The sequence below is a fragment of the Manis pentadactyla genome, chromosome 10 (genome assembly GCF_030020395.1).
Source record: "Manis pentadactyla isolate mManPen7 chromosome 10, mManPen7.hap1, whole genome shotgun sequence".
Taxonomy (NCBI): Eukaryota; Metazoa; Chordata; class Mammalia; order Pholidota; family Manidae; genus Manis; species Manis pentadactyla.
In genome coordinates this window covers 63,854,961-63,999,139 of record NC_080028.1, presented here as the reverse complement: position 1 = coordinate 63,999,139, position 144,179 = coordinate 63,854,961, and the positions used below count along the sequence as shown (strand labels likewise).

General features: G+C 41.7%; 1 protein-coding gene and 1 pseudogene across 1 annotated transcript; one reads left to right on the top strand and one right to left on the bottom strand.

The window, feature by feature from the left end:
* Positions 1-30,919: 30,919 nt before the first annotated feature.
* TPH2 (tryptophan hydroxylase 2) lies at positions 30,920-141,415 on the bottom strand. The gene is made up of 11 exons (XM_036930817.2): positions 141,059-141,415; positions 138,816-138,968; positions 135,083-135,266; positions 134,874-134,974; positions 130,138-130,205; positions 103,067-103,263; positions 98,954-99,089; positions 74,033-74,159; positions 44,335-44,430; positions 35,537-35,670; positions 30,920-35,408 (listed from the first exon to the last, which is right to left on the bottom strand). The coding sequence occupies exons 1-11, from the start codon at positions 141,161-141,163 to the stop codon at positions 35,234-35,236; spliced, it is 1,476 nt and encodes a 491-aa protein (XP_036786712.1). The 5' UTR covers positions 141,164-141,415; the 3' UTR covers positions 30,920-35,233.
* On the top strand, positions 77,577-84,746 carry LOC118934896 (shugoshin 1-like; annotated as a pseudogene).
* Positions 141,416-144,179: the final 2,764 nt, after the last annotated feature.

Sequence of the window (144,179 nt, the reverse complement as noted above, 5' to 3'; positions counted from 1 at the left end):
TTCTGTATAGCAAAGGACACCAACAGAGGAACAAAAAGGCATCCTACAGTATGGGAGAATATATTTGTAAGTGACTTATCTGATAAGAGGTTAACATCCAAAATATATAAAGAACTCACACGCCTCAACACCCAAAAAACAAACAACCTGATTAAAAAGTGGGCAGAGGATCTGAACATATACAGTGAGATATCATCTCACACCAGTTAAGATGGCCAATATCCAAAAGACAAACAACAATAGATGCCGGAAAGGATGCAGAGAAAGGGGAACCCTCCTACACTGTTGGTGGGAATGTAAATTGGCTCAATGGTTGTGAAAAGCAATATGGATGTTCCTCAAAAAACTAAAAATAGTAATACCATTTATTTGACCCAGGAATTCCACTCCTAGGAATTTACCCAAAGAAAACAAAATCCCTGATTCAAAAAGACAATATGCACCCTATGTTTATCGCTACACTTTACAATACCCAAGAAATGGAAGCAACCTAAGTGTCCATCAGTAGATGAATGGATAAAGGAGATGTGGTACATATACTCAATGGAATATTGTTCAGCCATAAAAAAGAAAACAAATCCTACCATTTGCAACAACATGGATGGAGCTAGAGGGTATTATGCTCAGTGAAATAAGCCAGGCAGAGAAAGACAAATACCAAATGACTTTGCTCATTTGTGGAGTACAAAAACAAAGTAAAACTGAAAGAATGAAATAGCAGCAGACTCACAGACTCCAAGAAGGGACTAGTGGTTACTAAAGGGGAAGGGTTTGGGATGATGGTTGGGGAGGAAGGGAGAAGGGAACTATGAGCCATTATAATAGCACTCACAATATAGGTATGTCACAGGGAAGGCAATACTGCACAGAGAAGACAAGTAATGACTCTATAGCATCTTAATATGCTGATGGACAGTGACTGCAATGGGGGACAGTGAGGACTTGGTAATATGGGTGAATATTGAAACCACAATGTTTTTCATGTGAAACCTTCATAAGATTGTATATCAATGATACTTTAATAAATTTTAAAAGTTTGTATAGAGGCCTTAACTGGGTTCAGCTACATATTCAGTCCAGATGGTCTCAACAACACATTACTCTCCAAGTCTTCATCTTTGAAAATGGCTCGGCTTTGGGCATGGTGGGCAGGACATATGTTCCAAGGACACAGGCAGGTGAGGAGCCTCCCAGTTGCCTGATCTGTTGCCCCAGCCAGCTTGCAGGTCAATCAGAGGTTATGTCCTCTCAATGACCTCCTCCAACACTATGAAACAAAACGTCTATTTCAAAACTCAGACCAAATATAATGATTCAGTGTTACCTTGGTTGTTTGGGTACCTTAGTTGTGCACAGATGTTCACTGCACTTCCGCTGTTTGAGATCTCTGTTGTGAGAAGAATCATGCTGCTTTGCCAAAAGAAACAAATGGGCCAAAAGAGGCCAAAAATTACTAACACTGTATCGACTGCCATTTAACATGACTTGTTGATTTCAACGAGCAACAGAGAAGATGGCTCTCACAAATGTGACAAGAGTGTACGAGGAGCTCTAGAGAACATCAATACCCATATTTCAAACTCTGAAACCAATGTTGAAACCAAAATGGTGAGATTAATATGTGTTTTCTTTTTCCTATAGTCTTCTCTCCCTGTTCCAAGATAGCCACCAGGTCTTCATGTTTTCTTCTTAGAGAAGTTAATGTTACAAGTCCCAGGAAAAGTCACCCAAAGATTATGCATCTTTCTGAATTTTGTCCTAAAAGCCTAAAGTCATTCAGGGAGTTATGCCAGGTCAATGGCAGAAGAAAGGGAGTAAATGAGGTAACTGCTTGGAGAGAGAGCTTTTTACAAGACTAAGAAAGGGACTGAGGTCTATGGATCCTCAAGGGGAATATCTACAAAGTAGGGAGATGGTGGGACACCTGAAGTCATGACAGCTCAGTGTATGTAGGGATACTGGACAATAGGTGCCTAGAAACAAGCCTCACAAAAAACTGAGATTCTGCTTGTAACAAAAGCAGCAGAAATAGGACAACAAAAACACTGTGCATCATTTATAGGTTCCAAAAAAAGTCAACTTCATAGAAACAGAGGGTAAGTAGAATGGTGGTTGCCAGGGGCTGGGGTTGGGGGATAGAAACAAAAAAAAAAAACAAAACTTCCAGTAACAAGATGAATGAGTTCTGAGGATCTAATGCACAGCAAGGTGACCATAGTTAATAATACCATATTGTAAGCCAAGATATGGAAACAACCTAAATGTCCATCAATAAATGAATAGATAAAGAAGATGTGGTACATATACACAATGGAAAATTATTCATCCATTTTTAAAAATCCTGCTATTTGCAACAACATGGAAGGGTCTAGAGGATATTATGTTCAGTGAAATAAGCCAGGTGAAGAAAGACGAATACCATATGATTTCACTTATTTGTGGAGTATAAAAACAAAGCAAAACAGAATGAACAAAAACATCAGCAGACTAATAGACTATGAGAAGTGACCGGTGGTTATCAAATAGGAGGTGTTGGGGTGATTAAGTGGGGAGGGTGAGGGGAGTAAATGGGCACAAAAATTCGCAGTCATAATGTAAGTTGCTCCCAGGGATAGTAGCACAGCATGGAGAATACAGCCAAAGGTCCTGTAACGTCTTTCTATGGTGACAGATAGTAACTGCACTAGAGGGGGTGAGGATTTAATAATATGGGTAAATGTTGAACCACTGTGTTACGTATTTGAAAGCAATATAAGACTGTATATCAACAATACTTCAATTTTTTTTTTAAAAAAGGGCAGTTTTTCTGGGATCAAAGATGGTGGTGTGAGAGGTGAGACAGAGAACTTCCAAAACCACATATTATATGAAAATATAGTTAATACCACTAATCTGAAAAGAGCAACAGGAAAGAAAGCTGCACCAGACTGCATACACCTGGAGAACAGAGCAGACCTCATGAAACAGGGTAACGTTCCAAAGCCTTGATCCGGCAGGACCCAAGCCCTTCCCCCATTCCAGCTCACCAGCAGGAGGAAGAGAAACAGAGTAGGGAGTGGGTGGAAGACTTGGACTGCTGAACACCCAGCCCTGGAGATCTGCTTTGGGAGCATGAACATACATTGCATGGTGCTCTGGAGATTAGTGGAGTTGGAAAGGTAAGACAGGTGGAATACTTGGAGAGACTGAAATTCCAGCCATTTGTGGAAAATAGGGATCCACATACGGCTGCTCTGGGACAAAAGAAAGGCAGGCAGTCTGAGAGAGTTCCTAACAGCAACACGTCTGCTAAAGGGGCAAGGATTGCACAGAGCTTGCTGCTCAGGAGAAGGGATAGGTGGACAAAATTGTCTGGATGCACTCTTCCCAGCAGGTTGGGAACTTTCAGGAGCTTCAGGTGCTCCATCCCCCTGGCTGGCTACTCAGCTCTGAGGCCCCACCACCATGATACGCAGGCTGTTTCACCTTTCTCCTGGCCTGGGGCACAGGCTCACAAACCAGAGGGAGACCCCACCTACAGCAGCTAAAATGCAAAGCACAGAGGCTTTCACCTGTGTGTTCTCCCCACTGGTTCTGACAGTGGAGATAGCACAACAACCAGGAAGCAGGAAACAGCTCTTTCCTCCCCTCAGGCATCAATCAGCACCACTACCCTGCGACCACTGACATCACTCCAGAAGCTGAACAGCTACAGAGACTAGAGCTTCTCTGCACTAGAGGGTGCCACATACAAATGCGAAATGACAAAGAAACCTGGTTCAAACCAAAATCCCACAAACACCAGAAAAAGAGCCAAGTGAAACTGGACTCATCGATCTTCCTGAAAGAGAGTTCAAAATAAAAATGATAACCATGCTCATGGAATTTCATAAAAATATTTAAGAACTCAGGGACAAATTTAGGATAGAGATTCAATCGTTGAGAAATAACATATCTGAAAAGAAACATACAATGGAGGGATTTAAAAGCAGATTCGATGAGTTAGAGGAGATGGTCAATGATATAGAAATTAGAGTACAGGAATGAAAAGAAGCTGAGGCAGAGAGAAAAAAGGATCTCTAGGAATAAAAGAATATTGAGAGAACTGTGTGACCAATCCAAACAGAAACAATATTAGCATTATAGGGATACCAGAAGAGGAAGAAAGAGAAAAGGGGAGAGAAAGTGTCTTTGAGTAGGTAATTGCTAAAAACTTCCCCAATTTCAGGAAGGAGATAGACTCTCGGGTCATGGACGTGCACAGATCTCCCAACACAAGGGGCCCAAGGAAGACAACATTAAGACATATAATAACTAAAATGGCAGAGATCAAGGATAAGGACAGACTATTAAAAGCGGCTAGAGAGAGAGAAAAGATCACATACAAAAGAAAACCCATCAGGCTATCATCAGACTTCTCATCAGAAACCTTACAGGCCAGAAGGGAGTGGCATGATATATTTAATGCAATGAAACAGAAGGGCCTCGAATCAAGAATACTCTACCTGGCAAGATTATCATTTAAATTTGAAGGAGGGATTAAACAGTTTCTAGATAAGCAAAAGCTGAGAGAATTTACCTCCCACAACCCACTTGTACAGTGTATTTTGGAGGGACTGCTATAGATGGAAGTGTTCCTAAGGCTAAATAGCTGTCACCAGAGAAAATAAAACCACAGTAAAGAAAATAGAACAACTAATTACTAAGCAGATGCAAAACTAAATCAACTACCCCCAAAGTCAGTCAAGGGATAGACAGAGAGTACAGAATATGATACCTAATATATAAAGAATGGAGGAGGAAGAAAAAGGATGAAAAAAAAGAACCTTTAGATTTTGTTTGTAATAACATGCTAAGTGAGTTAAATTAGACTGGTAGATAGTAAGGGAATTACCCTAGAACCTTTGGTGACCACAGATCTAAAGCCTGCAATGGCAATAAGTACATACCTATCAATAATCACCCTAAATGTAAATAGACTGAATGCAGCAATCAAAAAACATAGAGTCACTGACTGGATTAAAAAAACAAGACAGGTCTATACTCTGCCTACAAGAGACTCACTTCAAACCCAAAGACATACACAGACTAAAAGTAAAGGGATGGAAAAAGATATTTCATGCAACTAATAGGGAGAAAAAAGCACAAGTTGCAGTACTTGTATCAGACAAAATAGATTTCAAAGCAAGAAAGTCACAAGAGACAAAGAAGACATTACATAAAAATAAAGATCTCAGTCCACCAAGAGGATATAACCGTTATAAATATATATGTACCCAACACAGGAGCACCTACATATGTAAAATAAATACTAACAGAATTAAAATGCAATGCATTCTTTCTAGGAGACTTCAACACTCCACTCACTCCAAAGGACAGATCAACCAGACAGAAAATAAGTAAGGAGACAGAGGCATTGAACAACACATTAGAACAGATGGACCCCAAAGATATCTGCAGAACTCTACACCCAAAAGCAGCAGAATATACCTTCTTCTCAAGCACACATGGAACACTTTCAAGAATAGATCATATACTAGGCCACAAAAAGAGCCTCAGTAAATTCAAAATGATTGAAACTGTACCTCCCACATTCTCAGACCACAAAGGTATGAAATTAGAAATAAATTACTCAAAGAAAATGAAAAAATCCCAAAACACATGGAGGCTTAACAACATGCTCCTAAATAACCAATAGATCAATGGCCAAATAAAAACAGAGATCAAGCAATACGTGGAGACAAATGACCGCAATAACAACACCACAAAAATCTGTGGGATGCAGTGAAGGTCATGCTACGAGGTAAGTATATTGCAATATAGGCCTACCTCAGGAAAGAACAATCCCATATGAACAGTCAAAAATGACAATTAATGAAACTAGAAAAAGAAGAACAAATGAGGCCCAAAGTCAGTAGAAGGAAGGACATAATAAAGATTAGAGCAGAAATAAATAAAATCGGGAAGAATAAAACAATAGAAAAAAATCAATGAAACCAGGAGCTGGTTCTTTGAGTAAATAAATAAAATAGATAAACCCCTAGCCAGACTTATCAAGAAAAAAAGAGAGTCTACACACATAAACAGAATCTGAAATGAGAAAGGAAAAATCACTAAGGACACCACAGAAATATAAAGAATTATGAGAGAATACTATGAAAAATTATATGCTAACAGAATGAATAACCTATAAGAAATGGACAACTTTTTAGAAAAGTACAGCCTTCCAAGGCTGACCCAAAAAGAAACAGAAAATCTGAACAGACCAATTACCAGCAACAAAAATGAACAGGTAATCAAAAAACTACCTAAAAACAAAACACCTGAACCAGATGACTTCACTGCTGAATTTCATCAAACATTTAGTGAAGACCTAATACCCATCCTCCTTAAAGTTTTCCAAAAAGTAGAAGAGGAGGGAATACTTCCAAACTCATTCTATGAGGCCAGCTTCACCCTAATACCAAAACCAGGCAGAGATACCACAAAAAAAGAAAATTACAGACCAATATCCCTGATGAACATACATACAAAAATCCTCAACAAAATTTTAGTAAACCAAATTCAAAAATACATCAAGAAGATCATCCATCATGATCAAGTGGGATTTATTCCAGGGATGCAAGGTGGTACAATATTAGAAAATCCATCAACATCATCCACCAGATCAGCAAAAAGGACAAAAACCACATGATCATCTCCATAGATGCCAAAAAAGCATTCAACAAAATTCAACATCAATTCATGATAAAAATTCTCAACAAAATAGGTATGGAGGGCAAGTACCTCAAATAATAAAGGCCATATATGACAAACCCATAGCCAATATCATACTTAACAGCAATAAGCTAAAAGGTTTCCTTTAAGATCAGGAACAAGACAAGAATGCCCACTCTCTCCACTTCTATTCATCATAGTTCTGTAGGTCCTTGCCATGGCAATCAGACAACACAAAGAAATAAAAGGCATTGAGATTGGTAAAGAAGAATTTAAACTGTCACTGTTGCAGATTGTCACATTGCAGATGACATGATACTGTACATAAAAAACCCAAAAGAATCCACTCCAAAACTACTAGATCTAATATCTTAATTCAGCAAAATTGCAGGATACAAAATTAATACACAGAAATCTGTTGCATTCCTATATGCTAACAATGAACTAGCAGTAAGAGAAATCAGGAAAACAATTTCATTCACAATTGCATCAAAAAGAATAAAATACCTAGGAATAAACCTATACTCTGAAAGCTATACTCTGAAAGACCTATACTCTGAAAACTACAAGAAATATGAGAAAAATTAAAGAAGATACAAATAAATGAAAACACATCCTGGGCTCATGAATAGAAAAAATTAATATTGCCAAAATGGCCATCCTGCTTATAGCAATCTACAGCTTCAATGCAATCCCTATAAAATATCAATGGCATTCTTCAATGAACTAGAAAAAATAGTTCTAAACTTCATATGGAACCACAAAACACCCTGAATAGGTTAAACAATCCTGAAAAGGAAGACTAAAGCAGGGGGATTACATCCCCAACTTCAAGCTCTACTACAAAGCCACTGTAATCAAGACAATTTGGTACTGGCACAAGAACAGACCCATAGACCAATGGAACAGAATAGAGAGCCCAGATATAAACCCAAGCATATATGGTCAATTGATATATTATAAAGGAGTCACGGATATACAATAGGAAAATGACAGTATCTTCAACATCTGGTGTTGGCAAAACTGGGCAGCCATATGCAAAAGAATGAAACTGGATTATTGTCTAACCTCATACAAAGAAGTAAACTCGAAATGGATCAAAGACCTGAATGTAAGTCATGAAACCATAAAACTCTGAGAAGAAAACATAGGCAAAAATCTCCTGAATATAAACATGAGCAACTTTTTCCTGAATGTATCTCCTTGGGCAAGGGAAACAAAAGCAAAAATTAACACATGGGACTACATCAAACTAAAAAGCTTCTGTACAGCAAAGAGCACCATCAGCAGAGCAAAAAGGCACCCTACAGCATGGGAGAATATATTTGTAAGTGATGTATCCAACAAGGGGTTAACATCCAAAATATATAAAGAACTCCCACATCTCAACAACCAAAAAGCAAATAACCCTATTAAAAAATGGGCATCCAATCAGAACAGACACTTCTCCAAAGAAGAAATTCACATGTCCAACAGGCACATGAAAAGATGCCCCACATCACTAGTTACCAGGGAAATGGAAATTAAAATCACAATGAGATATCACCTCACACCAGTTAGGATGGCCAGCATCAAAAAGACTAAGAACAACAAATGGTGGTGAGGGTGTGGAGAAAGGAGTACCCTCCTACATTCTTGGTGAGAATGTAAGCTAGTTTAACCATTGTAGAAAGCAGTATGGAGGTTCCTCAAAAACCTGAAAACAGAAATACCATTTGATCTGGGAATTCCATTCCTTGAAATCACCCAAAGAATACAATCTTTCAGATACAAAAAGACATATGCACCCCTATGTTTATCGCAGCACTATTTACAATAGCCAAGATATGGAAGCAACCTAAGTGTCCATCAGTAGATGAATGGATAAAGAAGATGTGGTACATATACACAATGGAATACTATTCAGCCATAAGAAAAAAAACAAATCCTACCATTTTCAACAACATGGATGGAGCTAGAGGGTATTATGCTCAGTGAAATAAGCCAGGCAGAGAAGGACAAGTACCAAATGACTTCCCTCATTTGTGGAGTATAACAAAGCAAAACTGAAGGAACAAAACAGCAATAGGCTCGCAGACTCCAAGAAGGGCCTAGTGGTTACCCAACAGGAGGGGTGGGGGAGGACAGGTGGGGAGGGAGGGAGAAGGGGATTGAGGGGTATTATGATTGGCATACATGGTGTGGGGGTATAATGGAGAAGACAGCGTAGCACAGAGAAGGCAAATAGTGACTCTGTGGCATCTTACTACACTGATGGACAGTGACTGCAATGGGGTATAGCAGGGACATGATAATATGGTTGAATGTAGTAACCACATTGTTTTTCATGTGAAACCTTCATAACAGTATATATCAATAATACCTTAATAATAAAAAAGCAGCAATGGGCTGCTCCTACTGCCCCCCAAAAAAATAATAATAATAGTAATAATACTGTATTGTATACTTGAAATTTACTGAGAATAGATCATAAGGCTTCTCACCACCAAAAAGAAAAGAAGAAGAAAAAAAAGGTAAGTATGTGAGGTGATGGGTGTGTTAACATATTTAATTGTGGTAATCATTTCACAAGTAAATATACATCAGATCATCACATTGTACAGTTTAACTACATTCAATTTTACTTTTCAATTATATCTTAATAAAAATTTTTTTAAAAAGATGTGAGCTTTGAACAACAGACATGAGAATCATCAGCAAATATTCTCACTGTACTATTCACCTCCCTCCCCTGTCCCATCCTTATAGGCACCTTTGCCCAGTTTAGAAACAGAGAAAACTCCAATAATTACTGAAATTGAATTTCCAGCCAACATAATGAGCTGAAGGCTTGAATCAGATTAAATTTGATTCAGCAAAGTAAAAGAAAATTTTTACACCTAAATGTTGAGGTAGAATAATATTCACTGCTGCTGCCCCACTTTTTAAACAGTCACTTTAATTTTGGAGAGTTGGGTCACATCTCACATTAAATGCAAAGTCGTATTCTCAGCCTCCTCCATTCCTAGCTCATGAGCAACAATGTGTCAGACACTGTTCTGAGCACTTTCCTGCAACATTCTGAGGGAGACTCTGTTATTGCCTCCATTTTACAGATGTGGGAACTGAGGCACAGAGAGGTTAGAAAACCCACTAAGGTCCCACAGCTTATGACCAAGAGAGCAAGGACTCAAATCCCGGCAGTCTAACTACAGAGACCAGCTGCTCTGCGGGCCCTTCAGGCTGGGTGGGGCCTCCCGCCTTCAGACAAAGGCCGACTCAATCACGCAGAGCACCAAGTTCCCAGCGCCCTCAGCATCCTGGTGTAGCCATATGATAGCAGATGTGAAAATTGAATATTAAAATTAAATAAGCCTCAGTGAATAGCTGCTAATGAACTGAATGTTTTCTTTGGCAATCTCCAAAACAAACATCCCTCCTTCCCAGGGCCGGTGGGCGGGCTCCAGCAAGGAGCAGACATGTGAGGACCGCTTGGAGCAGTACATCGTGCAAGTGGGACATGGGAGGAGGAAGTGGGCGCGATCTACCTTGTCTCTGAAGTGTCAGGCTCCCCCCACTTTAGACCCCAGAGGAAGACCACAGCCTGCCTGATTCCTAGAGGAGGAGGTTTGAGGGGTACATAGAAAAGAAGCAAGATCCGATTTAAACCCCACAGCATATTCTCAAGCTAATCTCTTTTTTTCCTTTCCAGCAAAATTTCAACAATTATGTTTATCACTTAAATGCCTCTCCTTGTTCCTAACTTTGATGATTCTCACATGGGCTGTAGACTGTTTACTTTAATTGTGTTCTTATTAACATTCGCATTTTAAATGGCTAAAAATAAGACTTTGACCTTCCAGAGTGAATGCTTATTTACTGCCCTTCCTCTGGGGGAAATTAACTTTGGAAATATCTGCAAAGTATGTCCAGAGTGATAGGTCCATTTATTTTCCTTCCCATTTGTTTCTTTAAGGTAGAGTCTCTTATTTCCCTTCTGGAAGAGACATGGGGACAAAGGATCCCTGGGCCCCAGAGAAAATATCACAAGATCATAGTGACACACAGAAAAGATTTTCATAGGAGAATGCTAAAGTGACTTCTCCTTCTCACAGACCCACCAATCTATTGCTTTTGGTTTTAAGAAAGAAGATCAAATAGAGAACACAAAGTTTTCTTAATATATGCTGGCCATTAAAAATTATACCATTTAAGTTCAATTTTTTAATGTAAAGAACTATCATTTGATCATTTCAGGTTGGGGGATAAGATTATGCATCCCTACCCTCCCCACCACCACCCTAAAAAGAAAAAACCTCTCATGGAATGCAAGACATGAAAAAGCATGATAGTGGGGAATATTTAACATTAACAACAAATAATTTCATATTAATATTTAAATTTTAAACAACCAAAGATCAAAAGAACTATTTGTAAAGAGTGGGAAAACCTAGCCCTACATACCCCCTGTGCTTTTATAAATGTCTGTGATAAGCAGTGAATGTCAGTGCTAAATAATAATTCTATACATTTTATTGGTAATTGTCTTTAACCTGACATATGGAAGGAAACATAACAGTTGCAGGAAATTGCAGCAATATATTTAGTTCCTTTAAAGTTCTACTTCAGTCACCTTTCAAAAAGTAAAAGAAATGAAAGGAACTTTGTAAGATATACAAAGGAAACTAAACTTACTGATATATGCTAGGAGACCCAAACCAATTCCTTTCATGCAGACACACATAATTCTTACTGCACACCAGGCCCTGGTTTGTGGACAAGCAGTCAGCCCCTCGCATGAGTGCTGGGGGAGGAGTGACTTTCTTGGCCCATGTTTCACTCTCATTAAAACCAAGGAAATATGCAACCATCCCTTGCATAAAAAAGCAAAGAAAAGTAAAAAGTCATCCGCAGCAGCTTCCAAGCGCCGACTTTTTATATCTTTCACAGGGATACATGAATCTTCCAAAATTAATGACGATGGATAAGCTCCCTCAAAGATTTTGCAGGATGCTGCTGGCGCTTCCTGGCAAGGTAAAGCGATTTATTTTGCCCCCAGAGCAGGAAGGAAAGGGAGGGCTTAGAAAAATAAACACGTTTGAACATAAAATTATAAAGCTGAAGAACTAACATATGAAAGAAACATCCCACCTAGTCTCAATTTTAATCATCTCAAAACCTAAAGGAGAATTAAACTTATTTATTTCTCCAACAGAGGCCATTTTTGCTGAAATTTCAAAATCAGTCATTTGCAAAGGAGAGGGAGCAAACAATAAAGAGTTCATGCTGCCCAGAGTGGATACTGTGGATTGAAGGAGGTGGAAAGATAGATGAAAATGAAGCTCAGTTGAAAAGAAGTAATTTCAATGCATAGACTCTCTACTAGGTAGTTTAATAATAATTGATCAACATCCAAATTATAAAAATTTTCTGACAAAATAATTCCTAAATCCATAGCTGACTTCAGGAAACTGCTAAATAATCAAAAATATTTTGGAAGTTAAACATCCCTAAGACATTTACCGTTAACTGTTCACAACTAAGCAAAGGAATGCTCTTTCTGCCCATTACAAACTAAATACTGATGAAAAGGTAAAATTCATTCTTCTACACACTGCAAGTACAGCTAGAGGGGGAAAACTCTCAGGTAGAAGAATGTCAGAATAGGGCTTTCATTCCATAAAGAAAGACCAAAAAAATGAAAAAAATAAACTATATGTATGCTTGATAATGATCAGTACAATGGAGAAACAAGGCAGGAAAGGATGGTGCTGGGGGAAATAGGATTTGGAGGAGAGCTGGGAGGGGGAGAAAACTGAATAATTAAGGCTTTGCCGAGGAGGCAGCATTTGTGCAAAGACCTGAGGAAATAAGAGAGCAAGATATGTTGATATCTGGAGCAAAACCATTTTAGGCAAAAAGAATAGCAAGTTCAAAGGCCCTAATGCAGGCATCCAGTTTGCATTTTCAAGGAACAGCAGAGGGCTGTATTTCTGGAGCAACATGAGATGAGAGAGAGTAAAGATGATATCACAGAGGCAAAGGCATAGGATTAAGATTGTGTACATTCTTTAGGACCACAGTAAGAATTTTAGCTTTACTCTAAATTGGGATGATTTGAGGGGGTTTGATAAGAATGACACGGCCTGACTTACATTTTAACACAACCATGTTGGTTGCCATGTAAGGAGGACCACCGAGAGAAAGGGGCCGTAGCAGGGAGGCTGGATAGAAGGCTATTATGATTACCCAAATAAGACATAATGGTGGCTGGGACTTGAGTAGTAGAAGTAAAGTGGGTGAGAAAGGATCAACTTTCGGATATATCTTGAGGGTAGAAGCAACAGGATTAGCTGTTGGAGGCTAATGTGAGAAAGAAGAGTCAAGTAGGACAATGAGGATTTTGGCTAAGTGTGGTCAGTTGAATTATGACCCTAATTCTTCATGTTTTCCCAGCATCAATGTTCTTCTCATGACCTCAGTATAGGCAGCATCTGTTTTACCACCCGTTGGCCATGGGCTCAACCACACTTTTAACTTCAACCAGTGACATGTGCACAGAAGTCACTGCCTGCTGGTTCTGTAAGGCCTTAAGAGGCCTTACACATTGTCTCCTTTCCTCTTATACCCCTGCCATCAGCAGGAAAAGTCTAGGTACTGCACTGCCTGCCTGCTCCAGCAAGAGAGAAACAAGTAGACTCCAGCTGCTGGAGTGACTAACAGACCTGCAATAGAAAACAGAGCTGTCTTTGCCTCTAAAGCCTAAAGCAGAGGTGCCTGGCCAAGACCTGTCTGGATTAACCAACTGTAAATCAACCTTTAAACATGTGAGTAATAATAAATTATTATTATTTTAAGTCATTAACAGTGGGTGGTTTTTTATAAAGCAATAGCTAACTGATACACTAAACAACTTAATGGATAGAGTTATGTTTACTGCACCATGCAAGCCTGTAGGAGAAGCAAGGAAAATCAGGGTTTTTGTCTTGGACATACTAAGTTTGAGTTTCCCATTAGACTATAAAGTGGAGATTGAATAGGAACTGTACATGTCAAGGAAGACATCTAGGCTAAAATATAAATGTAAGATCCATAAGCATTTAGATGGTATTTAAAGCCGTAAGATAAGATCTCCAAGTAAGTGAGTATAGGTAAAGAATAGAAGAAATCTGAGCCTTGAGACACCTCAATGTGAACAGGTGAAGGAAATGAAGAAGGACCAGCCAGAGAGACTGAGTAGGAGCAGCCAGAGTGTGGGAGAGGCCCCAAGGAGGACGGCGCTGGCAAGACTAGCATGTAAGTGATGCTCAGGGTGAATGACCCACTGGACAAATGCTGTGCTGAGAGATGATGTAAGATAAAGACTAAAACACCACCATGAGATCCTGCAATATGGTCTGGCGACTTCAGTACGTTTTGGTAGAGTAGAAGAGGGGGAAGTTTGATTGGAATGAGTTCCAAAGAGTGGGAGAAGAGGAAAAGGGTCAGTGTGCCTAGATGCTCTTGAACAAAGCTTTGCTATATAGAGGAGCCAAGAAATGGGGAAGTGGTAAGAGGGAGAAATGAGACTTTAAAAGGAGATTGTTGGGTTGTTGTTTTTTTTTAAAGGGAGAGAGAATGGCTTTTTTTCACATGCTGAAGAAAATGATCCAGCAGAAGAGGAAAACTTGATGCAACAGAGAGGCAGACAACAGATAAACAAGAGAGAAGACAGCATAGATGAGTGCTAATGCTAGAAGCTGAGTAGTTTGGATGGAAATTATCTTGATTGCTTATATTTTCTCAGTGGAATAGCAAGCAAAGTCTGCTAGGAGAGGGGATGGGACAGGAGATATGAGAGCTTAAAGAGAGAGAGGAGAAAGTATGAAATAACCTAGAAGAATGGGAAAGCAAAAGGACATACAAGGTAAGGCTGCATAAGGCCTGAAGGGAACATGAGACCCATCACATGGCTGTGCTGTGCTTGTCCACAGCCACATTCTGTTACAGTGGTGTAGGTGCACAGTAGGAAGACAATAAGATTTATCCACGGTTGGGATTTTCCCCAACAAAACTTAGAAAGTAAGAGAGTGTATCAGGGGATTTGAGGGTGTACGCAAGGTAGTGACAGTGATTGACCGTGGAATGTAAGCAGGAGAAGAAGGGAAATGTGTACAAGAGGCAAAGCGAGGGAAAGGGAAAAGGCTGGGTGGTAGGACTTCAGAGCTGAGGGTATTGAAGGTTACTGCAGAGCCGGGGTGGTGGGAGCAGGAAGGAGCTGTTTGAAACAGAACGTCTGGAGAGATTTCAGTTATTGACCAAAGCCGAGTTGGAAACTGACTTAGAGAGTGAAGAGCTGCAGGAGGTGGAGGAGAAGATATGTGGGGCAGGGGAGGTGAAAGAAATGAGAAGTCTGTGTACTGAAAGGTTCATCTGGGCTCCAATACTGAAATTGCCACAAATTCCACCAAGAGAACTGTTAGAAAGAATGCCAGTGAACTCAAAGGTAAAATCCTCCAGGAATTCAAAGGGTTTTGGGTTTCTGCAAAATATTTATTTCATACCGTAACTGAAATCACAGTAACATAAATTTTCCTAGAAAACATTTGATAGGGATCCTAGAAGTACAGTAAGAACTCTCTTATCCAACCCCCACTTAACCAACTTGCCAGATTACCTGATGCTCCCTTTCTCCTGGCCCTGTTCTTGTTGCAGCCCAGGGCGGCAAGAAGGCTCCGGCAGAGGGCGCTGTACTCGGCTCCCTCAGGTCTGCTCCCATCAGTTGGATGCAGTCGGATCCTATTGAGTTTGGGCGCTTGCCAAGAGTCAGCTATGCTTGTTCCTAACCCTATTTATACCTCTTAAACTTATTTTTATAATTGAAAAACTGCATAATTTAATGAGATATCATACCAGGCAATGATATTTGAATATGGCTTCTTTGAAAATCATATTGAATGCTTTGGAAAGATTTTATAAAGTTGCGTCACTAGAAACTACGCTATCAAATTAGGTGTGAGACAATCATAAAGTATTGTTAACGAATCATAAAAATGTAGATATCAGCACCTGGGTTGTTCTGCCCGTATCTTTAGGCTATTTCTGCACTTAAAGAAGCAGAACTAGAACTCACAATGAATGATGGGTGTAGATGAGGCAGGAGAGATGATGCACAACTCCAATCAGGGGGACCCATACTTGAAATGAAGACTGTGGGTCTACATGAAAATAGTCGTAAATGTATACAAATGTGTCTGTTCTTAAGGTAAGTAAAATCTTTACACTGTCTTGTTTTTTTCCCCCCAAATAATTATCTGCTTTAACCTACTTCTTCAATTAACCATTTTATCTACTGCCCGGATTGCATTAGATTAAAGGGCTTCTGATGTTACTCGAAACTAGACCAGAATTTAGACACGCAAACTACAGAGGTCAAATGATTTACTCCTAAAGTAAGTCCTTTATAAACATGGGGAAAAATTACCTGGTTGAACTGGGCAGTGACTTTGATTTTCGTTATTTGTGTAGTCTTATAATTAGAACGGGAACAATGTTACAAGAACATCAAGGCCACACATTTGCCTTTAAGGCAGGCAGCTCCTGGATTCCTAAATAAATGAGAATTCTACATTGAAATTTCCCTTTGATTCCTTTTATATCAGAGTAAGAGTTTTGATGTAATAAATTGTGTTGCAGCATTACATTGATCATTCTCTAGGGCAGGCTGCATGAATGTGGCTATGAAGTAGGTAAATAATTAAACTGAACTGCTCTAGTCCAGAAGGATATATAACAATGTGACATAGGAAACACAACAGCGATTATGCTACTGCACAGTTTGACCCAGTATTTCTGCCCAAATTCTGAACATCAGATGAAACCACCATAATCAGGCAGTCCACCGAACAGAGACTCTGAAGAGGACCCTAAATCCAGGCAAGCTCGGCAAAGGTAGTGAGAAACAGGTGAGAACTAGTCAGCATGGCAGCAGAGGAATGCTATCTCTTTTAAACACAATGATGGACTCTATGATTAAGAAGAAGGAAACTAAAAATTTGCTGCAAATAGTAAGAAATGTCCTATGCAAAGGAAGTATGCAACGCCATGAGATACACAGAAAAGGATCAGTAAAACTTGCATGGTACAAGAGACAAAACTGGAACCGAAGCTCTTTGCTCAGCCACATTTAGCTAAGGTCTGTACTCATTCTTTAGTGAGGATGAATTGAAATTCTTCCCTTTATCATCACTTAAAACTTATCATAGGTGATTAAACTTAGCTTAAGCAAATAATAAACTCCATATAGTTTCATCTCATAGCATGAATTCAGTCACAATTGACGTTCAAAGTTCAAGAAGCCTTCCAAGTATTATAGGAGGTATGACTCAAGACTGAGTTGTAATGCTATTAACTACTGCAAGCAAAATTCTGGTACCCATTGCTAATACCCCTTTCAGAAGAGTTTAGTCATATTCTTCATACCTATTTGCCAAGTGATATTACATCTAGGAATTTAGTCCATAGAAATGGAGAGTGAACAGACCTTTATATACACAGAGTTGGAAACAATCCAAATTAACAACTTTAGAGAAATGGTTAAATTATGGTACATTTATATGTTACTGGGTCTTCAGAGGGACCAGAGAAGTTGAAACATGGGCAATGTGTATGTGTACAGGGAAGAATAATTGTTATTTTGGGAGTTGGACACAGAGTTCTTAGCAGATAGAAACTGTTTCCATATGAGAGAGAAATAGAAAGCTCATATGCCTAAAGGGGTGAGGCAAGTGACATAAATGAGTGAAATGGTCCATGGCTAAAAGACAATATGGAGCAGAGATACTGGGGATGTGGCTCACTGAAGAGCACTGGCCCATCTTTAAGGACAATCAATAGTCAGCTCTATCCGATTATATCTGGGAATGTGCATTCTCTTCCAATTTTTTTTTTCACAAGGAAATAACAACCTCAGTTTTGCTATGCTTTTTGTGTAGTGGCCAGTGCTTTCAAGGTTCACTTGTAATTCAAGGGCTGCCAGGGTTTTTTGTTGTGTCTGGTTGAGAGGTCAAGATAAATTATGACGACTTAGTGTATCTGCACATGTGTGTGTGTGTGAGAGAGAGAAGGAGGCTCTCTGAGGGTAGCTTCCACAGACTGGGACTAGTCAAAGAGTAGCTAGTTAAATAGCCCTGCAAAAAAAAAAAAAAAAAAACAGGTTAATTGGGGGATGTGGGAAAGTAGAAAAAGGGAGAGAGGAAAGGAAATAAGAAATCAAATAATACTGCAGTAAATGGAGGTAAGACTTACAGGAACATGGATTTTTAAATATCCAATTCTAAGGAATTGCTACAAACCTTCAGCAAAGCATGCCATGCACACAAAAGCTTTAAGATGGTATTTTGGGAAAAGTGAAATACAGGAGCTGTTTGTTCTTCCACCTGGATTCATGTGGGTGAGGAAGAAGAGAATCATGGATAGTTTATATATTAAAGGTTTAATGCTGCATGGAGGATAAAGGATTTTACTGTATGATCTCACTTATAAACAAAACAACAAAGTCACAGAAAAATAGACTTTTGCCAGAGTTGTGGTTGGGGGAGGGGAAGCTGAAAGAAAGTGGTCCAATGATACAAACTTCCAGTGTTAAGATAAATAAGTACAAAGGATACAATGCCGAATGTGATGGCTAAAACTGACACTGCTGTAAGGCACATAGGAAAATTAAGAGTAAATCCTAAGATTTCTCATCACAAAAAGAAAAATAATTTTTCTTTTATTCTTATTTCTTTTCCTTTTATTATATCTATATGACAAGATGGATGTCAGCTGAACCTGCTCGGTAATCAGTTCACAATATATGTAAATCAAACTCTTAAACCATATGTGTGCCTTAAATTTTTACAGTGATGTATGTCAATTATTTCTCACTAAAACTTGAAAAAAATTGTCATAAAATAATTTTTAAAGTTTTAAATAAAAATACAATAACAATAATTTGGAGCTATGCATATTTACTACTCCTCTATTCAGAAGTAGTAAGGAAGAACTTGAACATCAATCTGAATGAGCCCGATAATACTAAAAGAAATGTTTCTGAGTTAATTAATGAGGCCTCTGCAATCTCTATGCCATTAAAAACGCAACATTGCTCAAATAAACTTTGTATTCTAGGAAGAGAGTGGGTGAGCAGAAAGCAAGGTATTCCCTCCTTGCTGGAAATTTGTTCATTTTGTAAATAATTGGGCATACGAAGGAGTCTTTAAACCTAGTATTACCAACCTGAAAGTTTTAGCAACTCTTAAACCAGTGTCCCTGTTGATTCCTTCAAACCTCTTTGCTACTGATTTCGTGAGGAAGTATAAAATGTGGTTGGAGTTGTGTAGAAGGCCTAGAAGGTGAAGGTACAGCTTGATAAAATGTTTCCATCGATTTGTGGCAAGCAGAGTAACGCCCTCCTCAGCCTTGTCCATCTCCCAATCTCCTGAGTCTGTGAATATTTTAGGAACAAGAAAGAACTAAGGTTGCAGATAATCAGCTGGCCTCAAAAATAGGGAAATTAGCCTGGATTATTCAGGTGGACCCAGTGTATTCACAAGAGTCTGTAAAAGTAGTAAAGGAAAACAGAAGAGTGAGAAAAACAGATGTGATCACAGCGGCATGGGCAGAGCGATGCAATGTAAGGACTCAGGCCATCATCGCCAGCTGTGAATACAGAGGCGGCCATGAGCCAAAGAACACAGCAGTCACTAGAAGTGAGAAAAGGCAAGGAAGCAGATCCCCCCTCAGAACCTCCAGAAAAGACCACAGCACCTAGATTTTAGCCCAATGAGACTCATGCCAGACCTCTAACCTAGAAAACTCTAGGTCATAAATTTATGCTGTTTTAGCCACTTAGGTGCTTAAAGCAGAGAGCAATAATACTATTAATGTGACAGCATTGATTATGGACGTGAGTAGATGAGAAAGCAAAAACGAAAATGAGACTGAGGTGAAACAAAATCTACCTGCCTGTGTGGTTCAAACTGGTCTTTGAAAGGTCTCCAAAAAGCGGTCAGAGGGAGTCACAATCAATGACAGAGCTATAGAAGGGAAGGGGCAGGTATGATATGGTGGAAGGCACTGAGAAAGGTTCACGAGTATGAATACACTTCCTGGCGCATTTATCCGTTCCGAATACCTTTAACGACCATATGACCCAGGAGTAGATGGGTTTTGTGGAGTCTGGGGACAATCTGACATGTACTGACACAGAAACAGAATCACAGGATCATATGTTAAATGAATTTTAAGTAGTCTTAGAAACCATACAAGCCAATCCTCATTTCTTCCAATTTTTTCATTTAGTTTTATTTGTTAACAACTCTAATGAGGTATAATTTGTATATTAAAAAAACATGTATTTAATGTGTATAATTTGATAATTTGGGATATATGCAGATACCTGTGAAGCCATCACCACATTCAAGGTAATAAAACATATCCATCACCTCACAATGTTTCCTCATGCCCCTTTGTTTTTTTGATTTTGGGGAGGGTTTTTTTCTGGTAAAAACACTTAACATGAGATCTACTCTCAACACAACATTTAAGTGCACAATACAGTGTTAAATATAGGCACAATGTCATATAGCAGACCTCAAGAACTTATTCATTTAGCCTAACTGAAACCATACACCCACTGAATAATTCCCTATGTCTCTCTCCCCACACCCCAAGCCTGGCAACCACCATTCTACTCCTGCCTCTATAAGCTTGAAGATATAATCAAGAGATACATGAAAATACAGTCTTCACATCAGTAGCATCATGCAGAATGTGACCTTCTGGGACTGACTTATTTCACTTAACATAATTCTTACAGGTTCATCCATGTTATTGCATATGGTAGGACTCCCTTCTGTTTAATGCCTCATAATATTTCATTGTGTGTGTAAACCACAATAAAATTAACCTTGCTTTCCAAAGAAAGGGAAATGGCTCTCCCAGAATGAGGCAGGAATCCCAGCAGGAACATCTTGTCCGTATGCATGCAACTTGTTCTATGCTCACGATTGCACCCAGGTGCTCCATCTGCACCTCTGGGGGACGGGGCTCAGTTCCTTGGAGTCCCTACCTCCTTAAGCCATAAAGCTCTTCTTTGGCTTCTGGGACCAGAGCTCCTGACCCTCCTTTTCATGACGCTCCTCCTCTGTTTCCACTGTCCGTCTTCTCTGCCTACCACTGTAAGAGGCCTGCAAGGGGGCCATTCCAGACTGCATGTGAGAGGACATCCATACAAAGTGGGTAGGGGCTAGAGAGATGGGAATAACGACTGGCCAAAGGTGGTGCTTACCACTAGTGTGAACTTACCTCTCCTAGTCCAAAAACTGGGACATCTGGATGAGAAGCCAACAAGTCCAAAAAGGAGTGATAAAAATTAGATATCAGGGATAAAGGCCCACCCCATGTCTGATCATTAAGGATCTTTGGACAAGCTCCAAAGATTATTATTAGGCATAATAATTTTTGACACAGAACAAGAATTCCAGTCTGCACTATAAAGACCTATTTGGGTTTCTGACCAGCCCATCTTCTTCCAGAAGTGCCTCCCCACCCACAGGAAAGGTCTCTGCAGTTACATTTGAATCTCCTTACCCTTCCACTCCCACAGCTAATTGGGCCAGGAATGTACAGCTGATGCACGATGGATCAAATCAGATTCTCCTTCCTTCCCCAAATTTAGAAATTAGAATTCAGAGGCAATGAGTCTGTCTGTGGCTAAAGCTATGACATTTAAAACTCTGGAGTTTTAGCGTCACCATATTCTACCATGTGGATGGGTAAGTAGAACAATCCCATCTGCAGAGAAAAAAGATGATAAGAGTCACAGAAAGTAGAATGAAACAAATGTGCAGAGAAGGCAAAAGTGAAGACAGAAAGTTCTGACATCTTTCCAGGTAGCAACCCTAGTTTCAGAGGCTCACCACATCCTGGTCTTGGGTTCATGAGTCATAGACAATAAAGCTCCCTGTTGTTCACCTGCTAATCCAAATTACACCAATAATACATAAACCACAAGTCAAAAAGCACATGTTAGAAATGAGGGGCAAAGCTAATAGTTGATCCATCTTTGATTATAATACTTACTGGAATGAGGATCTACTTCAATGCTCATGTCAAATGTCAGGTTGCCTCACATGTCAGTTCTCCTCACACCAAACCTAGGTCCTCATGGAAAGGCAAGCCACAGGTAATTCCTCTGTGTCTAGATGGTACTGAGAACAAGCATTCCAGTCAAAGTTGTTTAATTTACAACCAAAACACAAAGGTGAAAAGAATAAAGCTCAAAGTTAAATTGAATCTGGCTACTCTTCCTCTTCCCATATTCAAATATTTTTCTAAAAGTGTGTTCTCCAGAGAAGAGGACATCAAACAGGAAACATGTTTATTTTAAGGCTAGTAGGAGACACTCCACATTGCCTTTCTCTTGCTCCTTCCTTTAACTGGAAGGTTGTAATAAGCACTTATGGTTATTCCTCACATACATTTCAGCCATCATGTTTATGCAATGCAATAGATAGATAGATAATTGTGCTAACACACTACAAAACAAGCAGCTGAATGAGGAATGGGACTCTGAAATGGAAACCTTGTCAGTTAGCGTTTGTGAATCATCACATGAAACAAATTGTTCACTTTTTGTTCAGCCCATTAGCTGCAAGGAAGAAAGGAATTGCTCCCAACACATAATATTCCAATTTCCTATTTGCACTTAGCATTTCCCTTACCTGCTCTGCAAATAAAATGCATTTCTATTCTGGACTTAATTTGTTCCTTCTGACCAGGACTTTATTTTCATCAGAGACAACCCTCAGCAATTGCTCTCTGAAACGGAGCCTTGGGAATGCAGTACCTCTGACAGGGGCTGGTTAGGTCTGCCTTTTATTTAGTAGATGGGCTGGTGTCTGGTACATACACCCACCAACCATTCGACCCTGTATTTCAGTTTTTCTGAGATAGACAGCGGTGGAATGGCTCAGAGTCAACTTGCCACAATTCAATGAACTACTAGTAATTGTGGGATTTGCTTAGTGTCTTTCTTCCAGAAAGTTCGAACCTTTATATTGTTTCATTAATCTGAACAGGTTTTTATCTTTCTATTCCCATTTCCCAGATATAAATTTTGATGTCCAGAGAGAAATACAAAACTTCTCTGAGGTCAGTGAATCAGCCAAGTAACCACGGCTTTTGAATTTCCAGGGTAGTGATTTAAGGCCATCATGCAAATGGCCATAAGCCTACAGACTCACATTTGAATGAGATTCATCAGTTCACTAAAATGTGGCCGAATGAAAGTATGAAAAGTCACAGATATAAAAACAATGACCCATTACACTGGTCTAGTCCTTTGGGTCATTAAGGTTTAATGATTTCATCATGTGAAAGCATAGGAAAAGCTGGAGATATTTAAGGACTGACAGATTTAACAACAAGCAGAGAAGGAAATTAACATTTTGTTAAGTAATTCTTATGGTTAGACATAGTCATATAATATTTAATTTTTATGGTAATCCTATAAACATGGTGTTCTCATTCCCATTTGTAGAAAACATAACTGAAGCTCAGAAAGTGTAAGTCTGCTGAGATCACCCAGCTAGTAAGCAGAAAAGCAAGAATTTGTACCTCTGTTTACCTAATTCCAAAGCCCATATTCTCTTTACTGTGCTCTGAATTTTGGTTTAAAGGTGCCCAACCCTAATGAAAACCAAAACTTCCCAAGAGTTATAGTCAAGGGAAAAAAAAAACTGTAACAGAAAAAGTCCTGTCCAGCTACCTTAAGTTTAATTTGCCTTCATATTCTTTTTCCATGGAACAAATCAGTGGCCTATAGATTGCATCTCAAGGAGTCACCTCGAGTCCAATTAAACATTTCTATTGAACAGTTCTGTCAGCCACATCTCGCCAGAAGAAGTTGCACCGCCCCCAGAATCTGAAGAGGATGAGCGGGTCAGACATCCCATATTTCTATGGCACAACCTAACCCAAAAGGACATAAATAGTACTTTTTCAGGTTTTTGAGTTCCAAAACCAAGGGGAGAAAAAGTGACGAAAGCAAATCTAACATCTCCTGCCTTTCCTTTTAAGCTTTTATCCTGGGTGTTAGCTCTTGTTTGGTACCAGTGAGAACAGCAGGAAAATGAGGGCAGGGGAGGAACAGCCACTTATTAACTCAGACACAGAAAGTCCACAGGTACATCTAGCTTCAGCCACAGCTAAATCCATGAGCTTGAAAATGTCGTTAAGACGTTGCCTTTACTCTTGATACTGAATTCCCTATATGGTGGCACCTGGAAATTTCAGACTGTGGGGAAGTTGGGGTTCCTATGGCCAGGAACCTCACCGAACTTAAACCACCTGATGATGTAACTGGCCTTTGGGTCATTAAAGTTTATACTAAGGATGAAGGGGTGGAGCCAGAGGCACTGGCCCCTCCTGCATTGAAAGCACGCCCAGTGGTTGTAAAGAAAATAAAGACCCTAGGCTAGCACATCCACAGCTTTAGGCAATAAGCTATCATTACACTATACAGAGGGCTCTGCCCAGTGCACTGGGCAGAGGCAGAGACAGTAGTACTTGACCTACCGCCAGAAGAACAAGCCAGGTAATAAACCCTTTCACCCCAAAGAATGTTTTGCTGTCAATTTCTTTGATTACATTGAATCCATAGCAAACTTGCCTCTGGCTGAAACCCATTGGCAAGACAATTGGCGAAAGTCGGCAGGGTTCTTTGCTGACCAAGGAAAAAGACAGGCTGCCCTTATAGGAGGGATGCTTCAGCGGGCTCCCCCTGTGAATGGGGAGACAGTGGATTGTCCCCCAGTGGGTATGTGGTCTGAGGTGGCTTGCCTCCTAGAGGACTGGGCCCCACCCCAGGACTGGAGGCAAGTGGAGGTGACAACTGAGACTGTAGGGTGGCCCTTAGTATAGTAAGTAGGTCTTTTGAGAAACAGTGATCGTGAGGCAGCAGGGACTGTGGGTTGGCTGCTTCTCACAGGATTAAAAAGGTCAACAGATGAGACTGAAGAAATGGCGGCACAAGAACACAAGCTGCAAACTTCTGTGGATTCCCTGAAGAAGAAAATGGCCTTGAAGAGAGGGGAGGCAGCAGGAGGACGCCCACAGCAAGGTGCCTTTGGAGATGAAATGGCAGCGCTGCCAGGTGTTCTGAAGGAGGAAGAGGCCATCAAGGAAAAAAGAACTCCTGAGGCAAGCACAGGTGGAGATGGCACAAGAAAGTCAGCTGCGAAGCACTGAGGTGAAGGTAAGAGACCTTATGAAGATGGAGGTAGCATGGCTGCGAGGCACAGTAGAAAAGGTAAAGGTTGTAGCAGAGGAGGCACTCGGGGAGGGGAGAGAAAGGTGCCATCAGCCCCAGAAATGGAGGAGCAGGAGAAGGATGAAGGGGTGGTGCCGGAGGCACTGGCCCCTCCTATACTGAAAGCACACCCAGTGGTTGTAAAGAAAATAAAGGCCCAGCAGCTGAAAGTTCCCCAAGGAGAGGAGCAGCCCCCTCCCCAGGTCATGGAGCACTCTGTGGTCAGCCTCTATACTCAGGCTGAGCTGGTGGCTGTGGGACTTAGGAGTGGATGGAATAGTTCTGTCGGAATCAGAGATGGGAAAGCTGTCTTCCCTGACAGTGCAGCCCGCCTTGAGGCAGCAATTACAAAATGCACATCAGACCCCAGGGAGTCACTCCCTCCTTGATTGGCTTATGGCTGCACTTCGTGCTGTGTGGCCCAATCCAGGTGATCTGCCATCCTCTCCTGTTAGATGGCAGACATATGCCGAACTCCAACAGGTGTTACAAGAGCTAGGCATAAGAAATGCCATATATAGTCCAGAGAATTATGGCCCAGATGAAGAGATTTTCACTACTGGAATGAGAAATATTTTACTTCAAATGGCTCCTACATTCCACTTTGGGTCTCTAATGGCCATTCTTTACCCTCAATTAGGGCATCCCATAAGCAAGGTGACACATAGAGTAGCAGACTTAGGAGAGGCTGAAGCAATGAGAATCTGGAAAGATATAAGACCTGTTACAAGAAGAAATTACAGGGCCCCATGAAGGTTATGAGGACCCAGATATGGGTTCATAATAGGGGCAGGAGCAGATGGAAGGTAATTAGATGGGAAGTCAAATAGGATCTTACTAGAGCTATGGTAACAGCTGAAACCAGAGCAGCAGTTCCAGCCATTAAGACCAAAGAGGCAGAGGTCAGAGACAGAGCCACGAGTCTGGCCTGTGTGTTTGCAAGACTTCCTGCTGGAGAGCGAGCCAACCTCACTTGAGCCCACACAGGAAGGTGATTGGGGAACACGGTTTGACTGAGGGGAAGGTCAAGGTATCTGCCCTGAGGGACCAGGGGGGAACTGGAGGCCACATGTTGAAATAGCTATCCATTGGTCCCCAGTGAACATACAACGTGTTCTGGCTCTGGTAGACACTGGGGCTGAATGTTCACTGATTCATGGTAACCCTGAGCAGTTCCCCGGGACCTCCACTATCATAGATGATACAGGGGGAAGGCTATAAGAGTAATAAAAGCCCAAACCCCTTAGGGAATAGGGCATCTACCTCCAAAAGAGTATTCTGTGTGTATATCGCCTATCCTTGAGTATATTTTGGGGATTGATATCCTGCAGGGTCTATGGTTGCAGACCACTGCAGGTGAGTTCAGACTGAGAGTACGTGTGGTGAAGGCAGTTCTGAGGGGACATGCTAGGCACCTGCTCATAGCTTTGCTGTGCCTTGGTGGGTGATTAATACCAGACAATACAAACTGGAGGGAATCAGAGATTGGAGAAACTCTTCAGGAGCTGGAAAAGGTGGGTATTATAAAGCCCACCCATAGTCCTTTCAATTTCACAGTGTGACCAGTAAAAAAGCCAGATGGCTCCTGGGGTATGGCTCCATTGACATTAAGCAGGAAAGTCAGGAACAGTTTGCCTTCACATGGGAAAGATGGCAATGGACTTTCCCCACCCTTCCCCAGGGATACCTCCACAGTCCCACCATCTGTCATGGACTTGGTAGCACAGGACTTGGCTACATGGGAGAAACCACCAATGGTGAAGCTGTACCATTATACTGATGATGTCATGCTCATGTCCAATTCTCTTTCAGATCTAGAAGGTGCAGCACCTAGACTGCTGCAACATCTACAAGAGAAAGGATGGGCTGTGAACAGCACCAAGGTTCAGGGACCTGTTTTGTCTGTCAAATTCTCAGGGGGTCGTTTGCTCGGGTAAGACCAAAGTTATACCAGAAGCAGTTACAGCTAAAGTCCAGGCCTTTCCTACCCCTACAACTGTAGCATTGCTACAGGAGTTTCTGGGTCTTGTAGGCTACTGGAGAGTGTTTTACCACACTTGGCACAAATTCTGAAGCCCTTATACCAGTTGGTATGAAAGGGCATCAGGTGGGACTGGGATGAGACATGTGCATCTGCCTTTACTACAGCAAAACGGGCAGTCAAGGCCATGCAGGCCTTGACTGTGATAGACCCATCAAGGCCCCTGTGACTGAAGACGGTTATGGCTGGGGTCTCTGGCAGTGGCTTGAACGAACTCACCAACCCGGTGGATTCCAGTCACAACTCTGGAAAGGGGCAGAGGTACGATACACTTTCATAGAAAAACAACTGGCTGCCGTGTATCATGCCTTGCTGGGCAAAAGACAATGTGGGCTGTAGCCCATTGGTGGGACTTGCCTTTGACCTTTGAAGAAGTTAGTACAGCCCAGGAGGAGTATGTCGTGTGCTCCAGAAGGGACTTAAACTGAGTTCCACAGCAACATAGGACAATAGCTAAGGGGCCTATACCCCTTGTCAGGTGGCAGATAGACTATATTGGGCCTCTACCTGTGTCAGAAGGAGATCGGTATGCTGACTTATGTGGACACTGCTACTGGACTTCTGGTTGCTTTTCCTACCCATTGTGCAGACCAGCAGATGACCAAAAGAGACCTGGAGCATCTCTTTGCTGCCTATGGCCAACCACAGGTAATTGAGAGTGATCAGGGCACCCATTTTACTGGACATACACTGCAAGAATGGGTGCGACAGCTGGGAATCAAATGGAAGTTTCATGTGCCATACAATCCTACCACAGCAGGCATGACAGAGAGGCACAATGGCTTGTTAAAATCCAGACTAAAGTCAGATACCAATAGTCTGCAGGGATGGTCAGTCCACTTGTGGACCATGCTACAGCATTTGAACAAGAGACCCCGAAAGGGAGCCCTGAGCCCCATAGACATGTTAACACAGATGGCTGCCTCCCCTATACAACTCCAAGGATAAACCAAGAAAGAATCACTGAAGCCGAAGTTTGGCCACCAGCATAACATCTTGCTGCCAGCACCAACTGCACTGAACCCCCGAGACTCCATTGAGTGGACGTGGCCTTGGACCATCCGACACATGGACCAACGATGGCTGACTCTTCTGGCACCTTGGGGACAAGGCCTGGGAGCTGGCCTCCTGTGTATTCCTAGAATAACAGCAGAGTGGCCGCCAAAGGTCACAGTAGTATATCCTGAACGGCCAGAAGGTAGGAGCATCTTACTGAGGAGTTTTGTTTTATCATTATGGCCAGTGCGTGCACCTCCAGTAGCACTATATATAGACCCTTCGGTAACCCCCACAGGGAAAGAAGTAAAAGTACGGTATACTAGACCTGGAAGGGACCCCCTTCCTCTACAGTCCTATCACAGGACCACTCTCTTGCATGCATCCTACCTGATGGACAAGATTTGCCTATGTTGATGAAATTAAAATATGTGTCTTATCACCCATAAAATCTTTGAGGATTGGGAACTTCCTCTGGCTTGAGAATTATTATAAATTTTTTATTATTAGGAATCTCCTCTGGCTTAAGGATTAGTATAATTTTTGTTACCTGTATCAAAATCTTGCTGTATCTTAATTTTTATTATCTCTAAATTGTTGTTATCCTCTGTTGCTATTGTGGAATCTGGTTACAGTGCTCCAGGTTTCTCGCACAGGGACCATTGCAGAAGATTGAGAGTATGCAGATTGTAAGGCAAGAATCCTGGAGGGGTGGAGTTTGGGGAAGTTGGGGTTCCTATGGCCAGGATCCTCACTGAACTTAAACTACCTGATGATGTAACTGGCCTGTTGCTAGGCTACCGCTTCCACACCTTTAGGCAATAAGCTATTATTGCGCTATATAGAGAGCTCTGCTCAGTGCTCTGGGCGAAGGCAGAGACCTACCACTGGGAGAACAAGCCGGGTAACAAACCCTAAGAAAGACCCAAAGAACGTTTTGCTGTCAATTTCTTTGGTCACATTGAATCCATAGTGAACTTGCCTGGGGCTGAAACCCATTGGCAAGACACAGACTTGCCTACTAACACCTTCCTATCACAAAGGCAGCACACCTCTCTCCCAGTGGTTCCAGAAAAGCCCAGGGTTTGACTTTAACTAGCCCACCTCAGGAAATGGCTCAGCCCTGCTCCAATCATCGTGGGCAGGGGAATGTAACATCTCATTGAGCCGTTGATCATAAGTCCATCTGTGGATCTGGGATACGGAGTCTGCTTCCCCCAACGTATGAACAATGCATAGGGGGTGTTCACAAAAAGAAAAAGTGGGGTGCAGTTACTGGATAAAGAAGGCATGAATGCTGGGCAAACAACAGTTGGCCAGGGTAAACAGAGTGACAACCACCAGAACCAGGAATTTTTCCAACATGGAAAAAAACCTCAGTCCAGGCTAGGTAGGAGTCATGGTGGTTTTTCCCTCTGTTCCCAGGCAGCAGCTCAAGAGGCAAATTCCGTCTGGCAATTAGCTGTCAGCTGATCACCAATTCAAAAGTGCGGGAGTGGGCCGTGCTGATGATCTGCACTTGCAGTAATCATTTGGCTGGATGAATCAAATTATACTTTCCAATACCACTTCAAATCAGGATTGCTCTGTCTGCACTCTTTTTCAGCAGGAAGTATTACCTTGCAAGATATTTTCTTTGATATTGACTATACGTGGGAAAGGGAGGAATTTAGGTTTCTTTTAAATTCTGCTCAAGAAGAAAGACCAAAAAGTTTTAGAGATTTGTTGAGGAGGCTAATTAGGATCCATTACAACTTAATGGCTAAGCTTTCACACTGAAATGGTTAGGGGAACATGTTCTGCCCTTGCAAGGTAGAGATTTTTCTTCCAAGTGCCTGATTTGGGAACCTCATTCTTTCATAATGCCAGTGCAGTGATCAATCAGATGTAATGATCAAAAGGAAGTTTGCCTCAATCAATCCCAATAAACAAATAACTGCTATACTGGCAAACCTAATGTGTTCTTCACTTCAAATTCACTTGCCAATAATTGGCCTCATTAACGTCTGTGAAGTTAGCTGTTCACTAACATTGGGCAAGCTGTACATTAGATGTGTTCAGTGGCTTGCAAACCTTTGGGAATAATAGACCTACTGAATCAGCATCTTGCTAGTTCCATGCAAATTAACAAGCTAAAAAGCAAGGCAACTGCAAGGGATCTAGAAAGAGTGAAGGAGGTACCAGGAAACTCCTAACTTTCTTATAATTAATATTATCCTTCTCAACCTATGAAATGAGAGCTAGCTTTGCATCTTCTTTAAAGATTTGAATTTGACAGCAAATGAACTTGATTTCTTTATGCCACTAGCTTTCAAATTACCCTGCCCACATCTGTCAGATGTTTTTGTTGTTTCAATTATAAAAACTGTATCCAGCCTGGATTATGAGAATGCTGTTCTGCAGGCACCATAACCACAGATGCCCTTAGGTTGAACATCAGGCTCACTATGATCTTCCCAAAGAAGGAAATATCCTTCCAGCTGCTGCGCCAGACCCATCTTTGGAGAGAGGAAGAAATCAGAGCAAGCAAACCTTTCTGGGGTATCTGAAAACACATCTGAGGAGATGGGAGGCATGGAGAAGAGTGGAAATAGAGTTAACTAAATCACATTTATATGGCCTATTCCTATAGGAGTACCCAGAGGGGACAGTGAGCACAACTATTCAGTTTGCCTAGAGGTAAGGGAGCTTTTTATCCTGAATTACCCTAAATGTCAGCACCACCAGTATCCACCAATAATGCCCCATTCTCTGCCTCATTTTTGTTTATGCAGTTAATAACTGTGAGTCACAAGAAAAAAAAAATTGCACTTGCTTTCCAGTCTGGTTTTTTTTTAATCCTTAAAAACTGGCATGGGAAACAGCATAGGGAATGTAGTCAATAATATTACAACATTCCTGTCTAATGACAGATGGTAACTACACTTATTGTGGTAAGCATTTAGTCATGTATACAATTGTCAAATCACTATGCTGTACACCAGAAAGCAACAGAATATTGTATATCAACTATATTTCAATTAGAAAAAAAAGCTGGTCAAGGAAAGTTTAACATGGTGCTTTGTCAAAGGAAGCTGAAGTATTTGCAAAAGACGTAGGGTATCATTAGGCATCTGTTTCTCCAAGCAAATTATAATCAGCCCAGGCACCAGCTATTCCAGTTTGCCCCAGTATTTCACCTGACAACTTTTCCACCCACTCAACTTTATAACTTACTCAGTTACAACTATTTTTAGTAATGTCCACCTTGATCCAGCAACATACTGACTTTGCATCCCCAGTATTGTAATGGCCTCTTAACTAGTTTTCCCCCACCTTTCTACCCCTCCACAACTCATTCCCACACAGCAGCCTGAGTAGCCTCTTAAAAATGTCAATCAGATCTTGTCACTGTCTTGCTTACAGCCCTTCACTGACTTTCCCCTGCATTCAGAGTACACCTGCCTCACACTAGGACCTGTATTTCTTCATTCTTGCCTCCCTTGCTGCCCTCTTTTCTTTCCTCTCCAGCCCACTAGCAATCTGTCTCATCCTTGAACACATCCATTTCTGCCTTGGAGTCTTTGATCTTGGAGTCCCCTCCTCCAGAAACACTCTCTCTGCAACTCCCCATGTCTGGCTTCTCATCCCATGGTTCTCCATCAAACACTATCTGCTCAGAAAGGTTTTCCCTCGCCACTTTACTACCTCCACCTGCCCCCATTGTTCTTTATCACATCACCCAGATTATTTCTTCATAAAATTTAGTATAATCTTGTTTATTGCTGGTATCTCTCCACTAGAATGTAAATTCGAAGTGGGCATACACTTCTGCTGCTTTATTCACCACTAACTCCTCAGCGCCTGATACGGTCCCTGATATGGTCAAAGCCACGGAATGAATGTTCGGAGACACCAAGTCACATTAAAAAGAATCACCATTTCATGATCTAGAGCCAGTTTATTGTGAACACATGCAAATCTAATATTAGAAAAAGCAGTATCTCACTATTAATTCCCTTGCCTCCTCCCAGCACACAATAGTCTGCAAAAGAATCACTTCCCAAAATAAGAGAATGTCTTTGGAAATCGAAGAAGAAGAAAAAAACTGACATACTGGAAAACTCTGGGCTGCTTTCTTTTTCATTATAAGTAAGACAAGGTTCATGAGAGTAAGCATCAGCGCTTGATTCTTTAGAAGTTGAAAATTAGATCAAATGAATTGGAGGACAACTACATCTTGTGTTAATGTTTTCCTCCTCGAATGAAGAAAATGAGATGATGTGAGCCATGACTCCATTTGAAAATGAAACTTTGTATTTCTATTTGCTTCCACGTTAAAGCACACTGTTTTTCATTTTAGACTTTTCATGTTGGTAAATGTTGCAATACTTTACATTCATTAGGCTCAGGCCCATTTACTATGTGCAAGCGAGACAAGTACAGATATATCATCCCCATAAAGCATCATTTCTAAATTACACAGTAAATAAATGAGACTAAGCCAGAAACTCAAGTTTCGCAACCTTTACCACTAATGTGGAAAAAAAAAAATTGCAAACCACCTTGGGTCAGATTTCCCTACTCTTAAAAGATGTACCTATGAACAATCTATTATGCTCTTATGATGCTGAGTAAAGGATCATCCACCAATATACTGGATGCCTGACCCTAACTCATAACAGTCAAAAAAGGTTCAAGAAGAAAACTGGACTAAAAAGTTCTGGCTTTTCTGCAAAGTATGTTGTGTATGAAACCTGGTCTTGCTAGGAATCTTGAGTTGATTTCTGATTAGCTGATTACAGAAGTCAGCAGCAAAGCCAAAATAAAGTAGTGATTCATAGTGAGATGACAGTGAGCAAGTATCTTTAAATTTATAATTGCCCTTGGATCCATTTAATTTCACTTGAAGTCATGAAGCGTAATTGAGACAAATGGTTACACTAAGCAGGTATCAGATATGACAAGAAGCTGGCTATGATTATTTTTGTTGTACTATTTCCATTGGGGACTTTTTCTACCAACACTTTTCCTATGATAGCTATTAAATTTTATGGGATTTTTTCCCACCATTAGTTGTAATGGCATTTGCATGTAAAATGCTCAGAACAAATGAAAACCATGATTCCATTGTTTCACACAGCGAAACCCATGGTTACTGCTATTCTGAATGGAGAACAAATCTAAAAAGAATCAAGTAATTCCTCCTCCTCGTATAATACCCCTATAAGCTCTGTGGGAAAGCCTATTTACTTTGCAACTCTTCTATTTTTGAAACAACATAGATTTTGAACATGCAGGAGAATTGAAGATGCCACCATAAGCCAATCAGGAGATAGCTCAAATGTTATTTTTGTCCAGGGAATTTGTTTAGAATTTAATATAATTATTCCTTCAGTGCATTCAACTAAGAAGCTCCCCTATCTCAGGAACAGAAAAGAAACGCTTGATGGCTACTTGAGGGGTTTTTTTTAATGGTGTCTAAAGCAACATCAAATTATGGAAACAACACAGAAGGCAGACATGAAGAGTTTCTTAGCCAATTTTCTCCTTTGAGAAAATTCAGCAACTAGTTCTAGAAATTTCTGGACTTACTGTTCTGAGTTATAATTGTAGCTTAGTATGTAGAAGTAAATAATTACTCAGGCTCATCTAGATCTAGCAAATGTTAGAAAACTATGTGTTTATGCATCTATAAAACTATTGAAATATACAACTCCTTTAAGTTTAGTTCAGTTTGCTCATCATTTTTCTACCACCAGTTTTTCAAGGCACTGTCTCTTTCACCTAAAATTGCACTTAAACTGCATTATTCTCACATCCTATCTGCCAAAACCCTTTTCAAAAACTCAGTTGTTCTGAGAATCCTTCAGAAATGGGAGATCTTAAAGAGTTAAGATGGCCAATATTCAAACCTCTGCTTTTTCATTTTAATTTTACCTCTCTGCATATTTTAACTCTTTCTCACATTCTCGTGAATATACTTAGTCCACAGATTTCTGATGCACAATGGGCCGTGTTTAAGAATATATGAATTCATTTGCAGTTATACATATTAAAAGATCATTCTTGGCAAAAGATGTCTAAAGATTTGTGGTGTAACTGTTTTTTGCCCAAATTTATCCCAACTTCAGGCACAGGAGCAGACTCCCAGAGATCTGGCTTGGTTTTGAGCTGTGACAGGCAATAGCTGTAATTTTGGCAATCTTTGATCATAAACCAAGTCCCATTTAGTGATAATGCACTGGTTTTCCTTCTCTAACTACTCATAAATACATGCATAGGCCAAGTTGGATTTCTTAGCAATCCAAAAGCAAGATGCAACAGGCCATAAATGTTGGTGTAAAACTAACTATGTTGCTACTTTGGGCAAATCATGTAACCTCTCTGAGATTCAGCTGTCACATTTTTTAAATCAACGCACTATGATATTATTGTTCTCTCAGAGAAATGGGTTACACACCAGAGCAGGATAATTCACCTTACTCCAGCATAAAATTCATAGTCCCAGGATTTATTCCCTCTGTTTAGCCTTTCCTAATGGCCTCTCTGGAAGTTCGTCCAAAATATTTGGGAAGCATGCCACAACTCAATTGTTAGAAGATCAATGCAACCTATATATTCCATCTATAAAAAGTTCTTTTTTCTTATCTTGTATAAATACTCAACCCACAAACCATCCCAACTAGCGTGTTCACTAGTTTCAGTTGAAACGGAATACTGAGTCTTTTGTTAATGTGATAGCAAGTTTCACAAAATTCTGGGTTTATCTCAAATAATGCTGGGAAAACACTGATACTACAGAAAATAGAAAGTTCCACTGCTATTTTCATTTTATCTAATGAACATAGAAGGAAAGGCTCAGTGAGAAAGAAAAGGTCATACATACGCTAGAATCATAAGACAGCCATTTGTTACAAATTTTAAATAGCAGCAGTTAGGTTAAGGACACAAAGCAGGGAAGTCAAATCTATTTAACACATTAAACATGTAACAGCCTTTCATACAATGAGGGTTATCTGTCACTGGGTTCTTTATGGTGTTCTCACACATTAACACAGTAGGTTACAAGTAGGTCTAGAGATATACAGAATTGCATGCTGACTAGTCAAGCCATGACACAGAAAGTTACTGGTGTTATATGATGTTGGCTGAATTGCCACTAAGCCCCAAAAAGATTGTGCTGGCAATGACACTGGTCCCACAGGTCAAATCCCCAGATAGCGGTTCATTTTGTTCAGGGCGTCACACACCGTGTTCAAATCGCTGCGGAGGTCCTGCACCACATTTTCAATAGTTCTCGTGTCTTTCAGAATGTCAATGCTCTGTGTATAGGGATTGAAGTACACGGAGAAGGGACGGGTAATTGACTTAGCAAAGTCCCTGCAAAATAAACAGGAATAGAAGGATACACGATCAACCCTCATTAGCAAAAGAGGTAGAGAGAAGGAAGGAATAGAGCCAGAAAAATAAGAAGCTATTTTCTCCAGGTGGAAGAAAAACAAGTTTACCTCATCTTTTCTTTGGCTTCTTCAAAACTTTCTGAAACAAAGTAGGCTTCCTGGAAGGTCGTGATAAGGCATTCCTGTAAGCAAGTTGTCTTTGGGTCAAAGGCTTTCACACACGCCTTGTCGGAAAGAGCATGCTGCAAACAAAACATGCCCCAAAACCTGTTAACTCCACAATGAGACTTCCAAAGTGCCACAATGTCACATTTCTATGACATAACACGGTTGTTTTGCAGAACGGCTCAGTCACAGGTCCACCATGACACTGGAAGCTCTCCCTTATGCACGGCAAACTGAGAGTTAGGGGTTTTGTTTTTGTTTGTTTATGTCTGTTGGGTGCGGAGAGGAAAAATGAGACTGTGGTATTATGTTATTATCAGCCAAATTCATACTGAAGGACAGTTCAGAGCTATATTCCAATAGGAATGGAAATTAAATCTGTGCCATGAATAGAAACAGGGAAGGCATAAATGTGGTCCTAATTTATTGCTTTAAGCAATGTACTGAAATTTCACTTAAATGGCAGAAGTAATAATTACCTGCGTGGAGAGGTAATTGGGATTCTGACTGAACTATTTGTGGCCTCGTTGCGAGACATTTTGGGGCCAGGTACTGTGTGTCAGCAGAGCAATGGAGATGGCCTGCATGTTTGAGGATACTTGCAAAGCATTCATTTACCTTCCACTAAGTATAGCAGAGGAATATACAGCAGCAGATACATAATGCCAGGTGGGAAAGCAAGAGCTAATATTAATAGTTAGTTATGCCCCAAGCAGGCATTAGGAACACAGGAAAGCCAGTTAATTACTCTGAGCCATCATTAACTCATTTCAACTCACTACACGACTGAGCTAAGAGCAGCATGGAACAGAGAAATGATTGTATTCTTGAGATAAATTCAGCGATGCTCAAAGTTAGTGGTCATCTCCTGCCATGTGCCACTGCCTACCCATAGACCCTGGACAACGTTTCTCAAACCTAATATGCATAAGAATCACTGAGGAGCTTGTGAGAAATGTAGATACCCAGGCCTCAATCTTTGTTAGTAGTTCTAAAGAAGGATGAATTCCAAGAATCTGTATTTTAAAGGCATCCCAGGTAATTCAGATGTTAGTAGCTGTGAACTTTATTTTGAGAAATGCTCCTATAGATTCTGTCTCCTTCCTATTTTAAAGGGTTAGTTAGGAAAGAAGCAGAGACAGAAAAAGCAGTAGCACAAACTACCTTGAACTGAGAGTTAGAAAACTCAGCCTCTAGTCCAACTGTCACTACTGTCAAACTGGGTAACCTTGGCGAATTATTTCACCTCTCTGCCTCTACCTCCATGACTGCAAATGAGAGGTTTGGCTCAGTGATTTCTGAAGACTCTCTGTTCCAGCCCCTGAATTCCTCCGAGAGCACTTTTCTGCCTCTCAGTCTAAGAGGTAGGTTGGTATGGTTTCATGGGGAAATGCTGGAAACCTTTTCCTGTTCAATATCCTTGGTGCATTCCCCCAACAATTTCAAAATGCATGGAATGATTTTCAGCCTTCCATGAAGAAGGCTGTGGTTCCCTATGTTTGAAAATTCTATTGCAACCTGAAGGACTAACGTGCAAGGGCACACGGCCCCATCCTGTGTGTGATGTACTGTCCCGCAAACTTCCTTTGTCCAGATCAATGCATATAGGAATGAAGGACTGCAGAAGGCCTCTTGAATGCACTCATTTTTTTGGCCCACAGAACAACTTCATTAAAAGCAGAAGTCACTACCCCTGCAAACACATTTGTACTAGATCAGCACAGTGCAGCGAACATCAGGGATTGAGATGCACATGGCTACTAATTCTGTCCACATTTTATAACCAACTTCAGTTTCAAGAAACAAAATGTCCTTTTCTAAGAGCTGCTGCTCCTCTGCACAGAATAGGCCTCCTATTGGCTTGTGGTGGCTTTCAGAATTAGAAGTTACTTTCTTTGCAGCTGTGTATTCAGGGTGCATTTCACTTCAGTATATTGTTCTAACTGTCCATTCACCCATCAGCACACATGCAAGGAAGGGCAGTGGCTGACTCAGCAGCCTTGATCTTTCTGTTCTCTCAACCCTGCATTCAGGGATGTGGGCAGGTGGTAGCAAAAGAAGCTACCAGAACATTTAAGCCTGGTCCCTTCAGAGGGACATCCCTGCTGAGCTGAAGGGTTTTCATTGGGTCAAGGACAAGCACAAGAAGGGGGTGAAACTCATTTGCATGGGTCCAAAATGCTCTGATAGGACATAAGCAACCTTAGCAGTTGCTATGTGCAGAGGAGGCCTCCAGAATGTGTGTGTGCAATAACAGAGACTGAAATCAGTGTAATTCAGAGTTTATCATGCAGTGACTCCACTGGACCCTCAGATGAGCATATTAAGACATTTTTAGTAGTAAAGGGGCTGAGGGTAAACCAAGAATAGCCTAGAGAGCAAGGAGCTCTGCCCCAGCCCTCAAGAAAAGTCAGTGGATTCACACCATATCATTCGAGACAAAGACCATTAGGCAATAATCACACCTGCCTCATATAATAATCAAAGGAAAAACTGGAAGTTGATGGTTCTAAACTCTTGACAATGCAGTCTGCCCTCAGGAGCCTGATGGTAACCGATGTGCTGGTAACCGGCCAGGAACCTCTCCATCTGTAACAGGACCAGTGTGGCTCCTTGGCTCTCAGGACTGTAGAGGTGATAATGGTCCCCAAGAATCAGCCTGGAGAATGACCAGAGCCTGGAGCTGGGGAAGCAGCCAGTGAGTGAGGCCAATAAATGAGGTGATGCTCACACTTGACATGGTCTCATTTATCTGACAGGGAGCTCTCCTGGGTGACCACTGCCAGGAGCGTCCATGTGGCCTATGTGGCTCCCTGATTCTAAAGTGACTCAAGGGCTAAGAAGGAGCAGCTCTGTCTCCGCGGAGTGAAGTCCGGTGGAGTGACGGCTGCCGAGTTTGCTTCTCGACTCCTGTCCGTGTCTCTCTAAGCCACCTTGGTTTGGGGGAGCACCTCTCATGCCCTGTCTTCTACTTCCAGACTTTCTGTGAACTTGGAGCCAAACTGTTTGACGTCCCCAGGGAACTCCATTGTGAATCCTTCCCAAAGTGTTAACAGTATGATATGTTGAATTAATCCAACTTCTTTCAGAGAGAGGCTTTATATACCTGGCTGGCAATCTTTTACTCTCAAGCCCTTTTAAAAGTGCAGGAATGCTTGAGAATCACCTGCTCTTCTCTAAAGGCTTTCTAAAAGGACTATTTTGGATTTACCCATAGTATTAAAGACAAGGGCGCAGGACAGGGAGCCAGGACACCTGGGTTCTAAATATAGTTGTCCAAGAGGCATGAGTGAAAATTCCCTAGGTTGGGTCAAAGTTTCCTCTTTGATAAAATGAAACAATTGATCTACACGAATTCTAAAGCTCTTCTTGCAATAGTTTTAACAGGGCTTATAAATACACGGCACTCAATTCACAGCCCCAGTCCACCTCAGCCAACATAAACCGGCCCTAGCTGCCTCCCAACTGGCCTAGGCATGGCCTCCCCACCCTTCCCAACAGAGATGGCCATTACTGATTAATTAGTTTTAGCGCATAAATTAAGACTTACTGGCCATTCCAGCCTTTTAAATAAAAAATCTCTTTCAAGCATCAAAAATTTCCCAGAACTCAATTGTTACCTAAAGTTCCTACATAACTTTGGGCAAATTATTCCATCTCTGTAAGTCTATTTCAATATTCATCTAGAAAGTGGAAATATTAATTATACCTATCAGTAGATGAATGGATAAGAAGATATGGTACATATACACAATGGAATATTACTCAGCCATAAGAGAAAAACAGATCCTACCATTTGCAACAACATGGATGGAGCTAGAGGGTATTATGCTCAGTGAAATAAGCCAGGCGGAGAAAGACAAGTACCAAATGATTTCACTCATACGTGGAGTGTAAGAACAAAGAAAAACTGAAGGAACAAAACAGCAGCAGAATCACAGAACCCAAGAATGGACTAACAGTTACCAAAGGGAAAGGGACTGGGGAGGATGGGAGGGAAGGGAGGGATAAGGGTGGGAAAAAAGAAAGGGGGCATTATGATTAGCATATATAGTGTGGGGGTGGGCACGGGGAGGGCTGTGCAACACAGAGAAGACAAGTAGTGATTTTACAGCATCTTACTACGTTGATGGACAGTGGCTGTGAAGGGGTATGTGAGGGGGACTTGATGAAGGGGGGAGCCTAGTAAACATAATGTCCTTCATGTAATTGTAGATTAATGATACCAAAATAAAATAAAATAAAATAAATATTAATTATACCTATAAGCCAGGGTTGGGGTAAGAATTAAACAGGGTAATACATACAAAGTGCCTGGCACATGCAAAGTGCTCAGGATATTTGGGTATATCACTGCTTTTTCAGTCTTGAGATGATGCTTGGTATACATACGCACCCAGCCATGCCTGCCACCACTGCCCTAGCTGCGAGGCTTCCCTGTTTTAGACTGCAGCATGGCCTGTCCTGAGTTTGTCAATTCAAAATCTTCCTTCCTCCCAGCCACCTGCCTCTGCAATGACACAAGTTATTATCTCAACTATTCTAGATGTAAACCCTGTGATCCTCACCCTCTATATTAGGACTGGTTAAAGTTGGGAAAAAACTCAAGTGTGAATTTTAGGTAGTTTGGGCCCTGGATTCTGAATAAGAATTTGCAAACCGTCCTAAACTTACACTACAATCATCTTTCCCCACATCCAAACAACAAATATATACATTTGTACATGTGTATATGTATGCATGTATATAATATTTTTTGAACCTCCCTCAAATGTTCTTCTGGCTAATCAAGCACAACATGGCATTGATAAGCCTATTGTCAAACTGGATGACTGTGGCATTACACTTTTTCTTTTTAGTCAGTGATGTTGGAAGTTTCACCCATTTGAGTAAGAGGCAGGGGACAAGAGACAACTTCCCTCTTCAAGCATCTCTCTGTAAAACCTGTGCTCCAGGGTTTGCTGTCATTACAAAGTGCTAGCTTCAGGACAGGGGAGGGGAGCAGGGAGAGAGGTCTGCGCCGTCTCAGCGAGGTAAAAGTGAGGGCTCAGAAGCAGAGCTCTCACTCCAGTCACACCCCTGACAAGCCCAATGACCTCAGAGAACCCACGTGTGCCTCGAACCCCTTCTCAACAGCTTGGCAGTAGTTCTGCCCACCTCACAGATGTGCTGCAAGGGGGAGGTAAGTACAAATGATTGCAATAAATACAACCCCATGCAGGGAATGCTGAGCAATGGCTATAAAGAAGCAGTGCAATACATTCACCATTCACCATGCAAGGATACCCTAACACTAACACCCCCACAAAAAAATCATTAACATTTTGTAAACCATCAGCTTTGTCAAAACCTGAAAAGCAGAACAGATGTATTTATATGTAATATTCCAGCAACTGCTCTGGGGTAGGTGCTAAGGCCTTTTACAAAAAAAAATCTGCCCTCTGCCCTTAAAGAAATAAAAAATTAGACTTTGTGCTTATTCATGAGAAAGGAGAAGTCCCCTTCTGTTTTTGAGATGGACCACCTTTTTAAGATAAGACTTGGCCAATTCATGGATTAGAAATCATCTCCTTACCATCTAATGTGAACAAACTTCACTGCTCCCCTTCAAGAACTGGATTCAACAAAGAACCATATCAACCACTTTCTGAAAACATCCCTACTAGTCTCCAGGGTCCTTGAAATCTTAGACCTTCTATTTTGGGTTTGTTAAATAAAATGAATGAATGAATGAGTCAATACTGCATTTTAAAATAAGACACTTCTATCGTTAGGGTCAACTCTGGGATGGAGAGAAAGAGCGTGGAAGGGAAGACATACAAGACTGGGGGTGAATGGTAATTAATCATCCTATTTTCAACCTTCTTTTAAGGTCAATTTTCTGGATGATTTAGCTCATTATTAACTGCACAGTGATGAAAATATGACAAAGCCCTACCCAAACACACCTTTGGAATTCCTATAAGTACATCCCAGAACAAATCATTGGAAGAGGGAGAACAATCACTGTTGAGGATAAGAAAATAAAAGGTCTTGATGATTATGAGATTTGTGCTAGCTTTTACAAGCTTTGCCATATTTATTGTGTTTCTGTCTGCAAAGATAAAAACAAACATTGTCAAAAAAAAGAAGGAAAATGACAATTATCCTCCAAACTGTAGCTACATTGCCAGGAAGTACCTGGCCAGCTCTGCAACATCTACACCCAGGAAAATTTAGCCTCTAGAAAGTACACATTTTAGAACATGCTCTGTTCAAGGAGAGAAGGTAAATTGGGGATATTTTGAAAGTTATAAAAAGTACACCAAAACCTCCAATTTAGCTGGTACCTACATTAGGGCTGCCTTTGGAACAGCAAAAAATATTTTACTGCAGAAGGGTAACTGCATGTCAAATGGTAAGCATGTTTTACACAGGAGTTATTATAATGCTATTAATGAAGTTATCCCTACCTAGGTTCAGAAATATCATTTGTCCATTCAAATACCAGTTAGGCAGAAGTGTGCAGACCGCTGGGAGTGGGCTCTGGGTGCTTGCACAGGGGGAGGCTGGATGGGGGCGGGGAGCGGGTGGCAGAAAACATCTCGTGTTATGCATTCTCTGTGAAACATCAGGAGGTATTTCTTATGGAAAGAATTTCTGAATTGTGAAAACAATCCAAAGTAGCAATCATAGGGATGTTGGAGTGTTGAAATTTGAGAACGGAAGAATGCTGATGAGCAGAGGTGATGGACCAGAGCCATGCCCTTCCATGTACATATTTCTGGCTGATTTCCATTTCCAGACAATTCTGTCCGCACCAACAGGAACAAAAACAACAGATTCACCCCAATGCTGCCTACACATGCCTCATTAACCAGACCAGAGGACCTTTCCAAGGTTGGGTCAGTGAGAGAGATTTGTTTCTTTTGTTCCTGGTGTAATTTATAAGCCCTCTGAGGAGAATGTAAATAGATGCAGCTCAGGAGCTACATCGTTTTCTAACTAATTCTTTTGGCTGGGAAATCAAGAAGCAACTCCATAGACCGCAGGGGCCTAACAGGAATCTGACGTCATGTCATTACTGTGGGCTTTGGCCACTAAACTGAAATTAATGCCAAATGGAATTTTTGTTATTGAGAATTTAGTTTAAAAAAAAAAATTACCTCAGGCTTTTGTTATGTTACATGTTAATCGTGTACTCCAGCCAGGCTGAGCCTCAGGCCACTCCCTATGCAGACGGGGATTTGACAAGAGCATACTCACCATGGTCTGCTGACGGATCCGTGCCTCTCACCCTCTCCTTATTACCCTTTCCATGCCTCAAGAATCAGCTTGGGCAGCCCAGCCTTCCTCAGGAAGCCTTCCAAGGCCTAACGTGGGCCAGACACACTTGTCATACTGTTATCTGATCAGCAGTTTATCTCTTGCACTAGAATGTAAACTCTGACAACAGGGATCCCAGGCAGCAGCTAAGAGCTGCCTGGACTAGGGTCCAGCTCCACTTACTAGCCGTGTGCCCTCGGGCAAGTTCCTTTATGTCTTTATGCCTCAGTTTTCACTTCTGTGACAATACTATTGCTTATTTAACTGGGTTGTTACAAGAATTAAGAGGGTTAATATGTCTAAAACACCTGAAATACTGAGGTCTATGTAAGTGTGCATTGAGGTAATTGTTATTTTCTTGTTATTCTTATTGTTCACCATTATTATTTATCCTGTATCCCTGGTAACTGGAAGAATACATGGCACATAGTAGGCACCCAACCGAATGTTTGAGGAAGGGAGGAAGGAAGGGTGTCATAAAGTGAATGAACTCAATAAAACTACAGTTAAATTGCATCTTTCAAGAATACAATCAACCCAAAAGTTCCAATGATCATGTATTTCCCAATTACATTATACAGGATAATCATTACTCAAAATGAAAACTCTAGAATAGTCCATACTCCTGATCTTAGTCTGAATAATCAAAGGAAGATTAAATTATTTTCAGTACAAGACATAAATAGCCAACCACATAATAACAAACAGTATGGCAAATGTGCCTGGTGCATATTGGGCCAGTATTATTTTCAGTACCATTTCCAGGTTATGTATCACATTGCATTCTAAAATCTTCAAAACGTGCTGTCCCCCAGTGGTATCCATAGCAATTCTTAAGAAACCAAAATACTTAAATTATTAGATGCTCCAAACCCCAACATCTCTGAATAAATTATCATTTCACTATATTTTAAGGCCAAAAAAAATCACTACAGGAATTAGATACTTCTCTGATCATATGTTTGTTTAGTTTTTTGTTTTAGTACATGTTAATTTTGAAGTTGCTAAACTAATCTCATATTCCCCTTTGAGAAGTTGAGGGGTCCATGGGAGCTGTGTGGGTGACAGGGATGGAGTAGCCAAGCCACCCTCATGTGGAGATTCCAATCAGCAGGACCACTGCCAGCTCATTGCCCCCCTTTGAGCACTAAATTTAGGCTAGTCATTTGTTAGCCAGCATGCAAGCATATGTATATCATTCCTGTTGAGTTCTGCACACGGCTGCTCTTCCATCTGTGTCACATCACTAACCCAGAAAGGCATGACCCATTTTCAAAAGTGCAAAAAGTTAGGTCAGCACCCACATCTGGGGTGCCAGGTCTTCTGTATTAAATATTTATGGGGCATCTGAGTAGAAATGCTCAAACAAATCAATACGTTCCATGACCTTGAGCCAGTTTGCTTGGGGAGGATATTTCCCATTCACAGATTCATACCTTTAATTCTCCAATGGAGGAAAGTAGTCCTGCTCCATAGGCCCGCAGCTGCCCTTCTTGTTTGCAGAGGCCAAACTCAATTGTGAAGAAATAGCACTGGGGAGAAAAACAACACGGACGCACATCCAGTGAACAGGTCAACACTGTGCTGCAGAATGAAACGGCACCCCAAGTAAAATGGTGCACTGTACATCATCTCTCCAACACTGTCCATTTCAGTACATTTGAGTCAAAAACATTTATTAAAATCTATTCTCTTGCTTAATGATCCCTCCCTATGTTAAAGATATGGAAAAAGCAGTAACTACTAAGAGTCTAAGCTTACTGGATTCAGAAACCCATGAGTGAGATCCTATCCTCCTGCAATAACTTTAAAAATAAAAAAACACAGATTTAGAAATGAATATGTCACAATGAAAACACCATAAGAATATGCTACTATATTTACTAAGCTGAATTTCAGTGACCTAAGTTCATGCAAATATAGGAAAATAACTTGGAATCCAGCAATCCCAAACAGATTTTTGCCGTTTGTTTATTCATTCAACAGACACATGTTGAGTACCTACTAGCTGCTAATGCATGGTAAAAAATTGCAGTAAGGGAACAAAAGAGAAACCAAGAAAGCAGGTGCATGCCTACCAAATTACTAAAACCACAATTTTAGTATGATTTTTTTAGTGAGATCTTATATGTACAGCTATGTGTGTATGTAAGTACATATAGTAAGAACCATTTCATTGACCTGCATTTTACCAGCATCAACTTCTACAAGCTTTCCCAAGATATTAAAATCTACAACTGTGTCTATTGAGTTTAGAAAATCAACATAGACAGACAGAAATCTCTGTACAAGCAAAAAACTCACTATGTTCTTGAGAGGGGTTGAAATCACACTATTTTTGCTGTGAGACAAAAGTGAGAGGCTGACAATAAGCAATAAAAATTGCATCAAATTAACACTGTTCTGTTTTAGTGATGATGGAGCACTGAAGAGGTTGAGAAAGACAAAAATTTAAACACCCCTGGAAAGGGGCAGAAAATACTCATTATGTCTAGCCCTTGGCATTTGCTCTATTTTTACTTGGAGGGTAAGATGTCCCTTGGTTCAGGAGGGCCTATATTTTTCAATGTGAAGATGATCTCTGAAGTCAGGTCAGCCAGTGCTCTGCAGGTCTGGGCTGGCCTCGAAGGACTGGTCATTCTAGGCCATGCAGCTGAACCTCCTGGGGCAAGACTTCCTTTCCGATTCACCTCCCAAAGAGCCTCCAATTGCAGTTCTTCCCACCCAGTCCCCACTCACAGCACCCACCAGCTCACCTCCTGACTCTGCTGTGTTTTCTGTTCCATCACACTGCTTTCTGACATGGTCTATCATTTCTTTATATATGATCAATATCATCATCCATCACTCGTCTCCCCACTCTAGACCACAAACTCCAAGAGAGCAGGGCTCTGCAGGGTCATCAAGAACAGGGCTTCCCAACCTCAGCACTACATGCTTTACTGGGGGCCATCGTCTAAGTGGGATGCTGAGCAGGGCCTGGCCTCTGGCTCTGGATGCCAGTAGCACCGCCATCCCAGCTCTGACAACCAACAATGTCCCTAGACATTGAAAAGTGCTCCCAGGGGAGCAACGCCACTCTTGGTTGAGAACCAATCATACAGAACAGTGCCTGACACATAGTAAGAGCTCAGTAAATATTTGGAGAATAAATAGTGAATGAAAGAATAATCTTGAAGGGAAGCCTGTTGTGTGGCAGCTTGGCCTGGAAGAAAGAAACACATGAGAAGACTCGAGTTCTGCTTCCAACGAGCTACATGACCATAGCCTCTCGGGCTCGTAATTTCCTGCCTGTGACACCCTCTCAGCCATTCACTTCCTCCTCAAACCCTCCTTGAGCACCTGCTGTATGCCAGAATCATGGAGGGGCTTGAGCTGCTCAGGCTACACAAGGGACAAGGCTACAAAGTCCGCAGACCCCTGCACATATGCTATAGGATGAGACAGGCAATAACGGGAACAATGACAAAAACCTATATACAGGATAATTCCAGGCAGAATATGCTGTATAAATAATCAAGCCATGCACTGGGTCAGATGCTAAGCAGAAGACATGGCTATTTCAGATGCAGTGGTCTGGGAAGGCCTCTCTGAGGGAGTGGTATTTAAGCTGCATCCTGCTTGGAAAGTAGCTTCTCATGCCAAGAACTAGGGGAAAAGGTGTTTCCAGCAGAGGAAAGAGCAAGTGCAAAGGCAGGAACAGATTTGTATTTCCAGGGGCAATGGGGAGCCATTGGAGGGTCTGAGGCAGGAGAGAGACATGCTCTAACCTGGTTTTCAAAAGTTCATGCTGGTGCTGGGTAAAGAAGTGATTGGGGCTGGAGGCAGGTGGAGGGTGCTGAGGGGCCAGATGGAGGCAGAGAAGCCAGTCAGAAAGTTGAAAGTCAGCCAAGAGGCAAGGGAGGTGAGACACTTGGGGGTCGTCAGGGATTGGGAGAAGTCAGTACCACAGAGGTCTCATGAGAAGAACCAAAATAAGACATGTGAAAATGTATTGAAAAGTTAAAATTCAGCCCTCAAGTCTGTCCTCCAAAAATTTTGGACAATTTGGGGCAAAATGAAGAAAAGTGATCATACATAGTCACAGAAAAGAGTCGTGGAAACTCAGCCTTCCATTTTCCAAAAGGAAAAATCAAGTTTAAGGCAATAAAGTGAGTTCCCCAGGACCAGTTTAGATGGTGACATTTAAGAGATCTAGAGCTCAGTATCTTAAACAGCTTAACATCTGTTACATTTTAAAGTTTCTATGTAAGATTGACAGATGCATGATTTTCCCTTACAACCAAAAAATGGAGAAATAAGTGTAAAACAGAGGAAAACTAGACTCTCATTCATTCTTCTTAGTGTGTCTTTGGCTCATTTCCCAAACTTATATTGCATTATAGCACATGATGTGAAATTCTTGGAGCCTTATCATTGAATACAGTGAAGTTTGTGAAAAAATGTGCCGTTGTGTTTTAAAGCCTCCAAAATATGCATATGGAGCCAGCTACAGGCACATTTAGGTCAGCCTTTAAGAGTATTTTTAATTTTCCTTATGCTACATCAACACATACATAATACTTGATCATGGTTACAATGTAAAATCAAAACAGGCTGAAAGAGCCCCTGAGAAAATTTGTGTGCCACACACACATGGTCGTATAGATTTGACATCCCATTCTGCCTTAAGGCAGGAATTAAAAGGTCCATATCAACTCAGCTGAAGATTCAAAGCCAAATCCATCAGGGTATCTTTGGTCCATGTGTTTCTAGATCAGAGCAAGATCAAAGCAAAGAGCCACTGTGCATCTTTCTTCCCACCACCCAGAACACTCTGGCCCCATACCTTGTCTGGAATCCTTCCAGGAACTCTCACCTTACACAGCTCCATCTGCTCATTCCCCATCTACTTTTCCCTTCGCTTTCTGCTGCCTTTGACCAATGAAGGCGCCTAGATGCTTCCACAACTCATCTCCCCAGAGAACTAGACCTTTTGCTTTGAGACAGCTTTCCATTTGCAGCTCCATGTGTGGCTAACAGATAATGAGAAACGGTAAATGCGTCTGAACCTCAGGTGTTAGCAAAATTTGAATGGTGGACTTTCTCAGGATAATTTTTTCTCTTTCTGTTTTCAATATCTGTGGAGACCTCAGAATGCAGAACTCCCTGGCATGGCCATTAATGGAGAGGAAGGGACAACTGCACATTTCTTCTGTCTGGTTCTAAATGCAGAGCCTGCTTAGTGCTGGAATGGATGACCCCTTGAAGACCTCTCAGAATCCAAGGATAACTAATTGCTTCTGTAATTTTAAGAAAATATCATTTGTTTTCCCCAGAGCACTCTCCAGATGTGAATCTATAATATATTCCCTAGAGATTGACTAAATAAATATCCCACCTATTATCAAAACACAAAGCAAAAATAATAACAAAAAACACTGACCCTTATGAGAAGACCTGTAAAAGAAAATTGTAGATTTTTGGCCAGTAACATATTTTAAACAAAAACAAATAATAAAACCTAACACATCCCAAACTGAAAGGTACCCTTCATCAGGACCGACATTCATGAATTCCAAATTTTACATACTACTAATTATGTCATTATTTATAAATGTTTTATTTGAATATAATTACATGGCATGATTAACTGAAAACCAAAACAGGAATGATAGATCAGAAGAAGAGCAGAGTTATTTTGCATACACACAATCGTTAAGCAGAAGAAAAGTCTGAGTGACAACCTAAAATTCAAACCCTGCCCTGGAAAGTAGCCACAGGATGTGCTACGGGGAGTGAGCAAAGGGAAAGGCAATAGGTCGCCCAATGCTGCCATCTTCAGATCACTGCTGGTAGTGCACCATTCTTGCCACAGTTCCCACCGAGCCGGATGGGCTGCAGGAAAGCTCGAGGGCGCAGGATCTTGAGACCCTGAACACACCAACAGGCACACACTCGTCCCACGTGGTGATTTACAGAAGCCCACGACGCCCCATCCTTCGTATGCTTGGGGTTAGGTACCTGAAGCTCTTGCTAAGGCACCTACCCCAATTAAGGAGATATATGACTTTTTCAAACTACTCTTCATGGAAAAGAAATTTATTATTCCAATTTCCCTCTTAAGGGGTCCTTTTACCTCCCACTCCCGGCATCTCTTGAAATAATTACATAACCTCTTCCTGAGAGTCACTCTATGTTCCTTCTGGGAGGAAGCCCCTGCGTGCTCCTTTCACTTTCTCCAGGAAACTGGCTTACACACATCATTTTCAAAATGCCTGAGTGAGTGATATATTTTTCCTACCACCTTTACTAAAAACTTGTGCTGGTAGTATATATTTTTAAATAATCACATACATCATTCCACACCTAGAATTCCACTGTCCCCATAGCCAGGACAGAGGCAGAGAGCAAGAAGCTAGCAAAGGGAGTTTGAAAAAGCCCTAGCCAAGATGTGCTGAACACAACAAAAAGTGAGGTAATAAATTTGATTTCCTTTACATATAAAAGAATCCCTCAGGCCCTCACTCAAGTCCTATTTATCCTTATCTTGTATATAGTTCAAGTTCACATATGCAGCTTCCAAGCCCATCCCCTCACATAAGAAGGGAACAAGAAAACTATACAAAAAAACAGAACCAACAACTCAAAAAGCACAGAAACACACATATGGCATTTGAGTACACAACCCTAAACACTTGAAATTATTATGAAACAACAGAACTCAACAATGATACTAAAACATCAAGATAATAGGGAAACTGAGCCACAGGACTTCCCAGTGTAATAATGTACTCTCATATATGTTAGCTTACTACAAACTTGTTATCTTACTACTAACTGGAGATAGAGCAGTTAATACTATTTCCATTTTATAAATGAGAAACTGAGACTCAATGCTCAAGTGACTTGCCCACATTCCACAATGGCTGGCAGAGCTGGGAATCAAGCTCCAATTTCCTAACTTCAAATCCAGCATGCTTTCCTCATCAAAAAGTGCGCTGATGGATACAGGGCCACTATCAGCCATTCCCACGGGCACCGCGGGCCCTATTGCTGATCCTGAAAGACTCCAGACTGGGTATCAATAGCTACATACCCCACACACACCTCCCCATCCTTCCACTGTTTCATAAGCTAGCAAATAAATGCTCAATGCCTGTAAAGCTGGGACCTCCAGAACCCTGCTCCCAGACTAGTGTACCAAGCACTTGTTCTCTTTGGTGTTGTATCATAACAAAAGAATAAATCCCAGAAAGAAAGAATGTCACCCAAAGATGTTCTAACATGAGCAGACTGCACCCCTGATAGGCGCCGACAGGAATATATAAAAGGGCCTCTGGCTCATAGCCTTGCTTTCAGTCTTCTCAAGCATCTTTCCATCATAGTTTAAACCACTAGCATGTCAAAATGCACACTTGAAAATTTGTTGAAAAGATGGAGATCATTCTAGGTCCCACCCAACCCTCTGCCCCTCATCCTCAGCTTCTAGAATTTGAATTTTAGCTACAGTTCAATTTACAAACAGCAAGTAACTTCTCACCCTCTGCCAAAATTCTCTTAACCTTGATTAAATTGCAAATGATAATAGGATTGGAACAGGAATGAGGTTTGATAGCTAAAAGCAGGAAGCTTTGGGACAGAAATATTAAAGCAATACACATCAATTTTGGGAAATAAAGTAAAAATGGAGACTGAGTTGCTTAAGCTGTGGAGGTCTCCCTGCTCCCCAAATGCCCCCCTAGCCACCCACTCAAATGTCCTAAGAAAACTTTCCACCAGACATCGATTGTTGTTTTTTGACCATTTACACTGCAAACACTGCCAAGAGCCACACAGAAAGCCGAATCATTCTAGGATTCAGTGACTACCTGATGCTCTGTTTGCAGAGCACAGACTGCTGATGGAGAAAGTTCAGGGACTGGGTTTCCTGAGATAGCAGAAAGGGGGATTTAGCATGCTTCATTAGTTTGCCCTGGGATAGTCCTGTGGAAAATAGAGTGTAAGAAAGGCTAGAAACTTGGAGCTGGCAGATACTGGTCTTTGCTGTCCTGGGGCAACAGCTGCTCTGTTAACCACAGGCTACTCAAACCATGTCTCAAAGCCTCCCCTAGCCCACGGAAGCTGCAGCTCCCACGCCCCCAGATTTGGGGGCCAGCCACTGTACAGATTCCAAGTACCGCTGTGGAACACCTTCTGGGATTGTAGCTACACTGAGATTTGTAGACTCATATTTTATCATGAGCCTCCTAATGATAATTGCCATAGCTCTCAGCAAGTCACACTTAATCAAAATACATTTTTTAAATTTATATTTATTAAATTCTATCATGCCAAACTCCAGTTGAGATTACAAAAGTAGCTAAAGAGATGGTCTCCATGTACAAGAAATGTGCAATATGGATGAAGAAACAAGATTAGCATAAAAAAATACTAATAGCCTCTGCTGCTGTTATCCTACCACAAACTTCTCACTCTGTCTTGAAATTGAAGTGTGCTTATCTGCCCAAGAACACAAAAAACATGAAACTTGTGTTGGACTTTGAAGAATACATGGGATCTTAGAAGGGTTTCGGGAAGACGGGAAGTTACGGGAAAGAATAATGTCAAGGATTTGAAGGAGGCAGGTGATTTAGGGAAGCCAAAATGAGCAAGTAGGGATGTAGAGAGAAGTTAGATTATGGAACATTCTAGACCACAGGCTCCACTCAACTGGGGAAACACAGCCTCTTTAGCCGCTGGTTCTCCTCAAACCGAGGCAGACAAAAGCAAGTAGAGAAAAAGAGGAGGGTTGGGGGTCGAGTAACGTCTTGTCAGCTACAAAACAGTGACACTGACTTGTGGAAACAGCATATATTGTCAGGTTAAGAACAGCCATCAAATGAATTAAAATGTAGAAACCTAAGCTCTGAGGAAACATTATGGCAAACCTTGTGGAAAATTGACCATCAAATATAAGAGGAACATCCATAGGAAAAAAAAAGTGTCAGCAGAAAACAAGTTTTATTGAAGAATACATTGACATAGGCGATCTGCTTGAGTCTGGATTTTTCTGTTTCTTAACTACTGTTTCCTGTGTCTTTCTGCTTGCTCTCAAGAATAGATGATTTTGCTTAAATGCCCTCTAGCCATTTCAGCTTTACTGTCCCTTTTTCAGCTTCTCTGAGAGTATTTTCAACTTCAAAGAAAGCCACCTGACTTATTATCATTAATATTTTCTAGTTTGTAGACCAAGCTTTATTGGTATTTGTTTTTTAAAAAAAGAAGAAGAAAAAACATCCCCAATCCTCTTCCTCCCACCCACGGACTAACAGGAGTGACAAGCTTTCACTTCACATCAGCGCCACCCAAAAAAGTTGGTTCACTCTTAAACCCTGACAAAATCCATTGTGAAACACTCCATCTCCTGGGCTCAATGTCAGGTCACAATGTGGTGGCCCAATTGCAAACCTTCACTGTCCCCACTGCCCTTGGGTAAAGGTCCATACTTCCTCACATGGCAGAAAGGACCCTCCATGACCTCACCCCTGCCTCCTCGCACCTCACCTCCCAACCCCCTACCTCCTTACCGCCCAGCCTTCTGAGAACTATGCTGTTGTGCAGACTGACCGTGTTCTCTTCAGCTTCCCCACCCCCCAGGCCACTGCACACCACTCTCCCTCTGCCTGGAACGCTCTTTGCCATCATTCAGTCTCTTTGCCTAACACCTGCCCATCTGCCAGGTTAGGGGATTCTCTTCTCACTCCCAGTGCACCATTTATGCCAGTTTTCTTGCCTGTCCCCTCCACTAGATTCTGAGCTCCCTAAAATTAGGACAGGGTCTGACTTGTTTTCTGTTCTTATTGTTTAAAGTCTAATGTCAAGCACACGGCCTGAAATGTAGCAGGTGCTCAGGAGTCAGGAAATGGTTAAGCAAGAAGAGTTTCCCCCCCCAAAACTACTAGAATAACTGAATTCAGCAAAGTTGAAGGATAAAAAATTAATACACAGAAATCTGTTGCATTCCTATATGCTAACAATGAACTAGCAGAAAGAGATTATCAGGAAAACAATTCCATTTACAATTAGAGCAAAAAGAATAAAATACCTACAAATAAACCTAACCAAGGAGGTGAAAGATCTATACCCTGTAAACTACAAGACACTCATGAGAGAAATTAAAGAAGATGCCAATAAATAGAAATACATCCCATGCTCATGGATAAGAAGAATTAATATTAGCAAAATGACCATCCTGCCTACAACAATCTACAGATTCAATGCAATCCCTACCAATATACCAATGGCATTCTTCAATGAACTAGAATAAATAGTTCTAAACTTCATATGGAACTACAAAACACCCCGAATAGCCAAAGCAATCCTGAGAAGGAAGAACAAAGCTGGGGGTATTATGTTCCTGGACTTCAAGCTCTACTACAAAGCCACAGTAATCAAGACAATTTGGTACTTGCACAAGAACAGACCCATAGATCAATGGAACAGAATAGAGATCCCAGATAGAAACCCAAGCATATATGGTCAATTAATACACAATAAAGGAGCCATGGTTATACAATGGGGAAATGACAGCATCTTCAACAACTGGTGTTGCTAACTGGACAGCTACATGTAAGAGAATGAAACTGGATTATTGCCTTACTCCATACACAAAAGTAAACTCAAAATGAATCAAAGACCTAAATGTAAGTCATGAAACCATGAAACTTTTAGAAGAAAACATAGGCAAAAATCTCTTGAATATAAACATGAGTAGCTTTTTCCTGAACACCTATCCTCAGGCAAGGGGAACAAAAGCAAAAAGGAACAAATGGAACTACTTCAAGCTAAAAGCTTCTGTACAGCAAAGGACACCATCAGTAGAACAAAAAGGCATCCTTAAGATAAGGAACAACAAATGCTGGTGAGGAGGTAGAGAAAGGGGAACCCTCCTACACTGTTGGTGGGAATATAAATAATTCAACCATTGTGGAAAGCAATATGGAGGTCCCTCAAAAAACTAAAAAGAGACATACCATTTGACCCAGGAATTCCACTCCTAGGAATTTACCCTAAGCATGCAGGAGCCCAGTTTGAAAAAGACATATGCACCCCTATGTTTATCACAGCACTATTTACAATAGCCAAGAAATGGAAGCAACCTAAGTGTCCATCAGTAGATGAACAGATAAAGAAGATGTGGTACATATACACGATGGAATATTATTCAGCCATAAGAAGAAAACAAATCCTACCATTTGCAGCAACATGGATGGTACTAGAGGGTATTATGCTCAGTGAAATAAGCCAGGCAGAGAAAGACGAGTATCAAATGATTTCACTCATCTGTGGAGCATAAGAACAAAGCAAAAACTGAAGAAACAAAACAGCAGCAGACTCACAAAACCCAAGAAGGGACTAGCAGTTACCAAAGGGAAATGGGGTAGGGAGGGCAGTGGGGAGGGAGGGAGAAGGGGATTAAAGGGTGTTACAATTAGTACACATAATGTAGGGGGGAAACGGGGAAGGCAGTATAGCACAGAGAAGACAAGTAGTGACTCTACAGCATCTTACTATCTTAATGGACAGTGACTGCAACGGGGTATGAGAGAAGGATGTAATAATATGGGTGAATGTAATAACCACAATGTTGCTCAAGTGAAACTTATATAAGATTGTATATCAATGATACCTTAATAAAAGAAAAAAAAAAAGAGAAGAGTTTCCCAGCAGACCAAGCCACAGGGTCAGTGCCAATCTTTCAAATCAGTAGTTCCTGCTCTCAGCAAATTTTCCAATATTACAGACTTTTGAAAAGATGAAAAAACCCTCTACTATAGCCTTCAAATCAGTTTTCACCATAGCTTCAGAAATTGATCTGTCCCTTGACCTCTCTCTATTCCCTCCTTCAACAACAGCCAGTGGCCCTCCAGGCCAGTGAGGAAGGGAGAAGCCAGTCTCCCTGCAGGCCTTTAGGGGCGAGGGTGAAGGCTGACTGGCAGGGGTCCCCTGCGGAAGCTCATCAGTCTTGTGGCTAAGTGGCTTCTGGCCTCCTTTATTACAAGCAGCAACTCTGAAAACCCACTGATTCTGACATCTGGATCCTCATCCGAAAATGTCAGAGGGAAAATTTCTCACTTTGCCGTTTTGGAAGGTAGTAGCCAAGTGGAGACCAGCCAGAGAAAATGCAAACTGTGCTCAGTCAGGGAAGGGAGGAGTCTGGTTTTGAGAGATCCCAACCCAACGCGTGTCCCAGCCCAGACTCCTCAGAATTAGCAGCTACAAGAGTTGCTATCAGCATTACTGACCAGACCTTCATTTAGCAGATGATAACACACAGGATCAGACAGAGTATATTTTCTACTGGAGATGAACCTGAAAGATGACCATCCATCCAATTCTGTTTTCCAAAAAATTCTGTGGCTCTTTAAAAAGGGTATTATGAATACAAATAGGCTTCTTTTTAAGGTCTTCTGGACCTGCAGGTATTTTGACTTGAACAAATCAAAAGCTGCTTTTATATTCAGCAGCATTACTCCTTGGACCCTAAGTGTAGTGCAGGCGCCTCAGTGCAAAATCTCCATAACAAGCAATTCACATAGTTTGGGTCTTCTCTGAAAGCAACTCCATCTTTTCCAAACACCCCTTTGCTGAACTTATCATATAACCAGCTACCTTGAAATGGCCGAACTTCACTCTGAGAACACACACACAAACACACACACGTACATTTTCATACCAGCATTTCATTTATATATGTGCTTTATCTACTTTGCACAGAAGACCTACTTAAGCAAATGCTATAGGTTTGGAAGTGCCCAAGAACTGACTTTTATAACCTAAGCAATTCTGAGCTCCTTGGAGGAGAAGAAAACTGATGAGCACATTCTCAGCCATTCATCCTTTGGCATGCCCTAAAATGTTCTGCATCAAATCACACATTCTCCCCAGTTGTGGTGATTTTAAAGGTCAGCTCTCAAATGCTAGCATGAAAAATGAGGTTTTTACTGACTCCCAAGTAAGCTGTGGATAGTCACCACTGCCTGTAGAGGGTCCTGTTATTTTTATCCCTGCATTACTAACAGCAACACCCTCCTAGATATTAGGGTGAAAGAGCTTGCACTTGCTCTCCTGTTTCTTTCCAGGCAAGACCACGAATCCTGGAGATAATTATATATCTAAAAATTGGCAAGAAAGGTATGTTTAGCATGGAGAGCCATTCTTGCCACTCCATTGCACGAAGCAGTCATCTATTTTAAGTTTTTATTAGTGAAGTAATGTTTCTTTCCTAGTCAGTAGCCATCAGCACTGCCATCATCATCTCTCACACTCAGGTTTGACACTAACCATCTGTGTGTGTAAATGGGGCTGAAAAGATTTACCTCTGAATTGGGGTCCCTGTCACAGTGAGGGTCTCTAGGTAATTGAACCTCTAGATAGCATTTCAGCTCAGCTGAGCTCCCCTATCTCTAATGATAACCACTGCCAAGTACTAAAATAGTGCTAAGTGCTCTGCATCACGTTCCCAACAGCCCCGAGAGGCAGGCACTGTGACAGTACTGTAACATACAATGGAATATGTTCGTTTTGAGCACATTGACTTTGGAATGAAAGAGCAAGGTTCAAGGGCAGGCTCTGCTATTTACTTAACCTTAGAAAAGTTATTTAGCCTTTCTGAGTCTAAGGTTCCTTGTCCATAAAATGGGGAAAATAAAATGAGTAACTAACATTTATTGAGTTCTTACTTGGCATGTGTGAGTCACCCATTTTACACCTGGGGAAACTGAGACTCAGGTTGAGTAACATGGGCAAGTCTAGGGGTGAGACAGCCGGACTGAAATCAGCTATGCCTGGCCCCCAGTGTCCAGTTCATTGGCACTAACCCACACTGCTCACCCTCCCTTCTCAGTGACTGAATGCTGCAGGCCCCTAGAGTTGATGCTTATGCCATGCTCTTGAGAATCAAGCTGGGTGTGTGCTGGAGGACATGGGGGCTGTCTAGCCTGCCTGCAGCCGCCGTTCCAGGGCTTGTGCTGGGGTGGGTGCCTGTATCTCCTGTGCAGCCCCCACATCAGCCAAGTAATGCCTCACAAACCTGCAGGAGCCAGGGCAGAGCGCTCACTAGGAACCAGCCATGAAAGGGAGCCGGGCACAAAATAGGTAAAGGGGATAAAGAGGTACAGATTTCCCATTATATAATAAATAGGTCATGGGGATAACACATACAGCATAAGGAATATAGGCAATAATATCGTAATAACTTTGTATGGGGACAGATGGTAACTACATTTACCACGGGGAACATCTTGTAATGTATGTTTGTCAGATCATTATGTTGTATGCCTGAAACCAATATAATGCTGTCTATCAACTAGACTTCAATTTTTCAAAATAAAAAGAATGAAGTAGGTCAGAAATTTTAAAAATTTAATAAATTTAAACTAAATTTAAACTAAAAATAATAAACTTTTAAAAAGGAAGCCAAAACTTGTGAGTCTTGCCTGTGGGAAACAGCACTGAAATTAGCCCAGCTCAGGAGAGCTGAGACTCGATAAATGAGGCCAAGGTTGGAAATAAAATACATGGTGTTCACATTAAGTCCTATTACAAAGCACAAAGCTAAATGCTATGTAGTATTGCTTTAAAACATAGCCATCTACTTACATTTGATATAAATGCATTACTTGATGGGCACAAAATAGATGTGGTAAAAAAATAGTGAGAATTCATGAGATTGTAAAGAATGAAATGACCTGAAATATTTCTGGTGTCGCATGACCAGCTGTGTTGCCAGACTTACTCTCTGGCTCTGGCTACCGAGAGAACTGGTATGTTCGCTGCTGCCTGAACACCAGTCCCTCCTCTCCCCCTCCCTCCCCCTAGTCAGCAGAGTTTCCTAATCAGCCAAGGGGACAGGCAGGTTACTGAGGATGGAATTTTGCTTCCCGAATTAGAATCATGTACCACATCTAATGGGACAGTGATTCGGCTGGCCAATTGTCTCCTCAGGTAAAGGCAGCCAGGCTGGTCTTATTAAGAGAAGCTGGGAATCTGGATGTTCGTGTGATAGCCTCTGAGGTCTAAATGCAGGCCACTTTTTATATTTAAGCAAGGTACAGGCAAAATATATAATTTTTTTCCACAGACATTAGTCAGAAGAGAGCTTGCTAATCTGTAATCACTTTAGAGGACAGCAGGACTTAAAGAGCCTGAATCCCACTTTTGTATAATGACTTGTCTCCAGGACATGGAGTGTATGTTCTCTGCTGCCTCACCTGGTCACACCTTGCCCAGACACCCTCAGCTCCTGAGAAGTCAGAAAATCTATGAGCTCAGTCTCCGCCATTGTTTTACGGTATGGAATCAGGCAAGTCATCTCACTTGTCTGAGCCTCCCTGTGGTCATCTATAAAATGGGGGTCCCTTTCCTCATCAAATTTTTAGTGAGCATCAGTTGTGTGAACAGCACCCTGTGGATGCAAGTAACTGTTAGGAGGTAATAACATGAGTCGGGCCTGTCTTGAAATGCCATCATAAGATGCAAACGCCAAATGCTAAATCAGTGTGAGAGCTGTGACTGAGGCGAGGGCCCCCGCTCTAACACGATAAGACCGTATCTCTCTCCATGGCGGACTCAACCCCCCATCCCAGGGCCCTGACTCTATGGAGAAATTGCCTTCAGGGCAGGTGATTAGAGGCTTAATTACAGGTCAACAGTTGCTGAAACCCAATCTAAGGAACTTCCCAATATGCAGACAGTCCACTGAGATGCAAAATTTCCTAAAGGATTAACATCTGTTCTATCAGTAAGCATATAACACAACAAGTAAAAAATGACCAACCTAACTGCTGAGAAAGTCTTCCTTCAAGGAAACCAACCACCTTTGACATCCATTCCTCTCCCTGCATCAGGCCTTCGTGCCCTCCCCTTCCCCTATCTTCGTACTTACTAAGTTGCATTTAAATCTCTGTTCCCCTCACTAGACTGTAACTCCCCAAGAAGCAGGACCATGTCTACCTGCTTCACAGTTGAATTCCAAGTGCCTGGCACACACTAGATGCTCAGCAAATATTTACTGAGTGAATAAATGAATGGGCATAATTGATTCTATCAGAGTTGTGGAAAGGATATTTAGTAGAGTAGGGATCCAGCAAGGTCGTGCTTTGCTACAACACCTTTGCGAAGAAGGAGAATCCACTGCCCATTTTCTTGCCAATTATAGCCTTGACTTTCATCTTGGAAGAAAGAAGCCTTCTTAATTAGATTTAGGGGGAAAAGGTGCATTGCCCAAAACAAGCATTTGTGAGAGCTAAACATTTAAGTGTCTCTAAAGGATGCCATTTTAAGGTATCTCCCTTGCTTTATTACAGAGAACTTTTAAACCTTGCTATTTAGACCCCTGTGTACTGTGAACAGACAGGAAGACACATCCAAAACGGATCAGAACTAGAACAAACAACATCTTTTCGAACTCTTCCAGAAGCTTCTCTGCATACTTTCATGTTACTGCACCCATCTTAGAGCCAAACTGCAAACACCTGGCTTGAATTCTCAGAAATCTGAACTCGTAAGGAACAGCAGCCAAGTTTTGAAAACCCTTATTTATTGCTTTCTTTAGTTATTAAGGGAGTGCTGCATGTATCAATGAACAGCATCACTCCTAATCTGCTTGAAAAATTTAGTCAGGAATTCATATTTCATGTGCTCTCACTGGAACAAACAATATTTATTCATTTGTCTCCCAAGCTGTTTCCTGCAACTTGCCTTTCTCTATGTTCACTCAGGGGAGGTGTACTATTAACTCAGGGGAGGCCTCCTCCATCTCCGGGGAGAAGCTTGACATCTTTTAGGGGAGGCTTTGCCTTTATTATTTATGGTTAAAACACTTTACATTGCAAAGTAGTATGTTGTCTCCACATAAAACCCCTTTGTAATATAAACTGCACAGTCTGCATTTCAGAAGGTAAAACCTGAGTCGTTGAAAGTTACAGAATTACCCGAGGTTGCATGGAAAAGTAGAAATTCTCTCCGGGAGCCTTTCCTGCAGTGAGCCTTACTGATGTGGCTGCCTAGGTATCTAAGCTATCATGTCAAATGCCCTAGCTGGCATTTACTGAACACTTAGCACATGCTAAGCAGCTTTACAATGATTATCTCATTAATCCTCCATAGCTCTACAAGATTTGATAGTATTATTATTCTCATTTTAAAGATGAAAAAACTAGGGCACAGAGAGGTTAATTAACTTATCCAAGGTTTCCCAGCCAGTAAACCCGATGTGAACCCAGGTAACCTGACCCACACTGCTCTCTGGATTTCCCTCTCTACTGTACTGCTTTGCAAGCAGGTCCCTAAGGTGTATACAGGCTCAAAGAAAACCACTCTATTTAGTCTATTTTATTCCATCGATCCCTTTTACTCCCTACCAGTATCATGATCTGAGATTGTGAGCTACGGGAAGGCATGTTTATGACCTTACTCAAAAAGAGAACAACAGGGGTGATAAATATCAATTAGGTAAATGGGGACTCACTAATGGGGACAAGATAAATGCAAAATTTGAAGGTAGAAGATTACAGTATGTATGGAAACCTATTTTTTAATTTAAAACGGGTATCTTCTAACTCACAAAAAAAGGGAAATTCATTAGCTACATGATGTTCCCTACAACATTTCACAACTTAACTGAGTGAAGTCATAAACCCCCTATTTCTAGAGAACTTCCAATTTATCCTTCCTTCTGCAGAAGTAAAGGAAAGTCTCTCCTGGCAGCACAAGTGTTTGATAAATGGATGAACACCTCATTGCTCCTTTTTCCAAAGCCAGGACTACCTTTTACGAAGTTCTTATTTGACGTGGCAAAATGGCTTCAGAAAAAAACTAGAAAGCTACATACCAAAATGTTGACAGTGGTTATCACTGCTGTGATGTTACAAATGATCTTTATATTCTTTTCCTTACTTAGCCACTTTAAAATTTTTCTACAATGAATATGTGTCACTTGTGGTAAGGAAGAGAAACAAAGGTTTCTGCAATGACTTTTCAGCAAAGGAGCCCCTAAGTCACCCTGCATCAGCCTTCCCTTCATTGCTCAGAGTCTGATTCTTTAAGGACCCTATAAAGGACAGACATGCAGACCCAGGAAAGAATGATGAGTCCCCACCCCCACCCCAGGCATTTATTCCTCTCAACCCTCCCAGCATTTCTTACTGACACCTACTCAGGATTTAACCTCTCCCATGACACCATTTCTATTTTCTCTGAAACCTTTCTAGGATGAAATCTGCCCATCAGAAATATTCCAGAAGTGTCCATGTTACAGTGACAAGCATTTAAAACTCTAAGCAAATTACAATATTTCTAAGAAGGGAGCAAAGAGATTTTTAATCACCGTGTGTTCGATCTCATGCCGTGTTTCTTATTGCGCTCCCATTCACTGTGGTGGCTCATAATGTACAGTAATACATTTTACATCTACTAAATGTGTTCTGGGTTTTTATATCACAGTTCAGAAGAATAGCTTTGGAAATCCTTTTGACTCCTTTATTTGAAAACTACATTTGTAGAATGGGGTAATTAAATTCCTATAGTTTGATGTAACATTACCTCTGCTCTTCTAGCTCATAAAAGAATCCCAACCATCTTCTCTCTGCTTTTGCTAGAAATGGAATTACACCACAGATATTCCTGTTAATATAAGTTGAAGATTTTGAAAGCCTACTCCATTGTCGTTAAACCAGAAAATGCCTTATTTTGTACATCTTTATGGAAATTAAAGTGACTGCAGAAATCTTCTGCACTTGATGAATGCATTCTAGTGTACTTTGAGAAGAAAAAGTAAAAAGAACTCAATGTCAGGAATTTGAATCCCAAGAAGAAGTTAGCTCTGGATGAAGAACAAGAGAACTTGAGGTCTGGAAATTACTTTAAATGATTTAACCAACAATATAGCTCCTTGGGTACAGTTAGGATTTCTTGGGTAATGGTGAGATCAAATACTACCATACCCAGCACGGTGTGGATAATAGCATGGCATACATCACCAAAATGCTTTATCTCATTTATTCCTCATTCAGCATCAGGTGGCAGGAGAATATCCCCTTTTTAAAGAAGACATGTGACATACAAAGAGGAAATGTAATTTGTCCCTGACTACAAGGTTAGGAAGTAACAAAGCTGGCACTCATATATCAAAGACAAGACATAACAAATGTTGGCAAGGATGTCAAGAAAAGGGAACTCTTTTGCACTGTTGGTAGGAATATAAATTGGTGCAGTCACTGTGGAAAACAGTATAAAAGGGCCTCAAAAAATTAAAAATAAAATTACTATATGATTCAACAATTCTACATCTGGGTACACACCCAGAGGAAATGAAAACAGGATCTCAAAGAGGTACCTGCACTCCCATGTTTACAGCAGCGTGATTCACAGTAACCAAGATAGTTAAACTACCTAAATGTCCATCAATGGATGAATGCATAAAGAAAATGTGAGATATAGATATATATTCAATGGAACATTATTCAGTCATGAGAAAGGCAGAAAGCCTGCCATTTGTGATAACACAGATGGTCCTTGAAGGCATTATGCTTAGTGAAATAAGTCAGACAGAGAAAGACAAATACTGTATGGTACCACTTACGTGTGGAATCTGAAAAAGATGAGCTCATAGAAACAGAGGTGAGAATGGTGGTTACCAGGGACTTGGCAGGTATTGGTCAAAAGATACAAACCTCCAATTATAAGATGAGTCAGTTCTGGGGACCTAATGTATAGCATCGTGATTACAGTTAATAATACCGTATTATATACTTGAAATTATATACTTGACTAAGAGAGTAGATCTTAAATATTCTCACCACAAAAAAGAAATGGCAATGATATAATATAACGTGGGTGTCACTGACCATTCTGCAATATATAAGCACACCATCAACACACTGTACACCTCCAACTTACACAATGTCATATGCCAATTATATCTCAATAAAGCTTTAAAAACATTCAAAAGCTGGCACTCAAACCCCATTGGACTAACGTCAGGTTCCGACGCTTTCCACCATATCATACCACACCACATACTTGCCCATCAAACAACCCTGAGAGCAACTTCAAGTTCTGAAAGACCTCCAGCTGCTGACTCCTGGTTCTTTCTACTGTACTGATAAAATGAGGCATGCACGGAGCTCACCCAGCACACAGAGAAGGAACAGTTACAAAGCAGCTCTATCTTTATGAGTCTCAAATATCTAAAATAGGTTATTGAGGTTTTTTTCCCTCAGCCACAGTTATTCGATGGCTCTCTGAAGCCCCTAGGTCACAGTATTAAATGATGAAGAAAGATTTGAATCGCAGGAACATACAACTTTTCCAGATTGCAAATAGTTCATTTCTAAACATAGTGGGCAATGCAGAGCTCACTTTTTAATTCCAAATAACAGCAGTGTTCTCATCAGAATATAAATAGATGGCAAACACCTCAGAATGGCAATGATGAATATCATAAGTGAAGTGCGCACAGAGCAAAACAGCCTCATCTTCACAAAGATCTCAGGAGAGAGGAATAGTTAGTGGAAATGTGGCCTTGGAGGACGCACACACCAAAAAATAACAAACAAGGAAAAGTAGTGGTGAAAACAATGAAAAAGGACAGAAGTTAAGCTCTCTGGGGCTAGTTAAAAAAAATAACAGGGTTCCTCACAAGGTGCTACTATTCTTCTATATGCACAGAAGACATAAAAGTGAAAGTAATGAGTTGGAATAGGTATTATTAACTTTTAATTAAGTTACCCTTAGAAATAACACAAAAAGTGATCACCCACCCAAACATCTCAATGAAGAATGTATAAAAGTATCTTCCTAACCTCTGTCAGCTTTGTAGCAAATGAGCCAATCAGCTGAACTGGTTCAAAGACTCTACATGGAATAAATATGCCTGCGGCTTATTCCAAGCTTTCTGTAGAGATACTAAAATGGTCATTTTAAAATGTCATCCATCTTCAGAAAGAACTAGAGCTGAGCAGAAGTCTGTTTTAAAAGCATCCAAAAGTGTCCTACCTCGAGCTAGGTAGGTAAAGAGCTGCAAGACGAGGAAACAAGCTAGAGTCCTCTCACAGGCAGGAAAATATTAATTAGCAATTCATAAACTAAGGTTATCTTTACAATTGCACTTCTAATGTGAGTTAGAGTTCATTATCAGTTTAAGACTGACTGTACATTTCATTACCACTCCTAGCATGAGAAAGTCCTGGTTATAGCTGGCAATTCAAACACACTTGATTCATAGCCATCAAAAGCCTCAGTCAATGCAAACTCTTAGTTGGAACAAATCAATTGTTTGTTTTGATAAAGTACAAACAGAACCCTATATTATTAATTTTCCAACAGTCCTTTCCTTAAAAAAATTTTAAAAATTTAAAATTTAAGCTAGTGACCAGGTTTCTGCTCACAGTGAATTCTATCATTTCAAAACACATTCTAGATTTGTATCTCCTAACAGCATCTTAAATTTTACAACTAAACAGCATCTTAAAATGAAGGAAACATGAGAATTATTTTTCCAAACCTTTTATCACCTGTGAGGATTCACTCTGCATATTATCTAATTAAAAGCTCTCTAAACACTTTACAAAGAAGGCTGTTTATTTAACCCACTGCTTCCCAAATACATCTGCCCATGGATCCTTTCTTTTACAAAACCCATACCACCATTTCACAAGACTAATGTTCCATGAACACATTCTAGGAAAGACTGCTTATTTCTTCATACCCTTGGCCAAGATGCTTCTCTCATCAGCTTTACCAAGGACCCAGTGACACAATTCCTTCCATCAGAAGGTGAAGGGAAACGTGTTTCAGGCCCAAGAGAACTGAATGGATGACCTAAAACTCTGCAGAGGGAAAATTCCAACTAGCCCAGAGGCCGATTTATTCTGCTCAGGAAACATCTGTAGTGTATTCATACTGATTGCTTTCTCCTACAAATGCTGCACAGCTCTGTTTCAAATGTTTTTATGATCCAAGAAATGAATACCTAATTGAAGTTACCTGCATCATAGGACGGAATACACCATTTTGGCAAGAGGTGCCCCTTTACATTTCCCAACATTTGGGGGAAGAAAAATCAATATTTTCTAAGATCAGTTCCTAAATTTACCTATCAGCAATTTGTTTGTGCCATCCTGTAAAACTGAATAATGTAAGTCACTTGGCAAAATAACAGGCAGCCGGAGAGCGTGAGAGCAGAGACACACAAAACGGGAGCACTGGCTCTCACAGATGCAGAGTCCATTTTCAGGCCCAGGATAAGTTCTAAGTAAACTTGTCTCACACCACACAATATTTATCTGGCAATACCCTACTCATCCAGTTTTTAGAAAAAGTATCAAAATATGAAATAAAGTTTAAAAATTACCATCTGCCTTTTGAAAGATTGTCTTGCTGTCTCACCAGTGGGTTTCAGCCCTGGGCAAGTTCACTATGGATTCAATGAGACCAAAGAATGACAATGGAATGTTCTTGGGGTGAAAGGGTTTATACCCAACTTTATTCCCACAGTGGCAGGTCAAGCACTAGATTGCCATCCACTGAGAGCAAGTCCACATGCAGCAAGATGGTCTCTGCCTCTGGGCCTCCCTCTCTACCCACGCAGCCGTCTCAGTATCTTTGCTGCTGCCACCACTCCAGTCTCTGCTCTCCAGCAGCCTTGCAGCTGTGCCACCATGTCACCCAGAGCACTGGGCGGAGCTCTTTATATAGTCAATAATGATGTATTGCCCACATGTGTGTAGTGAGCTAGCTGACCAGGGCCAGGTGAGAATCCTGGCCATAGGAACCTTCACTTTATCCACATTCCACCCCTCCAGGATTCCTGCCTATCAATCTATGTGCCCTCAATCCTCTGCAATGGTCCCTGTACAAGGAAGATGGAACATTATAACCAAATTCCATAATAACATAGTAATTACAACAAATTATTAAAACTCTCAAGCCTGAAGAGATCCATTGCTACCAAGTGGTCATCCTGGCTGTATTCAAACCAGTTCTACTCAAACGAGTTAACCAAAAGGACCATGGGTGGGCCTTACAATACCCACCTTCTCCAGCCTCCCCAGCAGAAAGTCTTGCAGACACACAGGCCGGTCTTGTCACTTTGTCTCTGGCTTCTGCTTCGTCCTCAGTGGCCGGAACTGCTGCTCAGGTTTCAACTGTTGCCACAGCTCCAATAAGATTCTATTTGACTTTCCATCCAATTTCTGTCTGTCTGTGTCTTGCCAATGGGTTTCAGCCCTGGGCAAGTTCACTATGGATTCAATGTGACCAAACAAATGACAATAGAACGTTCTTGGGGTGAAAGGGTTATACCCAACTTTATTTCAACGGTGGCAGGTCAATCACTAGAATCCCATCCACTCAGAGTGAGTCTGCAGGTAGCAAGCTGGTCTCTGCCTCTAGCCTCTGTTCTCCTGCAGTCGTGCCACCGTGTCACCCAGAGCACCGGGCAGGGCTCTTTATATAGAGTCAATAATGACACATTGCCCACACGTGCGTAGTGAGCTAGCCAACCAGGGCCAGGTGAGAATCCTGCTTCATTTTTATCCACAGTCTGTTCCTGCCTTTATCAAATCAACCCACATCTGGGTCCTCATGACCTTCATGGGGTCCTTTAAATTCTTCCTTTGAGAAGCAGACCATATTTCCTTTTGTGCTTTCATTGCTTGAGCCTGAGGATAGAAGCAGAGCATGGAGAGGCTCCACAACCTGGGGTGAGGGCTGCTCCTCTCCTGGAGGAACCTGCAGTTGCGGAGTCTTTATTTTCCTTTGGACTTCCCACCAGCTTTCAGTCGGGTGGGGTTTCAACTGAGGAGGGGCTGATGTCTCCGGCACTGCAGGGCCTCCACCCCTGCCTGTTCGTCAAACTCGGCTCCTCCATTTCTGGGGCTGACGGCTCCACTGCATCCTTCACCTGCCTCACAGCACCTGGCAGCCTGCACTCTCGGGCTGCTGCTTCTTGGACTGCTTCCTCTCAGGCTACCATGACATCCTTTACCATTTCCATAGCACCTCGTAGTGACGCTGTTTCAGTTATCAACAAATTTTTTTACCTCCTCAACGGCACCTCGCAGTCACGTTCTTGTGCTTCCTGCAGGAGGGCGTCTTTCACCCTTACAGCCTTCTCAATATTGTGAGAAGAAAACTTCCCCCCATTCCCTCAGCCTCGCAGGCACTGTTTCTCTAAGGAATTCCCCATTTTGCTGAGGGCCAACTTTACCACCTCAGGTGTTGCCTCCACCCCTTCCCAGTCTTGGGGTGGGGCCCAGTCCTCTAGGAGGAAAGTCACCTCAAACCACATGTCCACTGAGGAACACTTGAATGTCTCCCCATCCATAGGCGCAGCCTGCTGAAAAACTCCTCCCATGAGGGCAGCCTGTTCTTTTAGTTGGTCAACAATGAATCCTGCTGATATCACCAATTGTCTTGTCAGCTGGTTTCAGCCCCAGGCAAGTTCACTATGGATTCAATGAGACCGAAAAATGACAATGGAACGTTCTTGGGGTGAAAGGGTTTATACCCCTTTATTCCCATGGTGGCAGGTCAATTCCTAGAATCCCATCCACTCAGAGTGAGTCTGCACACAGCAAGCCATTCTCTGCCTGTGGGCCTCTCTGCCCCCAGAGCCATCTCAGTATCTGTCATCAGTGCTGCCGCCACTCCAGCCCCCGCTCTCCTGCCGCTGTGCAGCCCAGGGCACTTGGCAGAGCTCTTTATATAGAGTCAATAACAACATATTTCCCACATGTGTGTAATGAGCAAGCCAACCAGGGCCAGGTGAGAATCCTGGCCATAGCAACCTTCACTTTATCCGCAAAGACATACTCGAATCCCTCTATCTTGTATAACAGCATGCCTGCCTCTCCTGGCCAGCAGCATCAGGCCAGAAATGTTGGATCTCAGGCCCCTGTCCCGTGGTACTTGACAAGAATCTGCCTTTTAACAAGATCTCTAGGTTTTTTTATTGGCATTTCCATTTAAAAAGCACTGATCTAGGAGAAATAACCTTTGTCTGACTTCCTATTTACTATTGATTAGGGCCCAGATGCTATAAATTTAGATGCAAACTTGTGAAGACTGATAAATCACAAGTTATCTTTGTCCACTAGACATGCAAATGATTTTTGCCCAGTAGAAAAGATGACTTCAAAGTTACGGCTTTTTTTGCCCTGTAGAACACAAACTGTTCTCCACCTTATTCCAGGATTCTTTTTTTCAGTGACTATATAGTCTTCCTTGAGCTAGATTTACTATCCTGCTCTTCCCTCATTAGTGAATTAAATAAACGTTTGACAGGTGCTCAGCACAGATGCATGACAGTCATGCTTACAACTGTTTAAAGAAATAATCCAAAACCAGTCATCTCTCAACAGCAATAAGATATTCACCTCTAGAGAACACTGCAATAGCCATCTTTCTTAGGAAAAATAGTAAGTTGTCCAACAAACACAACTGAGAACACCCACTGTGATATACAGATGAATCTAGCCTGGCTGGTCCCTCAGGGATGACAGGGTCTAATGTATTCTCTAACTTCAGGTTCAAGGGCTGACAACAGAAAGCCTATAGTTCTGTTTCAGCTGGCAGACATGGTTTGTAGCTAAAGAACATTTTTGTTTTGTTCTAATGTTTGAATCGGAAGGCCTTTCTGTGTGATATGTACTTTCCAGTTCTCCCGTATGCCTTATTATCTTATATTAGGCTGTTTCACGCACATCGGCTACCTGTGTGGCCCCTGAAGGCATTTAAGTTTATAGCCCTAACTGGTGACAAATAGTAACTACACTTACCATGGTAAGCATTTCATAATGTATATAGTTATCAAATCGCTATGTTGTGCACCTGAAACTAGCATGATATTGTATGTCAATCATACATCAATTAAATAAATAAGTTTATGACCCTAAGGAAGACACGAATCTATTAAATCCACTTAAGCTAGCACTATAGTGGGAAATGGCTGGCTCAAAATTCTTAAACACTCCTATCAGCCCATACTGGGAACATTTTTGCGATTCTATCATGCACAGACCCTGCACAGCTACGGTGAGTATGAAAAGGGTGTGGCTGCCAACACCAGCAGCCCTATTCATTACCCACCAGAGGGCAAATTATTTACCTGTGTAACCATGCATCTGAAACACATTTACCAAGCACCATCCTCAATTTCTTCAGACACAAAAGAGTTTCATCTAAATGGTTCGCAGAGTGTAGAAACCATGGCCCACATGAAACAGTGGAAATACCTTCATCCTCAAACCTAAGCATTACTAAAATGTCAAAATAAATACCATGCAGAAATAAAGCAAGAAAGAGGCTACAGCTTTCGGCAAGAGCCTCGTCCCTCTGAGATCAGACCCAGAAGCTCAAAAGCAGCTTTGAACAAAACAAAATTTGGCAGAGCCAATTAGTCCTCATGAAGGCTGTTTTCTCCCTTAGACAGACTTGTTGATGGCACTTCACAGGAGGTTATTAGGTGTCTGTTTTCACCAGGCATGACTCTCTTTTTCATAAGTCCTTAAATTCACTAAACAAGGAAAACTAAGCACTATATAAACAGTCATTAATAATATAAATCTCACCTAGAATAAAAGAATTCTATGGCCTGTCTCATTGTTCCACATAAATAGTAATTTCTGTGGTTTCCCGTTTGCCCTCCCCATGGATCTTTCTCCTTTGGTACATCTATCTCATTTCTCATTTTACTCCAGTACTTCTTCAGAGGATATACTGGGAACAACTTTGAGGAAATCAGCTACTAAAACCATCATTTCCCATCTGGACAGCTAAGAGGGCTCGCAAACCACCACTATCCCCCCACCATTGGACTTTTTACCCTCCTTGTGAGGATTTAGCTCTTAATCCCTTAGTCTTTGCAACTGGATTCTTAAATTGGGCTTTTAGCTTCAGTCAGTTTGAGGGCCATTAATATTCATGTTATCCAATAGGTTATTTTTTTCCAGGATTTACTTTGAAATTGCCTGGCTGGATTCTAACTGTGTTTTCTTCCAAAACCATCTTCAGCCATTTTCCATTCACTCTGTTCTTAACTCAGGGATGGGATGTGGTTCTAGAAGTTAATTTTCAGGAAAAATCTCCCTAGCTCCCTCACGCCGTGAGTCCTACCCTCCCCCTACTCTCCACATCACACAGAAAAAGCTTTCCAAGTTTCTCTGGTCTGCAAAACACTTTTCTAAGTAAATGGAGAGCCCACAAAATTAGAAAGAACAGGAAATGTAAAGTTTGTAAGAGGTAAAAAGTCAAAAGGTGTTGGGCTGGGAGCTCATGCAATATCAGGAAAACAGAAATGAGTGAATCAGACAAAACCACCATGAGACACCACTCCTCCCACCCCGCAACTCTCCACAGCACTAAGAAGAGGTTCAAAATCTTTTGGGTTAAAGTCTTCTGCAAGTTTACACTCTCTTGGCTTTTTAACTGTCAAAACTACTGCAAGATTCCAGGCAGGTTGGCCCCTTAGGGGACCCTCGTTCCTCCCTGACCTGTCACCAGTTGTTTCCTACCTAGAACAGAACCTCCCTGCTGGGCCCTGCTCCCAATTCTGAATCCCAGTCTCTGCCATTGAACTTGGAGCCCACACACACTTGGATGATTCACCCTAGCTGCACTTCTCCCATACATCTGCTCATGTGTGCGCACAAAGGCTGGCACTGGCTCTGGGTTTTCTGGTCTCTGTGCACTCAATTGTGGGCTCTTTAAAGCATGTGCTACCTCTTTTTCTTTTCCCTATGCCTACCTCATGGTACCTAAGATTCTTTAGCTACTTAACGAATAACTGTTGACTTGAATTGGCTTTTGCAGAATGGAAGATACTTCCCACAGAAAGGGCAATGAAAAAAAATGACAGAAAAAGAGAAAAACATGATTATGAGCTAATGATCCCTAATCGATGGAAGCGTTTTTGGCTGTTGGAGCTACACCAATCCACAGCCAAGGGTATTAGAATCATGCTAAGGAATGTAAATTCCAAAGGAAAACATACTCATCCTACAAATTTATTGGTCCTAGGAAAATAGATTTCAAGGTACACATATTAGTTTTTTCTTATGTGTGTAAAAATAGAAACAAAGACTAACACCCCCAAGGTGCCCACGTCCTAACCCCCAGGACCTGTGAATATGTTACCTTTCCAGATACAGCTACAGGTATGGACCATGAGACAGGGAGATTATCATCATTATCCAGGTGGACCCAGTCCACTCACTGAAGTCCTTCAGATCAAAAGACCTTTCTCAGCTATAGTCAGTGGGAGACACAGAGAGATGTGACAAAGGAAGAAAGTCAGAGAGAGGCAGCACTGCTGGCTTTGAAGATGGAGGAAGGGGCCATTAGCCAAGGAATGAGTGTAACCTCTAGAAGCTGAAAAAGCAAAAGAAATACATTCTCCCCCAGAGCCTCCAGAGAGGAACACAGCCCTGATGACACCTTGATTTCCGCCCAAATTTCATAATTTTAGCCCAATAAGAGATCACTTTAATTTTAACTGTGTCAGACTTATAATCTTATGAAACTAGGAGATAACAAATTTGCATTGCTTCAAGCCATGTATAATTTGTTAACGGTAGTGGTAGAAAACTAATGCAAAAGGCTTCAGCATGGCCCTCTAAACTGGTGAGCAGGCATTCTCTGCTGAGCCCCAAATCCAGAGAGATTTCTTATTCTGGCTGAAACTGTCCCTTATGCCCCTCCCTCCCCCTTCACAACTTGACTTACTTTTTGTCATCTTTCTAGACACAACACAAACTTCCTCTCCCTGAAAAATCTTAGTTTTACCTAAATTTTTATGTAAACTTCTCTAAAAAGTGAGGACCATATCATAGTCTTTGTAAGTGTTAGTTTGAGTGATGGAATTAATTAATGATCACTTAATGGAATCTAAAAATAAGGGACAATAAAACTGCTTTCTTGTCACCGTTTTTAAGAAAGGAATAATATCACTCATTATGATCTACCTACAGTCATATCTGTGAAGTTCTACCTTACTCCTTCTCCTCCTCCTCTCTTTAGACATGGACACGGACACACACACACACACGCACGCACACAAGGCCTGGCAGAGTTGGGTCCCAGTTTGTGACTGTTCAGAGTCAGACAAGTAAGCAATACAGTCACACCTCATCAACAGTATGAGCTATAGGAGGTCAAAAGCTGAAAAAACCAGAAAATTTCAAGGGAAATTTGAAAGGCACTGAAAAGTTTCCAAAATGTAAAGTTTAAAGGCAGAGCCAAGGTTTGAGAATGAAATAACAGGACTCATGGTGAAGTGGTTTTAAAATAGGTCTACAAATACTTTGACACACTTTTCCCCAAAAGATGGAGTCTATTTGCCCTCCCCTTGAGTGTGAACTGAAGTGAGTCCTTTCTAATGAACAGAACACGGGTGTGAGAAACACCCAATCAAGTCACAAAAGATTACAACCTCCTCCCCGCCATCCTCAGTCTCCCTCCCTCCCTCCCCCTCTCTCTCTGTTTCTGTCTCCCTCTCTGTCTCATTACTTGCTCTGGAGGAAGCCAGTTGCCAGCAGCCCCTTGAATGAGCCGCCTGAGGAGCAATTCCCACAACTTCAGACAACTGCAGGCCAGCCCACATCTTGACGGCAACCCCAGGGCAGTCACTGAGCCACAGCTTCTCAGCTGAGCTGCTCCTGAATCCTCCAAATACAGAAACTATGAGATAATAAATATTCATCATTTTAAGCTGCTAAGTTTTGGGATTACCTGTTACACAGTAATAGGTAACCAATATACATGAACTACAATTTGTTGGGCAGAGGTTACAAACTGAAGTCAAGATCCTGATTCCATCTATGAATATTCGTTCTTCATCTTATAATGGTGCAATTTCTTTTATGAGCCAAAAATTTTAAATCATTAAATTCCATTTAGAAATCTAGATGTCCAGTTTCTTAAAAATTTGGAGATCTGGCAAAACAAAGGCCATGCATGTCCATGGCAGCCGTGAGTGGGAGCTGAGGTCCAGCCTCCTGCGGAGTGAGGCAGGCTCTCCCAAGCTCACTGAGGTCCCCGCTGACCCCTGCCCACCCCCGCACTGACACCAGCAGTGTGGTGTTTGCTCAGCTGTTTCTCTTTGAGCAGAAAAATATTTCTCAATTCCTATAACTCTCTCAAATGCAGGAAACAAAAAATATGCAGAAAGGAAGGACTGTGTGTCTTAAGAAATCTAGGAGAAAACTCATTTCCTGGCAGGAGTGAAGATATTCCTGCATTCCTAATAAGCCATCAGTGTGTATCTGTGTCAAATACACACAACTTAGGTTCTGATTTTTCCTTCTCCCGGTATCTTTGCTCATTTAGGCTGACAGACTGGCCCCTGTAAGTGAGTTTGCTAAACCTGCTCTTTTTAACCCTGGGACTTTGAGATGTAGCTAAGGTAGGGCAAACAAGCTCACCTAATCTGGCTCTTCAGTGTCTTAAACAGTAGCCACCAACATTACACCTCACCTCTCACATTGCTTGTTTTGAGAAGACCTGTACTGAGACCATATTACCCATTAACCCTTTTTCTGCTCTTGCACTTACAATCCTTGTTTAGACTGTATTATTGCTACTCCAGCTATGTCTTCTCACACCCATATCAATTAACTATAGTTAGCCCCAAGTACCACCCCTCCTTTCCATAAATGCATACTTCTCACTATTACTAGTGTCTCCAGGAAATAAACGTTGACCTAGAATAAGAGCCAGCAAATTTCAGCACACAGGCCAAATTTGGCCCCCAGCCAGATTTTATAAATAAATTTTTATTGGAACACAGCCACATTCATTAATTTACATGTCATCTGTGGCTGCTTTTGCACCACACTGGCTGAGTCGAATGGTTGTGACAGAGATCTTATGACCTGCAAGCCTAAAATATTGCCATCTAGCCAATCCCTGAATAGGAAGGATAAAATACAAATATTTTGACGGTTAATAAGCAAAGAACACATTGTGCTTAAGGAACACAACATGGGAAAAGGTAAAGTCACCATGCCCTCTCCAGAATGTTTGCCTTATAATTCATAGTATCTCTAAAGCCTTCTGTACCTTATAAATGGACATCAATGTTGGAAATGGACAAAAAGTTGAAAACGAACTCACTGTGGCTAGTTTCTGAACATCTTCATCTGATGCTCCCAGAGATGCCAGGCCTATTTCTTGTGAAAACTGAGCAAACTTAGGATCCGCAAGTAGTGGAACGTGTCCCAAGAGTTCATGACATGTGTCTCTGACAACACAAACATCACAAAGAAATGTTATGCAAGAAGCTTTAAACTACCACTGGTAGAGTAAGACTTAAAATCCTACATATAACCTCATTACTATAATTAATTGATATTACTAAATTTCATTAATTCTAAGTCTTTTTATCACATTTTAATCTCTAAAATCCAGATGCACCTTAAAATCAGTGGCATTTTAATTATAGGATATACAGTATTTTTAATAAATAATAGCAACTACTATTTTCAAGTGCTTTACCACATGCCAAGAATATGGTGTTCTATTAAATACATTATCTCTTTAAATCTTCAAAAGAAACTTAGATAATTAAAGTAACTTATTAGTGCAAGATCCTATAGATCAGGGGTGGGCGAACTACGACCGCAAGCAACATCTGGCCCACTACCTGTTTCTGTAAATAAAGTTTTATTGGAACAGAGCCATGCCAATTCATTTATGTATCGTCTATGTCTCCTTTTGACCAAAACAGCAGAACTGAGTAGTTGTGACTAACACCATACGGCCTGCAAAGCCTACAATATTTGCCAACTGGCCCTTTACAGAAACAGTTTGCTGACTCTTGCTATAAGTAGTGATAAAGCCAAAATTTAAATCCAGTCTGTCATGATTTCTAAACTCTTGCTCTTAACCCTAAAATTGCACTGCATCCCATGTTACACTTTGCAGGCACCAGCAAACAGCAGAGGATCATAGTGTCATCATCAAAATGCCTCTTCCCATAGACAATTTATCTGCCTATAACACAAGCAACTCCCTTGAGTCTGCACATTGGAAGACTCTCCCAGTCCTCAACTTTTGTTACCCTAAACTAGGAAACAATAGAAGCTTAGACCCTCTCCCGTTCACCTGAGCTTCCATTCAGAACCAGATGCCCAGGCAAAAGCAGATATGTGCCCCAAAGAAGCAAGGCAGATGCCTTCCTGAGTCATTGTCATGAATCACAAATGGGTCTCTGATACCAAGCTCTATTGGGATGAAATATACTGTAATTCTCTGGGAATGGATCAAGAGGCAGCAATATTTGATTTTCTTGACAAAAACTAACTAGCCAGGTAGTAGTTGAAAGACGTCTCCTGATTTCACCTGGGTGGCTCTGAAGTGTATCACTTCAGATAGGTGCTATAACATAAATGCCAGGTGCTACCACCATTATTATGAGTATAAAGTAAGTTGGATGGCTGTGCAGTTGAAGCAAATGAGTGGTGGTCAAGGGCACAAGATTGATGCCCACAATAAATGGATGGCATTACTCAATCAGAAAATCTTGTTTCCACAACTCAAACCACATCCCCAACCGTGGCCAGCCACTTCATAGATGTGTCAGGTTGAAAGGGCCACCAAATGACAACATGTGAACACAATACTAAAAGAAACTCCAAATTCATTCCATGTCAACTGTGTGCCAATAGCTTTCTTTTTGCACATAAACTGAATCTGTGGGAAAGAATATGTGACAGTTACTCTCCAACCACATCGTTTAAGGCAGAGAATCCGACTCTTTGGATTTTAGGGCATAGGGGTAATTTAAATGTTTTCCAAGCCCCTTATTTTACCTATGAAGAAGCTGAAGACAGAAGGGGGTGAAAAAGAAAGACTGCTAGATATCCTGAGGCCCTATTACAAGCTTGGTACGGCACTCAGTGTTTCCATATCACATGAGTAACTTGATCTTCATCTACATGGAAGTCCTATTATTTCCATTAGATAAATGGGAAACTGAATTTGGTAAATGTAAGCATCTTTCCAAGATCATACCATTTACAAGACACAGACAAGATTTGAAATCAAATTTCTCTGACCTAAAGCTCTGTTCTTTCTGCTCTGTTGTTTGAACTTGCAGAAGCAGAGGACACACGAAGGGGTGAGGCAGGGGACATGCTTACGTTGTGGAGAGAGAATTGAACCAGTCAGGTTAGCACAAGTAAAAATGCAGTCAGTACGTCCTAAGTCTTTTCCTGCCACTCAGTGGTCGTCAATCCTCCAAATTACTTGAGGAGACTTTTTAAAAATACCATTGACTGAGCCCTACTTGAGACCAATTCAATAAGACTCTCTGGGATAGACCTGAGCATCTGTAGTTTTAAAAAAGTTCTCAGGGTGATAAAAAGACACAACCGGGGTGGAGCGAGATCTGCTGTCCTAACAGATGATGTTAGGACCTCCCCCAACAGGCCTCGAGCACCCCAAACACCAAACTAAAGCTAAATGTGATGATGGAATTTTGAGCTGCCCAAGATAAATTCCACTAAAATGACACCATAACACTGGGGGATAATGAAAAGTAGTAAAAGAAAGTTCACTAGGTAGCAGATTACTCCTCCACATGCATTTGATTCGGTTAAATGCTGGGAGTGGGACCCTCACTCCTGTGATCAGTTTTTCAAAAGGCCATCCAGTCAGCACTGATGTGGGACTTAGGATCAAATGACCAACGCTGGAGAAATCTGAATCCCACATTAGAGCCTATGATATAAATACTGAAACACCCCTACTGTTCCAGGCAGAAAATATGACAACGGTAATTCCAAAATGAGACTAGACATCCATCTCCAGGGAAATACTAGAGATGGCAGGTATGAGCTCGTGGTGTGTAACTAAAATAATAATTACTGTATGGCCAACACCTATTGAATGCTTACTATAGGCCAGGCACTGTGCTAAATGCTTCATCATGTGAGAATGAGACAGTTATGGCTACAGTGGTGGTGAATTCTTGGTGCAAGACTGGATTTACTCTTGAGTTTATGAAATACTTGAAGCTGCAGCAGAAGATTGTCTTCTATCTACCTACCTACCTACTGATGGAGTCCAAAAGCTTATAGGGGTAAGGGAAAGTGAAAAGTGAGCAGCTAAAAAGAAAAATACTAGTGATCCCAGACATTAATGAGTCAATTCTCCCTGGCAGAAAAGGAGCTATCTCCTGGATTTCAAGTTAAGGCGTCATTATTAGAAACCTGTCACTCACAGCCAACTTAAGACCCTTTAACAACATTACAATGTCAAGGTAATCCAACTATACATAGAAGAGGATAAAAGAAATCATAAAATTGAAAGAAAATCATACAATACAGCAAGCAGCATAAGGTGTACTGTTTCATTAAGAATGAAAGCCTGGTGAGAATTTCGAACGTGGCTGCAGTTGTCGGCAGGCGAGCAGAGACCGTGCCTCAGGCCTTGGGGGCCCGAGCACGGGGCGCACGGCGGAACCCTCACAGAGCCGTGGGATGTAAGGAGCAGGGTACAGCTGTGGCAGAAGTGGGGCCCAAGGCAAAAGATGGCCAAGGAAAGGTGCCTTAAAAGGTCCTTTCCAGATAGTCTTGAAGACAAAGAAATGAATGAAAGAGAAAAGGAATAAAAACTTGGCAGAGATTCACAAACAAAAGTCTTTTATAGCTGCTCCATGCCAGATAATCACCAACACTTCTTCACTGCTAATCATTTCAATGATTTATGTCAATTCAATAACTTAGATGATCTTGAAATCAGTCATTTGTCAAAGCAGTCTTTTGAATTGGAAAGAACTAGATTTAAAGACCCACTAGTAAACATGCACATACCTGAAAATGTAGAACAAAATGTTTCTCAATGGAACAAGAAACAAATTAACTTGTCATCAAAGCTGATTCATCCAGAAAAATCTACTAAAACCAAAGAAGACATTTCAGATGATAAATCTGAGCAAATTAAAAGTAAGCATAGAAAAAGATGGCGGCATGAGAGGCAAGACAGAGGCTTCCTCCTAAAACCACATATAAAATGAAAATATAATAATACAACTAACCCTGAGAAAGCAACAGGAAAGAGGACGGCGCCAGACTGCATACACCTGGAGAAAAGAGCAGACCTCATGGAACAGGGTAAGGTACCAAAGCAGTGGCCCAGCAGGACCCAAGCCCTTCCCTCACCCCAGCTCACTGGTGGGAGGAAGAGAAACTGAGCAGGCAGGGAGTAGAGGCCTAGGACTGCTAAATACCTAGCTCCGGAGATCTGCTCTGGGAGCACAAACCTACATTTCATCGTGCTTTCATCATACTCTCATGATTATGGGGTTGGAAAGCTGGGACAGGTAGAGTTCCTGGGGAGACTGGGATTCCAGCCACTTGTGGAAAGCAGGGATCCATATCTGGCTGCTCTGGGACAAAAGCTTATACCTGTGTGCTCGGCCCACTGGTTCAGGCAGTGGAGGCAGGCATAGCAGCCGGGAAGCAGGAAACAGCTCTTTCCTCCCCCCAGGCATCAATACTGCTCCCCTGCGACCCCTGACATTGCTTCAGGGGCTGAGCAGCTCCAGAGAGTAGAGCTTCTGGACACTAGAGGGCGCCATATACAAATATGAAACACCAAAGGTAACTGGTTCAGAGTAAAATTACTAATACAACTCCCAAGAAAGATTCAAATGACATGGATCTTGTGACTCTTCCTGAAAGGAAGTTAAAAATAAAAATCATTAACATGCTAATGGAGGTACGGAAAGATATTCAAGAACTCAGGAATGAATTCCAGTCGGAGATCCAATCATTGAAGAGCACAATGGAGGGTATTAAAAGCAGGTTGGATATGGTGGCAGAGACGATAAATGAAATAGAAACCAGAGAAGAGGAATACAAAGAAGCTGAGGCACAGAGAGAAAAAAGGATATCTAAGAATGAAAGAAGATTGAGAGAACTGTGTGACCAATCCAAATGGAACAAATTCACATTATAGGGATTCCAGGAGAAAAAATGAGAGACAAAGGTATACAAAGTGTCTTTGAGGAGTTAGTTGCTGAAAACTTCCCCAGTGTGGGGAAGGAGATAGTCTCTCAGGCCATGGAGATCCACAGATCTCCCAACACAAGGGACCCATGGAAGACAACACCAAGACATTTAGTAATTAAAATGGCAAAGATCAAGGATAAGGACAGACTACTAAAAGCAGCCAGAGAGAGAAATAAGATCACATACAAAGGAAAGCCCACCAGGCTAACATCAGACTTCTCAGCAGAAACCTTACAGGCCAGAAGGGAGTGGCATGATGTATTTAATGCCATGAAGCAGAAGGACCTGGAACCAAGATTACCTTATCCAGCAAGATAATCATTTAAATTTGAAGGAGGGATTAAACAATTTCCAGATAAGCAAAAGCTGAGAGAATTTACCTCCCACAAACCATCTCTACAGTCTCTTTTGGAGGGACTGCTATAGATGGAAGTGTTCCTAAGGTTTAATAGCTGTCACCAGAGGAAATAAAAACCACACTAAAGAAAGTAGGACAGCTAATTACTAAGCAAATGCAAAATCAAATTAACTATCCCCAAAGTCAATCAAGGGATAGACAAACAGTACAGAATATGATACCTAATATATAAAGAATGGAGGAAGAAGGAAAAGGAGGAGAAAAAGAAAAGAACATTTAGATTTTGTTTGTAATAGCATACTAAGTGAGTTAAGTTAGACTCTTAGATAGTAAGGAAGTTAACCTTGAACCTTTGGTAACCACGAATCTAAAGCCTGAAATGGCAATAAGTACATACCTATTGATAATCACCCTAAATGTAAATGGACTGAATGCACCAATCAAAAGACATAGAGTCACTGAATGGATTAAAAAACAAGACCCATCTATATGCTGCTTACAAGAGACTCACTTTAAACCCAAAGACATACACAGACTAAAAGTGAAGGGATGGAAAATGATATGTCATGCAACTAATAGAGGGAAAAAGCAGGAGTTGCAGTACTTGTATCAGACAAAATAGACTTCAAAACAAAAACAGTCACAAGAGACAAAGAGGACATTACATAATGATAAAGGAGTCAATCCAACAAGAAGATATAACCATTATAAATATCTATGCTCCCAACACAGGAGCACATACATATGTGAAACAAATACTAACTGAATTAAAAGGGGAAATAGAATGCAATGCATTCATTCTAGGAGACTTCAACATTCCACTCACTCTGAAGGACAGATCAACCAGACAGAAGATAAGTAAGGACACAGAGGCACTGAACAACACACTAGAATAGATGGACCTAACAGACATCTACAGAACTCTACACTCAAACAGAGAAGAATACACATTCTTCTCAAGTGCACATGGAACATTTTCAAGAATAGATCATAAACTAGGAGACAAAAAGAGCCTCAGTAAATTCAGAAAGATTGAAATTGTACCTCCCACATTCTCAGACCACAAAGGTATGAAACTAGAAATAAATTATGCAAAGAAAATGAAAAATCCCACAAACACATGGAGGCTTTACAACATGCTCCTGAATAACCAATGTAACAATGACCAAATAAAAACAGAGATCAAGCAATATATGGAGACAAATGACAACAATAATTCAACACCACAAAATCTGTGGGATGCAGCCAAGGCCGTGCTAAGAGGAAAGTATATTGCAATACAGGCCTACCTCAGGAAAGAAGAACAATCCCATATAAGCAATCTAAACTCACAATTAATGACTCTAGAAAAGGAAGAACAAATAAGACCCAAAATGAATAGAAGGAGGGACATAATAAAGATTAGAGCAGAAATAAATAAAATCAAGAAGAATAAAACAATAGAAAGAATCAATGAAAGCAAGAGCTGGTTCTTTGAAAAAATAAACAAATAGATAAGTCCCTAGCCAGACTTATTAAGAAAAAAAGAGAGTCTACACACATAAACAGAATCTGAAATGAGAAAGGAAAAATCACTACGGACACCACAGAAATACAAAGAATTATTAGAGAACACTATGAAAAATTATATGCTAACAAACTGGATAACCTAGAAGAAATGGACAGCTTTCTAGAAAAATACAACCTTCCAGGGCTGACCAAAGAAGAAACAGAAAATCTGAACAGACCTATTACCAGCAACAAAATTGAACTGGGGATCAAAAACCTACATAAGAACAAAACTGCCGGACCAGATGGCTTCACCATTGAATTTTATCAAACATTTAGTGAAGACCTAATACCCATCCTCCTTAAAGTTTTCCAAAGAGTAGAAGAACAGGGAATACTTCCAAACTCATTCTATGAGGCCAGCATCGCTCTAATACCAAAAACCAGGCAAAGACACCACAAAATAAGAAAATTACAGACCAATATCCCTGATGAACATAGATGCAAAAATACTCAACAAAATATTAGCAAACCAAAGTCAAAAATATGTCAAAAAGATCATCCATCATGATCAAGTGGGATTTATCCCAGGGATGCAAGGATGGTACAACATTCGAAAATCCATCAACATCATCCACCACATCAACAAAAGAAGGACAAAAACTATATGATCATTTCCATAGATGGTGAAAAAGCATTTGACAAAATTCAACATCCATTCATGATAAAAGCTCTCAACAAAATGGGTATAGAGGGCAAGTACCTCAACATAATAAAGGCCATACATGACAAACCCACAGCCAACATCATACTTAACAGCAAGAAACTGAAAGCTTTTCCTTTAAGATTGGGAACAAGACAAGGATGCCCACTTTCCCCACTGTCATTCAACATAGCACTGGAGGTCCTAGCCATGGCAATCAGACAACACAAAGAAATAAAAAGCATCCAGATTGGCAAGGAAGAAGTTAAACTGTCACTGTTTGCAGATGACATAATATGGTACATAAAAAACCCTAAAGAATCCACTCCAAAACTATTAAATCTAATATCTGAATTCAGCAAAGTTGAAGGATACGAAATTAATACACAGAAATCTGTGGCATTCCTATACACTAACAATGAACTAGCAGAGAGAGAAATCAGGAAAACAACTCCATTCACAATTGCATCAAAAAAAATAAAATACCTAGGAATAAACCTAACCAAGGAAGTGAAAGACCTATACTCTGAAAACTACAAGACACTCATGAGAGAAATTAAAGAAGATACCAATAAATAGAAACACATCCCATGCTCATAGGTAGGAAGAATTAAGCCTTCCCTCCAACCTTTGTGTCAATTAAGCTCTGTCAGGCTGAAATCACACTATTTCTCCCTGTTTTACAAAGTTCAATAGCTATTATGTCCTGCATGTAAAGTAGTTCATGCTCCCTACCTTGGTTGTGTTATCCAAAGCTGGACCCCGAGTAGGGACTCGGTAAGTGACTAGCTCTGAGCAATCTATAGATTCAATGCAATTCCTATCAAAATACCAACAGCATTCTTCAACGAACTAGACAAAATTATCCTAAAATTCATATGGAACCACAAAAGACCTCGAATAGCCAAAGCTATCCTGAGAAGGAAGAATCAAGCAGGGGGAATTACACTCCCCAACTTCAAGCTCTACTACAAAGCCACACTAACCAAGACAGTTTGGTACTGGCACAAGAACAGACCCATAGAGCAATGGAACAGACTAGAGAGCCCTGATATAAACCCAACCATATATGGTCAATTAATATATGATAAAGGAGCCATGGACATACAATGGGGAAATGACAGCCTCTTCAACAGCTGGTGTTGGCAAAATTGGACGGCTACATGCAAGAGAATGAGAGTGGATTATTGTTTAACCCCATACCATACCCAAAAGTAAATTTGAAATGGATCAAAGACTAGAATGTAAGTCATGAAACCATAAAACTCTCAGAGGACAATATAGGCAAAAATCTCCTGAATATAAGCATGAGCAACTTCTTCCTGAATGCATCTCCTGGAGAAAGGGAAACAAAAGCAAAAAATGAACTCATGGGACTACATCAAACTAAAAAGTTTCTGTACAGCAAAGGAGACCATCAACAGAACAAAAAGGCATCCTACAGTATGGGAGAATATATTTGGAAATGACATATTCAATAAACGGTTGACATACAAAATATATAAAGAACTTACATGCCTCAACACCCAAAAAGCAAATAACCTGATTTAAAAATGGGCAGAGGATATGAAGAGACAGTTTTCCAAAGAAGAAATTCAGATGGCTAACAGACACATGAAAAGATGCTCCTCATCCCTAATCATCAAGGAAATGCAAATAAAACCACAATGAGATATCACCTCACACCAGTTAGGATGGCCAGCATCAAAAAGACCAAGAACAACAAATGCTGGTAAGGATGTGGAGAAAGGGGAACCCTCCTACAGTGCTGGTGGGAATGTAAGCTAGTTTAACCATTGTGGAAAGCAATATGGAGGGTCCTCAAAAAACCAGAAATAGAAATACCATTTGACCGGTGAATCCCACTCCTTGGAATTTACCCAAAGAATACAACTTCTCAGATTCAAAAAGACATATGTACCCCTATGTTTATTGTAGCACTTTTTACAATAGCCAAGATATGGAAGCAACCTAAGTGCCCATCAGTAGATGAATGGATAAAGAAGATGTGGTACATATACACAATGGAATACTATTCCGCCATAAGAAAGAAACAAATTCTACCATTTGCAACAACATGGATGGAGCTGGAGAACATTATGCTCAGTGAAATAAGCCAGGTGGAGAAAGACAAATGCCAAATGATTTCCCTCATTTGTGGAGTATAACGACGAAGCAAAACTGAAGGAACAAAATAGCAGCAGACTCAGAGACTCCAAGAATGAACTAGCGGTTACCAAAGGGGAGGGGTGTGGGAGGGCGGGTGGGGATGGAGGGAGAAGGGGATTGAGGAGTAGTATGTTTAGTACACATGGTGTGGGGGATCACGGGGAGAACAGTGTAGCACAGAGATAGGGCATAGTGGATCTGTGGCATCTTGCTGCACTCATGGACAGTGACTGCATTGGAGTATGGGTGGGGACTTGATAATATGGGTAACTGTAGTAACCACATTGTTTTTACATGTGAAACCTTTATAAGAGTGTAAATCTATCATACCTTAATAAAAAAAAGTAAGCATAGATATGCACAAGGAAGAATGCAAAAAGAGAAAAGAAAAGCTAGCAAAAGGACAAAGTTGAAATCTGTTTCAAAGTATAAAGGCAGCAAAAGTGAAAATAAGAAAAGTGTTTCCAAAAAAAAGTTAGCTAAATCTGTCACTTCCAGTGATGCTTACAATTTTAATTTGGAAGAGGGTGTTCATCTCACCCCTTTCCGACAAAAAATGAACAACAATTCTAAAATGGAAGACAACAACAATGAATCTGAAGTGAGCACCTGTGAATCGAGTGGTTCGGGAGATGATTCTGGTGATCTGTATTTGCTCACTTGCAAGTACAGTCAAGATATCACCAGAGAATCAGACAGAAGCCCAGTCACCAGGCCTCAATCTAAAAGAGCAACCAAACATAGGGATGAAAAAGAGAGAGAGGGTTCTCAGCCAACAAAACCTCCTACCAGCACGTTACCTGAAACTCACCAGTCACCTCATCTTAGTCTGAAGGATATCACAAATGTCCCCTGTATCCTGTGTCGAGGATCAGAAAACTTTCTCTTTCTCCAAAAAAGAATAAAGACAGCCCAGTGTCTCTGCCTACGTGTAGGTATGCAGCCAGTGTGAACTATAAGGAGCCCACACTCACCTCAAAACTGAGACGAGAGGACCCTTTCAAAGATTTGTGTTTCTTGAATTCACCTATTTTCAAGCAGAAAAAGGATTCTAGATGCAGTTCTAAAAAAAAACGTACGAAGCAAATACAATGAAGTGTTTGTTGGGTACTGTTTAAATTCATCCTACGCCCTCTTCTATTGCTGTGGGACAATGCACAAGTGGGTTGAACTGCTATAGACTATTCTCTTAGCAGGACTGTGCATCATGAACATTTCTTCAGAACTGCTTCAAATGTGGTATTTTGTCTTAAACCTTTAGTATTTGGTTTACTTTTTGTTTAAGTATGAATAACTGGACTTAAGCATTATATTAGTTTAGATTTCTTATACTGACTAAAACCCTTGATTTTAGTAAAAATGTATCTTGTACCAACATTTTAGAAATTAATAATTTTTCAAATTAAGGTGTTTCAATTACAAGTTTCTGTCATCTTTATTTTTCCCTTAAATAGGGAATACTAGAATAAATCATTTTTGAAGACAGACTGAGGATCTTTTGAAATGAAATAAATCCTTGAAATTCCCAGTAGGGTATATACTCTAAGGTGTTTGTGGACCCCTTGTACCATTGTTGTATTTAATTTTTCAGACAAAATGTATATGAGATCATGGTTAGAGAACTGATGGTTGCTTAGGCTCAGGGACTAGGTAAGTGACTAGCTCTGAGCCCCAAGCTCTAAGCGTACCTTGTTCAAAGTGATACCTCCCTGAATCACAATTATTAGGTCATGGACTTCCAGGGTACCTCCTTATTTAATCAGAAATCTCAAATATTAAATGTGTGAATACCAAAGCCTATTTTGTATTTTTGATCAACCAGTGAGGGAATTTACTCAGTTCTAAAATATTGAAGCCTATACTTACATATACCTCTTCAAACTTTAAAGCACAAGGTTATCCATTTTTAAAGAGCAATAAAGTTTCTCTAAAAAAGAATGAAAGCCTGAAGCAAGCTATCTAACAGAATTGTTAATGGAATGCTGGGGATGCCCTTTCCCCAGTTATAAGTGCCATGATCACACTATGTCTCGCTAGCTGGGGCCCCCTTCTCAGCCCCGTCCCCACACAGAGACCCTGAGAAGGAGCAGCTGCTCAGATCCCTGACCAAGTGTAGACATAGTATGTACAGTAACCCTACTTCTCATTGAGCCGTGGCTTCAAGCACCTAAATGTTGCTTTTTCTTTAAAACTTACTTCAGAATAATACTTTTCTTTTGTTGAAGTATCATTGATATGTAATTTTATGAAGGTGTCACATGAACAGCATTGTGGTTTCAACATTCATCCATATTATTTAGTCCTCATGCCCCCATGGCAGTCACTGTCTATCAGCATAGTAAGACGCTACAGAGTCATTACTTGTATTCTCCATAAGCACCTATATTTTCAAGACCAGAAACAGGGTTACATCATTTTTCATGTCTTGGGTGGAAGAGTCTCAGAAATAACCACCCAATTGGGTTCTTTACCTCAGTGTCTCTGGCTAAGACACATCATGTGGACAAAGGAAACGGAAGTGTCTGGAAGACCTTCAGTCAGACAGCAAAGACAGGGTTTTACTGTTCCTAATAAAAGCAACTAATTAACTTTGAAAAGTTGACATACTCTGTAGCTTCGTTGAGACCTAAGGGCTTAGAAGCCAGTTGAATATGACTCTTAGGGGCGGAAAGAGGTTCCAGACCCCTGGGAGTGTGAGAAAAGGCTGAGCCTTCCCTCCAACCTTTGTGTCAATTAAGCTCTGTCAGACTGAAATCACACTATTTCTCCCTGTTTTACAAAGTTCAATAGCTATTATGTCCTGCATGTAAAGTAGTTCGTGCTCCCTACCTTGGTTGTGTTATCCAAAGCTGGACCCTGAGGATCTAATTTTGAGCATGTTTCCAATGCTAGTCTACAACTACTGCCTTATCTCACCAAATCTCTCTTATAAGATTCAATTATTTGGCTATAATTGCACCTGTCAGCACATGCTGCCCTCCAATCTCTACATCAGCAAACTTTTCTCTTTTTAACTCACATTGCTTTGATGCATTTTCGCCTGAATAATGCTGCTTTTCAGAGGCCTTTTCACAAAAGAGCTCTGTTCACTGGAAATGTAGGACCTTTCAAAACTGTTAATGCTGTAAAACATCATGTCTCCTTTTGAAAAAAAAAAAAAGGGAAGAAGAAAAGCCAGAGCTGATATCAGACACTAAACTTTTGCAACTCTAAATTGGAATCTTCCCTGATAAGCCCCTTTAGGAGGATTCTAAAGCCTGCCAAAATGGGCCTACAAAGGGGCCTGGGCAAAATGCCTCCCAGGAATTCTTAAATCATTCTAAGAAAGTTGTGATCATTTTGCTGCGGGGAAATAAGGGTCCTGGTTGTTAAGTTCAAATTCAAAATGAGTATGGCATTTTTCTTGTCTTATCAGTTTTCAAAGCTGACTCTTCAAGATCTATGTGTTGAACAACTCCTCTTTATTTTTGCTATAAATTAAAGCCTTTAAGAAGCCGTGAGTGAGCATCCAACATTTGCTTCCCATCCCAAATCAGTGCATCTGTCTTTTCAACCATTTTTCTACAGGTTTTCTTTTGTTCTAAATGACACAGGAGCCAACACTTTAGCTAAATCATGAAGAGAAGAAAAGGAAGATGAGTGGGAGGGGTGGAGAGTTTGCATTGATGAAAAGAAGCAGGAGATGAGCTGGAAGCCAAAATAGGGTATTTTTTTCAGCTTTCACACAACATGTGGTGGGCAAGTGCAAGTAATCTGGTATAACACACCGGGACACACTGAAAGGGGGATGACTTAGTTTGTTTCCACTGCACTAAAGAGAGGATAACAGGAATTAATTTGGTATGGAGGCAATTTTTTTTCAGTGCTTGCTTTGGAACCATATATGGAGTTTCTTTAGCTTAGACTTAAAATAGCACACTAAAGCCTGGCCCACATAAGATTTTAGGCTGCTCTTATGATCACTCCCTTTTATATCCTTATCAGAGTATAGACAACGTATGTGGCCCACTTTTTATGAAGCCAAGCACTTGGATCTTGCCCTGGAGGAAATCTTCCTTACTTTTGCCCCCCTAGGAATCATAAGGAAGGCCACCAGTGTTATTCTTCTCCACTACAACTCTTTAGAGACTGGCAGAAGATATTACACTTGTCTTTTTTCAACTTAAGCTCAAGACACAATTCCTGTGTGCCTGTTACGTACCAACACTATGTTAGGAACTGAGGCCACATATCCTAGAATAACTCTTAGCAAAGTCATCTTATGGCTCCATAAAAGGGCAGCCAGCAACCACTAACTTTCCTGATCCAGTGAGAGACACAGTTTCCATTTTTCAGAAGCAACACAAAAGGGCTGCAAGGGAAACTACTGATCTGTCTCTAGTTCCCCATCATCTAGATAGTTCTTATTTCTTGAAGAAATAAGAGATTTCTAATTCTTTCCATGCCCCTCAAAATTTCACTCAATATTAAGGAGGTACTATAAGATAAGTACAACAGTGTACACTCTGCAATCAGACCTAAGTCCATTTCCCACATCCCCAAGTAGGCGAATCACCTGGAGCAGTGCTGTGCGATCCAGCCTCCCGCAATGATGGATATTCTACAGCTGACCATCCAATGGGGTCACCCCTTGGCACAGGGGGCTCTCAGACACCTGGAATGTGGCTAGCACTACTGAGAAGCTAAATATATACTTCAATTTAATTTTAATTAATAAATGTAAATAGCTGCATCTCTACCATGATGGACAGTGTAAATACATTGTTTTCTCATCTATAAAATGGAGAGTAAAAGGACCCCTAACTCATGGAGTTCTTGAACACTATAGTAAGATAATGTACTGAGAATATGAGCTGCCCACAAGGGATGTGGTATCAGTCAGATTCTATTGAATTACACCTACACTGAGGTCTATTTACTTCAAAAAGTTTTGCCCTTTTGGAAGCTATTTCATCACTTAAACAAGAAGCAGCAAGCTTCTCCAAGAAAGAGGTCACGCCATGTTCAATTCTGGGTTCCTGGTGCTTACAAAGCCTGATACCCAACAAATGCTCAAAATTGCTTTTTGAGCTCAACTAAACAGAGCAGTGGTAATGGGGTTCTGTCACTCCATATAGGGGTAAGTCCCTGTGACTCCCAAGTATAGTTTGCTTAATTTCAAGTGTCGCAAAAGGGCTTTGGATTAGATCTTGGTTTTGCTGCCTTCTAGTTGTGTGGCCATAGGGATTCTGGCTTCTTTGAATTTGGGCACTGCCATCTGTAAAATGGCAACAGCCCTGCCCACCTCCCTGAGCTAAGTGGAATGATGCCAGCTAGACAGAACATGGTGAGAAATGTCAGATCCCCTTTTCCTTCTCTCTGTGGTGGCTTCTGTACCTGTCAACAGATGCAATTCTCTACCTAGCTGTGAAGAGCTATGACCAGGGGTCACCTCTCGTTGCCTAAAATTCCATCATTTTGAATTTATTCTTCTGAACTTGCAATTTAAAAATGCAAATTTTCCTGAAACATTTTCTCCCAGGTCAGTCTCCACACCAGCAGGTACCTAAACGAGGTCCTCCCTGACTACACGGCACCAGGGGAACATGAATTATGATTCAGATGCTGGTGCTAATTTTAGATTACAGGCACCACACAAGGAAGTCAAACCTGAGGTGAGGCTGGAAAAAAAGGAATCCTGCTTTAATCTACTAAAAGATATACAAATATATATACACATATATCTGAAAACTTTACCCCAAGTCATTACAGTAAACAGCCTAAAACAACAAAACCAGGACTCCAGCAGCAGGCACTTAGGTACAAATTTGTTCTCAAAATGCACAGGTTTTAAATAATATATAGGGCCTCTTTCTTTGTATGCAATGTCTATTGTTAGAGTGCCTGGAGCTCTTGAGAGGAAAGGCTCTGTAAAAAGTCTTAGGGGGTATTTTTGCTTTCAGGCACTTCACAAAACTAGACCCACTATAATGATTGAAAACTTGGGAGTCTAGAGCTGGGAACATGGCCTCATAACAAAGGACATGCTGGAATTTACGCGGCGCATCAGCCTCCCCATGAATTTAAGAGGTACCAAGAAAGACAGACTATTTGGTATTTATATAAAGCATTCTTCTGGCAAAGATCAAAGCATTGTGTCATTACCCCGAACGTGGGGAGGTTAAGTGGCCTGCCGACAGTCCCACCGACAGCTGAGGGTGGGGCCTGGATTTCAGGCATGTGGTCCATCTGTCCTTCTGTCTAAGGGCAAGACTCAGTGTCCTCCTTCCTATCTGCATCACTATGCGTGGTGAGGAGCCTTCCCCTTCTCTCTACTCTCTCCGAGTGAAGTAGGAGATGCGTCCTCCTGATAAACAGGTCAAGCTAACAGTGGCCCTGTGAACATCAAAGGAGAGGGCGGGCTTCTAAGAAAGCCTGGCAGTTGGATCAGAGAGACAAGACAGGTTAGCACAGCACCAGGCCAGCCAACTAGCCCATACGGTCCATAGGGTTCTGACAAAGCAGGGCCACCAAAGTAAGGTAAGAAAGTGTCACTCTGGACAATCTTTTACACAGTTTGTGATTAGAAAACCAAGGAAGAAACTATTCAACTTCAGCACACAACTAGGTTTTGAGTTTTTCTGTTTAGTGTTGCTGTTTAACGGAATAGCAGTTAATCCCACAAATGCTGCACTGCTCCCTGAGTTCAAATCCTGACTTCCCCACTGAACCAGCTGTGTGACTTTGAGCAAGTTACTTAACATTTCTGTGCCTCAGTTTCCTCATCTATAAACTCTAAATAATAATAGTAACTCAGAGGGTTGTTGTATTAAATGAGTTCACTGGAAATAGTGCCTGGCACATGGTGATTGTTATGTATGTGTTTCCTACTAATAGTAAAAAATATTGTTGTTTCTGCTGCTATTGGTCTTGTGGAAATTATCTCTGTTGGAGGGTGAAAGGGACAACAATATATATATTTTCAGGTCTCAGGGTCTCTAATACCTTACCTGGCCCTGAGTGTAGCCCTAACCAAAGTTCTCCTAGGGAGGAGATGACTGCTGTGCTGGGGTGTGAACTCTGGGCTAAAACATAGAGGAAGCCAGCCAGGATCGACTTCTGAGAATGTGCCATTTTCTGAGAACTGCTGGTAGTAATGCTGCTCTGCAATCCTGAAATGCAAAGATGATTATAGTGCTGTGGAGGAAGCCAATTGGCTGGGCAGGAAGCCTGGCACTGACCTCCAGTGTCCTGTGGGAAGGAGTACATTTAAGCCAAACAGAACTCAGAGGAGGGAAAGTTAAACTCTGTAAAGCTCTGGCTTAGCTTCCCAGCTCTGCCGTAAGACCTGGCCCAGACTTGACTTCAGCAAAGCTTGATGCTAATAACACAACAGTCAGGACTTAACCCAGCATCTCCCAGATGGCAGCAAGAAGCGAAGTTGGAAATGGAAAGATCCAATTTTTCTTCTCATTACAGACCTAGTGAGAGGCATCTGTTCAATGAAGAGAAGGGCAGCCCACCTTTCTTATAAATTTGAAAGCCTGTGTCTTTCCCTGCTGGTATTATTACTTAACAAATGAGGATTAATGTCTGAGCCACAAGAAAAAGAAATAAATGACATCTTCTGCCAGTTTTAGAGAGGGTTCTATTCTATAAGCAAGGGCTAAGCATAATATCATTTACTTAGAAACATGAAAAAATATTGTCAAAAATAATTCACTTTTATTTTTCTTGTAAAATTGAAACACAGCAGCAATTATAAGAAAAATCACCTCACTGCAAAGCCTTTTTAAAACTTTAAAACAGTTATATTTAAAAATAACATTAGTTGCCCCTAAAATGTTTGATGACGATGAGAAAGATTTTCTTTAACGCAAAGGCATTTAATTGTATTATGGCAATAAATGTTGCACTATTAGTCAATGGTGTCCTGAATTATTTCCTAATAGTGAAGCCTGCTCTTCGATTTGGAAGTGGCATACCAGAAAAGATCAGAGAAAGACATACTCCCATCCGGACGTACTGAATCACTAGTCATCCCAATACAGCCCTGAGTCTGGAATTCCCTGATTGAATAAGCTTTTCTATGTTGTGCTAAGTATATTTTTGTTACCAGTATGTTCAGCCAACATACTCTGAAATATAAAATAGAATGAATATTTTTAAGTGTTTTCACTAAAACCTTTTTTAAAGGGATTTCTGGTACAAAATTGCTTTATTACGTTGGCAATAGCTCCTCTGGAGAGACAGATCTTGCACTGGCTTGACCTCAAAGACTTGATGTCAGAGAATGTACATTAATATTTAAAACTCCTGATTACTTGTTCCTGAGCAATGGACAAGAGGTAGGGGAGTCACACTATGGATGTGTATTTTAACACTGCTCTGGGCAATGTTTTCAGCTTCAAAGGGCACCCAGTACAGAACCATGAGGCATCTGGCCACCTCTAGTCTCCATCCAGAAATAAGATCAGGGTGGGTTTGGCCTATATTGAGGAGAACAAGACTAATTATCCTATATATATAGAGAGAGAGAGTCATACCTTAGAAAATAGGGTCTTCTTGTGCTATCTTCCCTCATTTCCAAGACCTCAGTCAATCCATACAGCTTTTGGAGGAAAGCAGGAAATTTGGCCCCAGGAGAACATAGCTTTATTAAACTATGCTCCTTAAAGAGCTCTGCATTTCTAAGATACCACTGACCATGGGGACCACAGATATGATTGCAAATCATAAGCAAGTACACGCACATGCAAATTCAGTCAGCAAGTGTTCAATACCCACCCTGCACAAAACACATTCAGGGAGTCTGTAGGAACCACGGAGAAAGAGACCACAGGTGTCCCAAAAGGAAGTGTCCAGGCAAGAAAAGCCAAATGAACTAAAGCAGAACTAGGGAGAATGGGATACATAAGACATCTGAAAATCCAAAGCACCTTCCAAAAACCAGAAGCCTGGTGTCAGAGGCCAGACCAGAGCAAATGCGACCAGAGGAGGGAATGATCCCTTTCTCCACGTCACTTCTCTTCCCGGTATGTCCAAGACATCCCTAAACTGAATCACCACCACCCCCACTCTAGCCAGAAGCTTCTAGAGACAAATCCAGAGACGTTCCCACCTCTCTGATCAACGTTCCTCCCTGGGAAGGAGTACCACCCACTTCTCACATGGACAACACATCCGCTCACATGACAGTCCCTTGGCAGAAGCTGCCAATGTGCTATTTTAAATAGTTCCAATATACTTTAGCACATGTCACAGAGTGACATTATTTTTAAAGCTAGGGAGATGAGCTTTCCTGCCTCTTAGGTGGGACAATATTCAGGGTTAATAACCTAAAGGGGGGAAAACATACCTTTTCTTAGCACCCTGTCAAGTGCAAGTGGGCCTCTTGTTCTTTCCCTCCTTCCCTCTCTCCCTCTGTCCCTCTCATTTGAATAAAGGGGAGGTGGGGAAAACCTTCACTCTCCTTTTGCTCCTCTTCTTCAGCTTCAAAATGAATAACCACTTCTTTATTCTGAAATGATCTTTATCCCCAAACAAAACAGACCAGCAAAATATGTTGCCCCTTACTGGTGTGATTTGAAGAAAAGGCTATTCTGGTCCAAGTGCCTATTCTTACAGCTTCAACTGCTGTCTAAATTCCACCATTGAACTTTTACGATTTGCCTGAAGACACTGAATGTGTAAAAATGCTTTATACATGGACAGGAGTCCAGATCAGTCCCTGAAATACTGGAAGGCACTCATGAACACAGGGCCACAACCCTTCAGAAAGAGGCCCCACTACCGCCCAGCACACACGGGGGCTTCATGAAAACTCACAGCATAGACTTGCCCTGGGCTCCCTTTCTCCACGATCTCAGATTCAGTCTGGGGTTCTGAGTATACCTGGAACCTGGCACCTCCTGGTGGCCGTTGTTCATGGCTTCAGCCCACTTTGAACTCAGTTTTCTCTTTAGCTGCCAGGCTTCAATCTCAGTCTGGGTCCCCTTGCTCCTGTACCGCCTTTGCCAACTGGCTTTGAGTTAACTGCTGTCTTCGTGAAGGAAACCGACACACAAACAAAGAACGACCGAGCAGCGCTGTAAGTGCTAAGATAGAAGTGAGGCAAAGTGCTCCAGGAATATCTAGCTCTGCCTGGAAAAGTCCTCACAGAGATGGTTGCAACAGAGCTTTAATCCTAGAGAATTAAAGGGATTTCACCACAGGCATTCCAGGCAGAATGAGCCTCCTGTGCAAAGAGATGGAGCCATGAGCCAGCAGGCTCGCTGGATGGTGAGAAGTCCAGGGTTGCTGGAGCATAAGGTTTCAGAGAGGCAGACAAAGAAGCAGAAAATATGATTTGATGAGCTCAGACTTTTTTCCCTGTCACAGGGAACTAACAGAAGTTAAACCAGGGAATGCTGCACTCAGATTTGTGTTTTAGAAAGGAAACAAAGTCTGCAGACTGCTTCTAAGAGGAAGGAGTGCAATACCTGGCAGGTGAAGCAGCAATGCTAGCACATGACCTGTCAGATTTTTTTTCTAGAACAGAGCCCAGGGAACATTTGGAAATATCTGAAGACATCTTTGATTGCCACATCTGGCAGGAGCAGAAGGGTCTCTCGACATCTAGTGGGTAGAGGGCAGTGAAACTAAACACCCTATGATACACAGAACAGCCCCCCACAACAGTGAATCATCTGGCCCCAAATACCAATAGTGCCAAGGTTGAGAAACCCTGTTCTAAAAGAAAATGATGTGGCCAGAGGGTGCAATATGACACAGACAAGGACAGACTTCCCAGAGAGGCAAGGAGACCAGCGGGATCATGGGGCTTCTCAGATCTCTATTCTGCTACATCACATGCCAGGTGATGCCCCCACATCCATGCAACCTGGAACTCGGCATCTTTTCCTCTCTTTCCACTGAGTGAAAGGCTTGCTATTATTGGAATAACCTTGAATTGGACCCAATTGATTTTTTTAGAGGAAATAATTTGCACACTTCAATACTTGATTAGTATTGAATAAAGTTGCTTGCGATCATCCCAGCTGATCAAAGCATATAGTGATGCAACAATGACCAGAGAAATCGCTGCCTTGGGTGTGCTCAAAGGGAGAACACACAACCTCCCTCCACTCTGAGCAGAACCAGCGCCCCGTCAATCAGGGAGAAACACGTGAAAAGCAACTCCTCCCACCAAGAAAACCAGGTGTCGCTGATTCTCCAAGAATCTCTCTGCTGGTCTCCAGTCCAGAAAACTTTCCCCTGGAAACCAATCCAATCTGCCACCACTTTTTAAACTCAAGTCCCACTATCCGGCCAAGTTTAGAGAACCCAGACTCTTTAAGATGTGAAATGTTAAAACAAGCCAAAAACATGTTTAAAACCCACTATGTGTCTCAAGTTGTGATATCAAAATACATACTCCCCAGACTGGAAACGAAAATGAAATTCTTTTTCCAGACACTGTCTTTTTGCTGCCTTCCCTCTCATTTCCACCCACACCTTCAGGGCTCACCTCTGCTTCATCAGCACTGCCTGCAACAAACAGACCAGCTGCTGGAAGCAGTCATTTGGAAGCAGAGTACAAGCACCAAATACAGGAGCCAGGCTGAACTTCACAAACTGGGGAATCTGCCCTCTTGTGGGTTTTCAATTGTGGAAATGGGATTCAATTACAATGACAAGGCCTGGGGAAGTGCTTGGGCAGGAAACTGACCTCCCAGCATAGGGTCCCAGCTGTTCAAATTATGTAGCCGGGCAGGGACTTGGGACTTTCATCCATAAGGATTAAAGGGATCTTTACAGAGAACTGTGTCTGTGCAGCATATTTCTGGAAGGATGCAATGGAAACTGATAGCTGTGGGTGTCCCTAGGGACAAGGGAGAGAAGAGGGATAGAAAGTCACTCTTCACAGTAGACCCTCTTGTATGCTTTAAATTCCGAATCATACATATGTATTACCTACTCGTAAAATAGTAATAACAATTTAAAAAAAACAAACGAATGATATAAACCCACCTAAAAAAAGAGCCTGTGAAAACAACCCCAGGTTAGAGAATTGCAAGTTTCTGTCCTTTGACTTAGCCTCCTCTTGTCTGTAGTCACAGGAGTCAAAGGAGAAAACACTCACATCCACAGTGGGAGCTTCAGCTTCACTTCTGAACTCCCAACCCTATTTCCAACTACCAAGGCTTTCTCCATCTGGAGATTCCACCCATGGGGACCTCAAAGACAAGACACTTCAACCCAAATCCTCCTCTTTTTTCCCTTTTTCCTTCCCTCTACCCTCCAAACCTGATCCTCCTCCAATATTCTCAATCATTATTAGAAAACTACCCATTCAGCTTTCCAGTCTAAAATCCAAGAGTGACCTTAGGGATCCTCTCCTCTCCGCATCCTCATCCAGTCACCAGATACTGTCAATGCCTTCTTGATGATGTTTGTCAAATACGTGACCTCTTGTCCTCTCCCACTGACCTTCTCTAGTTCAGCGCCACCTAGTAAACTAAATTCCTGCACTGGAATGTGAGCGCCAACTGGTTTTCTAGCTAGTTCATTCTCCACACTGTCCAGCCTCATCCCCATCATCTTTCTGAAACACCATTATCTGATCCTGCTTAAGAACGCTGGATAGATCACTACTGCCTACAGAATGGAGCCCAAATGTCCTAGTTTAACAAATGACCATTTACATTGCAGACTGAAGAAATAGTTCATCCCTAACACATGACCTGTGCCCTGGTGTAACAAGCCTTGCTCGTTTTTCCCTCCTGCATGCCTTCACAACTTTGCATTTGCTGTTACCATGACTTGAAAACTTCCCTTCCCTCCCCACCTGCCTTGTCCAAAAAAGAAATTCCTAGCCATCCTTCCAGACCCCCACTCCATTTATACCTTCTCTGAAAAGCCTCTCAGAACTGCTCTCTCCTCTATGCTCCTCTAAGGCTTTGTATACACCCACATTATAGCCCTAACCACACTCTTTCATAATTATTTATGTTTCTATCTTCCCTGCCAGAATATGAGCTGCTTTAAAAAACAGCTGCTGTATTTTATTCATCTTTGAATCCACTGCACCTCCCTGCTAGCACTGCACATAAATGTTTGCTGAATGAATTGGCTGAAAGTACTTTGGTAAAAATTTAACACATTATCCCAAAATTTTATAGACCTCTGTGGCTAAAATCTCATTTCTTTGCCCTCTCTCTCTCTCTCTCTGCATACTTACTGGCACACCATCATAGGTCTCTGGAGGGCCAGTTATTCAAAGGGAACTAACAAAGTGCCTGCTATTTGTAAACAGGGCCATCTGTAAATCCTCTGGGCTAGATTTAGAGATTGCCTTTCTAACTCTGACAACGCTCCTTTGAGCAAACACTCCACTCTAAGCATTTCTTTTCCAAATGCCTTGAGTCCTATAAGTAACCTTTGCTTACCTGAAAACACTTTCAGGGAAGCTGAAAGGAGCTAAACAACAATGAAGTGACCCTGTGGGGACCACCCAGCCAGTGAGCCTCATGCCCGTGGAGGAGGCAGAGCAGAGGACACCAGAGACCCACTCCCATCCCTGCCCACTTCCACCACCATCAGCGACTGAACTGCTTCAGCCTCCAAGGACTCTGCTCTCCTGTGATGATCACGGTAGCCCATTAATCACAAGATTATTCAAGTAAAACAGCATCGTATGCAAAGTGATAACCCCAGTGGCCTGCAGAACAGTCGGTGACAAATGAGAGAAAGATTAGGGGGAGGCACTTATTTGAATGGAGCCCCAGGGGACAGAGACCTGATGACAGCTCCCAGCCACAGGGTCTCTGCTTTTGCTTTTCTCTCTCCACCTGGAATATGCTACCTGGAGACAGTCACATCCAAGTCTCTGCTCATATGCCACCTCCAAAGAGGCCACCTGATGCCTCAACCGCAAAGGCACCCTCTGTCACTCTTCGTCCCCTCGCCCTGCTTTGCATGTCTTCACGGCACTGCTAGTACCTCGCAGCCAGTCCCTGCCACCTTGCTCCCTGTCTATCTGGTTGTGTGAGGACCACTGTCTCCCGTTCAACCAGGAGGTCAGGGACTTTGCTGGATTCCCAGACAATCCAAGCACATAGCAGTCTTCCAGTGAGTGTTTATTCATAAAAAAAAAAAAAAAAGCATACAGGGAAAAATTCAGGGCACTGCTCTCAAGTAGTTTGTAATTTCACAAAAGATGTAAGACACACTTAAGTGTAACAAGCTAAAAGCTAGCAGGGTTAAATACACATCACAGATGGATAATAAGAAGAGAAATGACAGACTTTCTGAGGAAGGAGAGGAGTGGTGTGTGCAAGACACACGAGAATGCTTCCCAGAGAAGACAGAACTTGCATCTGCCTCTAAGGCAATGGAGAATTCAACAAGTTTAAGAAAACAAGCCAGAGTGTTTCACACTGGGGGACTGTACAATCCCAGTATGATAAAGCCAAATTATCACCACATGGAGGCTCACACTTCACGCATTGCTCTCTACCCACACTTCTCTCCATGCCCTCGGCCCACCCACTGTCCTGGAGAAAAAGAATAAAACTCCAAAGGCAGAATCTCTTGAGGAAGGAGCCAGAGAGGAACCACAAACCCCACGTAAGTCTAGAGGTGGTCCCAGGACTGAAGGAGGATTTGAGAACCTAGGATGGCAGAGAACAGCGCACAGAGCTCTGACTCTGGGGGCGACAGGAAGGACTGAAGCCGAGGGGACTGGCGACAAGAGTTGCCGGTGCGTGTGCATGACCATCTCCCTGACACCAGAGGCGCCTCCCCATTGGGTGACTTGTGTCCTGGCTCTGCGCGCACGCTTACTTCATCCCTCCATGCCTGCGCCTCCTCATCCGCGAAAATGGAGATGATAACAGTGCCTACACCACCTGGCTGCTTGGGGATAAACGGGCCGCTCCTGGTGCATAGGGATTAGCCTTATTATTAGAATTTCGCTGTGAGTCCTGGCTCTTGAAGTGCAGCGTTGTCCTAATGGTCTACAGGGATCATGGCTTTATAACACCTACACACGTTTTAAGGAGCAATGTCACCAACAGCCTGGCCAGAGCAGTAGGTTCAATGTTGGGATCCACTGGAGAGACAAGCTGAGCAAGAACACGGGGCCCCACACCCCAAGCCGGGCACTCGGCTCTCTCAGCGAGCCCTGCTGCTGTAGGTGAGCGCGGGGCTCCCACCGGCTAGAAAGATGAAATCACCTGGGAGGCAAAAGAGGGCCTAAGTCATTTCCAAGTAAAGTGAGCATTGACCACCCCACGGTATGGTGGTCTCCGTCCAGTTCAGCCTTCCCAAGGGTCACTCACGGTTCTGGGGTGTAGAGGGGGTCCGAGCCATGCCGGATGTACTGGGTGCAGTGGAACACTCGGTAGGCCAGGCCTGCCAGGAAGTCTCGCGGGCTCAGGTATCCAGCCACCGGCCTCACCGTGAAGCCAGACCTTTCTAAAGAGGCAACAGAAAAAGCCAACTAAATACTGACCCGGTGATACCTGAGGGCTCAAGCAGGGCATCCTATTATTTATAAAGATGTGCTAGAAACAACGTAACCCAGATCTTAAAACTCTTGACAACTGAATGACATACAATATCAGCAGCTATCATATTCATGGCTTCTGAATGCTAAAATATACTCTTGAATGATAGTTTCCAGGGGAACAAGACATTCATTAAAATGAAAAGAAAAGTGAAAAAAACATAAGAATTTAAATTCAGAAGCCTGATTAGGATCAGACACAGGAGAGGACATCTCCAGCGTGCCTAGCATGGTGCCTGCTGTCTCTCTGAGGGTCACATCCAGGGAGGGAGGGAGCCTCCCTGGCTGGCTGTGTTCAGCTCACAACAAGCTGATTCACCCCCTTCCCTAGCAGTGTGGAATCAGTTCACACTACAGCTTTCTGTAGTCCAATACCACCTAACTCCTTCATTCTATAGGATTGTTTTCTGTGATATTATGAAAACAATCATATTAATTACTGCCACTGGAAGAGGTACACTAAAGAGGTCCATGCTCCATTAGTTTATGGTAAGAGAGAATAAAATAAGCAGAATACAATAAACTCTATGAAACTGCCCTATACTGCTAACTCAATTAGGCTGTGGGCCATCAGTGTTCTAGTTTAAGAGATAATGCTTCCTTCTCATGAAGCCCCAGAAAATTTACAATGGAAGGCTAGTCTTATCTCTGATACCAGCATTGTAAAGTTCCCATTCTGAACCCCTCAACTCATTAGCAGAGCACCTGAGAATGGTTAGAATGGTTTTAACAGGCAAGAACCAATTAAGCTTGTAAACTAGGCCCATCCTGGGATTGCTGGAATCTACATGGAAATCACCCTGTTCTGAGGCCTCCTCAGACCCATAATTCTAACAGTATTACGTTCATTCCAAAAGCTTTCACTTTGGATTGCTTCCCACTGAATATCAGAAAGATAAGTGTATTTTCTTCTTTTTCTACTTTACGTCAATTACTCCAGTCTATCCCACATGTGGCACACAAGTGGTGGTACACAGAGGAACATTATTTTAATAGTTATGTATTTTATTTTTATGCAATTTTTTAAAAAGTACCTATCACTTCAAGAACTTTGAATTTGTCAACATCATTGCTTAGCAAGTTTCCTTTTTAAATATACTAGGTGTTTTAAATGTGAGCCAATGAAAGGAAATAAAAACACAAACATTTACATTGTGTTTGCCAATCTGCTAATTAATGAAGCAGACTGAGATCCCAGCATCCGGTTCATGAAGGGTTGGGAGAAACAACAGCAGCAAAGATAGTAATAAGAACAATAATAACAACTAAGACTCTGCTCTCCTTACTGTGAGCCAAGCAGTAACTTTAGGGCTTTAAGGGATGTCATTTAGTTTCCCCTCCCAACCACTTTTCAAGGTAGATATAATTATTATCCCTATTGCAGTGGAAACTGAGGCACAGAGAGGTTAAGCCTACTTGTCTCAGCTCACACAGCTAGGAACTGGCAGAGCAGAGACTCACATCTAGAATCTCTGCTGTACCACACTCCCTCTCAAAAATACCAAGCTGGGAGACAGATATGGCAAAAATTATGAGATGGGATTCAAATTCCTGGAGTTTGAGGAACAATGCAATAAAAAGCAATTCCCGTATGTGAGCAATCAAGCCCATGGCAGTAATATGCACATAAATCCAGGGGATAAAAAAGAGGGGCATGCCAGGGCACAGCCATTTGGGAAAACATCACCAGTTGAACAGCATAAAGCAGTATGTAGTGAGGTGCTCATCAGTGGTTCTCAATCTCTTTTCCTCCATAACAAATATCGTGGATGATGTTCACACGTGGGGTCCTCCCGAGACCTGGGTGTGGTTCTCAGGGTACCAGCTGTCAGACCATGCCTACCTCCTGAAACACACATGGTCTAGAGTGAAACCTGAGACAGGAGTGGTCATGGTGGTAGTTATGAGGATCCATAGAGGAAGCAGCCCTACTCTGAGTCTCAAAGAGTAAGTAGAATTTGAGTAGCTTTCTATCAAGAGACGTAGCCTAAGCAAGGGTCTGGAGAGCCCCCAGCTAGAAGAGAGGGTTTGTACAGTATAGTCACAGCAGGAGACAAACTTGGAGAGCTGGGTCAGGGCCTTCAATGAGGCTGAGCAGTTCAGAACTTGATCATATAAATCAGAGGTCAGGAAAAAATGGCCCATAGTCCAAGTCAAACTCACTGCCTATTTTTGTACCCCATGAGCTAAGAATAGTTTTTATGTTTTTTATGGTCACATTTAAATGGTTATCTAAATACCTATATAACAGCCTCTATTTCATCTCAGGGCCCACAAAGCCTAAAATATTTACTATGTGGACTTTTACCCAAAAGAATTTTTGCCAAGTCCAGTAAAGTCAGAGTCACTGATAGCTTCTGAGCAGAGATGCCAGGAAAGAAATAATGCTTTAGGAAGATTCATCTGGACGAAGTGGGCAGGAGAATAGAGGGGAGAAGATACAGGGGTCAAAGTTGTAAAATGATGGGACCTCAATTTGGCTGGTGGCTGGAGAACAGGAAAAAAAAAAAAAACAGGTCCGTGATGGGTCACAAAGCTGCAAGTGGCAATACTTAAAGACTGCGGTAAGTTGATAATGGCCCTCCAAAGATGTCCAAGTCCTAATGCCCTCAACCTGCGAATATGTTCCCTTTCATGGCAAAATGAATTTGGCAGATGTGATTAAGTTAAGGATTTTGAAGTGGGAAGATTATCCTGGATTATCAGGTGGGGCCAGTATACTCCACAAGCGTTCTTCTAATCAGAGTCAGAAGAGCTCTGACAAGGGAAAGAGAGGTTGGAGCGACAGGAGGAAGGGGCCATGAGCCAGGGAATGCAAGCACACTCTTAAAAGTGGAAAAAGGCAGGAAAAACGAACCTCCAGAAGGAATGTACGCTGACGTGACCTCACCATTAGACTTGTGATGTCCAAAACCGTAAGATGACACATTCGTGGGAATCACTAAGTTTGTCATTATGTATTAGAGCAGCACTAGGATGCTCAACAAAGACTGATTACATATGGGAGGTGGGCCGGGGTTCAGAGGAGGATGCTTAGAGGGGAGCCTGATGGGCTAGAGAATAAACTCTCACCAAGAAAGAAGACATTTACACCTTTGAGGAAATGAGTTCCAGGAAAGAAAGCAGGCAGTGAGACTTTTGCTTTTAGAACTGTTGCACTTCAAACTGCGTGGGATGAGCAGGTGGCTTGGGGGGTGCGGAGACCCCGAGGGCTTAACCACAATGAACAGAGGAGGAAGCGGGTCACCAGGAAACTTTGCACCCCACCCCTCCAAGAGTCCTGAGTTTCCTCAGTCACTGTCTCAGGAGGGTCCGTTAGGAGAGTGACCACACAGAGGCTGTGACCCCGAGGTGACTCATCTTCCTCACCATGATAACAGCAGCAATGGATACAGTCCCTGGCACACATTTCATACATCAAACTATTGGTTTGATTGACTGGTTTCCCTCAGAGGAAAGTCACTAGTGTTCAACATTATCCATGATATTTCTTCATCCAGTACATAATTTTTAACAAAGCAAATAAAAAGTCACCTTGGAGATCATTCTGTGCCTATGCAGCCCAACAGAGTAGTACCTGGATCAGGAAAAGCTCAAAGTGGGACTTGCAAATATCTTCTGGGGGTTCGTAGTAAAAAGCAGCCTACCACAGAGAGACCTCACCAAGCCCGGAGCTGTGTACACAGCTGAGTCTATCTCCCCATCCAAAGTCCCTGCTCTGCTGTCCGCAGGTGGCCCTGGGTAATTGTTGGTTCAAATGCTTCTCTTTTAAAATCAGAGATGGTTCTTCATTTTGTGCAAAAAGGGCCATTGCTGCAACACGTGTCCTTGGAAGGCAAACAAGGATGTTGTCTAGAAAGAGAAGAGAGCCCGTGGGCAGCCTTACCTTTTAGAAACACAGAGACATCTTCAAGTTGAGGCACGTTGTCCTCCCTGTAGCCACAGTATTTAGTCAGCAGAGGGAAGTTTTTCAAATACTCCCGGCAAGCGTGAGTGGGATAGAGTTTGGAGAGCTCCCGGAACACAACGCCCCAAGTTTTGGTTTCTTCCTCCGTGTACTCCACCCTGGGAATGGGCTGACCACTAGGCAGGACAGAAGACAAATGAATGAACCTGACTCTAGACCACTGAGTTCAGTGTATTCTCACCCTCAAACCTATTACAAGTCAGATTCTTATAAAGTGGGACACCAGAGTGTCTGAAAGGTTCCCATTAATATGATTTTTTAAAAGCAAATGCTAACCTTCTAATTTTATATAAGTGTATTTATTTGGACTTCCATATAAACAATTTTATTAAGTAACATCTTCACACATCCTTAAAGAAATTTGATGAGCTTTATGTTCTTACACTAAGATTGTTTCGTTCTTACACTAGTAAACATTTTGGGTTGGAGGGAACTAGTTTAGGTAAAAAGCTATGCTCTGAGAGCCTTCTTTGCAATTATGTGACAACAGTAATAAATGGATGTTGCCTCCTGAGCCTGTGTGTGCTCTTTGCCCTCTTGGGGAACTCACCCCCATCTCCAACTGTAACTCTGAGATTATTTGTTCAAAGAGCAAAATGTCTTGGAAGTACTAAAAATCTCTGCTGAATTCTAAAGTGAGTTTTGTAAACTGTAAAATAGGAGCATTTATTACACATTATGCTGGGTGGCACACACATTAAGCCTTCTCAGTTTAGGAGAGGAGTCAGCAAACTTCTTTTGTAAAAGTCCAGAAAGTAAATATTTTAAGCTTGTGTGCCATATGGTCTTTGTCATAACTGCTGAATTCTGCCACTGTATCTCAACGACAGCCAAAGACAATATGTAAACAAATGAATGTAGCTATGATCTCAGAAAACTTTTATTACAAAAACAGCAGTGGGCTGGATATGGCCTACAAGCAGTAGTGTGTGGGTGCCTGATTTAGAATACTGAAAGGTGTCCCTGGACTGAAAGTAGTCAGGGAGAGCTTCCTGGAGGAGTCGAAGCTTTGTTGACCAGGTAGGACCTGCAAGTCCCCAGACAGAAAGGTGAGGAGGAAGCTTTTCCAACAGTAGTCAGCAACCATGAGCAGGGTACTAGCTGAAGGAGAAGAATATGGACATGTGCTTTTGCAAACTATTGCTTGGGGAACCAGAATCTGAATTTATCCTCTGATTAGGATACCGATTTTGAAAGTGAAATTAGGGTTTGAGAAATCCTGTCATGACATGCTCAACAGCCAGCTGCAGTGTGTCCCCACTGCCTACCTTGGCCCCTCGTCAGAAATTCCTCCCCTGCAGGCAGCAAATAGACACTCACAACATAGGCAAGTCCAAAGATACGCACACAAAAGCTGTCCTTCTGTCCCTGCAGTCTACACAACCCAGCCTGAAGCAGGCAGCCTCCACAGGAGCCCAAGCACACGCAGCAACTAGCAATTGCCACTCAGGGCTGCCGCTACAGAGCCCCTCCACCAGGCTGGGTCACTCAGTGCACCCCTGAGATGCTGGTAGAAACCAGGGAAGGGCAGTAACGAGAGGCCTAAACAGATCCTCCCACCCCAAAACACTCCAGTACTTATTTTACAGTAGTCCTACCAAAATGCTTTCCATTAAAGTTCAGGTCCAAATGTAGTTCCTGCTGCCCCAAATTATTTTTATTAAAAAAAAATTACTGTACAAAAAGGATGAAGAATAACATATACTGAAGAAAGAACAAGAAATTAGCATTTGCTTTTGCTAAGTACCAAGACTAGGGATTAAACAAACCAAATTAGAACCAGATTAGCCTTGTTTAAATTTGGCTGTTGATAACAAATAAAAAATTACCACCTGGCAAATATTTGCTGAGAAGATCAAGACTGAGAAGGCTTAGCATATGTGATGACTGTAGAATGAAAGCTTGAAATGGTAAGATAAAAATAGAAGGATGTAAGGAAATAAATACACAAACGGTCTACCTCTAGTTCCAGAAAATCCAACAAAATCAATGTGAGTTGGGTAAGCCAATAAAACTAATAAGGGCTGTGCACACTCAGAAGATAGGCAAGCGATGAGGCTGAAACAATGAATGGAATATTGAGAAGCCATTTGAAAGGAATCATTAGGTCAAACTTTTCCCTTAGATATTAATCTGTAAATGTGTAGCATCTCAAAGGGGAGCTGAGTATTGCAAACAGGAAGCAGGAAATACGTGAGTTAGGGTAGGAAGAAAGAGTCACAAGGGCCTGTCACTAAATAATGCATTTCCAGTGTGGCAACCTGAGAAATATGGATGGTCATTATATTCTCGTTTGCTTCCTCCTGTCTGTCCTGCCTGGCTAATTAGCCTGCTCTTTGAGTCAATGGTTGATGCTGTGTATTGCTGCTACCCTGATCACAGGAAAGTCTGACTCTGATCGTATCAAGGGATCTCACACCACTACCCCTCAGCCTGCAGGTAACTAAGGTAAATCAATGTTTAAAACTCAACTTACCACAAAGTAAAGGCTGGTTTTATCCTCTTAACTGCTACTAAAAATATCCAAAATACAGAAAAAATAAGACATTTCCCATTTTTAGGCACTTAATATAGGTATATAATAGTAGTTCATCTTTGAAAGCTTATGATGTTTCAGATGCTTTTTTAAGGTTAAGTATTTTTATGTGAACAAACCCATTTGATGCTCACAACAACTCCTTGGGGTAGAGACTGTTATTATCCCCATTTTGCAGATGTGGAAGTGAGGCTCAGAGGGAGATTAAGCTGTTTGCCTAAAATCACAGAGCCAGCCTTAAAACTGGGCAGTCTGGTTCAAGACTGACTGCAGTCTTAATTGATTAGTGTATATCAATGAAATTAAAAATTTATTCCAGACACCAACTTATTTTCATATTCTAAACTAGTATAAGGCTTATAAATGTGTATACCTATACACAGAAAATCTCATACACGATCATATGCAATCATGATACTAGCATGTATTTGTAGATCACATAAAGTACTTGCAATAATTTATTCACTTGTTTAATCTTCTCAATAAGACTGGATGTAGCATTTGGGCACCAGGATGGCAGAGGTACCCACATACCTTTTTAAAGCTTGGAATTTGACATTTGGAAAAAGAAAAGTCATAGTCATGGGAAAAATCAGAATGGGTTGTACTTCATCTTTGTTATGGGTTAATGGGGCTTTTGTGTGAATTGCATATGAGAAGGATGATCCATGGTGATCTTTTTAGGGCCTAGGATATTTACCCACATATTAGTACACCTATTTATGGGTGCACACTATAATGTGCACATGGCAGGTATCATATTTCAGCATCTTAAAACTCTGCTCTGACCCAAAACTGAAGCCATGTAAGAGAAAGGCCCCAGCGGCTGGAGCCGGCTCGCTGTAGGGCTTATTAAGAGGCAGCTGAAGTGGCCCTCGCACCAACGAAGTCCTCTCAGAGCACCCTTCCCAGGCGACTCCCAAACCCCACCTCTAGTCTAACAGGGAATAAGAGGTGTACAGGGCTGTGGGGACACCAACATTTGAGGTAAAGGGCAGGGTTCTCACCCTCCCTGAGGAAGGAGGGTATCATGAGAATCACTCATATGGACTGCAGGTGTCCGCCCGCAGGAAGTGGAGCCTGGCATCGCCATTTCCCAGATGGACCCTGTGGCGCGGCAGGACCACAGGCCCTCCATGGTGTGGCCACCAGGTGGAGCAGTACAGAAGGTCCCTGGGACAACATCTTGAAGTCCGTGAGTATAGTGGGCCGTGGGGGAGAAAGGGGACCCTGATGGGCATCCACTGAAATTTTAGGTTCATGTGAACATGGAGCCCAATACCCAGAGAAATCTAGAGATTTCTGTGGGACCCCTCTGTGGTGTGTCTGGAAGACACAGGTGTGTCTGGAGGAAGAGGGAGCCCCACCTGTCTATTCTGCTCAGTTCTCAGGAGGCAGAAGCATGCGCCCATGGCTCACATCAGCCCTGGTGAAGAAGCACTGAGGGCAGGTTTGTGAGGGGTTCCAAGCTATGGTGTCCCCAGCCTGGAGAAGGGGCGGGTGGGGTGACCTCTGACAAGGCCCAGGGGATGCAGGGCACATTTCCCAGGGATGGAGGTGGAGGGAATGGTCCTGCCCCAACTACACACAACACTATGTTGAGATCATTTCAGCAGAGACCACCCAGCAAGCAGAAGGCATCTGAACCAGTGTGAGTGTGGCCTGAGGCCTGCCCACCACTGACACTGTACCAATCCTGCAAGGCCCTCGGCCTCCTCCCTGCCTCCTCGCGGCCCCAACTCCAGAGGAATCAGGTCCTAGAAGAGAAGGAAAGTGTCTCAGAAGCACAGCACCACCCCAGACACATACACACTTACCCAAACAATGGAGCAGAAGGGAGAGCACACTTTGAATCAAGGTTGAGATTAATCTCTTTTTTAAATGAACGGACTAGGTTTTAAATACCCAAATGAGACGATACTAATAATTGAAAATGACAGGAAATTAGATGTTGCTAAGAAACTTGCTTCCCAGCAGGAAAGTAAGATTCAACACAGTACAGTGGAAAGCAGTGAGTGGGGAAAATAAAACCATTTTACATTGATATAAACCCCAACAAGGTAAGACTTCTCAACAGACTAATTACACGTATATATGATACTTGGATCTCTAGGGAGTCTCCTCTATTGACGTGGAATTAGTCAGGATTCCGGAATTCTCAACAACCATCCCAATTATTATTCACAGATTCCTAATTCGCAGGAGAAAAACAGATGTGCCTTTCAGTTTCCATTCACTACAGATTCTGCCCTCTTGCCGAGGAGTGGCAAACCGAGGCTCTGCTGACACAGTAGGGAGCCAGGGCTCCGTGAAGACGGTACCAGGAAAAGGACTGAACTGGTCGCCATGGGGATTGAGGCTTGACAACAGGAAAAAGCCCCTGGTGCAATAATGCTCCTCGAAATGGCTAAGAACCTTCTTTGGAAATAGGGAAGGCTGTGGGAGGCATCTCTCTGTCTGTAAAGTTAAATCCCACTCTTCCCAGAGGCAGGGAGATGATTCTGAAAAACCTGCCTTACCCCTGCAGAGAGGAGAGAGTGCGAAGTGCATAGACAAACATAATCGGGGGCAGGTTCAGACAGAGCTATCCTATGTACATCGGAGCTTGGAAGAGCAAAGTTGTTTAAAAATACATTTTTGACACTGAAATCCGGGAACATGTACCCCACTGAGGCTAAAATTGTGGGAGATAGCCAGGTGAATACACAACACTTTCATTTTAACTATTTTGTTTTATCTTCTCCTCCAGTAGGTCCAACAGCAAGCTATTTTTCGTATATGTATTTTTTTTTAATTTGGGGAATTGGAAAATGTTTGATTATGGTGGTGCATTCTGGCTGCCTCCTGGAGTCCTTGTTGTTAGACTTGCTAATGTGAGATGCAGTTTCTCTGCCCTGTGTTATCTTTAGAGGAACTCCCATGTCAGGAAGCAATTCCCTCATTCAGCGGAGGAAGATGTGACAGACTGCAATTGATAGTATTTACATCAAGATGGCAAGATGGGCCAAAACACAATGCAGATTGCTTCTTTGAAAACAGTTGGATTTCCTCAGAGCAAGGACCAAACAGAGCAGAAAGCAAACAGAAAATTGGTCGAGGATGGGAGAATCTGATAGAAATAGTTAGGAATGAACTCATTATCTATTTTATTTCATTACACCGTCCTCAGGGCAGGAGACATCTCACATATTCAAGAGCTGTTTACCTGCCTAGAAGAGACTGTCCCTCTCATTCCTGCCCATCTTTTCTCTCCTTCCCCACCTTAGGTGTTCCTCTCTTGATTGACACTTCTACCTGGGGATTATGGAAGGGATGAGAACTGGTAAAATGTAGAAGTCCATCAAGTTTGCAACTCATTAGCAGGTAGTGGCACCTCTCAAGGTCTGGACAGGGCCTTCGGAGAAAGACTAGGGGAACATGAAGGCGGGAGGTTTCTCTTTTTGTTCCTTCTTGACTTATGAGACACATGTGCTGCCCTCCTCAATGAGCATACCCTCAATTCAGCATAATTTACAGGGAGCTGGCTGTAATTCATCCTCTTTCCTTCCCATCCAAGAAAGCATGTAAGAATACAGAAGGGTGAGACTGATGTTATCCTAACACTATTATGAGAATCATCTTGATTTGATCTAATGTAAGATTTTTAAGGGAAGCATTCATCATTCAGAAAATTTACTATTAACTGTTACCGAGCCCTGGTTCTACGTCTCACAGCTGAGGTGACACACCAGCATGCAGAAATTTCAATTAGCACTGTGACTCTCATGATAGCTGGTGACCATCCCGTCACCTAGTACTGTGCTGGTTCATACCACCTTCATGGAACAGTACCACCTGCAGCCAGGTGCCTCCAGAGTAAAGCCATACACACAGCTAAGGAGTATTCAACAGGAAGATGGCTTATGCCTCTGAGACTGGAAACAATGTTGCCACCAGCCAGAAAAAAAAAATTCCCAAATGGAGTAGATAAATTCCATTAAAGTTGAACCAGAAACAAATGTCATATTTTTCTTATTTCCAAGAGTCTATGAGAAAAGTCTAACACTCCTGTGCTTGATAAAATTATACCTCAGAATTCAGACCATAAAGGACACAAAATAACTTTAGGATAAACAAGTGTCCATAACACCCTAGAGGGAAAAAGACCAAAAGGTAGAATATCCAAAAATATTACTCTGCCAAATCTATCCCCCCCTTTACAATGCTTGCTCTTTTTTGAAGGCAGGGATTTTTACCTGCTTTGTCCCTTTCTATATCCTGGCCACCCAGATTGGAGCCTGGAATATATAGGTGTTCAATAAATAATATTTGTTGAATAAGTAAATTAACCAACCAAGCTAAAACAAGCCACAGAGTTAAAGCTTGAGAAAAACTGTAGCTGTGTATCAGAAAGCCTGCCAGATAGGTATATGTCTTCCCTCATCCCTGCCACATATACTCTTAATTGCTAGGGGAAAAAGTACTCCAAAACTGAGATTTTAGTAAGTGTTCCCGTGGCTTCCAATTATCTCTAATACTACCTACCTTGCAGATCAGGGTTTCTCTTGTCTACTTTTCACAACTCAGGTTTCCTAGGCACCGTCACCCATCACACTTGCAGCCAGAATTTTCACCAGGAAAGAAAGCAGCATGCATAAACTCAAAGGGACATAAAAGCCAAACTCAGCAAAACACCAAGATGTTTCTTTGGCTGGACATCTTAACAAATGCACTTTCAAAGAGATTTTCAAAGCCCTAGGGCACAATGATTGAATGCTGGTTTTCAAAAAGGGGACTCACGAGTCAGAACAGTGATTTCACAACTATCTGAGTTATACCAAGATTTCAGACTATCCAAGTCATCTTGAATATTAAGCAGCATGATGAGGGTTCATCTGGCCAGGAGCCTGGGTGGCCCGAGACTGCTGAGTTACAACTGTAGAGCAAACATTCAGGTGCAAACTTGCTTTCAACTGGTCCCCGAGGCCGCTCAGGTGAAGAGCATTTGTGATGACATATTTTATTTGCTTTTGCAAACAAGTTTTGCGCACATGAATTTTTGTAAATGAGTCCATGGGCCCTAAGGAGCTTTCAGATGGTAGCAAACAAAGACGTTTGTTTGTTTTGTTCACATTGTTAATATTGGTGCTGCCTTTACAAGAGACATCAGGAAATAAACTACTGCACGCAGGGCAGGGAGCCTCAGGGAGAGTGAAGATGTAACTCCTGGAAATGACCTGTCTTTCTTTGTCCTGTGCACCCCAGAATAGGGCTTCCCACAATTTGCTCACCTTGCAGAAAGCCCTTTTCACATTCTAGAGGAATAATTTTCTTCAGCTAAAACTACCAGGAATTTAAGTATGAACAACAATGGGTCTGCCATCCATTGGCACACACGTGCTCAAAATACTCAAGGAAACAGAACTCAGAGAACGCAATCCAGAAGAGCGCTGAAACTGAACAGCAGCCAATGATCCCAGGCCACTGGGATGAAGAGACCCAGGCTGGGGTCTCAAGAGCTCCAACTGCAATCCCATGTATCTTACATCTTGACCAAGAGGGACTGAATGTTGCTAACCGCTGGTCCCTGACCTCTTCCAGCAGTAGACGAGGGAATGGGCACCCACGGCTCATGACACTAAGGAAATTCATAATCGCATCCATTCATTCATCCATCCACTTCACATTAACAACAATAATTGAGCATGTGACATGGATTATGTCACAGAATGCTCACCTTTTCTGGTGATTAAATGACTTTTAATATCCCATTTTATGCTTGAGGAAACTGAGGCTTGCAGACATAGTACTCTCTCCAAGATCAAAGAGCTACAAAGGGGCAGAGCAGGGACTCAGATTCAGGAAGGCTACCGCTGGAGACCTCGCTCCTAACCGCTACACCTCAGTGCAAGGTACTGAGTACCTGGTATGTATACAGCACTGAGTTGGCCTCTGTTTTCCTCATTTGAAACTGAGAGAAATAAGACAACTGCACCGCACTGAGGATTAAAAGAAACATCACCTGTGAAGCGCCTGGGCCAATGCCAAGTATCTCACAGGTACTCAATAGACTTGGTTCCCGCCCTCCAGGTGCATGGAAATGAATAAAATGTCATCAGTTCCCTGCAGGGTGGAGAATAGGTCTGGAGATGACAAAACAGTACTCTTCTGTATAAAGCCATTCACCTCTCAGACAAGACTTGTGCAAGCAATTCCTATCCTTCATGTGCATGGAGATCATTTTAAAGGAAAAATACTTATACCTCATTCCCTGTGAAAGATGTTAGAATTTGGTGCACCTTCTGTCTTTGTCGGGAAGTGATATCAGGCCATACTGTGTTAATGTTTTCTGCAGCTGTGGGAGCCATGCTATAATCAGACAACATCCTACTGAGGCATTCACACATGTCTAAAAAACCCACTAAGCCCAAAGAGTGAAAAGGAGGAACCTTTTCCAAACCAATTTTCCCTTTTGTCTTTCTTCGCAGCTCTCAGGCTCCCTTCCTTTCAGCCATTGAGCTGAACTTCAGGTAGAGAGAAACATTTGGCATGAAAATGATTCTCTCATAAAGCCTGGCATCTTTTAAATACTTGCAAGAACTGTGCATTTCAAATACGCTGAGAATTCTGTAAAGAGCAGAATAACTTTTAAAAAACCCAAGTCATTTAATTCTGCCACTCTTGTTTTCAAAGTGTGTGTTACCTCCTATGTCAAATGGAAGCTGCTACAAGGAATTTTTTTAAAAAGAAAATGTGTGGCCTTTTGGTCAGAAGCAGATATTTAGATTCTACAAAAGAGGCATTTCTGAAACCCCAAATGTGACCCTCCTCAGAAACTGTCTAGCCATTCTGGGAAATGACCCCACTACTACAAATATTTGGTTTTGTTCTGCTTTTCAATTTACCGCTCCACTTCAGAGAAATTAAAGTGTCAACAACTGGTGTTTATGCAGGAGCTACAAAGTACCCAAACAGCCACATAGATCTCAGTTTCATTCAAAACCTGGGAAAGTGAATCAATAGAGATTAATGGAATGGGATAAAATTAGCTTATTCAGGGAGAAAACATATTTGCCTTCTAAGGTGACTCTTCTCAAAAATGGCAGAGAAGGAAAAAACTTAAGAGCTTGGCCTCACATTATAGTAGAGCACATGACGCATCAAGGTGACCATCTGCCAGGGAAACAGATGAGGAAAATGTCACTAAGGATAAAACCTTGCAACTCCCAAGTTTTTCCCCCATTAAGAAAGCCTAACTTTTCCCTTTCATTCTTCCTCCACCTTCTATTTGTTATGTGTTCAATTAAGATTCGCCTATCTAAAAATAGTTAATGCAGGACTCACGACTCCTGTTAGTAATGTATTCCTTTAAGCTATATTCTGAAACCAAGCAGGATTCATAAATCATGCCTCTTCTCGCATGAAATGAGAAATGCTAAGGTCAACTGAAATTTCTGTAAAGGTGGAGAGGTGGAGACACTGCAGTTGTCTCTGCAAGTTGCAATCATTGCAAATGCCTCCTAGGAAAAACAGCACTGGTAATCCTCTAGCTCAAACAGAAGCTAAATCGTCACAGCTACCTGTGAGCAGAGTAACGCTGCCCAGTACTGGGCACCCAGAGGTAAGAGGCAGGGCAGCAAAGGGCTCTAGCCAACATCTGCCGCACAGTTCCACTCCAGGTCTGAAGCCTGCCTTTGTCTGTCTCTGGTTATCCATCTTCATTTTCTTTGCAAACCTCTGGCTGACTCCTGGCGAGTCATCTAGCAAAAGAACAAACTGAGAAGACCTCCTGCAAAGGGAGATGCTGGCTCGGAACCCAATATGTTTATTCCAAGACATCTATTCCATCACTACGTATCTATTCAACATCTTAAAGTGTGTGGCATATCACTGAATCTCAGTCCCAGAGGCTTCATTTGACAACATGTGGTATTTGGGGCTAAGGGTGGGGGAGAAGTGTGCAGCCAAAAAAAAAAAAAAGTGCCCTTCTCTAATCTGATGGGGAGAAGAGGTTAGAGCATTCACCACTTCATGTTGAAGGAGAGAATTCTCTCTCTCTGATGGAGCTGAGTAGAATATTCACAAACTCACTCACATTGGATGTACGTGCTGGGCTGGTGATTACACTTTTCAAATACACTAGTACCCACCTGGGGCTATTTTGTTTCAGAGTCTCTGTTTAGCTCTGTACTTACACTTAGAGCACATGAATCACAAAGGGTGCAATTTTGTAAATCAAAAAATCAAGAAATAAATAGACTAGCAACTAGAAAAAGCCAGAAAGGGAGAAATCCCTGGAAATTGTTTTTCAAGCCTCAGCGCAGCTGTGTTTATATCCACCCATTATATATCCTATGAGGGTCAGGGTCCGGGTAGCAGAAGAACACAGGGCCTGAGAGAGTGGAGCAAAGTCACTACCCAGGGCCAGGACTGGTTCTGCCATGCCAGGGCCAGGCAAATGTCCCAAGCCCCTTGAAACAGAATTGCCTTGAAGTCAGGGCTGATTTGAGCCCTGGCTTCATAAATTCTTAAGTGTACTGAATACACACAGAATTGTACATCTCAAATATGCTGAGAATTTTGTAAAAAGAATGACTTTTAAAAATACCAAGTCACTTAGTTCTGTCACTGTTATTTTCAACTTGTGTTGATACCACTTGTGTCAATGAAAGTGCTACAGCCATGTACAAACAAACAAAGGAACAAAGAAAATAACAAACATGGCTTTTGAGCAGAGGAAGACATTTAAACTCTGTAAGAGAGGCTCAATTGTAACCCCTAAGGTACCCTTATTCAGAAGTTCTCCTGGTCATCTGGGAAACAAACCTAGGACTACAAATATTAGCTTTCATTCTACTTTAAAATTTACTGCTCAGTATCAGAGACATTGAAGCATCAGCAACCAGGGTTTATGCAGGTGATACAATAAGCTGTGTCCTTTAGTAATTTTCTTAATGTCTCTGAACCTTAGTTTCCTCATCTTCAAAATGAGTGCAATAACAACACAAACCTCAAAGGCTTCTATTGTGAGGTCAGTGAGAGAACACAAGCAAAGTGTGTTTAACACAGTGTCCAGCACATGACAGGAAGGGACAAAAGGAAACTAAAAACACCTGAACATGCTAGCAGAGAGATGACCTCTGATGAAATTTCTACCACCATTAGCCATTCAGGGATGAGTCAACACAGCCCAGCACCAACATGCATGTACCCTCCACCCTCAGCTGCGTCTCACTGGCCGGAGAAGGCCTCAGCTCAGTTTTTCAGACTGAAGAAGCAAGCTATGTGCATGAGATACATGAAATTGAAAGGTATACCTGAAATTGAAAGGTGTACCTACAACATACACACACACACACATGGTTTTTGAAAAGCCCCTTTAACCCAATCCATGAGGAAGACTGAAATTCCTTAACCCATTCACTCCTTAAAGTCTATTATTCATTTTAAATAAGGTTAACAAATGATTATATGGAGTACAAAAACCATTAGCTAATTAACATATGATAAAAACAATCCTATCTGAAGGGAGAGGCTTAAAGATGGCGGCGTCAGCAGTGAGACAGAAACCTCCTCCCAAAACCACATATAATATGAAAATACAGCAAATACAATGAATCCTGAAACAGTGACCAGAAAAAAGACTGCAACAGACTGGCTACATCTGGAGAAAAGAGAAGACCTCACAGAAAAGGGTAAAGTAGCAAAGCCATGATCCGGTGGAACCCAAACCCTCCCCCAACCCAGCTCACCAGCAGGAAGAAGAGAAACAGAGCAGGGAGGGGGTGGAAGCCTGGGACTGCTGAACACCCAGCCCTGGAGATCTGCTCTGGGACCTGAACCTACTTTACATGGTTCTCTGGAGATTAGTGGGGTTGGAAAGCAAAGACAGGCAGAATACTCGGAGAGCCTGAGATTCCAACCACTTGTGGAGAACAGAACAGCCACTCTGGGACAAAAGAAAGGCAGGCACTTTGAAAGACTTCCCATCAGTGAGAAGGCTGCCAGAGGAGCAAGGATTACACAGAGCTTGCTGCTCAGGAGAAAGGACAGGCAGACAAAATTGTCCCAGCACACTCAGCCCAGAAGACTGGGAACTTTCAGGAGCTTCAGGAGCTCCATTTCACTGGCTGGTGACATGTGCCAAGGCCCCCCACCATGATATACAGCCTGCCACTCCTTCCTCCAGCCAGCATTGGTTTGCAAATCTGCTGCCCCAGCCATTGCATCAGGCCAGCCAGAGGGAAGCTCTGCCTATGGCAGCTACGGGGGCATAATGCAAAAGCTTCATCCTGCACACTTGGCCAACCGGCCCTGGCAGTGGAGGCAGGTACTGCAGTAAGGAAGCAGGAAACAGCTCTTTCCTCACAGCAGGTAGTGTTACTGCTCACCTGCAACCCTGTCATCAGTCCAGAGGCTGGGAAGCTCCAAAGAGCTACTGGGCACTAGAGGGCCCTGCCTACACAAAGTTTTATTCCACAGTAGTCATTACAAATATGAAACAGCAAAAGAACCTGGTAAAAACCAAAATCCCCCAAACAACAGAAAGAGGGCTAAGTGAAACTGAAATTACCGATCTTCTTGATAAAGATTTCAAAATAAAAATTATAAACATGTTCACAGTGCTACAGAAAAATATTCAAGATCTCAGGGAGGACTTCAAGAAAGATAGAGAAACTTTGAAAAATACAGTATCTGAAATGAAACATACAATGGAGGGATTTAAAAGCAGATTAGATGAGGTAGAGGAGATGGTCAATGATATAGAAATGAGAGAACAGGAATGAAAAGAAGCTGAGGCAGAGAGAAAAAAGGATCTCTAGGAATGAAGGACTAGTAAGAGAACTGTGCAACCAATCCAAATGGAACAATATTCAGATTATAGGGGTACAAGAAGAAGAAGAGAAAAAGGAATAGAAAGTATCTTTGAGGAAATGATTGCTGAAAACTTCCCCAATCTGGGGAAGGAGATAGTCTCTCAGGCCATGGAAGTGCACAGATCTCCCAACACAAGAGACCTAAGGAAGACAACATCAAATCATACAATAATTAAAATGGCAAAAATCAATGACAAAGACAGAGTATTAAAAGCAGAGAGAGCAAAAAGATCACATAAAAAGGAAAACCCATCAGGCTGTCATCAGACTTTGCAGCAGAAACTTACAGGCCAAAAAGGGAGTGGCATGATGTATTTAATTCAATGAAACAGAAGGGCCTTGAACCAAGAATACTCTATCATTTAAGTAAGACCATCATTTAAATTTGAAGCAGGGATTAAACAATTTCCAGATAAGCAAAACTTGAGGGGATTTATGTCCCACAAACCATCTCTACAGTGTATTTTGGAGGGACTGCTCTAGATGGAAGTGCTGCTAAGTCTAAATAGCTGTCACCAGAGAAAATAAAACCACAGTAAAGAAAGTAGACCAATTAATTACTAAGCAAATGCAAAATTAAATCAACTACCTACAAAGTCAGTCATGTGATCACAAGAGTACAGAATATGATATGATACCTAATATATAAAGAGTGGAGGACAAAGAAAAAGAAGGGAGGGGAAAAAAAGAACCTTTAGATTGTGTTTGAAATAGCACACTAAGTGAGTTAAATTAGACTGTTAGATAGTAAAGAAGTTCCCCTTGAATCTTAGGTAACCATGAATCTAAAGCCTGCAATGGCAATAAGTACATATCTATCTATAATCACCCTAATGTAAATGGACTGAATGCACCAATCAAAAGACATAGAATTACAGAATAGATAAAAAAAAAACAAGAGTCATCTACATGCTGCCTACAAAAGACTCACTTCAAACCCAAAAACATACACAGACTAAAAGTCAAGGGATGGAAAAAGATATTTCATGCAACTAACGGGGAGAAAAAAGCAGGAGTTGCAGTACTTATCAGACAAAATAGACTTCAAAAAATAAAGTAAGAAGAGACAAAGAAGGACATTACATAATGATAAAGGATTCAGTCAAACAAGAGGATATAACCATTATAAATATCAATGCACCCAATATAGGAGCACCTACGTATGTGAAACAAATACTAACAGAAGTAAAGGGGGAAATAGAATGCAATGCATTCATTTTAGGAGACTTGAACACACCACTCACTCCAAAGGACAGATTAACCAGACAGAAAATAAGTAAGGAGACAGAGCACTGAACAACACATTAGAACAGATGAACCTAACAGACATCTACAGAATACTCCACTCAAAAGCAGCTGGATACACCTTCTTCTCAAGTGCATATAGAACATTTTCAAGAATAGATCATATGCTAGACCACAAAAAGAGAGCCTCCATAAATTCAGGAAGATTGAAATAGTACCGAGCAGCTTCTCAGACCATAAAGGTATGAAACTAGAAATAAATTCCCTCTTAAATGCTGAAAAAGCATTCGACAAAATTCAACTTCCATTCATGATAAAAACTCCCAACAAAATGGGTATAGAGAACAAGTGCCTCAACATAATAAAGGCCATATATGACAAACCCACAGCCAACATCATACTTAACAGCAAAAAGGTGAAAGCTTTTCTTTTAAGATTGGGAACAAGACAAGGATGCCCACTCTCCACTTTTATTCAACATAGTACTGGAAGTCCCAGTCACAGCAATCAGACAACACAAAGAAATAAAAGGCATTCAGACTGGTAAGGAAGAAGTTAAACTGTCACTGTTTGTAGATGACATGATACTGTACATAAAAAACCTTAAAGAATCCAACCCAAAACTACTAGAACAACTGAATTCAGCAAAGTTGCAGGATACAAAATTACTACATATAAATCTGTTAGATTCCTATATACTAACAATGAATGAGTAGAAAGAGAAGTCAGGAAAACAACTCCATCTACCATTACATCAAAAAGAATAAAATACCTAGGAATAAATCTAACCAGTGAGGTGAAAGACCTATACCCTGAAAACTACAAGACAGTCATGAGAGAAATTAATGAAGACACCAAAAAATGGAAATACATCCCATGCTCATGGATAGAAAGAATTAATATTGTCAAAATGGCCATCCTGCCTAAAGCAATCCTCAGAATCAATGCAATCCCTATCAAAATACCAACAGCATTCTTCAACAAGCTAGAACAACAAATAGTCCTAAAATTCATATGGAACCACAAAAGGCCCTTAATAGCCAAAGCAATCCTGAGAAGGAAGAATAAAGCTGGAAGGATTATGTTCCCCAACTTCAAGCTCTATTACAAAGCCACAGTAATCAAGACAACTTGGTACTGGCAGAACAAAAAGACCCATAGATCAATGGAACAGAATAGAGATCCCAGACAGAAACCCAAGCATATATGGTCAATTAATATACAACAAAGGAGCCATGGATATACAGTGGGGAAATAACAGCCTCTTTAACAATTGGTGTGGGCAAAATTGGACAGCTATATGTAAGAGAATGAAACTGGATTACTGTCTAACCCTATACACAAAAGTAAACTCAAAATGGATCAAAGATCTGAATGTAAGTCATGAATCCATAAAACATGTTTCTTAGGAAAACATAGGCAAAAATCTCTTGAATATAAACATGAGCAACTTTTTTCTGAACACATCTCCTTGGGCAAGAGAAACAAAAGCAAAAATGAACAAATAGGACTACATCAAACTAAAAACCTTCTGTACATGGACATACAATGGCGAAATGACAGTCTCTTCAACAGGTGGTGCTGGCAAAACTGGACAGCTACATGTAGGAGAATGAAACTGGACCATTGTCTAACCCCATATACAAAAGTAAACTCAAAATGGATCAAAGACCTGAATGTAAGCCATGAAACCATTAAACTCCTGGAAGAAAACATAGGCGAAAACCTCTTAGACATAAACATGAGTGACCTCTTCTTGAACATATCTCCCCGGGCAAGGAAAACAACAGCAAAAATGAGTAAGTGGGACTATATTAAGCTGAAAAGTTTCTGTACAGCAAAAGACACCATCAATAGAACAAGAAGGATCCCTACAGTATGGGAGAATATATTTGAAAATGACACATCCGATAAAGGCTTGACGTCCAGAATATATAAGGAGCTCACATGCCTCAACAAACAAAAAACAAATAACCCAATTAAAAAATGGGCAGAGGAACTGAACAGACAGTTCTCCAAAAAAGAAATACAGATGGCCAACAGACACATGAAAAGATGCTCCACATCGCTAATTATCAGAGAAATGCAAATTAAAGCTACAATGAGGTATCACCTCACACCAGTAAGGATGGCTGCCATCCAAAAGACAAACAACAACAAATGTTGGCGAGGCTGTGGAGAAAGGGGAACCCTCCTACACTGCTGGTGGGAATGTAAGTTAGTTCAACCATTGTGGAAAGCAGTATGGAGGTACATCAAAATGCTCAAAACAGACCTACCACTTGACCCAGGAATTGCACTTCTAGGAATTTACCCTAAGAATGCAGCAATCAAGTATGAGAAAGATCAGTGCACCCCTATGTTTATCGCAGCACTATTTACAATAGCCAAGAATTGGAAGCAACCTAAATGTCCATCAATAGATGAATGGATAAAGAAGATGTGGTACATATACACAATGGAATACTACTCAGCCATAAGAAAAGGGCAAATCCAATCATTTGCAGCAACATGGATGGAGCTGGAGGGTATTATGCTCAGTGAAACAAGCCAAGCGGAGAAAGAGAAATACCAAATGATTTCACTTATCTGTGGAATATAAGAACAAAGGAAAAACTGAAGGAACAAAACAGCAGCAGAATCACAGAACTCAAGAATGGACTAACAGGTACCAAAGGGAAAGGGACTGGGGAGGATGGGTGGGTAGGGAGGGATAAGGGGGGGAGAAGTAGGGGGGTATTAAGATTAACATACATGGGGGGGTAGGAGAAAAGGGAGGGCTGTACAACACAGAGAAGGCAAGTAGTGATTCTACAACATTTTGCTATGCTGATGGACAGTGACTGTAAAGGGGTTTATAGGGGAGACCTGGTATAGGGGAGAGCCTAGTAAACATAATATTCGTCATGTAAGTGTAGATTAGTGATAGCAAAAAAAAAAAAAAAAAGGGCAGTTCCTGTGTGGTAACCTCCAACGAGTTCTACACAAGGGTATAAAGGGCATATAAAAGTGTAGGCAAAGGGTCTGTTTGTGTTTATACAGAGGATCAAAGCCTAATTGGGCTACCCCGAAAATGAACTAAGATACGATATGAAAAAGAACTTCCAACATCTGCACCCTCTGGAAGACTCATGCCAGAAGATGATCATCAAAAAACCCCAACAAAGATCCACGCACTGCTACAGCTGTAGATGCACTCATCCCACCAGTTCCTGGACCTGCCATGGGAATGAGGAAGGAGATATCTAAGCTGGCCTGTGCATACAGTAAAACAACAAATTTGACTGGATCTATACTGTTGGAACTCAACCAAGAATTTGGAGAAGTGCAAATTGTAGCGCTCCAAACTCTTACAACTACAGACTATTTACTGTTAAAAGAACATATGGCATGTGAACAGTCCCCAGGAATGGGTTGTTTTAATTTGTCTGATTTCTCTCAGACTGTTCAAGTTCAGTTGGACAATATCCACCATATCATAGATAAGTTTTCACAAATGCCTAAGGTGCCTTAATGGTTTTCTTGGTTTCACTGGAGATGGCTGGTAATTACAGATATGCTTTGGTTATGTAACTATACTCCTATTATGTTAATGTGTGTGCGCAATTTAAGTAGTAGCTTAAAACCTATATACGCTGAAGTTACTCTACAAGAAGATTTGTCAAAGAAATAATCAATCTTCCCATGTTTTCTTCCGCCTGCTACTTCTATAGCTTCTCTTCTCCCTTCCTAATTACAACCCTTAAATAGAATTCGTGCCTCATATCAAATTTACCGAGTATCATAACTCCTCCAAGCGGTAAAGATACCTCAAGACAAATGCTGGGCATAGAAGCCACAGGGCATAAATATGCAAAGAAGTAAAAAGCTAACCTTTTCAAACAATAAGGCTTCTCTCTCACTTACCAACTCTACATTTCCCTGTATGGCCCCAGAAGATGACTGGTTAGCCAGAGACGGGTAAGATTCCTCAAGGGAGGAACAACCTAAGACAGGCACAGTCGCAGGGGGGCCATCAGGTGAGAAATTGGGGATCAACAGAGGTGAGGCTTAGAACCTCACCCCCCCTGTTCTGAGAGAAATCTTCTGCATACGTGGATGTTTTATTGCCCTGGTCTAGCTTGGATTAACACATAGTCTACAGGCACACACCTGATCATCTACATTTGCTCTCTTACAACACTAAACTATGTTTTCTACCTTTATCTTGTATCTACCTACCACTTCAGCATTTTATTAAAAATAATAATAATAAAGAGAGAAATGTGGTATCCACATATAAATCAAGTATAAAAACCAAATGAGTATTCATATTTGAACTGACTGTTTAGAGTTCATAATGCATGGGCAAAACCAAAAGTTTCTGTGATGACTGCCCTTGTACTGTTCACCATGTAACTTATTCATTATGTAAGAATTTGTTCTACATGTAAGAACTTGTTTGTTATGCCTCAGAAGATTGGAGACTGACGAAAATTAGGCTTGGGGTGGATTAATGATTGTGCATTGAGCATTGACTCCCCTATACAGAATTTTATTGTCGTTAACAACCATTTGATCAATAAATATGAGAGATGCCCTCACAAAAAAAAAAAAAAAAAAAAAAAGGACAGACTTCCAATGGTAAAATAAATAAGTAACCGGGATGTAATGTATAGCATAAGGAATATAGTCAAGATATTGTAACAGCTTGGTAGGGTGATAGCTGGAACCTAGAATTATGTATATAAATGTTCTACCACTGTGTTGTACACTTGAAACTAATGTAATGTAATACTGTGCATCAACTACCCTTCAATAAAAAATAATTTAAAAAAAAAAAAAAAACCTTCTGTACAGCAAAGGACACGATCAGCAGAACAAAAAGGCATCTTACAGTATGAGAAAATATATTCATAAATGACATATCCGACAAGGGGTTAACATCCAAAATATATAAAAAACTCATACTCCTCAACAACCAAAAAGCAAATAGCCCTATTAAAAAATGGGCAGCGGATATGAACAAACACTTCTCCAAGGAAGAAATTCAGATGGACAACAGGCAAATGGAAAGATGCTCCACATTGCTAATTATCAGGAAAATGCAAATTAAAACCACAATGAGATATCACTTCACACTAGTTAGGATGGCTAACATCTGAAAGACTAGGAACAACAAATGCTGGCAAGGATGCAGAGAAAGGGGAAGCCTCCTACACTGTTGGTGGGAATGTAAATTAATTCAACCATTGTGGGAAGCAATATGGAGGTTCCTCAAAAACTAAGAATAGAAATACCATTTGACCCAGGAATTCCACTCCTAGGAATTTATCCAAAGAAAACAAGATAACAGATTCAAAAACACATATGCACCCCTATGTTTATCACACCACTATTTACAGTAGCCAAGATATAGAAGCAACCTAAGTGTCCATCAGTAGATGAATGGATAAAGAAGAGGTGGTACATATATACAATGGAATATAATTCAGCCATAAGAAGAAAACAAATTTTACCATTTGCAACCACGTGGATGGAGCTAGACAGTGTTATGCTCAGTGAAATAAACCAGGCAGAGAAAGACAAGTACCAAATGATTTTCCTCATTTGTGGAGTGTAACAACAAAGCAAAACTGAAGGAACAAAACAGAAGCAGACTCACAGACTCCAAGAAGGGACTAGCATTTATCAAAGGAGAGGGGTGGGGGAGCATAGGGAGAGTGGAGGGAGGGAGAATGGGATTGAGGGGCCTTATTATTGGCACACATGGGGGAGGGCATGGGGAAAATAGTGTAGCACAGAGAAGACAAAAAGTGACTGTGTGGTATCTGGCTAAGCTGATGGACAGTGACTGCAATGGCGTGTTGAAGGGGGGACTCGATAATATGGGTGAATTTAGTAACCACAACATTGCTCATGTGAAACCTTCAGAAGACTGTATATCAATGACACCTTAATATAAAAAAGTGGTTAAAAAAACAATCCTATCTATCCTAGATTCAACACCAGTTTGTGCCAGATAGCATCTGGGCCCTTTAATCACCACTGATCCTCCCAACCACACAAGGAAGCTGTTGTGCCCAGTGTAAGATGAGGGCACCGAGACTCAGACCAGGTCAGCGCTCATGGTCACCGAGCCTGACAGGGCTGAGCAGGAAATGCAAACCTAGCACTCAAAGCCCATGCACTCTGCCACATGTTCTGCTACCTCTGCTTTCATGAGGCCGTTCTATAGATAACACCTGAGCACCCACAGTGCTGGGGCAGTTGGAGCAGGCCTTGAAGAAATAAATCAAACACAAGTTAAATGTATGTGGTAGCCAACTTCCAAGACAGTCCCAAAGACAACTGCCTCTTGGTGTTTTCATCCGTGGGTAGTTCCCTCTCACAATGAATCAGGTTTGGGCTATAAAACCAATAGAGTACATTGGGGTGATGGTATGTATGGCAGCACTCCTGAGACAATGTCATAAAAGGCACTGTGGGTCCTGCCTTGCTCTATTTGGACCATTTGATTTGTGGGGAGCCGGCTGCAATATCTTGAGAACTCCCAGGCAGTCCAGTGGAGAGGCCCATGTTGCAAGAAACTGTGGCCTCCTGACAGCAGCCATGTGAGTGAGTATATTGAAAACAGATCTTGCAGTCCCTGTCGAGCCTTCAGGTGACTGTTTCCCTGGTTAACACTTTGACCCCAACCTCATGAGAGACCCTCATCCAGACCCACCCACTGGGTGCTCCCTAAGTCCTGACCCACAGAAACTCTGATATAATGTTGGTTGTTTTAAGCTGTTCTACTGGGGGAGAGAGGGAAATTTGTTACACAGCAATAAATGACTAATACAATAAACATCAGACAAAATTCAGGGCTTAAAGAAAGTCTTGGCCAAGGAACATAAAGAAGAGTGTTAACCAAAGGGTAATAAAAATACAGGGAGCAATAAGGTAGCCAAAAGGAGGAATCAACTGAAATGAGACAAATAATACTATAATAATATTAGCAAATACTTATTTAGCACTTCCTATGTAGTATTCTAAGTGCTGTTAATATATTAACTCATTTAATTCTCAGAGTTGCAGTACAGATAAGGAAACTGAGGCACAGAAAACCAATAATTTTCAGTGGTGACTGAGTGGGGTCGTAAAGCTGGAATTCATTCCAAATAGTCAGTCTTCAACTTTGATGCTCTTTACCACTCTGCACATTGTCTCTCAAATCAAAAGCAAAACTGGAGAAAGCAACCCCAAATCTTTAAGTGGTCAGTTGGTCTGGATTCTTTGATTACTTTTTCGATAGAGATAAGAATAAAGTACATTGTACAGCAATGCTCCATGGATTTATTTAATCCATAAAATGCTGCTAGGAGAGAGGCAGAAGAGATACTATTATCTCCATTTTACAGAGGAGAAAACTGAGGCTGAGCGATATTCAGGAAGCACTTGGATCCTCAGATTTGAAAACAAATGAGTTTTCTTGGCAAATAAGGGGACTTTCCAACTTTAAGCAAATTCTGACAGATTGAAACTCCCTTGTTTAGCTTGTCCATTGCTGATGCATTTACCTATTTATAGTTCAGATTCTGTGGACTAAAACAGTAAGAAAATCGAAGAGGAATCGGCCTCATGAGAAGCACATGAGGTTCATGTACCACCTTAATTTCAAGCAGGAGAAAGTACATTCATAACAAAACACAATCAAGGGAATATTTTAAATCAATTTAAGAAAACAAGAGTGGCACAATTAAAGTCAGAGCTCAGAGCCTCTTTCCAAGACAGCATGACAGATTGAAATAACGACCACCACCCCCACCAAAAATATAACTAAATTAAATATGCATGCATACTGTTGAGGAATAATAGTTGTAATAGCCCCCAAAGAAAAACGTGTTGATTTCTAGTCAGTTGAAAAAAAATGTATTACTGATTTTTTTCCCCAACAATACAGCAATCGTGAAACACACAGAAATGCAGCAAAGCGAATGCCAAGGTTAAAATACAAAGGTGCCAGCGACAGAAAGTTGGATGACTTCAGACAAATCTAACTGCGACCACATCACACTTGTAATTTTCTCTTCCTCTGCATGCCGTCTGCCCCCCACGCACTTCCATTTCCTCTGAACTGCACAGCTATACCCACTTCACATCATCTAATCACGGGGTACTTCTTTTTCTGTTTATACTAGAGTTCCTTTTATTTGGGTGGGAGGAGACAGGGTGCGATCTGCATCCTGTCTCACACGTGGTTTTAGAAACAGCGCCCTGTCAATCCAGTCCTTCTGCTGAGAATGATGTTAGCATTAATGAGTGTTTCCTCTGCTATTACTGGTGAGGCAATTAGGGCTGCCCAGCGCTGGCGGCCACCAGCTTGGTCCTGTCTGCAGGCGGTGGTGGGCCTCTGGGTAATCAATCATGTTTCTCTGCAGGGCTGTCAATCAGAAACTAGCCTGAGTGGCACCTGCTGATTCATTCCTGCTACCTCTCCTCCTTCAAGTTCACGGTAATACAGACCTTGAGCCTGCTGTTTTTTCATCAGAAAGTGGAATTTTTTCATTTTTCTCTGCTGTGTTGATTCTTTCCCCTTGCTTTATCCTTTCAAGACTATCACAGAAACTACAGTATTCAACACAAATCCCCCAGAGGGCTTCTCAACCATGGTTTCAATATATATTATTCTGTATTTCATTTATTTTCCTTCTGCTTACCTGTAGACACCCCCAACTACATCCTGCAGATCCAAAGACAACCCCAAAATATCTGTATTCCATCTTCACCTCTATCTTACTTCTCAGTGTCCAGAAAGCCTTAACAATGCATCAACAGGGATTTGAATTGTTCCCCCCCATGTCAGAATGGTCCCTAATTTTATCACCAGTCTATATTTTCAGGGACCTCACATACTGGATTCTCTAGGACCACTCCAATTTCAAATATATCTGCTTCTCAGACCAGTGGTTCCAAGCTTTGGTTTGAAAAAATCAGATCATAACATGCTGCCAAAAGCCATTCAAACAAACATAAGTAATTACTATATTGACATGTCTTTCCTTTGGTCACTCAGAAAGCCATCAGCACTAACTGAACACCTCTTTCAGCTAGAAATTGCATCTTTACTTTTGGACACTAAGAGGAAATCATACTTACTACATGGCAAATGAGACATGACTCAGGCCCACTGGGGATTTATTGGTCCCCCCGCCCACCTACCCTCATCACAGGAACTTAACTCCAGTCATCAGCGTGCCTGTGATACCATGCGCCACACATGTGCACACACACGAGGGCTGGCCCTTTATCCATCCTCAAACTCCTACTCAGAGAGGCCACAGCAGTGATGGCCTGAGGGCATTAAAGAATGATCCTTTTCTCTCTACCTTTCCCAAGTCCCTGGTTCACGTTTCCCAGATTTAACCACACCTGGCAGGCATCTTCCTTGCCCTGACCACTTAAAGAAGCACCCAAGGCAACTTGGTGATCTGTTACCAGTATTTCGGCAGCTTCCCACACATACACAAATAGGAATATGGCCGCTTTCTATGAAATGTCCCCATAAAGATGGATGTTGGTTGGCACAAAAAGCATGAGTATATGCAACAGTCTTTAAAGGGGAAATTAAAGGAATTTTCTCCCAAGAGTTATTTATAGTGACAATGAATCTAGAGCCACAGTATTTGTTAAGGTGTGGCATACACAATGGTGTTCACATAACTAAAGAATCAAACAATAGGTCAACGGAAAACTGAAGATGGCCCATGGGAAAGGGGAAGCAGGAGATGTAATGACTGGCACCTATGATCACAAACCATATTCCAGGCACTGTGCTCAGCCACACACATGTATTCTTCTCCTAATCTCCTAATCCTTACTACAACCCTGTGACATGGGGCCCATCGCTAGACACACTTCCGGAAGAAATTGAGGCATGGTGAGGTGGACACCCGGCTAGGAAGCAGTGGAGTCAGGACTCGACCCATTGTCTGACCACAACGCCCCAGCTTGTAACCAAGCTGTTATTCTACATAGTCAGTCTGGACTCAGCACTGCCTAGGGGGCAGGGTTAAAATGCCTCTGGATTCCAAACCCTCTTACTTAAACACCCTTTGCTTTCACTCCACATCCACGCAATAATCTTCAGGCAATAATTTGGCCTCTCTGGTATCAGGACAACAGGGAGAGTGTTGCCAGTTGCCTGAGTTTCTCCCTGTGAAATGAAGTGGCTTCCCTCAGCCCCTGGGGGCTTTGGTGCCTCCCTTCCTCCTCCCAAGCCCAGGCACCCTTTATTCTCCTTTTCACCCCCCAGCTCCGGAAACAGCCAGCTCTCAGAATGCTCCAGCTCCGGCCAGCCCTCTTTTGTATAAAATCTCCACCATTTCTGATGTCCATTTTTAAATTTTGTTTTCCACAGACACCACACCTCACTTCCCTCTTGAGCTATGGGAAGGTGGCAAATGCACACATACGCTTACACTGTTGAGAACCCTGACTTCCATCATTTTGACTGGACACTCTTTTATTCCCCTTTATGTTTTCTTTAAACCAAAAATCTCCCTGTGATCTATGCTCCTTGAAACTAGTTGACTCTTAGACACCAACTTTGTCAGTGTCACCACAATATGGCTTCCCTGTGTCCAGTTCCTGGGCTCTCGCAAGAAGAAATAAATGACATTTGAGCTGGACCCTTTTTCACCATACTATCAAAATCCCTTACATACACAACTATGTATATATACATACATATGTTTTTCATATATATTTAATACATTACATATAACATCTACATATAAAATAGGTTTTTACCCATTTGTTTTATCTAAAACCCAAGAAGGCTCTGTCAAGCACTGAGCTTTTACCTGGCCCTGGGGAGGTCATGCCTCAAAGGCCTGTCCTGCCCACACCCCTTCCAAGGACCCACGGGCGCAGGCAGCTCCGACTCCACCGGGAGGCCTGTGTGCCGAGGGAACCAGTCCTGAGGCTCACAACCATGTACCAGAGCCCGACATATAAACACAGGAGCTCAGTCCATCAGAGCCCTCTCCCAGCAATCTGACTGGGAGACGCGGATGGACAAGGCTGGCGAGCAGTGGTGCTGAAGGGACAAAGGGGCGGGAGGTGGATGTGGACCAGGATGAGCCTGTGTGCGCTGACACTGTGAGGGGTAGGAGGTCACGGCAGGCCAAAGAGGGTCAAGAAGCTGCCTGGCACAGAGAAGACACGAATGGACACATATGGAGAAGCATGTGCCCACTGATCCTGGTTTTCAGGAAAATAGAAATGGTGGAGACAGAAAAAGAAGGGACGCCTGGGCTGGATAGGAGGAAGGAAAGGGTACCAAAGCATCAGGGAAAGGCAGGAATGAGCAGATGCTGGCCCACCAGAGGCATGATGCGGAGTCCTCTCACTTTGCTTTAAGCACCTGTATGTAACATTCCTTTAAAAAAAAAAAAAGGAAAAGAAAAGAGAAAAGCAAACACTGATAACCCTCTAGAACACACATAATGTCCTAAATTCTCCCCCCAAAAAACTTGCCCCACAGGACAGTCAGGCTTCTCACCTAGTCTCAGCTAGAATAAGAAGAATCCGTCCTACCAGGTATGGATTTACATTTTGTTCTGTAGACAGGGTTCATGTAGTTGATCACATACCAGACAAAGGGAAGACAGCACCATGATGGTCTGTAAGTTTCATTAGAGTGAATAACAGAGGATAAATGACAGAATAAACAGGAGCCCAGTATCCACTCCATTTCTAGATATGACCTGCAATCAACACACTACATTACTGCCAGTCCCAAACAGCCTGTCACTGCCATTTAGCATCATGCACTGTGAACAGGCCTTACCCTAATCCTGAGGTTCTCCAGTTTCATCCCAACCATGAGATGGGATTGGGTAGGAAACTCTTCCATAAAACCTCCAATTTTACAGGTTTCCCTTTCCAGGTAAGCAGACACATTAATTTCTATTTGGGCTGCTTGCATGAGCCTGTTTGCCATTCTTGCTGGATCCTCTGCTTTCACTGGGAAAGCTGGACACCAAAGGTTTAACTAAAAAGTCAAGTCAAAAGTAAAATTAAAACACACTCTCCAGACCCTGCAGAGTGCAAAAACGTGGTTCCAGCCTTCGTAGAGCTGCAAACACAATAGTGAACATGTACCACTTGGCATGTGGCCCACAGGTCTCATTATCTTACAATTATACCTGGATGTCAAACATCAGTGTTGGCATTTAAAGCCTACGGAGTTGGTGAGTGTTTAAAATGGTTCTTGTCTGTCTTTTGCAAAAGTTAAAGTGAAGAAAAGGCAGGTCTGTTTAACACAGCATGCGTTTTTTTCCCAATTAGCCAGTGACAAGTCACACGGAAGTCATAGAGGTACTTACTATTTATAACCCATTGCCACATCCACAAAATACTTTCTTCTCTGCCGATAGACATTGTCCTTAAATCCCTTAAACATAAAAGAGATTAAGTTATTTAACAGAGTGCCAAAAAATTAGTTACAGAAGGCCTAAAAGAAAACTACTCTGGTGTTTATTGAGATGTAAATTTTATCCTTGGAGGACCATCTTGATGACAGGCTGAAGCGAATTGTGCTTACAGTAAAACCTCATTAAACTTAGGCTATACTAATTTGGGATGTGTGGGAATTCAGGCTGAAGTGAACAATATCCTTTGGTTTTACAGTATCATCTACACGTAATTGATCTTAATCACAAATGGATCTTATCCTGTTCATTAAAACAGGCCCCTTTAACATGGCTATTCAGTAAGCTAGCCTAAATATAATTGCTTTGAGTAAATAGCCAATAAATGTATCAAAAATTCTATCATTCAAAATGATCATCAAATTCCCAAATTAGCGTGAATTAAAGAGGTTTTGCTGCATTTTATGAGTATAGCCACACAATGCAAAATAGATTATAAGGGATTCATGCACTGGATGGCAGGTTAGCTCCATTCCACTCTGAGTGCCTATGATTTTAATTGGTCTTTAGCAACTTCAAGACTTGTATCCATCATCATGCACTTGGGAAATTACACCTCCTGTCTGTCATTCTTCAGTCAAGTGGAATCCTTCTGAGGGAACTTCCTGGTTTAACCAAGAACCTCTCCTCTTGTCAGTGGACTTTCCATTTTCCTTTCTTTCAGGTACTTTCAATCAGTTCTTTCCAGGATTGTCTCTTCAAACTGCTGGAAGCCCAGAAGGATTCGTTTCAATTTAACTTCTTACCTATGTTATCCCTGCACCCTCAAAGGATAACCAGGAGGCAGCAGCCACTCTGAGAATGGAGGCCAGACAAGAACACAGGCTGCTGAGATCATGAGCTTGGAGTGGAAAGCTGGGACAGGCCCACAGAGGCACAGACCACCTCTGCTGCTGCTCAGACACTTCTGCAAGGTGGGCTGTTTAAGAAAAATCTCAAATTCATGGAAAATCATTCTCTGCTTTCATATGCCTGAAGGGGAACTGGTCTTGAGGCCAGAAATCTTCACAGGACTGTCTGCCCCACTGATGTGAAGCATCTCCATTGCCTACAGCCTTTGCCTCAAAAGAGAGTTACTAATAGAGGGCGATGCAGAAAGTGTGTGAGATCACCCAGACACCCTTCAGGATGAAATACCCCCTCCCTCAAAGCTAGCACTTTCTTTCTGATGCTATGAGTTTGGGGTTTTTTGACTGGCATCCACAGGCAAGCTTGCGAAGCCTGAAAATGTGTGTATACATGATGTTGTAACCATAGTTACCACATTCACAAATGGGTCTGTGACCTAAAAAAGGGTCCCCTGCTTTGGAGGGTAGATATGGTCATGCTAGAAAGTACATTTCAACACTCACTAGTAATATCACCTGACCTGGGGTGGTAAATCTGAAGAGTTCCCAGCACCCTAATTACTCAGAAAGAAAGCAGGCTGTGACAAAAGGAGAAGAGTCATGTGAAAGCTCCACATCTGTTCCCCTGTTCCTGCCAAACCAGACACCACCCTACAGACATCACAATCTACCGGGCTTCCAGAAGACTCTCAACGGTCTCTCCTCAGCAAACACCTGCACATTTTCCAGGCATGCAAGAGAGTGATTTACTCATCATGCCTCATTAGGCTAGTTTGGCAGTGATTATGCAAATGTTGTGGACGATCCAGAGCTTCCAGGATTGAACCCAGGCCTGGCAAATTACAACAGGATGCAAGCTACACTAGTGATTGCAGAGACACGGCCTTCCTTGGCTATCTGTTCTGGACTGAAGCCAGGGATAAGGCTGTCAGATAAAATAGAGGATGCTCATGCAATATTTGGGGCATATTGATACTAAAAGATTTTTCCTTATTTGTCTGAAATTCAAATTTAACTGGGCATCCAATATATTTACTTGCTAAATCTGGCAACCCTAAGGCCCAGAGAGGATCTGCTGCACACCGACCCTTCCTCTCTCAGTTCACATCAAGAACTGAAGACTCAGCCCGCACTCTGAAGTGCTCAGTTACGTGTTATGTCAGCACTCAAGTAGTCATCCCAAATAGCTCAACCTTAGTGGAATATTACAATCATCTGGGAGCTTTAAATAATATTCCAAACCTAGGCACATTCCCAGAGGTTCTGATTTAAGCACTCTGAGGTGAGACCCTTAGTTTTGTTTTTAATTCCCCACAGATGATTTGAATGGAAAATAAGAGCTGAGAATCCCTTACCTAGGACATTTGGCAAATCCTTTTAAATGCAAAGTCCAGGGTCCAGCCATGATAGTTCCCATACAACAGACTTCGGGAGATAGACTTTGGGAGAGCCTCTAGGTTGCATTTTAACAAGCAGCTTATGGGCAGACCTTGAACCTGACTTTGAAAGACCCTCCCAGGCTAGATCCTTGCTGCTCACAGTGTGGTTTCCCAGACCTCCAGTGTAAACTGGAGCTCACAAGAAACGCAGAATCTCAGGCCTGCCCTCTGCATTTTGTAAAGATGCTCCAGGTGATTTGCTTGGCCTTTAAACTTTGAGAGGCACTGGTCTAGCTAGATATTTAACCCTTTCTAGGGAGCTTCAGCAACCTGACTTACATTCCAAGCCCCTTCAGAGCCATCCTAACACAATAATTCGTCTCAGGACTGGGATTATTCCGAAGCATGGAAAGCCCTTAGACAAATTTATCCATCCTCATCAAATAATAGCTTATAAAAAACACCAATTTACCTACCAATACCAAATTTTGCTTAAACAAAGATTTGGTGTGCTTAAAGAACAAATAGATGTGGTCTAAAAAACTACCTGTGACGTAGGAGATTCCTAAGTACTTGCAATTATTGCAAGTGGCTGCACAGAAAGTAGGAGAAGGTAACATAAAGTGGGCGTAATTAGGAGTAACAGAACAAAAATTAAGCACAGGAAAATTTATGCTGGGGGTCAGAATCAAGTTTTTCACATCAAGGTCAGTGATTCCTGTGGTTGTCCCATTAAAATGACTGACCCCCATTCTCCAGGTTGAGTGATTTCCTAACTAGACTAAGGGGACCATTTGGAAAGAGGAGGTTAGGGAGAAATCTTTTACTGTCCAGGCATTGATCTGGATGATTTAGTACAGCATTTCCATTCCTGGAAGTAAGCATTTACTCTTGCCAAAATGCTTTCCAGTTGTTTTATTAACTAGGCTTTTCAAATGTCCCTTTGAGGACAATAAGAATTTTATTTCCACTTTTTACATAAAGAATTTGAGATGCACAGGTAGAGGGACTTGCCCAAGGTCATCCTGCACGTTAACAGCTGGTGTCTGGGTAGTTCCATTACTGCTGAACTCTTAAATCAGGCTTCTGGGCTAATTCTGACTCCTCTGGAGGTGGGGAAGGGGAAGATAACAAATGGATGATTACTAAAGGCACTTTCGAGTGTTTCCCTAATGTTCAGGGGCCTTATATGTGAATGAGTGTACATTATTCTAAAATTCTAGGCTATGCTGGCAAATATAACAGAATGTCTTTTAGTGGATTCTGTTTTTTTTAAATAATGCTGTCTGTTTGACCATTTGTTTGAATAGTGTGTTATGAACTGGTTTGAATTGGTATATTATGCCACATGACTGATTGATTGGACATGTCCCTCTTACTGAAGTAGTCATCGTTTCCTTTAAAGCAGTGGTTCCCAGCCTTAGGTATGGGCCTGTTGAAACAGCTCCCAGGTGACGCTGCTGCAGCAGGTCAGGGACCACACTCAGAAAACCATAGCACAGAGTGTAATCACACTATCAGATTTCCAGATTTCCTCCATTTAAATAAAGTATCTAAACCGTTATCCTCAGACCAGAAATCCCTCCAATGATTGTGACCCATCCACTTGGGTCTCACCTTTTTACTTGCCCATTTTTAGACAAGGGGTATGGGGGTGGCCGGGAGAGGGGATGCTGTAATGAACAAGTACACTGCTTACTTCTCCCAGACTATTAACCATACTTCATTCTGACCATAAAGAAATTCCAGGTCTCTTGTGTTAAATAAAAACTGATGTAAAGAGGGAGGGAGGAAATAATGGGAATGCTAACCTACGTATCATATTTCTTTAAAGGCAGTCATTTTTATTGAAGTAAAAGAGAGATGGCGGTAAATAGACTCAGGGCAGGTGTAGGAAGAAATGTGTCTTCCATCACAGCCTTATTCTAAAGCCCTATGCCTTTCCGTTGAGGCTAAAGTCCATCACATTACTCTACTTCTAACTACCTCCAGTCGAAGAAAAGAGCAAAGGGAATTTTATTCTCTCACTGAGCCCCATAATGCCTAGTCCTCCCTAATTTTTCAAAGGGGTGATCAATTTCAGTTCATCCTTTTTTGCAAGGATCACTATCTGAGCATATATTTCAGGCTAATTCTGTAGAAATATTCTCCAAGGTTTAGAATCTCCTCCTCTATCCAACCCTTTTAAAAATAAATGCTATGCAGAAATGCCATCCTTCTAACCTGCTTCAAGCCAACGCGTATGCACAGAGAAGTTTTATCATTCAGAAGTCTGCTGTCCATATTGTGGATAAATATTAAATTGCTCTACAATGAAGAACTGCAGCACAGAACAGGGCACACTGGCCGGCACATGGGCGGAGCTGGACGAGCACGTGCGGAATGGGTTTCACAGGACACTTACTGGGTGATCGGCATCAAGCTCAGAACCATACATGAGAACTCTGTGAGAGCATCTGTCTAACTCAGAGATCTTCCGGGGGAACCAAGGCACATCCTCTAGCTCTGTTGAAAACAGTGCAGGTTCAAAAACATTAGCTCACAGGTCGTGTTTTCCCCTTTGCCACATTTGTCAGATTGCAAAATCGCCCAACAAGCAAAACCTGGCCTTGCCTTCTTCTCCAGTCCAAATGTTCTCCGGCGGATTCAGCGTCACAATTGTAGTTTGAAATTTCAGCGACTGAATGAGCTCATTGAATTCGGTTTTGCCACACTCACAGTCCACGAAGATTTCAACCTCCGAACTTCTTCGCCGGGATTTCCTGGACTCAATATGAACCATGTTGACACGTTTTTCCTGTGGAACATAAGCAACATCTCTAAATCTCCTGGAGGGCACAATAAAAGGGATGCCACGGGTTGTTGCTGTTCAACGCTTCAGCAGCAAGGTGCCAAGGGCCCAGAAAGGAGGGAGGAAAAGAGAGAGAATCCTTGCTCTTTGGTTGATTGAAACATGGAAATGTGTCCAACTAGTGTCTCTATTAATAGGAATAGAGACTGTATGTCGATTTTTCTATCTCATTTAAAAAAAGGTGAGGGGAGGCAGTAAGGTATATAAAGGCCCTACAAAATGTATTATAATTATGAACACCATCATTTCTCAGAGCAGTCCACATCCCACTAGTGGTGTGTATGAGTATTTGGGGGGAAAGTTAGCTTATCCTATTATCATATAATGCCCATTTATATTTTTATTTTCTTATTTTTCCAAAGAACATAACTAAAACTCAAACCCCTGGTTTTCTAGTGGTATAAAGTTCCCACTATGAATTAAAGTTTAATAATAAAATAATCTTTGAAAAAAATAAGTGAGTAGTACAAATGGCAGGCAAAGGAGGCAAAACTGAGAAGGTGGTAGGAAAATGACTGATGTTTGGGAAACAAGGGCCAAAGTGTAGCCCACTGTGGATAAAATGAAGGCTCCTGTGGCCAGGATTCTTACCTGGCCCTGATTGGCTAGCTCACTGCACACATGTAGACAATATGTTGTTATTGATTCTATATAAAGAGCTCCACCCAGTGCTCTGGGTGACACGGTAGCATGGCTGCAAGGCTACAGGAGAGCAAAGCAGAGGCTGGAGTGTGGGCAGCACTGGGGACAGAGGCCCAGAGGTAGAGACTGGCTTGCTGCATGCAGACTCACTCTGAGTGAATGGGATTTTAGTGACTGACCTGCCACCATGGAAATAAAATTGGGTATAACCCTTTCACCCCAAGAACATTCTACTGTTATTTCTTTGATCACATTGAGTCCATAGTGAACTTGACCAGAGCTGAAACCCATTGGCAAGACACCCACATTGTAGGAAAAGATAAGGAAGCAAGGTAAGTGTCCATCAGTTGATGAATGGGTAAAGATGTGGTACATATACACAGTGGAATATTATTCAGCCATAAAAAGAAAACAGATCCTCCCATTTGCAACAACGTGGATGGATCTAGAGGGTTTTAGGCTCAGTGCAATAAGCCAGGTGGAGAAAGACAAGTACCAAATGATTTCACTTATTTCTGGAATATAAAAACAAAGCAAAACAGAAGGAACAAAATGGCAGTAGACTCATAGACAGTGAGAAGGGACTAGTGGTTACCAAGGGGGAGGAGATGGTCCAGATGGGGGGAGGGGGGAGGGGATAAAGGGGCACAGTAATTCGCAATCACAATGTAGGTTGGTCATAGGGATGTAGTGCAGCCCAGACAATACAGTTAATGATTCTGTAACATCTTACTATGTTGATGGATAGTGACCACACTGGAGGGGGTGAAGATATAATAATATGGGTGAATGTTGAACCACTGTGTTGTATATATGAACCACATAAGATTGTATATCAATGATACTTTAATTAAAAAAAGCAAAAAAATAATATATATATATATATATATAAGGAAGCAAGAAGAGCAACCAAGAAAGTGTCTCTGAAGGCCAAATGACAATAATCCAACCTCAAATGGGGTCCCTTTGTACCCATTCCCTTTCAGCACCCTCCGGGCCAGCTTCATGTAGGCACGTGTGGTGAAATTAGCCCACAGCGCATGTCAGGGGGAAAGTCTCCTTACAATAAGGCGTCTGAGGAGGGCAGCAATTTAATATTTAACATGTAATTTTTTATTAAACATTCAATTTTATATTTAAACATTAAGTTTAAATTTCCCCAGTGATGTAGTCTTCTTTTGCCCTGAGTTACATGAAAACTTAAGTTCTCCTCTCCACCCTAACCCACCCCCAAACAAGCAGATAACTCCCCCAGCACTCCACTCCACAGGGTGTACTCTGATTACCAACGCAATTCCTAATAAAATCCTGCCTGGTCTCAGGATTTCCAGCACAGAAGCAGGTCAGTGCCAGAGCCAGGTAAAATCAAACTGCATCCTCCTCTATATAAAGAAACTAGTCCTGTGACTGGAAACCAAATGCTCTATTTCTGTTTTTATTAACCTTTGCAGTAATGCCATATTTTCTAAATTGGCTGGTAATAAAGGTAAGATTAATGTTAAGTTCAGTGTTCAAGGATCTTCACACACTTTGTGTCACTTTGGGCTTTTAATGCCCTTTGGTTAAAGCAGAATGGGATATTTTTTAGACAAAGGAACTGAGGTCCAGACAGTTACGCGGTTTAACTAAGACCCCACGACTGGCTGATAGCCAAGTGAAAACTCTGAGCTGCTGGGTCCTTCTGCGGGGATTTTTTCCACTGCCCCCAGCTGTCTAATTGAATTGGTTTGCCTTTGGGCACTGCACAGACACAGCGGTGGATGATATCATTATAAGTAAAATATTTCCCCAGGTTTCCATTACCACTGTTTATGGTGCCTGATCCTTTCTTCAAGGTCAATAGAGAACAAGGAAATATTTGCCAAGCCAGGCTGCTAATCCCCCCTTGATGGTCATCAAAGAGGCATCACAATAATGCCTCGTACACTTTACAAAGCACTTTCACGCGGAGTATTCCATCACCACGACCTGGTTAGGGAGGAATTACTAGTGCTGTTTCAGAAATGAAGAAACTGAATCTAGGAAGCCGCTCGTGATCAGCCAAGCCAGGAGAACACAGGTCGGAATCCTCTGACCGCACTGCCGACCGTCTTAGACTCCTCTGCGCCAGCCGCCCAGAGCGCGCCGCAGAGCAAGGCGCCCTGTCTCCCGGCTCCCAGAGGCAGACGGCGGCTGCGACGGAGTGCTGGCTGAGCGGAACGGGAGCCGTCAGGTGCACGCTGGCAAGAAGGAAACAGCTTCTCTGGGCTTTTCTAACCGCGCCCTCCCCCAGTCTCTTTCTCGAGGATTCAGTCCCCTGACTCAGGCCTCCTTAAAAGGCATTTCTACATAATAGAGAACTAGCCCTGCCTCACTCATTTATGAGGAGACTGACTCATTTGTGCAAAAGACACACTGAGTTCATGAAACAAGGAGGCTGCGGAGAACACCGAGCACCTACACTCAGGTGTCCCATTTCATGCAATAAGTGTGCTCCTAGGACATGTGTGCCACTCAAATGTTAACAAATCCAATCAGGCTGCAGGCTTTTGATGTTTAAAGATACTCGGGCTCCTTTGCATTTGCATTTCCAGGTGTGAGGCTCACATTTTTAAATTACTGACTTCCTCATCTGGCAACAGCCTGCAGAATTAATAATAGACTAGCTGAATTAATACAAACACAATTCACAAATCTGAGTATTTCATTGTCTGGCAGACAAACTCCCCTTATAGAGCCTCACGAAGTTTGGTTTCTTTGACCCTTTCAACACATCATCCACATATTGATTCAGTAATGTTTCATAACAGATGAGAGGTTAGTAACCAGGCACACTGTCACTTTTAAAGTTATGTAATGATATTTCACATTCACCTGAAAGAGTTTCAGAGCTTTCACCAATCCACCAACTTCATTCTTCAAGGAGAAGACAACTGCCGTCTTGCCACTTTCTGGAGCAGTTTCACTTTTGCTGTTTCCCTTGTTGCCTTTTTTATCATCATTTTTGCCAGAGTTAGCTTTACTTAGCTTTAAGAAGGTAGAAGCACACACACACAAATATTAGTTAGGATTCCAGAGTTCTCTAGAACCAGTGTTTTCAGCATTCCATTCATATGCTGAAGCCCCAGCAATGACACAAACCCAAGAAGTGGCCATGTCCCTCACGACCATCAATCAGAAATATTGGCCTAATTCACTCTGGAACACTATTTTCCAATGCTCTAAGATATCATCCAGTGTTTGAAGTTAATAATTTTAGTTTCAATTACATTAGGACATACACTGAAATTAATAACCTTACTTTCTGCAGTTAGATCCATGTCATCAATGTGAATCTATCTGCAGAAGTTCAGCTCAAAGGAGTGTATTCAACTAAGGTCATCTGTGTTGGCAGATGATACCTGAAAAGTTGCTGTTAAAATTCACCTGCAAACAAAAGGAAGAAGGAAAAGAGGGAGAGAGGAGGGCAGGCAGGAAGGAAAGTAGCTATTCTTTAGGAGCAGAGTAAAATCTGAGAAATTAAAAAAGATGAATCCTTCATTAGCCATTCAAGATACTATAACATATGGCTAATTAATAACTTGTAGTTCTATTGGCTAAGGACAAAAATGACAGAGTCCTGAAACCCAGGTCACATGGTCAGAAATACAGAAAAAGCTGGAAACTCACTTAACAGTGAGTTTTGTGTTCTTTGTTTGCCAATGAAGATATGGGCAAAAAGAGAACTTTCTCCCAGGCAAATACTGATAGAGCACAATTGCACCCATCTATTACTTCCTCATGAAACTAACAAATGTACATTTGATATAGAACCCGATGAACAGTCACTCGCCATTGTTTTTGCCTGATTACTGGCTTTATTTTCACGTTAGTATTGCCTTACTAAATTTATGTATCATAGAAATGAATATTTCATTATTTGTGACTTGAGAGAGAGAAGAAGCTTATTCAGATTCTGGCATTTGACAGTATGTTTAGTCCTCAAAAGCTCAAATGTCTTCATACTCTCAACATCTGCCTCCTCCTCACCACATAACTTGCAAATCTATACTTAACTAGCATTTTTATATGAAAGTGTCACACACTAACTGTAACTCTGAGTTTTCTTTGTTTTTCTTGTAGCAGCTCATTCTGACTTCCAAATTCCTCGGTGTAACATCTCATCCAAATATTGGTGATACTGATACTTAAATGTTAGAAAATCTATTTACGTTTTTGGTCTCATTTTTGCAAATTGATTTAAATAGTTCTACAAAATTTGCCCTGATTACTTTTCAATATTTTGAGTGGTAATTATATATCAGAACAATACAACCTTCTGGCACATATTTAGAGCTACAATACTGAAACAGGATTTTCTATGAAACAGACAAAATTGTAATTGGTTGATAAACTTTCATAGTACAGGAATGAAACAGCATTTAATTCTTTAATGACTAGGAATTCTGAATACATTTTTTTTCCTGTCCTTTTTATTAAATCCCACGACTATTACCTCAAATCAGAATCTAAAATTCTGCAAAATACTACTTTCTGTATTCTGTGTATAAATACAAAAGCCACCTTAAATGATGGAACAAGTGGTATATTGCTTTCATTATTCCAGAAATTAAACTGAAAAAATGGAGTGATGAGGAAGGCAGGTAAACTTCTGAAAGGAACCGATCTTTCTTTCATCTTAATACCCAGCACCGATAGGCAAGAACAGAAAATACTACTGGTGTGTGTAAAAAGACTAGGCTTCCTAGCTGGAAGTGGGTATAGGAGGCACAACCTTCTTGCAGGAACCGTAGGAGTCTATTTAATTTCCTCTCCCTGTTCCTACTCATAATACATGGCTTTTTGAAATTCTGCACACTTTTTCTGGTTGTGGAAATGATATTGGTTCATACAACCTCTTGTTCTTGAAATTCAGCAACTTCTTTCCTTTCTACTTGGGAACTTTGCAGAGAGGAAATTTAGCGAAGGAAGCCTGGAGGCAGATGGGGGGCAAGGCGGTAATAGGGTGATAGAGGAAGGCGCTGAGGTGTGCGTGCTCACTCTACACCAGGTGCACATACGGCAAGGATGAGACGGTAGCTACCCTCTCCAGAGAGTGCCAGCTACTCAGTACTCACGGTTAAGCTGCCAAGCAGCTGATGCTCTTCAGGCACCGCTGAGTCCAAGGAAAGCCCTCTCCTGGCCCAGTATTTACTGGAAAACATCATCATTGCCGGCTGCATGGATCCCGATGTAATCTTCTTTCTCCGCAGTAGGGGGAGCTCGAGGGGCGCAGCGACGCCGGCGGAGCCCAGGAAAGGGCCTGAGAGCGGCCGCGCTTCCAGAGCCCTCTCGTCGGAGACGGAGCAGTGCGAATCCTCCCTCCCCAAGCTCCTTTATATGAGTGACTGGGGGCTGATGGAAAGCTGATTAGAAAGAAACTCATTTCTGGCTGCCGATGGCCACAGTCAGATTACAGACCCGAAGCCTGGGGTTATCTGTGCTCGTGGTGCCGCTTGTTTCATAGGTCGAGTAGCAGCTGGGACGTGGGAGGTGAACAATGCAAAACGGGGTGTTATTTGTAAAAGAAAACATCCGTCCCTGACGCTAGCTCTCATCTCTCAAACCCGCTCTTGGCAAGTTAACCTCGGCCTTTCAAAGGTTTTGTGTTCTCTCTCGAAGAGGAGAAAATAACTTGAGAAAGATGAGCACTGCTGACCTAAACCGACTTTTGTTAGTAGGTTTTTCTGATCTGATGTGTTGTGTGCGTAGCATGTGTACGGCAGCTGGAGGGTGATGGTTTTCATAAACGGCACTGTCCCGTGACGCCGCTATGCGGTATTGTTCAGGCGATTGTATTTCAGAGGGAATGTGACTTCAACTTTGCCACATAAAGAGCTGAGACACTAACTCTAGAATCTTCCTAAGTGAGAAGAGGAAACCAAATGCCTGTATATCACATTCCTTTCATGATATTGATGGAATGTTTCCTCTCCACTTACAACTAGATCAAACCAGCAACTGGAAATGCATAGATGAACTGATGTACTTAAAAGCTACTCAAACTTTGTAAGTCATGACTCACCACATTACAGGAAAACATTACCAGCCTCCTGAAGGATGGAAGACTCTTGACCAATGTGCTTGTTTGACTACAAATCTAAACAAAACCTGGGGCTGGCACTGCTTGTCTCTCTAGGAAACAAGATGAAGATGTTTCAAAACAGGAATGGATGAACTAATATTACCTAGAGTTTAATTATCTCTAGAGTATTGAGGGGACATAATTACTATTTGATCTAATTTTATCAATATTGTTTGCCTTGTATGTCCTCTAAAAATCAGCTCTGATGAGCTAGTAAGAAAATGAGGTTTAAATAGATTGAAGTAATTGTGATAATATAGTACTATGTGCTATTTGTCAACTTCTATACTTAAGGTAAAAACATGATTCATCATCTCAACAACACTTACAAAGCAGAAACTGTTATTTCCACTTTACAAATGGGGAAACTGAGGCACAAAAATTTTAGGTAACTTGCCAAAGATTCATACAATTAGAGAGTGGCTGAGGCAGAACTTAAATTCAGGTAGTCTGACCCCCAAATCCATACTCTCAATCATTACACTATATGGCTTCTTGAATATTCCAACAAGGAAACAAAAGAAGGCTCAAGAGACCTACATAGATTATTTCGGCTCAAACAGGTTTGGGGAAGATAAGTAATTCAACAAAGATTTAAACACTCATTTCCTGTTAGGCACTGAAACTTAGTCCAGGGCATGCAAAGATGAATGAAATACAGTGCCTATGCTCAAGGAGTCACAGACTAGCTGAAAGAAACACATGCAAATAAGAATTTATCTACGGAAGACTTACAGACTAGCTGAAAGAAACACATGCAAATAAGAATTTATCTACGGAAGACTTTCGAAGCACAAGGGACAGAGGGCTTAATGTTACCTTAGAGAATTCAGGAGAGGCTTCTAGGAGGTGTTGCCTGTGCTGAATATTTAAGTGAGTTTGTGTTTGTTAATCAAAATGGAATTGGAGATAATAAGGAGGTGATTCCAGGAAGAGGAAACAGTAGTATACAGAGAACTCTTGTTGCTCAACAATGGAGTCTGGGTTTGGGGCAAAGGTGCCCAGTGAGAGATGAGGCTGATTGGGAAACCAGGGTCCAAGTCCTAATCAATCTTGAAGGGCCATTCGGTGGGCTTTGCACTTTATCACCTTATCCTGTAGGTGGAAGAGAACAATTCAAAGGGCTTATGTGAGGCAAAAGTAGCAGCTTGGAGGATTTCAAGAGTGAAGGTATAAAATCACTTAGGGCTCGAAACAGTCTAGAAAGGAGATGATGATCTGGATTAGGGCAACAGCACTAAGGATTCCATGAAAAAATGAGACGTTAAGGGGTAAAATCCATAGGACAACATCTCTACTTCGAAGTGGAAGAAAAAAGAAGTACCAGAATAACTCCCAAGTTACTAATTGGGGGACTGAGTAAATGACAGTGTCACACTGAACTAAACCACATATAAATAATAGCAACTTAAGAGAAAAAATTTTTAAGTTAGGTTTTATACATATTGCATGTAAGAATGGCCAAGTGAAGATGTGTAAAACTATTTGGATATGAGTTTAAAATTTGGAATGAGACCTAAGCTGAAAGTCAAGTCTTGCCCTCTGAGAAGGAGGAATGGGCAGGTGGAGGGTGGGAAAGAGGAAAGACAGTTTCTCATCAAAACAAGTCTTGTGGAAACCATATGCATGTGTGCCATTGATTACAATTTTTTTAATTTAAATAAAATTATACTGCACAAAAATAGGGCATTCATTTTGGATACACCCAAGTTTAAATCTTGGATCTGCCATTTACTTACTGTGTTTGAGAATATGTTCTTTACCAGCCTCCATTTCTGTAATCCAAGAGTGATCAATGAAAGTACATCTTATACGGCTGTTCATGCAAATTAAATTGGATTTGTGCAGTGTTTATCAGTGTCTAATAGATATTGGATGCTCAAAGTGAGTTATCTCCCTATCGTATCCTGAGATAAGCGTGACACAAATTTGGTTTGGAAAATTTGTTTGGTAAATTGGTTTGGAATCTTTGGCAGAAATTAAGGATGTGGGTATGTAGGTTTTGATTAGGCAGCCATCCGTATAGTCCATGATGAGCAGGTCACGATGAGTTAACAGAATTGATTTGGACCAAGCAGTTAAAAAAGCCCAAGAATCATAAAGTGGGCAAGGGA

Bases quoted from the DNA above. Each gene is read 5' to 3' on its own strand.
- TPH2 (XM_036930817.2), bottom strand. From the start codon at position 141,163: ATGCAGCCGGCAATGATGATGTTTTCCAGTAAATACTGGGCCAGGAGA. The intron at 130,206-134,873 runs GTAAGTGTCCTG...TTTATGTTTAAG, and splicing joins AGCTTGATGCCGATCACCCA to GGATTTAAGGACAATGTCTA. The intron at 103,264-130,137 runs GTAAGTACCTCT...TGTCCTGCCTAG, and splicing joins GTGGCAATGGGTTATAAATA to TGGTCAGCCCATTCCCAGGG.